Raw genomic sequence first — 120923 nt, 5'->3', positions numbered from 1 at the left:
CATGGAAGGGGTCCGCACTGAGAGTGAACCCCCACAGGGAAGGGGCGCCCTGCGGTCCCCCTCTCTTTTTGGTTCAAGTCTTGTCACCACATCTTGACTCAGGGAGGAGGCTCTGGGGGGCTCCATCTCAGGGTGGTCCCTGTTGTTCCCTGGAACTCAGAGTTGGGGTGCTGTCCCTTCTCCCAGGGAGCACATTGTGTCTCCGAGGTGAAAGCTAGGTGAGAGCCTCTTAAAGCCCCCAGTTATGGATCCCCAGGACCCATAAAGAGCACCGAGTGTCTAGAGGGGAGCCACCCCCAGTACTTCCACATCTGGCCACGTCCTCACAGCTGGACACAGACCTTTGCCTCATCCCTTCAGTGCGATCTGGCCATATGGATGCATGGGGAAGTCCTGTCTTGGTTTGGGGGCACAGGCACTGGACAGTAGGGGGCTGGGACCCCAGGCCCAGCCTGAGCAAGAGCGACCCCCATCCCTGTGCGCGGGGCTTTGTTTCTCTCGGCAGCACTAATGGGAGACAGCCAGGCTGAGGAGAGGGTTGGCGCTGGGCCCCAGCGGGAGATGTGGGGGAAGGGCAGGGAGGGAGGGCTAGGCAGACCGTGGGACCCCAGAACCCAGTGGCCTCACTGGCTTGTGAACGTTTCCAAATGGAAGGTGTCCCCCAGGATGTAGGGACACTTAGTGTGTGTGTGTGTGTGTGTGTGTGTGTGTGTGTGTGTGTGTGTGTGTGTGTGTTTATCCCATGCTGGGAGAAGCTGTGTGCTTATGGAGGGACCTGGGGTCCTCTGTGAGTCTACTGTGACCAAGGTTGTGTCTTTGTCAGGAAACTTGTGCTGGGGGGCATGTCACCAGGTTGCAAAATGATGTGTGCCCACCAGTCACCAAGGCCACCATTTATCTAGCCGGGTCTGTGCCAGGGGCTGGCAGCTACGTGTGTGAGTGTGTGTGAGAAACTGTCTGACAGAGTGGCCTCATTGAGGGGTTTATGTGGGGAGCCTGAGACTGTGGGTGTGTCTTTGTGCAGAAGACTTGCTGCCTGCCTTGTAAGTGCCCATATTGTCTCTCTTTGTTAATGTCACTGTGAATCTGTGAGTGTGTGTGTCTCCTAGGCTCTGAGCCTAGAGTGTATGGCTGTGTGTGTGTGCAGCAAAGGTCCTCTCCATGTGATTGGCAGTGTGGACCCTGGGTGGGTGAGTGTGAGATGTGGTCTGTGTACAGAGTTGGGGAGCGAATGGGGGAGACATTGACAGGGGGTTCAGGTCTCCAAGGGGCAACCCAGGATGATTTACTGAGCACAGTTTCCTTTCTTCTTCAAGGAGTTCCATGCTCGAGCCCATGCACACAAATACGCCCTGACTCCAAGGCCAGTAACACATACACACATGTGCTCATAGCCCCTGCTGAGGGGTACTTGAACCCACACATGCAGAGACCACACTGGGTCCCCTACACCCCACCCAGTGCATATTGCTGCTGCAGACCCTCGTATATGTTCACATACCACAGGATATCCTTGCATGGACACAGCACCCCAATGCACACTCAGGCACAAACACACAAAAATGCCTGCTGGGAAACTCACCCTCACTCAGTGCCTTCTGAGACAGGAGGTGGGTGAAGGAGGGGGACACACACACACACACACACACACACACACACTCTCTCGCTCTCTCTTTCTCTCTCTTTTCCCGGGCCGCCCCTCCCCCAAAGCCCCACGGGCCCCCACTTGCATATGCATGAGGCTCATGCATTATTAATGAGGGGACAAGCCCCAGACAGCTGTGTAAATGCTCACCTCTGGTGGCCCTGGGGAAGAGGTATTTTAAGAGAAGGGATGTGGGTGTGTGAAGGTGCAATTGGAGGGGATGGACTGTGTGTGGGAGGGCTTGGGGGGAGGGGGAGGGTACTCCTGAGCCTGTGTCTGTTACCTTGTCGGACCACCATTGTATATTTGAGTGTGTACACAAGGCTTTGTGTATAAGAAGCTGTTGTTTAAGTGAACATTTCTTGGACTTCACGAGTCTTAGCTCACTCCATTCTCACAATAACACTGTGAAGGATGTGCTGGGTGATCCCCATTTTACAGGTGGGAAAACTGAGGCACAGAGTGATGAAGCAACTGTCTAGTGTCATGCAACATGTAGGGAGTAGAGGCAGGGCTTGAAACCAGGTCATGTGGATATAGTCTGAGCTCTTAACCGTACAGAGTATGTGTGTGTGTGCACCTGCGTGAGAATTCTCTGAACTTGCCCCCTCCTAAGGCTCTCCTGGGGCAGGCGCAACCCAGAATTCTGCTCCACCCTCGAATACCCATCCAGGCCTTCAACAGCCATCAGGGGACCCCGCCCCGCTCAGGGTTCCGAGGGGGAGAAGCGAGGACAGCCTGGCAGGGAGGCAGAGGTTGCTGAGGTTTACAGGTTGGCAGTTAGGGGCACTGTCCCAGGACCTGGCCTCTGCCCTGCTGTGCAGTCCTAGGGAAGCCGCTCACCCTTTCTGGACCCCGAGGTGTTGCCTTTAGAAGGCAAGGATACCAAGTGGGCATTGCCTCTGCATTGCCGCCCAGAGTTCAGCACCACGGACAGGTCCCTGGCCTGCCTCCTTACGGGGGCCGCTGGGAGCTGGGAGCTGGGAGCCGGGGGAACTGGCGGGCCCAGCTGTCCCCCACAGGACCCTATTCTGGACTCCACCCACACTCCCCTACTCAGGGATATTCTTTTATTAGGAGCAGGGTGCAAGGGCTGGGTTTGTAGGTGATGTTCTAAAATCCCATCTGCTCCCAACTTCTGAGCAGCACCCCTCCCTCCCCCGGAGAGGGGTACAGAGAGGGGGGTTCCAGAGGGGTGGGAGGCGCCACCACCCCAAGGTTTCTAGTCTCTGGAAGAATGTGAGGTCTGGGAGGGCACTGCTATGTCCCAGTGTCTAGAATGGGCCTTGCTCTCAGGTAGTGCTCAATATTTGTCCACTTTATGCTCACGTGCCACAACCCCTATAGAAGTCTAGACCCACCACCGGAGTGTCTCTGTGGACCTAGAAGGCATCTTCACCAGTCAGTATGAATTCAGGGGGAGGATGGGGTGGGCAAGGGTGAGGCCCCTTCTTCCAGCTGGGACTTGGCAGCTCTTCAAAAATCCCAGAAACCAGGAATAGAATCTTGGCAGCAACCAAATCCTGGAATTGAAGCTGAGAATCATGTCAGTGAGCAAACCCAGATTACAGGCTGGCTTGGAGTCCAGCCTGCTGCCAGAATTGGGGACCCCTGGCAGACTAGGGCTGGCTCTTGCCCTGTAGGAGCCCCCAATTTGATTTGGGAGGCCAACTTGAAAAATGGGATTTTGATCTTGGCTATGTTAAAGTCAATAATAATAATAACAGCTGAAATGTACTCCTTCATGCCAGGCAGTTCTAAGCATTTTATATGTATTGACTATATTGGCTCATCTATTCCTTCCAACTACCTGATGTTATCCCCATCTGACTTGCAAAGAAACTGAGGCACAGAGAAGCTAAGCTACTTGCTCAAGGTCACCCAGCAAGGAACAGGCAGAGGCAACCCCAGGTTTGATTCACTCCAGCACCCATGCTCTGACCATAAGACTTCACTGCTCGGATTCTGAAGTCAGTTGGTCCTGGGTTCAGATCCTGGCTCAGCCCTTGCTTGCAGACTGAGTGACCTTGAGTGACACACTGGCCTCTCTGAGCCCAGGTTTCCAGATCTGTAGAGTGAGAGGAATTGGTCCTTTCATGCTGACTGTCTAGGAGGGTTGTACTCACCCCTTCCTTCCTCTCCATCTTGTTTCAGGTCCAGGATGGGGACCGTGTCTGTCTGGGTCTCAGGCCTCCTGATTCTCCAGATGCTGCTCTTTGTGGCTGGGGAACAGGGTGAGTTGGCTTGTGGGGTGGGAGAGGTTGGGGTCTGGAGAGTTGACAAGAGGAGGCAGCTTTTTAACTTGAGAGCCTTCTCCTGCTGGTTCTCTGGCTTGGTCTGGAGAATAAAATGAGAATAGATGAAAAAAGTCTTTGAACAGTCAAAAGTGAATAAGACACCTGAGAGGTTATTTTTAGTCATTGCCAGCGGAGGCTAGAGGTTCCCGCCTCTCACTGTTTTGCTGAGATGAGCTGAAGAGAGAGAGAGGAAAAAAAAAGAGGGGGAGAGAACAGTACAAAGATTGATTAGTGATGCCTGCCATGGGTGGGGCAATAGAAATAAAGGTCTGTGTGCCTCTGCCTAGCGTCTCCCAAGTAGTGGTCAAAAGTCCAGACTTTAGAAATGCCTCCTGTGGCCTTATGCAATTATAATGATGTCTCTGAGCCTCAATTTCCTCAACTCCCCCAAAAGAGGATGAGACATGGCTACCTCTGCAGATGGTTATGAAAATCAAATGAGCTGATTGCTATTTATAAAGTGCCTGTTATATAGAAGGTACTCCACAAACACTGTTTCCTTTCCAATGGCTGCCTCTCGTTTAACTTTTGGGGAAACCATGGCTCAGAGCAGAACAGTGACTTTCCCATGGTCACATAGTGAATCAGTGACACTGAGAGTCAAATCCCTGGCCTTTGATTGGAGGCAGAACTATGAAGGAATTCAACCCCATTACCCCTCTTCAGCTCACAGACTGGGGTACAGATCAAAGATCTGTGTACTGCATTGTGATGTTGTGTAGGCAACGCAATCTCTCTGGCCTCAGTCTTCCTATCTGTAAAGTGAGGAAAATTGCAGTCTCTGCTGGTCCTTGCCACTCAATCAGGCTCTCTTTCCACCTTCTCCACCCCAGGCACACAGGACACCACCGCTGCTGCCGCTGCTGAGAAGGGACTCCATATGCAGAAGGTGGGGTCTGGGTCGGTGCGGGCTGCACTGGCAGAGCTGGTGGCCCTGCCCTGTCTCTTCACCCTGCAGCCACGGCCAGGTGCAGCCCGAGAAGCCCCTCGGATCAAATGGACCAAGGTGCGGACTGCATCAGGCCAGCGGCAGGACTTGCCCATCCTAGTGGCCAAGGACAACGTGGTTCGAGTGGCCAAGGGCTGGCAGGGACGCGTGTCGCTACCTGCCTACCCCCGGCACCGGGCCAACGCCACATTGCTACTGGGGCCACTGAGGGCCAGCGACTCCGGGCTCTACCGCTGCCAGGTGGTGAGGGGCATCGAGGATGAGCAGGACCTGGTGCCCCTGGAGGTGACGGGTCAGTTGGGGGAAGGGGAAGGGCCAAGGCTGGGACGGGGAAGCCCATCCACTGAATGTCACCTTAGAAATTACTCCCTGGGGAATTCCCTAGTGGTCCAGTGATTAGGACTCCGAGTGTTCACTGCCAAGGGCACAGGTTTGATCCCTGATCGGGTAGCTAAGATCCCACAAGAAAAAAGAAAGAAAGAAAAAGAAATGACAGAAGGAAGGAAGGAAGGAAGGAAGGAAGGAAAAAGAAAAGGAAAGGAAAGGAAAGAAAAGAAAAGAAAAGAAAAGAAAAGAAAAGAAAAGAAAAGAAAAGAAGAAAAGAAAAGAAAAAGAAATCACTCCCTGATCACTGATTCGCTTTCAGTTCTTCTGATAAAGTCATGCAGACAGTCTCCATGGGTACTCCTCTCTCTTAACCTCTGTCTCTCTCTTTTAGCTAAGAGAGAGCAGTCTCTGGTTCAGTCTCTTAGGGACCACATCATTTCACAGGATGTCTTTTCTTTTTTCCCCTACAGGATTTCATAACCTCGTTTTAAGTCCATTTCATGGGTACCTACTTTCACATAAGGCAAAGGATATTGGCTTTTTATTTAAAATAGGAATACAAATTTCCTTTTAAAAAAATACATGTTTTTAAAAGTGAAGTTCTTTTTAAAAAGTTAATTGAAAATATATATTAAGTAAATAAAATGCTTAAATACCTGCTTAACCAATTCCTATATTAAGTTCTTTCTGTTGAAATATTCAGTATAGTTTGTTTTCCTTAATGGAACAAGATGAACAAGGCCAAAAAAAGTTTTTTTTAATTGTTAAAGCAAAGTCCTAGGACAGGGCATGGCACACAGAAGATGCTCAATTGATATTTGATGACTGAATCAATGAATGGATTTCTGGGTGGAGAATATCCTGTGGACTACTACTAGAAGGTCAATTTCCCTTAACCTATGTTGGCCATGAGCAAAGTCCCTGCACCCCCTGTTCTGCAGCACAGTCTTTCCTCACCCAACAGTGTCTCACTGCATATTTTATGGGGTCCACCAGTCATCCCCTTTCCAAGGCCTTGTTCTCAAATCTGATAAACCTCAAAGAAAACTGATAAGTGGTGAAAGAAGAGAATTCCACCTCTGGGTTTGTTTAGTCCATTCATTCAGCCAAACATTTATTGAGCAGCTACCCCATGCCAGCCTGGTGCTGACGACACAGCCATGACTGAGACATAGCTGCTGCCTTCTGGGAGCTCTCAGTTTGATAAAATGGAGCAAAATGTTTAATTCCTTTGTTTTGCTCAGCCATTTCTCTCATCCCTCAATCAGAATTTGAGTCACAGTGTGCTTATTGATGCTTCATGCCCTGGCTTACATGTCACCTCCTCCAGGAAGAACTTTGGTGACTGCATTTCTAAGCTGGTCCAGAACCACATTTGATCACCCATTGCTGCCTTTTCTTCCCCTATCAGTGCATGTACTTAATTCCTTAAAGGCAGAATCTCTCTCTCACTCTTCTCCATGCCTCCTGTCACCTCCAGAGCCTAACCCTGGGCATGAAGAGTGCTATCTTTGGAGTCAGGTCTTCCAGGATATAAATTCTGGCTCTCCCTTATTCAGGTTATGTGGCCCTAGACCTGTCCCTCAAGCTTTCTGAGCTTTAGTTTTCTCCTCTGGAAATGGGGATAATCATAGGGTTGTTGTAAGATTTCAATGAGATAATGCTTATAAATGCTTTTTACATAGCAAATATTTAACAAATTCTAGCCCTTTATGGCCATTGCTATCAGTTTCATCATCTGTAAAATGGGGACATATCAGTCTCATTCCCCATCATCGCCCTAGTACTGTGCCTGTTGCTGAGTGAACAGACATGGTACAGGGCAGCGTAGGGCAGCAGGTCAGTTATTATCAGACTGGCTGGTGGGGGGGCATTCTGTAAGAGGGAGGTCTGTTCTTGAAGATTCCAGCGTAAATCAGCCCCCTATCCTGGATGTTTCCACATAGGTGTTGTGTTCCACTACCGAGCAGCCCAGGATCGCTACTCGCTGACCTTTGCTGAGGCCCAGGAGGCCTGCCGTCTCAACTCAGCCACCATTGCAGCCCCGCGGCACCTGCAGGCTGCCTTTGAGGATGGCTTTGACAACTGTGACGCCGGGTGGCTCTCTGATCGCACGGTTCGGTGAGGGGGGTACACAGGGTAGGGAGATGGGGAGCTAGCCCCTGGAGAAAGATGGTCCTTGGGGGCCCCAGGAGCACACATCTGAGAGGGACCCCCACCTTGTCTTGTCAGGTATCCTATCACCCAGTCCCGTCCTGGTTGCTATGGTGACCGTAGCAGCCTTCCAGGGGTGAGGAACTATGGGAGGCGAGACCCACGGGAACTCTACGATGTGTATTGCTTTGCCCGTGAGCTGGGGGGTAAGTCTGGGGCTGGCAGAAACCCCACTTCCCTGAGCCCATTTACCCTCTCTAACCCCCATTCTTCCCGAAGTCCTTGCCTAGCTCTCTAGTTTCATCCCTCTCTAAACCTGCAGCCAAGACCTGGGTCCACCGGTTCCCTCAGCCTTCCTCCACTCCTTGAGCCCCTCTCCTCTGTGCCCCTACCCTCTCTCTGAGCCTCTTCCCTCTCTGAGGCCTTGTCCCCTTCTCTGAGTCTCTCCCTGTCCCTGGCCCCCTCTCCCTCTTCCTACTTCCCTCCTCCTCACTGAGCGCCCCCTCACCAAGGCCCTCCCTCTCTCTGAAGCTCAACTCGCTAAGGGGCCTGAGTTACCTCACTTGTAAAAAGAAAGTGAAGCCCCCTCTTAGCACTGCAGGAGAAGAAACGACAGTGATGTCCTGGCGATGGGGGCACGCAGCTGCGGCTCCCATACCCAGCCAGATCAGGACTATTCGGGGTGGGACCCCCTTCCCGGGCTCCGTGGGAGGGTCCCTGGGACCCCCTCTGACCTTCTCCCGCGCCTTCCCGCAGGCGAGGTCTTCTACGTAGGCCTGGCCCGCCGCCTGACGCTGGCCGGCGCGCGTGCCCAGTGCCGCCGCCAGGGCGCCGTGCTGGCCTCGGTAGGACAGCTGCACCTGGCCTGGCATGAGGGCCTGGACCAGTGCGACCCGGGCTGGCTGGCCGACGGCAGCGTGCGCTACCCGATCCAGACGCCGCGCCGGCGCTGCGGGGGCCCAGCACCCGGCGTGCGCACCGTCTACCGCTTAGCAAACCGCACAGGCTTCCCGGCGCCGGGAGAGCGCTTCGACGCCTACTGCTTCAGAGGTGCGTGTGCGGCCACGCCCCTTGGGGGGTGCGTCCCCTGGTGGCCACGCCCCAAGGGCAGGCACCTTGATAACGGCCACGCCCCTGGGAGCTCGGCTTTCTAGTGGAGGTTGAGGCCAGGCAAGGGAAAGACAGGTGAAAACTTGCTCCGCGGTGTGCCACGGCCCCAGAGAAAAGTCATACCCTGAGACAAGCTTTCGGTGGGAGCCCCGCCTTAGAGGAGGATAAGCCCCAGAGAAGGCCAAGCTCTGGGGGGAAGTCCTATTTAGTGGGTGGGCTATGTCTCCCGAGATCTCTGAGAGACACACCCCTGGATGGAGCGTTTCTTACCTGGAACCTTGCCCATGAGCACCCGCTGGGGAGGAAGTGATGCCTCCACTAGCCGTGCCCCCTGATCAAGGCCACACCCCCAGGGATGGGTCCAGGGATGACCCTCACCCTTGGGGTGGAGCCACACCATCGGAAGGTGCAAACCTCAAGTCCAAGGAGCTGAGTCTTATATGTAAAGGGGGAAAAAAATCTCTTCATAGGAAGGCCATGCTTTTTCTTCCGGGGAAGAAGCCACAGCCTGGGTCTGACCTGCCCCCCTGAGAGTTGGCCTCTGCCTGAGCTTCACCCACCAGCCAAGCTGCCTCTTGACCCTTTACTGTGGCCAGTTGACTCTGACCTTGACAGTGAGCCCCAGCCTGAACAGTGGGGATGATAACTTTGCACCTCCATCTCTCAGTTTGGGGGATCCCAGAAGCAACCCAGAGAGACAGAGGGGCACAGAGAGACAGAGATACATAGAAGATCTCTGCTGTAGCATGCTAGAATGAGGGTAGACTTCAGGCAGAACGTCCCAGCCAGCCCCCGGGCCTAACACAACCTCTTCTACTTTCTCTCACAGCTCATCACCCTGCATCACAACATGGAGACCCAGACACCCCCTCATCTGGGGATGAGGGGGAGATTCTGTCCGCAGAAGGGCCCCCCGCCCGAGAACTGGAGCCCAGCCTGGAGGAGGAAGAGGTAGTCACCCCAGACTTCCAGGAGCCTCTGGTGTCCAGTGGGGAAGAAGAGCCTCTGGTCTTGGCAGAGAAGCAGGAGTCTCGAGAGACCCCCAGCCCTGCCTCTGGGGGCCCCACACTGGCCTCAAGGCCTGCTCTGGAAGCTGAGGAGGTGTGGTTGAGCACAGTGGCCCCCAGCCTCAGCAGCGAGGAGGCAGGCCCTTCGGTGGGCATGCACACAGAGGCAACCCCAGCCAGCACCACACCCAGGAGGAGGGGGCGCTTTAAAGGGTTGAATGGGCGCCACTTCCAGCAACAGGAACCCCAGCGAGGGCTGAAGGGGGTGCTCGAGGCCAGCGTCCAGCCCCCCACCCCAGAGGCTGCTGGGAATTACGTGGAGCCTCCCCTGGCCACAGGAGCCACAGATGCCTTGGGGAGTGGCCGGAGCCAAAGCCCCTGGGCTGTGCTGACCAATGAGGTGGATGTGCCTGGAGCTGGTGAGTGGGGATCAAGGGGGAGATGGGACCTGCCTGGGGATCTAAGGGGGACAGGGGAGGAGGCTGCAAATCACCGTTGGGTCCCCTGGCCTCATCAAGCCTCAGAAGACCCCTCTTCCTCGGGCCTGGAGCCAAGGAGACAGTCCGCAGAAGGAGCTGCTGAGAGATAATTATAATTACTGTTGATATTGTTTCAGGTTCCCCTGGTGGCAGGAGCCCCCCAGAGCCCTGGCTGTGGCCCCCAACCGTGGTCCCACCCATCCTCCCAGACCCCAGCAGAACCCTTGGCCTGGAATTAGAGGAAGCCAAGGGCCCCAGTGTGAGGCCAGACACCCCTGACCTGCCCTGGTCCCCCTCGGAAGCCACTGCCTTGGCTCCCAACCCCTTGAAGGGCCCCAGCACTGCCCGCTGGGAGGCTTCTCCAACAGTCACTTCTTCAGACCTCCCCGTCATGGCCATGCTTCGTGCCCCCAAACTGTGGCTCCTGTCACACCCTACACCCCTCCCCACCGAGGCCCGTGGGGTCAAGGGGCATAGGGAGGCCGTGGCTGCTGCCCCACCCTCCCCTGCCTCGGAGATCGAGGCCAGCCCCCAGGATCCCATCCATCCAGAAGTGCATTCCCCGCCCTTCTCCTCGGGCCTGACAGTGCAAGGTGGAGAGGCCACGTCCCCGACCCCCAGCAGCCATGGAGAAGAAAGTCCTACAGCCCCTTTGCAGGCAGCCACAGACACACAAGCTGGCGTCCGTCCTAACTCCCTCAGAGCAGACTTTGGAAAAATTGAGGGGACCCGCCCTACTGGGCTCAGCAAAGCTGAGCGCCCCAGATCCAGCCCACAGCTTTCTGTGGATGGGAATGTGGTGGCAAACGTCGCTCCCACAGAGACTGCCACCGAGCCCATGGGAGCCGGAGGCATCTCGGGGTCTGAGTCTGGGGTCTTCAACACAGCAGAGAGCCCCACTTCCAGCTTGCAGGCCACCTTGGACGAGGCACAGGGCACGCGGCCATCGCTGCGCAGTGGAGGGCCAGACCCCCACTCCCCATCTGCACCCTTGGGGGTTCCTGGAGTCTCCTTGATGCCCAAGGTCACCCTGCGTTTGGAGCCTTGGGCTGCTGCAGATGGAGGAAACGTGGATCCCATGGATTCCACGACCACACTAGACACCAGCGATGCTGGGGGGAATTGGGAACCTGGATCCCACGTGGTTGAGGGAGCTGAAAGCCCCACCTTGAGCCCTCAAATGGCTGCGGATACAAGTGAGGTGATGTCCCTCGTGTCCCTGGACCTGGGGGAAAAGGTTGGGGTCCTGGCCGTGTCCACAATGGCCTCCTCAAGCTCCCAACCACATCCAGAGCCGGAGGGCCAGATAGTGACCCAGAGAACCTTGGGAGCCTTGGAGCCTCCATTTGAGGGCATCCCCTCAGGGGAGCCCGTTCTTCCTCCTTGGACACCGACAGCAGCCAGCAAGGACGAACCCATTTCAATTTCCTCGGGGGAGCCTACAGTGCCGTGGGACTCCCCCAGCACCCTGCTGCCTGCCTCCCTGGGCCCAGAGGAGTTTGAGCTGGAGGTCCTGGCGGGGAGCCCAGGTGTGGAGAGCTTCTGGGAGGAGGCAGCAAGTGGAGAGGAGCCGGCCCTGCCAGGGAGCCCTGCAAATGGGAGTGCAGAGGAGGGTGAGTTCCAAGCTCGTGGTCTCATCCAGGCCACTGTGTTTGTGCTCGGGGACCAGGGGCTGGGGGTGGCCCAAAGCTGGGGGGAAGGATTGTTCTTGGGTGCCTGGGAAGGTTTCTAGCAGGGGGTGATGCTGAAGGTGGGAGCTCATTAGGCAGAGTTGAATTACGGAAAGTGTATTCCTGACAGAGGGACTAGCCTGGGCAAAGGCCAGGAGGTAAAGTTGCATTTGATGTGTTGTACGCGCAGTGAGTCATGAAGCAATGATAGGTGTTGGGCGGAGTTTGGTTCTGGGGATGAGGGGCCAGTAAATCACATTGGTGACCATTCTGAGCTGACAGTGCTGTGCGATGCTGGGGTCCTGCCTTCAGCGACGCCCCAGCCTGGGGATGACAGAGCTGGATACAGGTACCCGCACCCTGGGGTGGGGCCGGAGGGAGGAGGCATGGCAGGGAGGCCTTTCTGGACAAGTGTTGAATTGCAGCTGAAATTCAGTGGTGCAAATTGTAGGGGGCCTCAAGCCACAGGGAAAGTGGGTGCCCGGAAGGGGTGGGAGTGGTGGGCGTGACCCCCATTTTGTAGACAGCAAACTGAGGCTCAGAGAGGTATATCTCTACCAGCTAGTCCGTGATCAAACCTCAGTTGGCACCCACACGCACATGTGTCTTGGTTGCTCTGTGCCCAGCGGAGTCCAGAAAAAGCCACCTCCTTGTTCTCCTGGGGCCAGATCTGCCCATAACTCAGCCTGCAAATTCCAGCTCTTTATGTTTTAGGTCCTGCCGTATTGAGCTATTTTTTTTGGTCAAGTGAGCTTTGAAAACAACCAAAAAAGGAGAAGCGAATGAAAAGGCACTTTTTCTGAGTCGCAAAACACTCTTATTAACACAATTGGTTTTACACTTGCTCCTTTTTTTTGAAGGCAAAGTGTCGCGGTGATGGAAATAGCGCATGCAGGGTTTCATCACCCACCCTGTCATCTCTGGACTGTGTCCGGGGCTGCATCTTCTTTTCTTAGATGCCCAGCGGGCAGGCGGACCCTGGGCAGGGGCACTCACATCAGTAAACGTTGATGCTTATTGGTGGCTGCCCTTGTGCTTGGGTTGTTCTGAGCACTTTACTGGAATCCTCTTGGTTATTTTTTTTTTTTTTGGGGGGGGTACACCAAGTTGGTTATTCTTTTTTAATGTCCTTGAAGAACAAGTTCTAGTAGGATCCTTACTTTACAGACGGGGAGACTGAGGCACAGGGAAGTCAAGTGACTGGTGCAGAGTCGTGTTGCTGGGGCGTGAGAGCCATAAGATCTGAATCCCGGCCGTCTGACAATAGTCTCTGTCTCAATCGCTGGGCTCTAAGTTGCTTATTTCATTGGCGTAGAACAAAACAAAACGAAACGCCCTGAGGTCTTGGGGAGGGGGACAAGCTCACCCTGGGAGGGGCAGAGAGGAGACTGGTTGGGGGGGATGGGCAGAGGGAAGGAGGCTCAGTGCCAAAGGAGCTAGAGAAGGAGTGGTCCGAACGGTGGAAGTGAGACCACATAGAAGGGTGCTAAGGAAAGTGCGTTGAGAGGAGCCCCTACGGCCATGGCTGGATCCGTCTTGGACTTTGTTGGTTTTTTGGTTCCAGACGCAAGCCGTTGGCAGCCGGGGTGGAGGGAGGCAGCCAGTGCTGGGGGAGACCCGGCGCCTACTCACCTACTGCTTGCAGCAGAAATGCTAATGAAGCCAAAAATAAATGCAGCACCAGCAAGCGACTGAGTCACCGCCAGTCTGTGGGCAGGTGTCAGCAGCTCGGGGCACCTGGTGGGGCTTACACGTCCCAGCGCCTGGCAGCCCCACGCGTGTGCCTGCATGTGCCGAGGTGGCACCAGGCACAGACATAGCCACAGGCCTCTCTGGCCATCTGTGGGGGTACACGCCACGGTCCCGGGGACAGGCTTCAGTCACTGCAGGCAGGCCAGTGGCTACCTTTATTCGGTTAGCAAGCAACTATTGAGTGCTTGCTGTCTTCCAGGCACCATGCTGAGACCGAGTCCCTTGTCCTCTGGAAGCTGACATTCTAGAGCAATACTCTAGAACTTTCCCAATGATGGAAATGTTCTCGATAGCAACCAGCCGTCGGAGGCTACTGGGCACTTGAGATGTGGCTAGTGTGACTGAGGAACTGCATTTTAACTTTAATCCATTTTAATTAATTTAAACTTAAATAACTCTGCGTGGCTGCCATGGGGAACATCACCGCTCTGGGGGGAGGCGTGGATAAGAAACGATGGTTCTAATAAATCATATTGGAGGTTAGAAAGTAATAAAGACAAAAGAGAAAAGTAAAACAAGGGATGAGGGATGCCAGTGGGTGGGTTTTGGTTTTGGTTTTGGAAAGGGGGTTAGGATGAATTTGAGCGAGACTGAAGGAGCTGAGAGAGGAGCCATGCAGAGATCCGGGGGAAGAGCAGTTCAGGCAGAGGGAACAGCTTGTACAAAGGCCCTGAGGCAGGACTGTGCTTGGTGTGTAGGAGGAACAGCAGGGCCAGTGTGGCTGGAGCGGAGTGAGTGAAGGAGGGAGAGGAGGATCAGGCAGGGAGATATTGGGGAAGATTGCACAGAGCCCTGTGCGCTGAGGTAAGGATTTTGGCTTTTCCTATGAGGGCAATAGGGAGCCATGGAGGAGTCCAGGCAGAGGAGGGACATGACCTGAGTCAGGTTTACATGGGCTCCCTCTGGCAGCTGTGAGGAGAACAACCTGTGAAGGGTGAAGGCAGAGGCCAGAAGACCAGGGAGGAGGTGACTCTTTGTTATCATGTCAATCTCTTGTAGGGCCCCAGACCAAGACAAAACAGAAACAAATTCTAGGTTCTAGGGGCTGGAGAGAGGGCCTTAAACTGGGCTTCCAGAGCCCCATAGGCCAGTCTTGGCTCTTGTACTGTACTGCTGTGTGGCTTTGAGCTAAGCCCTGCCCTTCTCTGGGTCTCAGTTCTAGAATCTTGCAGTGGAAGGGTTGACACTGTCCTGACAGGGGATGGGGGTCATCTGGGGTACATGGGGCTTCTTTCTCTGCCCCTCCCAGTCTCCAGGGTGGAGACCACCCACCAAGGCATCTGGGCCTCTGAGATGGGAAGGGGGGACCCTCCTGCCTCCAGGAAACCCAGCTGAGGAATGAGAGAGGGGGACAGGGCCTCACATTCAACTCCCCTTGGGTGCCCTGTCCATGTTGAGACCCATCAAGAGGCCCCAGGCTGCTATACAGAGAGCCAGACATGGCATTATGGTCAGGACTGGGAGAGTAGGATGAGCTATTTTTATTTTCATTTTGTAAACAAGGCAACTGAAATTCACAGAAGTAATTTGCCCAGGGTTCCCTAGTGAGTGGCAGAGGTAGGAATTGAACCAGCCTCTCTGACTGCACAGCCTTTGGTTTTGACCGCTATAATTCATCACTTCTCCACACTGTAACCACTGAGGTTATGTCAGAAGAGGTTGAGCCATAAGGATGAAGGAGGTGATTGTTTCCACTGGTCCCAGTGCTGTTCATACCCCATCTGGAACCTATGTCCTATACACACTACCAAATGTAAAATAGATGGCTAGTGGGAAGCTACTACAGAGCACAGGGAGACCAGCTTGATGCTTTGTGAAGACTTAAAGGGGTGGGATAGGGAGGTTGGGAGGGAGACTCAAGAGGGAGGGAGGGGGACTCGAGGGGGGGGAGTCAAGGAAGGGAGGGAATACGGGGATATGTGTATAAAAACAGATGATTGAACCTGGTGTACCCCCAAAAAAATAATAAAAAAAAAAAAAGAGGGAGGGGATATGGGGATATATGTATACATGTGGTTCTTTCACTTTGTTGTACAGCAGAAACTGACACAATAGTGTAAAGCAATTATATTCTGATAAAGATAAAAATACAACACAATACAATACAATACAATACAATAACCTCTGTCTACTTCTTTGCCCCAAAGTATGAGAAGCACAATGACCAGCTGGGTATTTCTAGAAGGGGGATAAGTCAAGGAGGGCACTTTTAAACCATGTTCTAGAAGAAGACTTCCTAAGTGAAGGTGCAGGAATCCCATTCTAATTCAGTCCAAGGAAGGACTTTGCCATAGGCAGGGCATCCTACGGGTGCTTTGGGGCAGTTCCTGGAAAGAGTCAGCTCAACACTGGAGCATGTGAGAGGAAGTTGGCAGTCACTTATTGGGAAGTTATAGAGGGGACTCCACAGAGAGGGGTTGAATGAGAGGGCCTTTAGGGGTCTGAGGTCTGGATTCCCTGGGAGGCAGACTTGCTGGTCTGACTCTTTCCTGTACTCCTGTCCGTCTTGCAGTCCCCTCGGATCCCTGTGAGAACAACCCTTGCCTGCATGGGGGCACCTGTAAAGCCAGTGGCACCATGTATCGCTGTAGCTGTGACCAGGGCTTCACCGGAGAGAACTGTGAGATCGGTGAGTACCCCAGACTCAGGATCTGAAATAGACTTGTTTGACTCAGAGCCCTGGGGTCTATCCCAGCGGCCGTCCCCATGAGGACTCAGGGATCACAAGATGCTCGCTTCAGATGCTCCTTTCGCCTCTCTCTCTCCTTGGCTCCAGTAAATCAGCCCCAGCACCAACCATCTGAGCTTTCATCCTCCGGGCTGAGGCTCTGGTCTGCTGTCTTCCATTACTACCAGGTAGGGGTGGGGGAGGGGAAGACAAAGGGATGGTAAGGCTCAGGCTCCCACCAGCAAAGGGCCCCAGGGGATCTCCTACCCTCTCCTGGGTGGGCAGGGGTATAGGCGCCACTACCAGAACTGTCAGATGCTAGCCCCAGAGCCCAACGTAAGATATATGACACATTATGAAATTATAACAGTAAGTGATATAATGTCTTGAGCTCTTCCATTGACTGTACTCACAACCACCATTGAGGGGGTGCTGTTATTATCACCACTTTGCAAAAAAAAAGGAAACTGAGTTTCAGAGAGGGCACGTGCCTTGCCTGGCCTCATACATGCCTCAGGCACTAACTACACAGGGATTGGTACAAGAGGGGCTTGGCCAATAGCTCCCTGTACCTACACACAGCTTCATGACTCTGTGCAAATCCTTGTACATGCTCTGGAACCCAGTTTCCCTAGGTTCCACATTCTGAAGCCCCTTCCGCCTCGACATTCCATGGGTCTGTTTTCTAGACCCACCCTCACTGTTCTGGAGTCAGGGGGAATGTTGGACACGCTGTAGCCTTCAGCCAGCCCAGTGGCATCTGCTCTCATCGATGCTAATTCATGTCAATTGTGTGAGGTTCCACCCCCTTGACCTCCAGAGTCATTGGGCCATCAGAGCAGACCACCGCTGTTGTCCTCAGGTCTGGGATAGATTTTTTTTTTAATATATTTACTGATTTATTGGCTGTGTTGGGTCTTTGCTGCCCGCGGGCTTTCTTTAGTTGCGGTGAGCAGGGGCTACTCTTCGTTGTGGTGCACAGGCTCCTCATTGCCGTGGCTTCTCTTGTTGTGGCACACAGGCTCTAGGCGCATGGGCTTCATTAGTTGCTGCACATGGGCCCAATACTTGTGGCATATGGGCTTAGTTGCTCCGCAGCATATGGGATCTTCCTGCAGCAGGGATCGAACCCGTGTCCCCTGCATTGGCAGGTGGATTCTTAACCACTGCACCACCTAGGAAGCCCCTGGAATAGATTTTAAAGTCATGAGCTAATCTTCTGCCTGGTTCTCCATGGTGACTCGGAGCCAAGGGGAAGCTGACCTCTGACTCGGCCCCACCTTCTCCTCCAGATATAGACGACTGCATCTCCAGCCCCTGTGAGAATGGAGGCACCTGCATCGACGAGGTCAACGCCTTTGTCTGCCTTTGCCTTCCCAGCTACGGGGGCAGCCTCTGCGAGAAAGGTGAATCTCTGCCGAGACCCCAGAAACAGTACTAGGAGTGGGGTTGTGTGCTGGGCCACAAGCTTCCCACACAGGAAACTGCAGGTCTCTGCCTCTGGTTCCATGGCTGTGAGTCAGACAGGCAGGAGGCGAATTATTTTCTTGAGATAAAATTCACATAACACAGAATGAACCTTTTTAGCAAGTACAGTTCAGTGGCATTCAGTACATTCACGAAGCTGTGCAACCACCACCTTTAGCTAGTTCCAAGACATTTTCATCATCCCCAAAGCAATCCGATACCCATGAGCCATCACTCCCCATTCCTCCCCTCCAGCTCCTGGCAACCACTAATCTACTTTCTGTCTCTATAGATTTGCCTCTTTTATATGTTTCATATAAATGCAGTCATACGCCATGTGTCTTTTTGTATCTGGCTTCTTTCACTCAGCATGATGTTTTCAGGTTTCATCCACATTGTAGCACGTGTCAGTGCGTCATTCCTTTTTATGACTGACTCATATTCCATTGGATGGGCCGCATTTTGTTTATCCATCCATCACTTGACGGACATTAGGCTTGTTTCCTCCTTGTGGCTAATGTGAATGGTGCTGCTATGAATATTCACGTACAAGTTTTTGTGTCAATACATTTTCCGTTCTTTTTCTTTCTCCCATTCTTTTTGGTGTATCCAGGAGTAGAACGGCTGGGTCATACGGTAATTCCACGTTTAGCTTTTCGAGGAGCCGCCAGACTGTTTTCCACAGAGGCTACACCATTTTACATCCCCACCAGCAAAGCACGAGGGTTCCAATTTTGCCATATCCTCACCAATGCTTTTTATTTTCCTTAAAAAAAAAATTATAGCCATCCTAGGGGGTATAAGGGAGTATTCCATTGTGATTCTGATTTGTGTTTCCTAATAATTCACGTTGTTGAGCATCTTTTCATGCGCTTGTGGCCATTCGTATACCTTTTAGGGAGAAATGTCTATTTGAGTTTTTTTTCCCAAGAAGGAAATTTTAGACCTTCCCCAAACCCTATCCTGAGTTCCCAGGATGTGGCCAGATCAGAGAAGGAGACCTCGGAGCTGGCATGGGAGGGGATGGGTGTAATGATTTTCCAGTTGAATCTCTTCCTGCAGCAGAGCAAAGAAGTGCATATGGGAAGAGGGAGGTGAGAGGATGGGGGGACAGAGCGGGGAGTGGGGCATGGGCCCAGGGAGAGGGTCGATTTAGCCCCGCAGTGACCTTGGAGTGGGCCCTCTGTCTGGTGGGCTGGCTGTGCTCATGGCTGGCAAGGCAGACCTCGGTCTGGGCCCAACCCCCCTCATTCTCCCTTTCCACCTCCCAGACACAGAGGGCTGTGACCACGGCTGGCACAAGTTCCAGGGCCACTGCTACCGCTACTTTGCCCATCGGCGGGCATGGGAGGATGCCGAGAGGGACTGCCGCCGTCGAGCCGGCCACCTGACCAGCATCCACTCACCTGAAGAACACAGCTTCATTAACAGTAGGGACTCTGGGGTGGGCAGGTTGGCCTTTACAGCCCCTTGGTCAGGGGATCCCCCCAGGGTCCTGAAGACACCACCTTACTTTTATATATATATATATTTTTTGGGGGGGGAGGCGGGGTGCTGTGTGGGATCTTTTTTTTTTTGTGTGTGTGTGTGTGTGTGTGGGATCTTTGTTGCTGCGCGCAGGCTTTCTCTAGTTGTGGCGAGCAGGGGCTACTCTGCCACTGCAGTTTGCGGGCTTCTCACTGAAGTGGCTTCTCTTGTTGCGGAGCATGGGCTCTAGGTGTGCGGGCTTCAGTAGTTGCAGCATGTGGACTTAGTAGTTGTGGCTTGCGGGCTCTAGAGCGCAGGCTCAGTAGTTGTGGCATGTGGGCTTAGTTGCCCCGCAGCATGTGGGATCTTTCCAGACCAGGGCTCGAACCTGTGTCCCCTGCATTGGCAGGAGGATTCTTAACCACTGAACCACCAGGGAAGTCCCCTGACTTGTCTTTATTGTTTCCTCTGGCCTTTTGTTTAAGCCACAAATTGTGACAAGGCCAGGAGCCTCATTCCAGCCCTTTCTGTGCCCCACCCCCACTCCCCAAGTATGAGGGCAGCCAGAGTCTCAGCCTGCTAGGGAATGGGGGAACGTGGCCTCTAGCCCATTCCCCCCAGGCTGGCAGAGGGGCTGGTTCCTCCCATCCAACTGAAACCCAAAACTGGGGGAGGGGCTCTGGGTTTCATTCTCACCTTCCTCCCCTCCATTCTCATCTTCATCCACTTCCCCTTCCAGCTCACCTTCAGGCTGGGGAGGGGGCTGAGTGTCCCCTCCCACACCCCACACCTGGCCTCCAGCCAGCAACCTAGGCTGGGGGAGGTGCAGGTCCCCAGCCCTCACGACCCCCCTACCCCACAGGTTTTGGGCATGAAAACACGTGGATCGGCCTGAACGACAGAATCGTGGAGAGGGATTTCCAGTGGACGGACAACACGGGGCTGGTGAGTGGTGGCAGCCTGGGGGCCTGGGTCCCTGCAGTCAGATGGTTGACTTGGGCCCTGCCTAGAATGGAGAGTTCTGGGTAAGCTGCCGTGGCCTGGTCCTCTGGCTTTACGTCACTGTCTTGTGCAAAGTCATCACTGCAGGTGGCCATCGAAGGTCCTCAGTGGTTTTGAGTTGCTGGAGTTGGTAAAGGAGCTTCAGGGAAGTCCCACCTCACCCTTGACTTCCCAGCCTTGTAAACAGCCGCGTTGAGGCTACAAACCTAGGACTCAGTTTGACGCCCCCATCTGGTCCACCAGCCATGGACACTCAAATGTGCCCATCTCCCTCCATCCCCCTGCCTGTGCAGCCTCCCTTAGCACTCACTTGGACGCCTGAAGCAGTTTCCTCAACCACCACTTCTTGTTGCCTGCACTCCTGCCCCTTTACCTGGCGGCTGTGGGGACTTTTTAAAAATTTGTGGTGAGATTCACATAACATAAAATGAATCATTTAAAAGTAATTCAGTGGGCTTCCCTGGTAGCACAGCGGTCAAGAATCCACCTGCCAATGCGGAGATCACGGGTTTGAGCCCTGGTCCGGGAAGATCCCACCTGCCGCGGAGCAACTAAGCCAATGTGCCACAATCACTGAGCCTGCGCTCTAGAGCCCATGAGCTGCAGCTAATGAGCCCATGTGCCGCAACTACTGAAGCCTGTGTGCCTAGAGCCCGTGCTGCACAAGAGAAGCCATCACACCAAGCAGCCCGTGCACTGCAACCAAGCGCAGCCCCTGCTCACCGCAACTAGAGAAAGCCCGTGTGCAGTAAGGAAGACCCAACACAGCCAATAAATAAAAATAAAATAAATGAGTTAATTAAAAGAAAAACAAGAATTTGCAGATCTTAAAAAAAAATTCTTAAAAAATAAAGTAATTCAGTGACTTCAGTACTGTCACAATATTGTACAACCACCATCTTGATCTAGCTCCAAAATATTTCCAGCATCCCAAAAATGTAACCCTGTACACAGGGGCCTTTTATTCATTTTAAAAATTTATTTATTTATTTATTTTGGCCACGCCGCATGGCTTGTGAGATCTTAGTTCCCCAACCAGGCATTGAACCTGGACCCCCCAGCAGTGCAAGTGCAGAGTCCTAACTGCTGGACCGTCAGGGAACTCCCCATAAGAGCCTTTTAAAAATCCTACATCAGATCAGGATTCTCCTTGCTTCAAGCCCTCTCAAGATAAAAAAATCTACCTCCTCCTGCTGTGAAAAACAGTCTGGCACTTCCTCAAAAAGTTAAACCTAGAATTACCATATGACCCAGTAATTCTACTGAGCCTGCACTTTAGGGCCCACGAGCCACAACTACTGAAGCCCACGTGCCTAGAGCTGGTGCTTCGCGACAAAAGAAGCCACCGCACTGAGAAGCCTGTGCACCACAACGAAGAGTAGCTTCCACTCGCCACAACTAGAGAAAGCCTGCGCACAGCAGTGAAGACCCAAGCAGCCAAAAAGTAAAAAAAAAAAAAAAAAAGCACTGATACATCCCACAATGTGGATAAACTTCAAAACATTATGCTCAGAAAAACACCAGACCTAAAAGGTGTCACATTGTATGATTCCACTTACATGAAATAACTAGAATAGACAAATCCACAACCACAGAAAGATCAGTGGGTGCCAGGGACTAGGAGGAGGCTGGATGGGGAGTGACTGTTTAATGGGTACAGAGTTTCTGTTTGGTATGATGAAAAAGTTCTGGGAACAGACAGTGGTGATGGTTGCACAACATTGTGAATCTAATTAATGTCGATGAACTGGACACTTAAAAATGGTGGAAATATTTTATGTTGTATATTTTTTACCACAATTAGAAAAAGAAAAAAAAACCACCTCCTCTCCTCTACCATGAGAACTAGTCCTGGCCCACTTTCTGACCACACTCGAACTGTATCAAGCAGCTCCAGCCCTCTCAGTCTCTGTCCTGTTCCTCAGACAGGACGAGCTCAGTCCTGCCTCTGGGCTTTTGCACTGGCTATTCCCTCTGCTTAGAACTCTGTTCCCTGCCTGCATTATTCTTATCCTTGGGTCTTCAGCTCTCCTGTTGCCTCCTCAGGATCACCTTTTGTTCAACTCTTTATCTAACAATGAGTGACCCATGTGGAAAACAGACGGTCAGGGAGTGAGACAGGAGGCAGGAGGACCAGGGAGGAAGGGACCACAGCCTCGCAGCTAGAGGAGGGTTGACTCACACTGCAGTGGCAGCCACCCTCAGGGCAGGCAGAACAGTGCCCATTGTAGAGATAGGAACACTGAGTCCCTAAGAGTTTGAGTGGTCTGGGTAGGGGAGTCCCACAGTGCCAGTGCCAGAGCCTGGGTCAGGATGCAGCTCCCCTGAGTACCCCCTGCTCCCCACTCTTACAGCAATATGAGAACTGGCGGGAGAACCAGCCGGACAATTTCTTCGCGGGTGGGGAGGACTGTGTGGTGATGGTTGCACATGAGAGCGGGCGCTGGAATGATGTTCCCTGCAACTACAACCTCCCCTATGTCTGTAAGAAGGGCACAGGTATGCTGCTACTCTCCCTGCCCCCGCCACCTTCCCTCCTGCTTGTCACATTCACTGGTTCATTGTTTTATTTAAGTTTGTAAATGTAGGAGACAGTCCAGACCAGTTTTCACTCTTCAGCACTATGTGGGGGTACCCATCCCCCTCAACCCTTGCCAACTCTATGTGTTCTCAAACTTTTTGTTCTTTGTTCATATAAGTCCTGAAAAATCAGTATCTCATTGTTATCATAGTTTACGTGTCTTTGAGGGCGAGAATAACCAGCTCTTCATATGTTGATAAGCTACTTGTATGTATTTGATTTCTTGTGACCTACCCGTTCATCTCCTTTGCCTAATTTTCTGTCGGTTCATTGGTCTTATTGATTTGTAAGAGCTCTTTACATATTAGGGAACCATATGTGTGTGTGTGTATATGTATGTGTATATGTATTTTTCATGTCCACCTTTCTCGTATACTTTTCTTCATTCTCACGTCTGTTTTTTTGCCAATCTTCCTTTCCTTTCTTCCTTTCATTTGCTCAGATTATCCTTGTCTCCCATCTTCTTCATTCCCATCATGCACAAGCATTAGGGAGTAGGATGTGTACAGAAGGTCCCTGCCCCTCAGGGGCTCCTGGTTGGGTGGAGGAGACAGACACATTCACTTCTAGCCCTTTGAGGTCACAGCTTGGCAAAGGGTGGGACCTGTTGAGGGTTCATCTCAACAAGAGATGCAACCAGTTCAGCCCCAGTCCCGTCCACTTGTCTAACTGGAGGTTCCTCTGTCCCCAGTGCTGTGTGGTCCCCCTCCAGCAGTGGAGAATGCCTCACCCATCGGTGCCCGCAAGGCCAAGTATAATGTCCATGCCGCTGTACGCTACCAGTGCGATGAAGGGTTTGTTCAGCACCACGTGGCCATCATCCGGTGCCGGAGCAATGGCAAATGGGACCGGCCCCAAATCGTCTGCACCAAACGTAAGTGCCTTCCCCCAGACATCCCAACACAAGTTTTCAGCTACTTGTAGTCTGCAATTAAACATCTCACGTCTACACACATTGATCTGGCTGAATGTCTGCCCGCTAATATGACCTCTGCAGATAAGTGAGAACTTCCCAGCCTGCCTGGTGTTCCCTCCATTTCCCTCTCCCTCGAGGAGGCCCGCTCCATCAGGCCACCCACCTCTCACCAGCTTTTGCCACTTCCCTGTCCTCCCTCACTTCCCTGCAGCCAGACGGTCCCATCGGATGCGGCGACACCATCACCACCATCACCACCACCACCAGCATCGCCACCACAAATCGCGCAAGGAGCGCAGAAAACACAAGAAGCACCCAGCAGAGGACTGGGAGAAGGAAGAAGGGAATTTCTGCTGAAGAAGCAGGCAGAAGAAAGCACAATCCCCTTCCCACACCTCCCCTGGAGCCTTCACCTGGGGAGACAGAGCCCAGAGAGAAACAAGAGGGTCCGGAAGCCCCTGAGCCCCAAACCACATCCCCCCATATATAACCATTTGTAAAAAGCTCCTCTCTCCTCTTTCTTACATATACAAGGTCCTCTTGGCAGGTGCAGCCATGTGTCTGAAAAGTCAGTTCGAGTCAGGCTGAACTCTGGGAGCATCTCCCAGTGGAGGGAAGCACAATTGTCAAAGATCATTCTTTCCACTGGTTTAGTCTTTTGTTGGCAAGGCTGATTGCCACTTGCAGAAGTAAGGCTTTGATGAGGGTGCAAGAATGTGTGTTTGGATGTGCATTAGGAATTACTTTTACCACCAGAGTTTCAGATTTAGTAAACTGTCAGATGTCCTAAATGCAGGCTGAAGCCCTTAGTGAAGGTCATTGGCTTTGGGAGTAGAAAATTACGTGGAAGCACACTGCTTGAACTTGATGACTGCTCTTCCTTCACCTTGGACCTCAGCCCAAGTTCGGTCCTTAATCTTGGTGGATAAACCCAGTGCGGGAATCCTTTGTACTGAATTTTAGGAATGTTTTTTAGAACAACAGCCCTCCGTGCCCTCAGAGTTAGAGGTCAGAAGAGTCAGAGAAATTTGTGGGCAATGAAGGGAAGTTGTATTGTTTTCCCTCCCAGGTCTAGTCCAGTGCTGAGATTTGGTGGTTCTGCATGTGTGGTGAATTTTATATACACATACACACACGCACACACACATGAAAGGATGTTTAGGGCTCGACCAGCTCAGATTTCCTCCCCCTCCATCTCTCAGGGAGACAAAGAACCTCCTTCCTGGACCAAGGAGGTGCCAAGTTTTCTATCTCAGTGCCCATATCCATCCTTCAAGCAGACATTGGTAGTGCCCCTGCCCTGGGTCCCACCCCTACCCTCACCCCATCCCTGTCTCCATTCATTGCCTGGTGGACTAGAAATGCTTAAAACTTGAAGTAGTGACATCTACCCGCAGTCATGTAGAGAGATGTGCAGTGTTAAAACTGAAACATACACACATTTTTCTCTCAGTTTTTTAATTTTTTAAGTGCTACAGAACTCACCTTGCCTTCCTCCCCGGAACCTGCAACCTATAAAAGTCTCCCCAAGCCAGAAGTCAGGATTCAGCTTCCTGATCTCTGGCAGGCAAGATCCATAGCTTTTTCTTCATGTCTTTGTCCACTCTCAACCTCTCTAGTTTGGGTAACATTTGTGGATTAGTGTTTAAAACCACAGTGGAGGATAGCCCTCTGCAGGAAAGAAAAATAAGCAAATGTACGCTCCATCTAAGGGTTCAGTAGAGAAAGAAATGTGTTGCCTGAGCCTAGATCCCTCCTGGGAAGTAATAATCACAGTAGACACCTGTGGAGTAGGTATCATGCTAAGGACTTACACTGCCTCCTCAAATCTTCTTAGCCCGGTGACTTAGGAACCATTATCTCCCCATTTTACACAAGACAAAACAGAGGCTCAGAAAAGAGAAAGGCACTGGCTAGCAAGACAGGAATAAGGATTTCGTCCTGCCTCTGGCTAACTCCAAACCCTGCTCCCTATTTTAGGGGAAGGAACTGAAACCTAATCATGCTCTAACACACAGGATGGTTTAGGAAAAGACTGAGAAGTGCAAACTAGACCTGCATCCTTAACCCTGCTCTAGACATTGTCCACTGTTCCATCTTATGGTTATTGTTGAGAAACTCCAGGGATATAGGTCTGCCTACCTTTGATAATTCCTCTTGGTTTAGAAAATATAAAAACAGTAACATATCTTCAGTCATCCATGTCGTAAAAGGATTTTCCTTTGTTTGGAGTGGTGGGGGGGCTCTGGGGATGCAACTTTTTTGGAGGGTGTTGGTTTATGCTCCTTGCCCTTGGCCCCCTCAGCCCTTTGCCCGGCCCCCACCCCAGCTCCGTGGTGGGAGGGGGCTCTGATCTTTTCTAAAGTGGGTAGTTTGTCTTTTGGTCTTTCCCTTTGAGATGTGCGTGTGTGTTTGCGTGTGCTGCGTGCGTGGCATGCGTGTGAGTGTGTGTGCGCGTGAACAGCTTTGGAGCCCGTTGGTTTTGCTGTCAGCTGCAGTGTTCCGTGGGTCTGTGGTATCTGACACTGTGGACATTAATGTACTTCTTGGACATTTTAATAAAATTTTTTAACAGTTCAAGCTGCCTCCTGTTGCCTTCCTTCATCCATTCAGTCAGCAAGGACTTACTGAGCAGCTATTATATGCCACGTACTATGCTGGGTGCTGGGGAGATAGTGGTGAACAGAACAGATGTGGGGGTTGGTCAGAGAAGGCTTCCTAGAGGAAGTGAAGGGAATCTAAGGGAGGAAAAGCATTAACTAAATGAAGAAGGGAAGAAAGGAAGAGAGTTTCAGGCAGAGGGAAAAGTGAAAATGAAAATCTTGCAGAAGGGAACATGGTTCATTTGAGAAACAGCAAAGAGTCCATAGTGGCTGGAGTAGAGTGACAGAGGTAGACAGTGGAGGGAGATGAGGTCAAAGAGGTAGAAGATGGATCGCCCAGGGCAATATGGGTTGTAATGAGGCATTTGGGGGCTTTATTTTAAAGCAGTAGTGGCAACAAGCAACATAAACAAGGTCAAGAGGCAAATGTCAAGCTTGGAAACAATTTTGCAAGTGAGAGCTAAAGGAATTGTTGCCTTAATATATAAAAAGTGCCTACAAATCAATAGGAAAACACCCCCCAATAATCCAATAGCCAAATGAGCATAGAATATGAATGAAAAGCTTGAAGAAATGGAAATACAGATGGCTTTTAAACTACAACGTACGCTCAACAAAATAATACACAATTTTCAGATCACCAAGATACACGAATACGGATATAAAAATAAAAGAAATAAACAAATAAATCTCACAAGAGAGGGGCCTTGCATAACTCAGTGATGACAATGTACCTGAACTGAGAATGATTTATGATTTACCCAACAGCCTGCACGTAAGGTCAAAGTAGAGGATGGTCAGCTTCACATAACAAGTGAATTGCAAGTGATAGCCACAAGGTTGCCTGAGGTAACAAGTGATAACACATGATGCTGGTGAGGATGTATGGAAATAGGCAAGTACATCTATTACCGATGGGCTATAAATTGGCCCCACCTCGAAGAAGAGTTGGTGATCACTATCAAAAAAGCAAGTTTTGACCCCTTGATCAAACTATTCCTGATATCATCCTCCAGTTACACTTGTACTTGTGTGATGGCCATGGTACTTATTACTAATAACAAAATATGGGAAACAAAGTAAACGTGCACCATTAGGAGACTGATCATAAAAATTATGGTGCACCCAGTGACTTCTTTGCCAACCTTCAAAAGAATGCTGGCAGCGGGGGTGGGGGGGTGGGGGGGTTGTGGTTGTGTTTTTACATGCTGAAGGAAACTAGCTCCCCAAAATATTACTAGGTAAAAGAAGAGTTCCTTTAGGGAATTCCCTGGTGGCTCAGTTGTTAAGAATCTGCCTGCCAATGCAGGGGACATGGGTTCAATCCCTGGTCTGGGAAGATCCCACATGTCGCAGAGCAACTAAGCACGTGTGCCACAACTACTGAGCCTGTGCTCTAGAGCCCATAAGCCACAACTACTGAGCCCATACACCACAACTACTGAAGCCCGCGTGCCTAGAGCCCAGTGCTCTGCAACAAGAGAAGCCACCAATGAGAAGCCCTCACACCACAAGGAAGAGTAGCTCCCGCTCAGCACAACTAGAGAAAGCCCGCACACAGCAAGTGCCACCCCCCCCACCGCGCCCAGGCAGCAACGAAGACCCAATGCAGACAAAGATAAATAAATTAAAAAAATAATAAATAAAAAAAAAGAGTTACTTTAAAAGTATATACGGCACACAAATGTTCATAGCAGCACTATTCACAATAGCCAAAAGGTGGAAACAACCCAAATGCCCATTAGCTGATACAAGAATAAACAAAATGTGATATATAGATATACATATGAATATTATTTAGCCATAAATATTATACTGACAATGAAGCTAGACACAAAAGGACACATATTGTAGCGTTCCACTTATATAAAATGTCAAGGCTAGGCAAATCCATAGAGATGGGATGTAGATTAACAGTTGTCAGGGCATTTAGGGAGGAGGGAAGAATGGACAGTGATTACTTAATGAGTATGGGATTTTCTCTTTTTTTTAATATTTTATTTATTTATTTATTTATATTCTTTTTTTTGGGGGGGACATCAAGTTCAATCATCTGTTTTTATACACATATCCCCGTATATATTTTATTTATTTATTTATTTTTATTTTTATTTTTTTTGGCTCTGTTGGGTCTTAGTTGCGACATGTGGGATCTTGGTTGAGACATGCGGGATCTTTCATTGCGGTGCACGGGCTCTTCGTTGCAGGGCCAGACGTCTCTCTAGTTGTGGTGCACAGGTTTTTTCTTCTCTAGTTGTGGCGCATAGGCTCCAGAGCATGTGGGCTCTGTAGTTTGTAGCACGCGGGCTTACCCGTTGAGGGGTGCGAGCTCAGTAGTTGTGGCGCATGGCCTTAGTTGCCCTGTGGCATGTGGGTTCTTAGTTCTCTAACCGGGGATCGAACCTGCATCCCTTGCATTGGAAGGCAGATTCTTTACCACTGGACCACCAGGGAAGTTCCGAGTATGGGGATTTTCTTTAGGGTGATGAAAATGATAGAGGTGATGGTTGAACAACACTGTGAGTATACTAAATGCCACTAAACGGAAGACTTTAAAATGTTTACAATGGTGAGTTTCATATTATGTGAAGTTTTACAACATAAAAACTATATGTTGCATATTTTCATTTGTGTAGAAGCGGGGTGAAAATGACATATGCATGTTTGCTTGAATGAATATAAAACATCTTCCGAAGGACATGTAAGAAAATTTAGATGTCTCTGAGAAGTGCACTGAGTTCAGGAAGACAGGAGTGAGATGTTTTTCTGAATATGTAGCTTCAGGAGGTGCTCTACCTGGGTTGCCATCGTTAGGTCTCCTCCAGGTGGACCCTCAAGACCTCCACTCCAGCAGTTCAGAGACCCAGCAGAAAGAGGGTTCCCTTGGTCCTATTGGTCCATCAAAGTCCCAGGGACTGTGTCTCACTGGTCTGCCCGGGTCCATGTCCACCCCTGGACCAATTAGGGTTGCCCAGGAAGATGAGCTACAGCACTCATTGTCCAGTGGAGTCAGCCCCTCTGACTCACAGAATGAGAGGAGGGAAACTTACACACCCGAGGAAAAACCAGGATGCTGGAACCCACAGAAAGGAGAAAAGACGTCAGCAGGGCACAGAGGGGATGACAGAAATCTCATGCACTCATCTCCAGAAAAATGCCCTTTATCATTCCCCTATTCAAGGAAGCTAAGGCCCAGCTGGAGCCCAAGGCAGCCTAAGCAAGGGGCTGGACCCTGGCTTCAGATGAGTGGTTGGAATCTCTAGGAGCTCTGTCCCCTCTGATATTGAAGTATGAGCAGTTAAACTGACCATCCTACTTCTACAACCATATCAGACATTTACACTTTTTTTCTCTTGTCCCTTTCTTTGTATCCCAGAAACCTTCAGTACTCCTCAGCCCACACTTCCCCTACTCCCAACTCCACCCCCACCCCAAGGAAAATTTCTGCCTTTGTGATGCAGGAACTCAACTTCCAGTTTCACACACTCCATTCCCAGGGGACTGAGAGGAACCGCTGGACTGATTAGTGACCCAGTTAGGACAGGGCTGAGATGGGCCAGACCTATGGGAGGTGGCTCAAGGGAGAGAGTGAGGGCACGATGGGAGGAAGGGAGAGGAGAGAGAGACGGGAGAGGGAATGGTCCTGAGGAATGAGGTGCTTCCCAACCGAATCATCACCAAGCACCCTCAGCTGGAAGACATTTCGCCCACCAAAGTGCATTTTTGAAGTAACTACCCACCACCAGCTGCCTCATTTTCTCATTCATCAAAAAAAAAAAAAAAAAAGGTTTATTGAGCCCCTGCTGCACACTTTGCACTCTGGGACCTTAGAACAGCCCTGGTACAGAGGAGGAAACAGGATCAGACGTTTTGTCACTTGGTCCCAGAGGCAGGATTCGAACCCAGACACACCTGGTTCCAAAACCCACAGATGGGTTTCCTGTAGATGGATGTAACAATAAGGAGGGCTCCAGGAGGGACCCCAGTGCTACTCCAGGCAAGATCTTGAAACCGGGGTCTCCAACAAATGGGATGGCCTTGTTCATGGACAGTCTTCCTGAGCTAGCTATTAACACCAGGGAGTTTGACTGGGTCCTGACTTCTTAGCATGAATTGCCCCTTAGAACCTGGAGCTCAGAGTGGATTCTGAGGTTTAAAGACAATTGCATCTCTCCTGGATATGTAAGAAGGAAAATGGGGGGGGGGGGAGGGCAGATTAGAAAAGGAGAGAGGAGCTCAGTGAGAATGCGGATGTGGTCTCAGAGAGGAAAGGGGGAGCCTAGTGCTTGTGCAACTCAAAGGGTAAGGGCACGCCAGAGCCTCAGTTTGCTCACCTGGGTGTTGCAAGGGTGTTTTGCGCACAGCTGTTGTCTAGGATATAGTGAGCGTGCAAAAGGAGCATACCCAGCAGCTCCAGAAGTCCACCTGGGTCTGGGATGCTGCCTGGAGCTGGGCCCATCTGGTGAAGGGGCAGCCATTAAGCTCTATGGGGCACAGTTCAGGCCCATGGTAAGAAGTTCCTGAGAACTGGGAAGTCGGTTGTTATGGGGATGACGTTGACAGTCTCTATGGTGACAGTTTGGAGGGGCAAGCCCTACTGACAGGGGAAAGCCTAGGGGGACAGGTGTTCTGTTACCTCAGATACTGGTTTGGTCTCCATGGCAACAGCTGCCGGGGGTCCAAGCCGCTTGGGGGTGGAGCTTGGAGGGTGGCAAGGAGCTGGGGCACCCCATGGGAAGGCGCAGCCTGTTTCCATGGTGAGAGCTGGAGACCGAATGTTGGGTCACTCTCAGGACAGTTAGCGAGGGTGGTCTCCATGGCTGTTGGTCAGGGTGAGGACAGTGGGAGTGAAGTTGTAGGTCTCTGGGATGAAGACAGGTGAGATGGGAAATGCGTGGTATCCATGGTTACAGCTGGAGGTGGGAGGCAGTAACTCCATGGGTGTGACTGATGAAGGAAGGTCTGTGTGACTCTAGGTGACAGGTAGAAGCTGGGCTGGTCGCCTTGGTAACAATGGGAAGTGGGGCAGCTTGTTTCCATAGCAAGTGACATAGATTTTATGGGTCCCTGGGTCTGGGAGATGGTATCTTAGGTGACAACCAGGAAAGGGGCCATCAGGTGAAGGCGGATTTGCCCCCTCAGAGAGATACCTCAGGGATGGGCCACGGCCACCAGCCATGCGAGCCAGCTGGGCTGTCAATCCATCAACGGTGACAGACAAGGGTGGTCTTCCCTGAAACTGCAGGGGTGGGGCTGTTCTCCGTAGTGACCTGGGGGCATGGCCTGTTACTCTGGAAACTTTGGGGGACTTGTGGAAGAAGCGGGGAGAATGGGAGTAACCAATCTCCAGGTCACCCTAGGGGAGAGGACAGGAGTCCACAGTCTTCATGTGACCAGGGGGCATGGTCATCTGACGAACTCTGAGGTGTCTGGTTTCTCTACAGGTGATGGGGAGGAGGGTTCAGTGTCCAAGTGACCTTAGGCGACCTGTCTTCAGTCTCCAGGGAGATGCACAGGACGTGTGGCCAGTTTCCAGATAGTCCTGGGGGTCCAGCCTCCAGGCGACCACGGCGGTAGTTCCAGAAGACCTCGGGAGACGTGCAGTGTTCAGGAGACCTCAGGGTCTGCTGGTCTCCAGGGGTTCTCAGACTGTGTGCCCCATCTCCTGGAGAAAGCTGGGAGAGGAGAGGAAATCCACTGTCCAGGAGAGGTGGGGCTTGGTCGATCTCCAGGGCACTTGGTTCCCTGGACTGGTCAGTCTCTGGGGACCTCAGAGGGTGTGGCCAGGGTTTAAGGACCGCAGGAAGTCTGGGCAGCTTGCAGGGCACCGCAGGGTGCATGGCCACTCTCCAGGGGTGTGGTCCGTCTCCAAGCAGTCGCAGGGCGCTCAGCCAGCCGCCAAGCGCCCCAGCGGTCCACGGCCTGGGCCTAGACGCGCAGCGGGGTCCAGGCGGCGGGGTCTCGCGCGCCTCCGGCCCACCCGCCGCCTCCCGCCCAGCCCCAGCCCCAGCCCCCAGGTGCTGGGTCGGGTGCGCCGGGTGCGCGGTAGCAGTAGACGCCGAAGAGGCGGCGCGTGGCGTCGGGAAAGCCGAGGCTGCGCACACCCGGCCGGCGGCCGCCGCAGCGCGCGCGCGGGTTCACGATGGGGTAGCGTGCGCTCCCGTCCGCCAGCCAGCCTGCGGTGCAGCGGTCTAGCAGCTGCAGTTTCCACGCGGCGAACAGCTGCCCCACCTTGGCCACGGCCGCGCCGCGCGCCGCGCACGCGCGCGCTGCTCCCGCGAAGGGCACGGGCCGCAGCGGCTTCAGGAAGAACACGCGCCCTGCAGTGGGGTGGGGAGGAATGGTTAGGGCCGCTCTTGGGACCAGGCTTCCTCAGGATTCAGGACACCCTCCCGCCTGCAGCCCAGGACCTCAGCCTCAGGGCTCAGAAATACCCTGCACCCCGGGGCCACAGGCTCATCTAGAGCAGTGTTGCTGCCAGGCGATGTTTGACTGCCGCGCCTTGGCAGTACTACGGAAGGGATCTCCTGGTCCGGACCCCCGAGGGCGGATGTGGAGAGGAAGGACGAGGAGAGAGACCTGGGCTGAGCGGGAAAGAGTCGGGGACGGAGGGGGGCACGCCGGAGAGGCCTGTCTGGGGGTGGGGTCTCATGGGCGGGGCGGGGCCCGGGCCAGCGGTGGGCAGGACCTTTCTCCCAGAGGTGGGGCCAACGCACCCGGGAGGTTTGATGTGAAGCAGAAGGCATCGTAGCGTTCCTCGGCGTTATGGCGGTAGCCGTAGTTGCGCACACCCCCCGAGGCTCCACCGCCAGCCCCGGCGCTCCCGGCCCCGTCCAGGCCGCCACAGGGCTCCCGGGGCTGGCTCACCGGGTACTGCACCGAGCCGTCGCGCAGCCAGCCCGCGTTGCACCAGTCCAGGCCATCGCGCCAGGCCGCGTGCAGCTGCTCAGCCGACGCCAAGATGCCGTCCTGCTCAGCGCACGCGCGTTGCGCCTCCATGAAGGTCAGCTTGTAGCGGCCTCCACGCGGATGGTAAGGGAAGACTACGCCTGAGAGATACACGAGGGTCAGCTCGGACCCCCCAACTCACACCCACCTACCTGACATCTGCGGTGCCATGTGACTCTTCAACCTAGACCTTTCAGTCCATCCCTCACTATGGCCTCAGACCTGACCATGGCTTTCCCCAGCTCACACCCCTCATAGACTCTCTTTGCCTTAAGCTTGGGATTCACTTGACCCTCCCCCTTGACATACTTAATCATGTCCATCTCCTTGACACCACTGGAGACCTTTGTTCCTGTTCTTTCCACCTTTCCACCTGTCCTACTGTTTATCTGCCAAAACCCAGCTTCCACAACCCTCCTCCAGTCAGTTCTACCTGCTTCTGACATTCTTCCAGCATTCTTGCTTCTGGTCAAATCTTGAGCCCACAGAGCTCACTCCCCCACATTGGGAGCCCATGAAAGTTTGGCCCCAGGCAAAGACCTCTTTGATCTCCAGCGTCATCCAGGACAATTCCTATTGGTTTCCCTCCTACCTTCAGTTCTTATAACTTGTCCCTCATCGGAATCACAGTCAACTCAGCTCACTAGCATTCTGTGTCTGTGTTTGCAGGGCAGACCTTGGGGATTCAGATGCAGGTGCATCTCTTGGCAGATGCAGGAAGTATCAAACAGGAGCCAGGGAGAAGAGCTGGAGCCTGACAGACTGGAGTTCAAGTCCTGGCTCTGCCTCTTACTGGCATGTGCCCTGATCAAGGCTCAAATCTCTCTGAGCCATTTGCCCATCTGGTAGTAATAGCGTCTATTTCAGGGTTTTTAGGAAAATTAAATGAAAATTCAGAGAGCTCTTCAACCAAGCTCCTGGCACACAGTAAAGGAGAGCTGCTTCTATTACTGTTGTTATTCGCTATTGTTGGGAAGTTCAGCAAGTTGAGGGCTCTGAAATTTCTCCTAGCATCTTCTAAGGTGAAGTGAAGAAGGCAAAGATGGGAGGGAATTCATCAGACAGAAACCCCATCCCCCAGCTCCATGATCAGCCAATCAGAGCATCCCGTCTCCCAGGCACAGTGATTGGTTCATGGATAGGCACATGACTCAGCTGGGCCAATGAGGGACAACTCTGGGACTCTAGCTAGCATTCCTAGGAAATCAATTGCCAAGCTGGGAAGGTGGAAGCCTGGCACTCCTATTCGGTTCCATCAGGGGAAACTTGGTCCCAAGGAAAGCCCACCCAGGAAACAGAGCTGAAGGAAGGGTTCCTGACATGATGTTAATGCCTGGGTCCTACAGCAGGGTTTCCCAAGGTCTTCACTTTGACATTTTGGACTGGAGTATTCTTTGCTGTGGGGGGACCGTCCTGTGTCTTGTGGGGTGTTTCACAGCATCCCTGGCCTCTACCCACTATATACCACCACAACCTGCTTCTAGGCATTGCCAATATCCCTGGGTAGCAAAATCACCCCAATTCAGAACCATTATCCTATCCCACCAAGCCACTAAATTCCTTCAGGCCAACTTGGTTTGGTTTCTGTCCTTTGCAATACCCTCCTCTCTTCTCCCTTAGAAACGCGCCTCATCCTGCCCACAGGCTGGTCACCTTCCAGGTCCAGCTTGACCATGCCAGTGTCATCCTCCAGCTCGTTGGTGACCTCGCACTCATAGCGCCCATAGTCCTGGAGCGTGACGTTCCGGAGAACCAGGGAGGCGTCCCCGGGCCCATCACCCTGCAGCTCAGCCCGCCCGCGGTAGCTGCCAAACGCCCGCTGCTGGGGGCCAAGCGCCACGAAGACATCGGCAAAGGCCAACGGGTCCACCACCTTGGTCCACTTGAGGCGGACGCTGTCGTGGCCGTGGGCAGCTGCCTCGTAGTGGTAGCGGCAGGGCAAGACGATGGTGCCACCGCGGTGGCTGACCACCTGTCCCGGCGCTGTCTGTACCACCACGGAGCCCGACTCCCCCTCTGTGGGCGACCAAAGAGGGTTAAGAAGAGGTCCTAGGGGCGGGGCAGGGGAACCTGGGGAGGGGGACCCAAGTAAGGGGATGTGGGAAGAAAACTTGGGTGAGGGTCAGGAGATCAGAAGGGTAAGGGGGTCCCGGAGGGGACTAGCGAGGGGGCGGGAACTCAGAGCGGGAGGAGCTGGGCGGGGACTGTGGCCATCAGAACCGCCTAGCACCCTCCCTCCTCCCCGCTCCATGCACTCTGGCGATCCTATTTGGCGACGGCTTCTGGGGGCAAGACCCGCTTCCACTGCCCAGACTCACCCAGCACGTGCACAACCTTCTTCCGGCCGCGCTGCGCCTCCGCGGCGGCGGTGAGCAGTAGGACTCCCCATGCAGCTGCCCAGAGCGCGCCGGGACCGAGGGCCGCCCGAGCACACACCTGGGGGCACGGAGCGCTCGGTCCAGCCTCCTGGCCTTTGCCTTTCAGAAGACTAGCCCCCCTGGCCTTCCTTTCCCGCGGTGAGGACTTCTTACATGCCCAGATCCCCAACCCAGCCAGGGTCCCAGAGGACTCCCTGGAAGAGAAGGCTAGCAGACCCCACCCACCCACCCCCTGCTGTCTAGGGACCTCACAACCCTTGCCCTTGCGCAAAGCCCACGCCCCTGGACTCACTCTCCCTTAGTTCTGCACGGGCAACCCAAGTGACCCCCTCACCCCAACACCGGAGACTCTGAGTCCCGCCTCTCTCTCTCTCTCTCACTCGCCCCAGCCAGGGACTGGGGAGGAGGGAGGAGGAGCAGAGGAGCTGGAGCAGAGGCAGCGGCAAGGTTATCCGTGCGCCAGGAGACTGCAGCAAACCCGTGCAGGTGGGGGTGGGGGGTAGGGGGGTGGTAGAGAGAGGGAGAGACACAGGAAGAGGGCGAGAACAGGGAGAGAGACTGAGACAGAGAGAAAAGCAGGGAGAGGCAGAGACAGAAGGAAAGAGACACAAACAGGAGGAGGGAAAGATGGAAAGGGACAGAGATAGAAACGGAGAGACAGAGACTGAAAGAGAGAAAGGAGAGGGAGCAAAAGGGAAAGAGATACAGAGAAGAGGGAGACATGGGGGTAGAGAGAGACAGAGAGACTCAGAGAGAGGTGGGGGGCGGGGATAAGGAGAGAGAGAGAAGGGACTAGAAAAAAAAAGAGGGAGAGAAAAGTAGGGAGAGACAGAAGAATAAGAGAAGGAGAGGCAGAGAGCGACAGAGTGGGAGGGAAACAGATACAAGAAGGTGAGACAGAGAGATGGGAGAGACAAGAGGGAGAGAGGCACTGAGGAGAGAAACACTGAAGGATGTAGATTCAGAGACACAGAAAGAGACAGAATCCCAAAGAATGACCTAGCGAACCCCTAGCCCCACTCACCATCCTGCTGGTGCGGCTCTCGCCCAGCGGCCCCTATGCGCCGGGACTGCGCTCCCCGCACACCCAGGAAGAACTGGGCAGGTCCCTGCAGGCGGCGCAATCCCGGCGTCTGCCTGCAAGGGGAGGAGGGAGACGGATGGTTGTGGGGGGGGAGCCTTAAAGGGGACGCAGTGGCTCTGGGGAGAGGTGATGATGGGCACAGACGGAGGAAGGACCACCCTGAACAGGGAGTTCAGAGCCGGGTCCCACTCCATGCTCGCTGACCTTGGGCCAGTGGAGGAAACTTTCTGGGCCTGTTTAACTATCTTTAAAATGGAGGAGGGGGGGCACCTGATGATGCCCTGTGTGGGCAGAGGGGCTGAGTAACCTGGGAAAAGGGCTTGGCTTGCAGGTCTCAGTTTTCCCCTCTGTCACTGGGTGACCATCAAAGGGTCCTGGGCTCTAGCAGCCAAAGGGTGCTCTCTCTGTGGGATGGGGGCCATACAACAGCCACACACTCTGCAGAGGGACTCTGCCACTCACTGCATGCCTCAGTTTCCACATCTGAGATATGGAGTGCCAGGTCTTTGGTGAAGATCTAATGGCTAGACATACAATAGGTGCCTAATAAGTGTTGGTAGGGACAGCTAGCAGGGAGATCAATCCCCTGGCCCAGAGTGGTCTGCGCAGGAGTTACCCCTGAACCTGGACCTTCACTCAAGGTCAAAAATCAAACCAGGAGACAATGAGCCCTTTCCCCAACTTCCTGGCTGCCTCCCCAGCTTCAGTTTCCCCCAAGTATGAGCCAGTCAGACAGCAGAGGCAGGGTTATGGGCTCTGTGGTTGAAGGGACCAGGGCTTGATGCCTAGCACAGCATCCAGCAGTTGTGACTTCAGACCAGGACCTTCACCTCCTGCGGGCTCAGTTTCCCCATCTGGAATATGGGGTGAGATCCAGCATGTAGCATGTGAGGTTAGCCATTGGCTTGGTATATGACAGGTGCTTAATAATTGTGCCACACTGTTAGTTATAATAATTTATTGGTGGAGCTCAGACTTTGGACTCTTCTCTCCTGACTGTGATGTCAGGTGGGTCTCTGGTCCTCTCCGAGCCTCGGTTTTCCCTATCTGGAAGATGAGGCTGTGCGCACCAACCAGAGATAGACTTCTGCTGTCCAGCGCCTCCAGCTCCTGATGGTTGGTGCTGGCAGTGATGAGTGGGCCCTCATGGGTTCTGAGAAGAGGGTCCCTTGCCCCTGCCCCCCCCGAAACACTCAGAGCAACATTTTATGCATCAAAAGGGCTTTTACTAAAGGGATCTGTGGGGGGATGATGGATAAATTCTGGGTGGGTGCCAGCGTGGAGTCCGGGTGAGGCGACAGCTGAGCATGGCTGTGGCCCTCTCTGCTGGAACACCTGGACCTTGTGCCCCTCCCATCCCACCCTGAAATCACCATAGCCAGGACTGAAGGCACCCCAGAGACACATCTCCTGCCTCTAAAAAAAACCCAACCCACCCTTCCAGGGGCAGGGCTCACTGGGCATGTAAACAGAGTCTTGGGGAGTCCCACAGCCCCTTCAGTGCTGCTTCTCGTGGTGGGCTGGGGGGCCAGGAGGAGGGCGTAGGAAGAAGGCAGGGCGCCACAGGCAGCGGCAGGCCAGCAAGTGGGGGACCAGCGCATACAGTAGGTTGCACACGAAGAAGGTGGCCCAGGCATCCTCAGGCACACGGTAGGTGAAGGGCGTGCGCAGGTGCATAGAGGCACCCATGTGTGAGAACTGTGCCTGGAGGCCAGAAAGGGAGGATGGATGTCACAGACCGGGAGAGAACAAGTCCCAGCATCGCCAACATCCCACCCTGGGGAGCCCAAAAAGGTCCCCATCCCTATCTTGCTGGCTCTGCTGACATACTTATCTCCCCTCTTCAATCCATCTGTCTCTAAATATCCCTGTCCCCACATGTCCTGTCTACCCGTATCCATCTATCTGTGAGCCTCTCCCGAGCTGCCTAACCAGAACCATCTTCATTCTGTCTGCTGGACCCCACACCCTATCTCTCTGACCTGAGTCCAGCTCCTTCTCCTGGTCTTCCCCACCCCAGGCAGCCTTGATACAAATCCTCTCAATTCTACCCCTAATAGATAAAATAAGAATACATCTAACCGATGTCCTCCTGGTCCCACTGCCCTGGCCAGGGCCCAGCCTTTATCACTTCCCATCAGAAACCTAGAAACGTGCCCCCAGCTCTGACTGGGCCCTCCACTGCTCCAACACCTTCTATGGCTCCCCACTGTTCTCAGCACAAACCCAGAGTTCAAAGCCCTTCGCATCTAGCTGTCAATTTATCTTGCTTCCACCTTTACCCATGTTATGGCTCTCTAAATCATGTCCCCCTCTGTGCGTTTCCTTATGCTGTTCTCATTCCTGGAATGCCCTTCCCTGCCTGAAGAACTCATATGCATACATCAAAGCCCATGCCCCTTCTTCTAAGAAATCTGCCTCCTCTGGAATCCTTCTCAGCCTCTGTACCTCCCTCTATTCAGTTCTAACCTCTTGGGGTGGGGGGTGTCTGTGTCTGGCTCTTTCTCCCCCGCACTAGGGAATCCTGGGGTACTGAGCTGGGGGGTGGAGCCTGTCAGGGGCCTAGTATCACCCTGCCTAGGGTGAGTACAAAAGCAATTGATGAGCAGGCGGAAACTTTCATCCCTATGCACCAGCCCACCCCACCTCACCTGGCCGATGGCTCCAGCAAACACCATGGTCCAGTCAGGTAGCCAGGAGCAGCCAGGAAACATGAGGGCATAGATGGCCAGGCCATAGAAGGGCAGCACGTAGAACATATTCACCAGCATCTGGGGGGCACACAGCTGATGGAATGAGCAGCTACCCCAGTTGGGTCTCCTGATACTCCTCAGGTGGTGGCCCCAAAGAGGATCTGGCCAGCCTCAGACCCCACCCAAGACTGGGGCTCTGCACATCCTACCCCTGTGCAAACTGCTCCTTTATTTCCCTTGGGTTTCCACCCCCACCCCACTGCCACACACTGAGCCCACCCACCTTACTCCAGAAGTAGCATCTGACCCTGGCCTGGCCAATCAGAACACCCCAGCCCCCTGGCCATAATAATCAGCTATGAGCATGTGATTTAAACTTGGCCAATCAGAGCCTGTCTAAGACTTATACTCAAGCAGTGAGGAATTAAGGGCTCACACTCCTCTGTGGCAGCTAAGCAGGGAGAAGAGAAGCCTAGAGCTACCCAAGGCTAGCTCTGCCATACCACAAAGGCACTACCTGGAAGCGGAGCACATACAAAGAAAACCAAGTCTAGAGACAGAGCTATCCTTGAGCTCCTGGATCCAGCCATACCTGAAGACTATATCTGTACGTATTTGGTAGGACAATAAATTCCATTTGTGCTTCTGCCAGTTTGACTTGTGTTTTTGGAACCTGCTTCAAAGGGGTCCAGTAGATCCCTAACCATGGTAGGACTGTGTCCCTCTCCTCCCACCTACCCTCTCACCTGCACCTTCGGATAGGCCACAGGGTCCCGCAGGTATGGCTCATACTGATAGATGTAGACAAAGCAGGCATCCATGGGGCAGTCAAGCACCACCTGGGGGCCACAGACAAACCAACAGCCTCAAACATCCCTCTCACAGGAAGCCTTCTGCACCCTTGGTTCTTGGTTCTCTCAAGCCCACACCCCTTGCTCTGGCCTGCCCCAGCCTCAGTTCTCTCCTCTGGCTGAGAATCCATAGAACTTGAGCTGGGGAGAAGGCTACAGGGAATGGGACTTTGTGATGGACCACTCAGGTTAGACTCAATGAACTTCGCTGGATGATCAGATGGGAGAGCAGTGGCCTTTTTGCACTGGATATTGAAGATAAAGGAGGGAGGGATGGACTGGGGAGTGGGGCTGGAGGCAGGTAGGCTGCCAGTGCAGACTCACCAGGCCCCGAAAGAGGGTGAAGAATGCAGCAAAGATGAGGTAGATGATGAGGGCCAGGTCAACTGGGCGCTGCAGAAGGCCCTTTCTTTGTTCCTCCTCCACCTGCCCCATGAGAAACAGCATGAGAAGTCTGGTACCCAACAGGCACTCAATGAAGGCTCATCCCTTCTTCCCTAATCACCAAGGAGATCTTTCTAAGGAGGTAATGTCTTTGACCAGAAGCAACTCAAATGGGGGACATTCAGGCATTTGGCATGATGCCTACCTAGGGGCAAGGGACTCACCATGTTGGGAGTGCAGCAGCTTGGCGCCTGGGTCTGCCTGAAGACCCTCAAGCCAGCCCAGCATGGGATCAGCAAGTACGGGATGGTGAGGAAAAAGGCAGGCCTGATCTCTGAGCTGTATTTGCCTGCCACGGTAGGAGAGACAGGGTGTCACGCAGCGAGGATCTCCCAGGCCTGGCTGGACTTTTAAGCTGGGCCACGTCAGAGCCCCTGGCTGGCAGTTGTGATTCACAAATGCCATCCTAGCTCATCCCTAATGACTCCGCAATGACCATAAGATGATGTCCATGCTCCTCAGCCTGGCCTGCCTCAATTTACCTTCCGGACAGGGTTCCTACACTTCAGCTGTTCTTTGCTCCCCCTGGATATTCCTCTTGCACAGCCATCCCCACATCCCTGGCTGCCTTTTCTGGCCCGCCTCCCAAGACCTACCTAAGAAGCTTTCACTCTGCTCTCTGAATCCACCTTAAAATTCCCTTCTCGTGTCAGAGCATTCTGGACCCAGTCCCTGGGGTCAGGGACCGCTAGCTGGGAAGGAAGTGAAATATGCTTCCACTCCTCCAAGAGGAAAATGGGGGAGAGGTGGGGAAAGGCTGTTGGCTTAGGCTGTGGATGGAGAGGCATGTGGTGGGGGGGGGGCAGGTGTGCCCTCTGCAGACATTGGGGAGGGTATGGAGGACCCAGCGGGAGCTTCCAGACACAAGGCAGTGACCCAGCCCAGGGAGACAGATTCCTCAGAGCCAAGTCCTTACCAAGGATGTTTCCTGGGAGGAATACCAGGATGCTCATGACGAAGGATCCCAGCCAGTAGAGTCCAAGGTTCCGGTACCTCTTCCTGGGCAGGGGATGGAGGGGTGACTTATAGATACCTGTCCCCCAGTCTCAGAGCCCCAGACAGGCTCCAGAGACCAATCTGGGCTCCCCAGCTCTGGATCCCTTCAGTGTCACCCAGGACAGAAGGGACAACAGGGAGTTGAATGAGGGAATGAACAGTGATATCCTCTGTCCAAGGACAGTAGTGGTTGCCCAGGCACAGGGTGGTATAAGAGAAGAGAACTGACCACCACTGACACCTGTGACATTCCCTGGATCCTTTCCCGGCCACCCCTGTCTAGAGCGCTAGCAAGCCGTCCTGATTTCCCCTACAGATACTTCTGGCTTCACCCTGGCCTGGGACCTCCCACCTAAGGACTCAACCTCCTTCCCAGGGGTGCCACCTGCCCGCCCCACACACCTTTTACGGATGGCACCAGCCATGGCCAGGTAGAGGAGGTAGTGAACAATGCCATCCCAGTAGCAGATGAAGACTCCGTGTGCTGTGCGCAGGTACGGCTCACCCTGCAGGGGCAGATGCAGGGCTCAGACTGGCAGTAGGGCTGCGGGCATCCCAGACCGCTCCCTACATACCTCCTTGGTGTAGAATGCCATGAAGCTCCCCATGTAGCCATCTTCCTGGAGAGCGATAAGGAGGTCCACCACCGAGGTGAAGGAGAAGACTGCAAAGACTGTGGGGAGAGTAGGCGGGGCATGGGTATGGTGTGGGCGGGGCATAGACCAGGTGTGGGTGGGGCCAGAGACTGCAGGTCGCGGGACCCAGTTTCCAGGCAAAGCCTCTGCACAAACCTGCCCCCAGGCCCCACCCCACAAGTCACATGACTCACAGCCCTGCCTAATAGGGAGTCACAGTCCTGGACTTTAGGGGTCCCCAGGAGGATGGGAAAAGCACTGTCCCTGCACTCAGGAATCCCAAGTCAGAAAGGGGAGCCCCCTTGAGGTTCCCCGATCAGTGGGATTTCTCCAGTCTGATGAAGGCCCTTCAAGGGCTGCCAGTCTGATGGAAGAGGCCCTTGCCCAGACAGTTCTCTTCCCCAGGACCCTCCCACCAACTTACCAGCATAGAGTGGGTCATAGTAGATGTCACTTCGGGACAAGCTGTATACAGCCAAGAAGAACAGACCCAGGATCAGGGCACTCGTCAACACCACCCCCAAGGGGCTGTGGAGAGGAAAACCAAGTCAGGGAGGCCCATTACTGAGGCCCCATCCCACCCTGGTGAGGGTAAGAGCAGACCCCAGGAAGCTCCAGGTGACAAGGCTGAAGCATCTGTCCATCAGGAAAGCCATTCCCTGAAAAACTCCTCTTTCCCAACACCAGGCTCTTGCCCCAGCTGTTTCAACCCTCTACCCCCACCCCGACCCCCTGAAACTCCTTCCAAAAATCTTCTTTTCACTTGGCAAACTCCTATTCATCCATCATGGCCCATCTACATTGCTTCTCCTCCAGGGAAGCCCTCCCCGACTCCTCAGAAAAGATCCTTGCCTGACTTGGGCCAGGTACAGAAGGAGCACCTGTCAACCCTTCTGACTATATGATTTATCCAGTCACTTGCTGATGTGTGTGACAGTTTGCTCAGTCATTCAACAACTTCAAGACCGTCCGTGGCCAGTCCCAGTGCCCACACCTGCCAGAGGGTCTCTAGCGCTCAGTTCTGTACACTTCATTGTCTGAAGCTGCTGATTCCTCCCAGGTAAAGTCCAAATGTTTCCATCAACTCCACCCCACTCCCTGCCCTGATCTGTTCCCATCAACCTGATAAGGCAGGTCAACCAGCTGCAGAGATAATAGAGGCCAGGTCTCTGGGCAGCCCCCAACACCTGGCAAACCAAGGCCCAGAGAGGGTGGGAGACCTATCCAAGGTCACACATTCTCCCCCACACTCTGTCCAGGTCCCTACCTTCTCCTGAACCCTTCTGACCCTAGGATCCCCTTCCCTGTCCCCCTTCTAACCAACAATGACAATGATAGTAATCAGATGAGACCACACCAGCCGTCTTGGCACACAATTTGTAATCATTAACTGTAGCGATGGGATGAGATCTAAGATTATGTTCATTACACAATGAAGAAACTGAGGCTCCCAGGGGCGACCTGGTTCACTCAAGGTCTAGGGGGATGGAGCCAGGAATTTGCAACCAAGAAGCCAACTCCACTGTTAAGACTCCCTCTACCCCATGTCTTGGGTTGTGCTGTGTTTGGGAGTGTGAGGGGTTTGTGGATGCCTGGTACCCAGTGGGTGGATCCACAGGGTTGAGGCCTAGGGTTAGGAGATAGGGACAGGGGAGGTCGAGGCATGTGGGGGAAACGGGCTAGGGACAGCGTGGGCCAGCCCTGAAGAGAAGAAAGTCCCAGGCCTGAGAGAGGCGATGGAGGGACCGTCTGGTAGGGGTGGTGCAGCAGAGCGTGCGTGTGGCAAGAGCCGGGTTACTGGGGCCTTATCTGGGGCAATACTTTGACCCTTGGCGACTTTGGAGCCTGTGCTGGGCACATCTCTGGGAAAACTCAGAAACCCTCCAAAACCCTGCCTTGTTAGGGGCTCTGCTTCTCAAAGTTCCTCCTCCCCAGAGCCCAAAGCTCCCAGGATAGCCCCAGCTCCACCGCACAGCTCCAGGACGGCTGGAAGGGGATCTCCGGTTGGAAGTGGGGGTTCTTCTGACCCAGCCCCGCTCCTCCCGGGCCGGAGCGGTGCGGGGCCTCTGGGCTCGCGGGAGCCCGCTCATCCTCCTCCATCCCGCCCCCTTCGCACCCCCGCACCCCAGCCCGGCCCCTCCGCCCCCGAGGAGGCCGCCCCGGCCCCTCCCCGCACGCACTACGAGAGCGCCGAGACGTGGTTGAGCGCGTAGGACAGCGGGAGGGCGGCCAGCGACAGAACTGCGATCTTGCCCGCCAGCGGCGGGATGTCCATAGCGGCGGCGCCGGGACCCCGGCTCGGTTCTTGCGCGGCGGTGCCTCTGGGCGCGGAGTTGCCAGGGACCCAGCCCGGCTCGGCCCCGCCTTGCGCAAAGGTCGCCCCCCGCTGTGACCGCCCCGCGAGCTCCGAGGCCCCTCCCTCTCGCCGCGGCCCCTCCCCTCCCCCCGCCTTGGTAGCCTCGCCGGACTCTGCGCGGTCCCCAGTGGCAGTCCCCGCCGCCCGGCCGGTTTCCCTCTCTACTAATGCCAGCACACGATGCCTCAGGATGCTTCCGCTTCTGCGTCCTGGAGGCCCCGGGCCAGCAACTTCATTCTAAGGGAATTCGTTCTCCAGGCATCGTTTTGCACTTCTTTCTTCACCCTAAGGCACCGGCGTCCTTTCCTCCACCCCAACCCTGAAAGGGGCCCTTTTTAACTCTTCACGTTCCCTAGACCTCCTTCCAGCCCAAGATCGAGTGGGCATTGTTTCTGCGTACTGACAAAGGGACCTCATACGCCTGGGTGCAGAGTTTCACTTCGTGCCCTTGGATTTGAGTTTTCATGCGGTGGTCACAGACAAATTTAAACACGTGTGCAGGTGTTACGTTTTGACTGGGCCTGGGGGCCAACTCAAGGCAGACGGCCAGGGCCCAGGTTTGGGGACACCTTGAAGGACCCGGTGATTCTCTACCGTGTTCCTTCCATCTAGCCTGAACTACATGTGGGTGGAGCCCAAGGGGCGGAAAGGATTATAAAGTGGGGATGGAGCCAGTTTGGTGAGGAGTTTGGTAACGGTGTTCCTGGCAGGGAGAATAGCTCAGGCTTGGGGCTGAGCAGCAGAAAGGAGGCACCGAAGGCTGGGGGGGGGGGGGGGGGGGGGTTATGGAGCAAGGTGGGGTGGGCTTGGGAGGGTTCTCAACAGTCTGGAAGAAGCTGGGCTCCATTCAGGGGCAGATGCAAGCGGGCAGGGCTGGACAGGGGAGGAAAGAGAATTGGGAGGCAGCTTTTTGTCAACCCCTCCAACTAGCCTAGAATTCGTCTCCTGCCCTGGGGAACCCAGAGTCTTTTTTTTTTTTTTTTTTTTTGGCCCCGCCATTGGCTTGTGAGATCGTAGTTCCTCAACTAGGGACTGAACCCAGGCCACAGCAGGAAACACTGGGCTGCCAGGGAATTCCCTGAGGGAAAATTCTAACCTTCATGTCCCCACAACCCCCATCCCAGCCCAGCTAGGGCCCCTTCTCTATGGGCCAGCGGGTCCCATCTCTGAGCCTGGGTGACAAGACGGTCTTCTGGCCACTGACCTGAGAGCCTCCCTCCCCAGGTGCCTGTTGCCCATGGGGTGAGGTTCAGGTTCCTCTGGGCTGATCTGAATCTCCAGCCTCATTTCCTGACTTTTCTCAATTCTAGTGGTGCCAACACCCTGCATGCCTCTCCTATCTGCAAAATGGACCCGCTCATATTTCCTCACTCCTTAAAGCAGGCCCGAATGTCCCCTCCTCCAGGCAGCTCTCCCTGTCACTCCAGCCCCACTTCTCCCCCTGGAGGGCCAGGGATGTCTGCTGCAGTTCTAAGGGTCTGGCCTTACACCCTGTATCTGGGAGATGCCTGCACACCCACTCAGCATTTGGAGGCCTCCTCTTCCAACTGTCCCCCTGACTGGGGCTAAATAAAGTTCATGGTCTGAGACTGGCAAGCCTTCTGGTCACTGAGAATTAGAGGGGGGACCTTGACATGGACAGCTAGGTGTTTGAGATTGAGGCCCAGGGTCCCCATCATTGGAACCTCTGGCTGTCCAGAACTATACCCTTGTGCTCAGGACTCTGGCCCTCTGGGCAGGCTCCACGTCACCCTCTTACCCTGCCCTGGGTACAGTGTCCATGGAGGGGAGACAGGGTAGTGTGTGTCTCCCCAGCCAGGGGTCTGGTTGCTTAGACTCCCAGGCCCTGGATTCCCTCACTGAGACACTCCCCAGGCCACCTCCACCATAAGTCCCAGTTCCTCTTTCTAGCATTTATCAGTCTCAGATAGTTAGGGGTTCATGGCCATGGGCCCCAGCAGACTGTGGCTGCCCAGGGGCAGATGCCATCTGTCTGGTTCACAGTCAGTGCTCAGTGTTTGCTGAATGACTGTGTGAATTACAGGCTGGCCCAGGAGCCTGACGCCAGCTTGAGTCCTCAGACCCCATGAGTTCACAGGGACCCACTGGGTAGGTGGATGGGGCAGGGGGGTGAGTTGTAGAGCCCCCTCAGTTCCCCAGGCCCTGAGACTCCAAGCATGGCTCACAGATTTCCGAGACCCTGCCCAAGCTGCTCACTCAGCAGCTGCAGTCGCACAAGATCCCCAGGTGGTTTCTGTGCAAGTGTGAGGCACAGGCTCTGCAGATGTGCTGAGCTCTCCTTGGTCTGGGCTACCCACTAGCCTCCCCCTCCTCCAGGAGCCGTGTGATATCTTAGTACAGTCTATCTGTCCATGAAGCTGTCCCCCAAAGGCATAAGCCCTAAGGACTTGTGTGGCCACCATACGTGTAGGACCCATGGTAGCTGGGGTAGCTTGGGCTACAGCCATCACCAGCCTGGTTTGCTGGGGGGCAGGGGAGCTGTCAGTGCCACCTGTCAGAGGTGAAGGGCATAGATGTGCCCTGGGGTGACCTGCCTTGTGGGTCTGAGGGAGGAATGGGCCCTGCCTGGAGCCCCTCCCTAGCCTCCTTCTGCAGTGCACTGCTAGGCTAGGAGGTCCCTGACGCCCCTGGCCCACGTGCAGCCAGGTCTTGGCTGGCTGGCCGCCCCTCCCCTCTCCAAAGTTCCTCCTTTCAACTCCAACCCAGGCCGACGGGAGATCCCATGAGCAGACAAAGGCCCAGGGGTTTTCCAGGATTCCTTGGGCGCTGGGCAGCCTTCACAGCAGCATCCTGTCCCCTCCGTCCAGCCCAGCCCTGCTGCTAAGGAACAGGAAGGATTTCTGGTGATGGCAAGACCAGGCTGCCACAGCAAGCAAGCACTGGGATTTTAATACACAGCACAACACTTGCAACAACGGGAAGGGCGGGCAGAAATGCAGGCCGGAACATTCCACAGTCCAGGGATGGTCGGGCTTTTAGAAAGTACGTTTGTGCGTTTCTCTAGAATACTCAGTAGTAAGGCCGTCTGGGGTTGTTCTGTGGGAAGCAAGAAAGATAAAAGGGGAGATGGTTATGCTATATGCTAAAGGAAGACAGCTGTTCCTCCTGTCTAGAACCTACCAGGGGCAGCTAGCTCACATCCTCTAGAAGGGAGGGCAAGCTTTGTTTTGGGGAGGGGAGGAAGGCTCAAACACAGGTGGCGAGGTGGAGGGTGGGTGTGCTGGTGAGCTTCGCTGGACTGCGGAAGGAGGAACACCTGGTACCGGCACCACCACCCGCCTACAGTGGAGGAAGTGCGGTGGCCCAACCAGAAGCAATATAGGGGAGAGGGAAACACGCACCAGGGGGTTGGGCCGGAAACGGTAGGCCAGCATCATCCTCTTGCGGAAAGCCTCGTACTCGTCATCTTCCTTGGAGAGCTCGGCTGGTCGGTCAATGCCAAAGCCAGCGCCGTCTACCGTGGTGGTGCCCCTGCATTGGGGCAGTGGGGGGTGTGAGCAGGGAAGCAGGCTGGTGCCGGCGGGAGAGGGGGGTGAGGGGCCTGAGCTCGGGGCAGCGAGGCCTCACCCACTCTGGCTGGGCGCAGCAGCGGCACCCCAAGGCAGCTCAGTGGGGGGCCAGGCCAGGCCGGGCCGGGCCGGGCCGGGCAACATCTGTCTGGGACGCTCCTGGCACCAGGGGAAGATGCAGAGCCCAGGACGGCCCAGGCGCCAGAGTCCATACCAGGACGGCCCAGGCACCAGAGTCCATACCAGGACGGCCCAGGCACCAGAGTCCATATCAGGACAGCCCAGGCGCCAGCGTCCACACCCGACGCCCAGCCCGGCGACAGGACGGGACCCAGGCCCCGGGGCTACGTCTCCACGTGGGACGTTTCCTCTGCCCCAGCCCCTCGGCCCACGCCGAGCACTGGAGGCCACACTCACTTGTTGACTGGGTTCTTGATGCCCTGGCCCTCTGAGCCCAGGCCATCGCCCTCCTTCCAGCCCATCTTCATCAGCATCTGGTAGCCAATGTTCTCTATTGTCAGCTTGAACTCCTTGTACTCTGAGTAGTCAGGCTCACGGCCCTCCTGCAGCAGGAAGAGGCAGCGGTCATTCACCAGGGCTGCAGCCATCCCCAGGGACAGCTCTGGCCTGAAACCCCACCCCCCCAAGCCCTCACTGGCCGCTGGGACCACCTGTCCATCTGCCTCCCCACCACCAGGTCAGATTCCTTGAGACGAGATCAAGCTGCCCTTCTCAGGGTCTCCAGGGCCAGAAGCAGTGCTGAGCTCCCTGGTGGCCAAGTCAAAGAGCTCAAGATGACCGGTCACACAGGCCTTGTCCACCATGAGAAAGATGAATGGTTCATCACTGAAGAAAAATCCCATGTTTCAAGAGCAATTTGTTACACAGAATGCTAAAAAGAAGCTGTGGTCAATGAGGTGACCACTTCATTGATGAGATTATGTCATACAAAGCAGTTTTACAAAAACCCTTAAAAGATGATGTGCAATGTTCTATGTCAGTCCCCTCCTCTTGAGCACAAAGGCAGCATGGGAAGATCGTTTTCATCCTGGAGAGCCCAATACGTGGGGGCGTCTGCCTGAGAAATGCTTTGCCTGTAAACTGCACTTAATTGGCTCCACTGGAAGCAGAATTTCCCTAAAGCCCCAGAAAATGTTTCTAAAGCGGCAGCTGAGCTGCTGTTTGCTAATTCCCTACACAGATGGCATCTGTCATAAGCAGATGCCACCCGTGGCAAGAGGGCCCTACTTCTCCTGTGAGCGAGGGGGCCCCTGAGGCCACTGCAGGCGCCTGCCACATGAGGAGGCCACAGGAGGGGCTGGGACTCTGCGCAGGCTGCCTGCTAGACAGACCCACCGCAGAGGCTGGTGCCTGGGGCCCCTCCCAGTCTACCTTCAGGGCCTTGAAGGTCTCCATGAACTTCTCCAGCTCGTCAGGTGGCAGGAAGTCTCCAATGAAGTGTTTGCCTCGGCCCATCTTCGTCAGCTGCTCCGCCCATTCTGCCCACAGATGGGGTAAAGGTGAGAGGAGGGAGGAGGGTGTGGCGGCCCCACAGCACAAGTATGAGTCTCGGGGGGCAGTCTGGGGCTGTGCAGAACAAGGCAGCTGGCTGACACCTCGACCCTTGCTCTCCCACACAGCCCTTCTGTGTACCGTGTCCAAACGCCACTGAACACGCAGAGGACCATCCTTTTACCACTGAAGAAAGGCACAGAGAGGCCAATTCTCTTGCCCAAGGCCTTACAGGCTGGACAGGTGGCTTAAGACCCGAATGTGATGCCTCCAAGCACTTCTGGGCCGGTGAGTGGGCTTCCTAAGCCTGCAGTGCCCTGAAGGCAAGGCCTCACCCCGGCACCCCCCTCCCCCCGACCGGTGTGACCCACTCCTCGGCCCACCCCTGGTCTTGTCCATCTCCATGCGCCGCAGCTGGTGCTCCCAGGTGCCCAGCTCGCTGTCCACCTCCTCATCGCTGTCGTAGCCGTGCTGGTGCTGCTGCAGCGCCTTCTCCCACAGCAGCTGCATGTCCTGCATCGCTCGCTTGTGCTGCATGATCATGTCGTACATCTGCTGCATCTGTGGGCGGCACACGCCAGTGAACAAGGCCACGCATTGCCTGTGCAGGAGGCGAGCCCCCCGCCTCCCCTGTGTACGCTGGGCACTCCTCCTCCTCCCTCCTCAGAGCACGTGTTCAGGAAGGCACAGAGTCCTGTGTCAGGACAAGCCTTGGGTTCCCTGAATCTCTATTTGGAGCAGGGAGGACCCCCCTCTGTTTGGCCCAGAGGTGGGCCTGGAATCTGGAATATCCTGGGCACCATCGCTGTGGACCAAAAGAGGGCGACGTGGGCTCCTGACCCCTGGGAGGGTCGAGGGTGATGTGACGTGGCTGCCAGCCTGGAGGAGGTGGCCCGGGGAAGACGCTGTCCCAGCCCTCTGTGTCCTGGACACAGAGCTCCCTGCTGAGCCAGCCCTCGCTCCAAAACTGCCCAACACCAACTGAACAGCTTCACATCGTCAGGGCACCCAGAGCCAGACAGGCTTACCCTGTACTGAGTGCTGGAGGGAACTGTAAGGAAAACTTAAATGGAGACTGTCCAGTCGGGACCAGCCCACGAGCGTTGGGGGGAGGAGCTGCGGAGCATCGGCTGCAGCGGCTGCTCAGGCAGCGTAACAAGGCCTGGGCTCTGGGCCCGACTGTGGGCTGGGGAGGGCCCTTGGGGGGCTGGCATGCCATTGACGGGGGGACCTACCTGCCCAAGAGCCTCTCCCCTGACTGTGGGATCCACCTGGCACAGGGAGGCTCGGAAAGAATACATGTGACCACTGCACCACAGGGCGGGGCAGGAGACAACACTCCACCAGCCCCTCTGGAGCCTGCCTGCTCTGCCCACCAGGGCCTTACCTCCTGCTGCTCCTTCAGCTGCTTCTTCTGGGCATCCGAAAGCTCTGTGACACCCACCAGACCCACGGGCTTCCCCTTCTCGTAGCCGAGACCCTTGAGGTCCTGAACTAGAAACGAGACACAGGACGGTCAGCAATGGACACGTGGGCCCAGCCATGCGCCACAGTCCACGTGTTGATGACACCTGAGGCACCTGCTGCATATGGCAGGACCCTTAAGTCGGAACAGTTAGTATGCATGTCACCTGACGACCTCGGGGGGCTTTGCTCGCTCTGTCAGGTGCACTCAGTTCCACCCCCATGGGACCGCTCCAGGCAGGCTCTATGACCCTACAGTGCAGGTGCGGATGCCAAAACTCAAGAGGCCTAGGGCCTCATCCAAGGTCACACAGCTAATAAGTGACAAGGCACGGAATCTGCAAAGCTGGAGATGTGACAGCTCAATATGTGTGCGCACGCGCGTGTACACAGGCTCTTGGAAGTAAGCCTTACGGTGAACAGACACCCAGTGTAGACACACAGGTTTGGAGTCTGGCATGAGACTCCGCTGCATGGCTCTGTTAGCTCCTTCTGGGGAGGCAGCCAACCATCTTTAAAGCAACTGACATTTAAGTTGGCATCACCTTTGAAGCTTGGCTGGAGCCTGCAACACTAATTCACAGGAAGATGCTGCAATGGACCCGTCTGGGGGATAGAAACAACCACCCCTCAGGTGGTGGCTTCCTGGGGAAGAAGCCAGGTGGAACGGGCTGCAGAGGCCCCTCTGGGAGGATGGAAAGAGCCAGGTCTTCCCAGCCCACCGTGGCTGGGGCTTCGCCTGTGAGAACCACCCGCAGGTGCTCCTGGACCCTAAGATTGCATCCCAATCCCTCCTTGGTCTGTGGGGGCTCTGAAGGATGTTGGGGAGCCCCATGGAGAGAACAAGGGGCCAAGGTCTGAGCAGTCTCCTGTGTGCTTGGATCATACCCCAGTCCCTTTCCTCCTCAGGCCACTGCACCAGTGAGCAGGCAGGAGGGGGCTGCTCACGCTCCCCTGGGGACAATGTGGGCCAGTGGGACTTGAATCTGAACCTGAGACCTCAGAGCTTATACTTGTCCCCTAGACCTGAAGGACCTGGGAGCTGGGGCGGGACCTCAGGGACACGATCTCAGAGCTGGGGTGTGCACGCATCAGAGCAGCCCTCACATCTAAGCACCCTCCTTTACACTGGGCACCAGGTTTGGCACTTGAGCAGCAATCCGACCCTAGGCACCCTCAGCCCTGGGCAGAGGTGCTATCTAGAGCCCCAGTGAGTACTAGACTCTTCAGTCAGTAGCTCTTCTCTTTGGCCAAGGGAGGCACTGAGCAAGAGACCACTGTAAGAGCTGGGTGGGCAGGGCCAACAGGCCAGGCCAGCCCTGTGATCTGGGTGAGATGCCTTCCCTCTCAGCCCATCTCATGTGGCACATGTAGGTGTTGGTGCCAGGGCAATTGTGACCTCTGTGTGCCTGCGTGTCCAGCTCCCGTCAAGATGGGGGTGAGGGAGGCTGAGAGGGTTCTGCCCATGGTGCAGGCTGCGTGGTGAAGGAGTCAGACGGAGGGCGTGAGATGGCCCATTATCAGTCACCAATATCATCTGCAAAATGTGATGACCACAGACCCCTGCCCCACCTTGTGGGTTTGCGGTAGAAAATAAGAAATGAGGCCACACTTTGGCTGTCGCTGAAACTGCTGTCAAGGAGGGAGAAGCTGGAGATAACTGTGCAAAATTGACCACAGCAATTATTGTGCTTATCATTGTGCATTTCCTGAGCTTTCTGTGACAAAACTGAATCCAAGCACTTTAAAGCTTAAGGGAGAAAACAGGATTATCTGTATGTTGCCTATAAGAGACTTACTTTAGATACAAAGACACAAATAGGTTGAAAGTGAAAGGAAGGAAAAAGATATTTCATGCAAATAGAAACCAAGAAAGAGCTGCGCTGGCCGTGCTAGTATCAGACAAACAGGCTTTAACTCAGAAAAGGTTACAAGAGACAAAGAAGGGTATGATATATATTTACAAATGATTTGCTACAGAAAGAAGATACAACTATTAAACATATAGGCACAGACTTAACAACAGAGCCAAGATAAATGAAGCAAAAACTGACAAAACTGAAGTGAGAAATAAACAGTTCAATAGTATGAAGAGGAGTCAAAAATTATCCGAACTCCAGTATTAAAACTTCTATAAATTCCTTGGCCAGAGTGCAGATGATTTTTGCCTCACCCTCGTAATTGCTGGAAATTTCAATACCTTATTTTAAATACTGGACAGAACATCTAAACAGGAGATCAATAAGGATATAGCAGACTGAACAACACTATAAACCAACCAGAGCTAATAAATATCTATAGAACACACAATCCAACTACAGCAGAATACACAGTAATCTCAAGTACAAATGGAACATTCTCCAGGATAAAGCATATGTTAGGCTACAAAACAAATTTTAATGAATTTTAAAAGACTTAAATCATACCAAGTACCTTTTCTGATCACAATGCAATGAAACTAGAAATCAGTAACAAGGAAAACTGGAAAACTCGCAAACATGGAAATTAAACATACTCTTAAACAACCAATGGGTCAAAGGTTAAACCACAAGAGGTCAGAAAACGCTTAGAGATGAATAAACACTAAAGCACAACACACCAAAATTTATGGGGTGTAGCAAAAGCAGTGCCAAAAGGGAAATTTATAGCTGTAGATGCTTACATTAAAAAAGAAGATAGATCTCCAATTGATACCTAACTGTACACCTTAAGGAACTAGAAAAAGAAAAGCGAACTAATTCCAGAGCTAGCAGAATGAAGGAAATAAAGATTAGAATGCAGATAAAAGAAACAGAAAATAGAAAATACAAAAAAGAAAATCAATGAAAACAAAATTTGGTTTCTTGAGAAGACCAACAAAATAGACCAACAAAATCTTTAGATAGAGTGCCTAAGAGAAAAAGAGAAAAGACTCAACTACTAAAACAATAGGGGGATACAGCAGTATCCCCTTTATCTGCAGGGGATACATTCCAAGATTCCCCTCAGTGGATGTCTGAAACCACAGATAATACTGAACCCTGTGTATACTATATACATACATACCTATAACAAAGTTTAATTTATAAATAGGCACAGAAGAAATTTACAATAGCTAATAATAAAATAGAACAGTTATAACAATATACTATAATAAAAATTATGTGAATGTGGTTTTTCTCTCTCTCTCAAAATATCTTATCACAAAGGTAATGCCTTTTCCATCTTAACTAAGCACTTAGCACACACTGTGGCCGTAACTTTTGCAGTTTGAGGTAAGACAGCAAAGCTAGCATAAATTTCTTTTTCCTTCTTCACAATTTCATGGATAGATGATTTGTTCTTACTATAGATCTTGGCGACCTCAGCTTATTAAGAACTTTTTACCTTTCCTTAAAGGAAATACTTTATGGCTTCTCTTTGGCATGTCTAAATTGCCAACGTCACTACTCTGCGCTCTGAGGCCATTACTAAGTAAAACAGTAGAGTAAGGGCTATTGGAACATGAGCACTGCAGTACCATGACAGCGAATCTGATAACCGAGTGACTACTAGTGACTGCTGGGTGGGATATGCTGGACAAAGGGACGATTCACGTCCCAGGCTGGGTGGAGTGGACAGCACAAGATTTCGCCACAATACTCAGAGTGGCTAACAATTTAAAAACGTATTAATTTTTTATTTCTGGAATTTTTCATTTAATATTTTTGGACCACAGTTGATGGCGAGTAACTGAAAACACGGAAAGCAAAAGCATAAATAAGGGGGGACTACTGTATTACTAATGACTTTACAAAAATAAAAAGGATTCTAAGAGAATACTGTAAACAGCTGTACATCAACAAACTGGATCACCTAGACGAAGTGGACAAATTCCCAGCATGGCCCAAATTACCAAAACTAACTCAAGGAGTGACGAAAAACTTGAATAGACATAACAAGTAAGGGGATTGAATCAATAATCATCCCTCCCCCACCCCCCCCGAAAGAAAGGCCCGGAACCAGATGGTGTCACTGGTAAATTCTGCCCAAGATTTCAAAGAAGAATTAACACCAATTCTTCTCAAATTCTTCCAAAACAATTAAAGTAGGAAACACTTCCTAACTCATTCAATGAGGTCAGCATTACCCTGATACCCAAGGCAGACAAAGACAATATAAGAAAACTACACACCAATAATCCTTATGAGTATAGATGCAAAAATCTGCAACAAAATATGAGCAAACCAAATCCATCAGCATGTTAAACTAATTATTTACTACAATGGAGTGGGATTTATCCCAGGAATGCAAGGGTGGTTCAACATACAAAACTCAATCAACATGGGACTTCCCTGGTGGTGCAGTGGTTAAGAATCTGCCTGCCAATGCAGGGGACACATTTTTGATCCCTGGTCTAGGAAGATCCCACATGCCACGAAGCAACTAAGCCCATGTGCCGCAACTACTGAGCCTGCGCCCTAGAGCCCATGAGCCACAACTACTGAGCCCGCGTGCCACAACCACTGAAGCCCGTGTGCCTAGAGCCTGTGCTCCATAAGAGGTGGAGAAGCCACCACAATGAGAAGCCCACGCACCTCAATGAAGAGTAGCCCCACTTGCCACAACTAGAAAAAGCCCGTACTCAGCAACAAAGACCCTACACAGCCAATAAAAATTAATTAAAAAAATCACAACCTTAAAAAAAATCAATCAACATAATACTCCACATTGATAAGAGTATTATCAATCAGGGAAGGGAAAACCCCACATGATCATTTCAATTAATGTAGAAAAAGCATTTGACAAAATCTAACACTCCTTCATGATAAAAGCACTCACTAAACTAGGAAGAGAAGGGAACTTCAATATGACAAAGGCCATCTATTAAAAACACACAACAAACTCGAGGATGGAAGATGCCTTAGAGGACTGGGACAGGGAGGGTGGGGGGGACTCGAGGGAGGGTGGGGGGGGGAGTCGAGGGAGGGAGGGAATACGGGGATATGTGTATAAAAACAGATGACTGAACTTGGTGTACCTCCCCCAAAAAAATAAATAAATAAAATTAAAAAAAATAATAAAAAAAATAAAAACACACAACAAACATCAAACTCAACGGTGAGGACTTGCTAGGTGGCGCAGTGAGTAAGAATCTGCCTGCCAATGCAGGGGACACAGGTTCGATCCCTGCCCCAGGAAGATCCCACATGCCATGGAGCAACTAAGCCCGTGTGCCACAACTGTTGAGCCTGCGCTCTAGAGCCCGTGAGCCACAACTACTGAGCCCATGTGCTGCAACTACTGAAGCCCATGTGCCTAGAGCCCGTGCTCTGCAACAAGAGAGGCCACCACAATAAGAAGCCCGCACACCATAAGGAAGAGTAGCCCCCGCTCACTGCAACTAGAGAAAGCCTGTGTGCAGCAACGAAGACCCAACACAGCCAATAAAATAAATAAATTTAAAAAAAAACAAAAAACTCAATGGTGAAAGACCAAAAGCTTCCCCCCTAAGATCAGGAACAAGGCAGAGATGCCTCCTTTCACCACTTCTGTTCAACTCTGTACTGCAAATTCTAGCCAGAGCAATTAGGCAAGAAAAAAAAAATAAGAGGCATCCAAATTGGAAAGGAAGAAGTATAACTATTCTTATTTGCAGATGACATTATCTTGTATGTAGGAAATCCTAAAGACTGTTATGCTAATAAATGAAATCGGCCAAGTTAAAAGACACATAATCAACACACAAGAAAATCAGCTGTGTTTCTATATACTAACAACAAATAATTCAAAAAGAAAATTTTAAAAAAATTCCATTTGCTATAGCATTGAAAAGAGTAAATCACTTAGGAATAAATTTAAACAGAAGTACAAGACTTGTACAATGAAAAGACAAAACACATTGAAAGAAATTAAAGAAAACCTAAGTAAATGGAAAGCTATCCCATGTTCTCAGATTGGAAGACTTAAATGTTAACACGTCAATACCACCCAAAGCAATCTACAGATTAATATAGTGCCTTCCAAATCCCAACAATGTTTTCCGTAGAAATGAAAGAGCCCATCTGAAAATTCATTCAAAAATTCAAAGGACCTTGAATAGCCAAAGCCTGAAAAACAAGAACAAAGTTGGAAGACTGACACCCCCAATTTCAAAAGTTACCACAGAGCTACAGTAATCAAAACAGTGCGCTACTGGCAAAAGGAGAGGTATACAAACCAGTGTAATAGAACAGAGAGCCCCCAAATAAACTTTTACATCTATGGGATTTTTGACAAGGGTGTCAAGAGACCATTCAATGGAGAAAGAACAATAGTCTCTTCAACAAATTGTGCTGGGAAAATTGGGTCTTGACATGCAAAGAAATGAAGTTATATCCTTACTTTACATCATATATAATCATTAATTCAATTTAAGAGCTAAAACTATAAAACTCTTAGAAGAAAACATACGGGTATATAGTCAAGACTTTGGGGCTTCCCTGGTGGCACAGTGGTTGGGAATCCGTCTGCCAATGCAGGGGACACGGATTCAAGCCCTGGTCTGGGAAGATCCCACATGCCGCAGAGCAACTAAGCCCATGCGCCACAACTACTGAGCCTGCGCTCTAGAGCCTGTGAGCCACAGCTGTTGAGCCCAAGTGCCACAACTACTGAAGCCCACCTGCCTAGAGCCCGTGCTCTGCAACAGGGGAAGCCACTGCAATGAGAAGCCTGAGCACCGCAATGAAGAGTAGCCCCCGCTCTCAGCAACTACACAAAGCCTGTGCGCAGCAATGAAGACCCAAGCAGCCGATAGATAAATAAATAAATAACAGAATTAAAACAGAAACAAAAACAAAAAAAGGACTTTGGATGTGGCTATGGTTTCTGAAGACCAAACTCATAGGCAACAGAAGAAAAAATAAATTGAACATTAAAATTTAAAACTTTTGTGTATCAAAGGACATTAAGAGAATGAAAATACAGCCCATAAAGCTAGAGAAAATATTTGCAAATCATGTATATGAATAGGGATTAACATCTAAAACATATAAAGAACTCCTACAACTTGATAACAAAAAACACAAACAACCCAATTAAAAAACGGGCAAAGGACTAAAAAAGACATTTCTCCAACTGAATGATCCAAATGACCAGTAACACATGAGAAGATGCCCAACACCATCAGTCACTAGGGAAATGCAAATCTAAACTACAACGTGATTTCACTTTACATTTACTAGGATAGCTATAATCAGGCGAGAACGTGAAGAAACTGGAACCCTTGTGCACTGCTGATGGGAATGTAAAATGGTGCAGCTGCTGTAGAAAACAGTTTGGCAATTCCTCAATAAGTTAAAACAGAATTATCGTAAGACCCAGTGATTCGGGACTTCCCTGGTGGCGCAGTGGTTAAGAATCCGCCTGCTAATGCAGGGGACATGGGTTCGATCCCTGGTCCGGGAGGATCCCACATGCCACGGAGCAACTAAACCCGTGTGCCACAACTACTGAAGCCTGCGGGCCTAGAAGCCTATGCTCCGCAACAAGAGGCCACTGCAATGAGAAGCCTGCAGACTGCAACAAAGAGTAGCCCCCACTCAACACAACTAGAGAAAGCCCGCGCACAGCAACAATGACCCAACGCAGCCAATAAATTAATTAATTAATTAATTAAAAAAGTAAAAATAAAAACAAGGCCCAGTGATTCCACTCCTAGGTATATACAAAAAAGAATCAAAATCAGGGATCAAAATTGTACTTACATGTAGGCCAACGTTCACAGCAGCACTATTGACAATCACCAAAAGGTAAAATCAACCCAAGCTTCTAAACAACTGATGAATGGGTAAACAAAAATGTTGTCTATCCATACAGTGGAATTCTATTCAGCAGTGGAAATAAATGAAATTCTGACTTGTGCTTCAACACAGATGAACCTTGAAAATGTTATGCTCAGTGAAACATGCCAGGCCCTCCCCAGCAGGCTCGGGGAGGGGGTCTGCCCACCTGACAGAGGCGAGGGCGAAGCGTCCACGTCCCTCTGCACCAGTTCGGCAGGCGGGAGCTCCACCTTGTCCTCTTCAGGCCCCCACCGGCTCTTTCGCTTCCTCTTCGTGTTGGCTGTAGTGGCCAGCTTCCCTGGGGCAGCTGAAGATGGGCTGACGTTGGGCAAGGGGGCAGATGAGGTAGGGCAGGTAGTGGCAGTGGGCATGGACCCCAACGGGGTCTCAGGAGGAGATCTGCGCTTCAGTCCGAGGTCAGGTGCCATGGGGATGCCCATGGGACCAGCCTTGGCTTTCCGGAACTCCTCCAGCTTCTGGCGATAGTACTTGTACCCTTGGCTGTTGGGTTCATATAGAAAGCTGCAAAAGAGAGTGGGCGGTACACCATCATTGGGCCTCAGTCCCCTACCCCAGATTTAGGACAGGAGAAGCTTGGGCCTTGTGTAGGCACACTGGGGTCGACCAGGGTCACTTTAGGGTCATGTCAAGATGGAGGTCTCTACCACAACCCCTGCCCTGCCAGGCCTCTGCAGCTGCTGGCGCTAGTGGCCCAAACTTGAGGAACAGTGTGATCTGCCCACTGCCTGTCATGACGCTGTTCCTGTGAGCTGAGGGCCACTCCAAGCCCCTACCCCACCTTTACTGGATGCCCATCACACTATCACTGATCCCCTGCCTCGAAGGAAAAGGTGCAGGCTCTCTCAGACCTTCCCCATGCTCTGCCGGGCTTCTTTCCCTGCTGTCCTAGGTGAGTGCACCGGTGCCTACAAACCAAGAAATCCTGAGTTGCAAGAGACACCTGGTGCCAGAAAGCACAGGATTTGTCCCAAACCTGACAGCTGAGCACACCTGTGCTCCTTTCTGATGTATCCTTGAGAGACATCAACAGTGGAGAGAGACAAAACAGAGACACTGAACACTGAAACAGACAGGGAGCCCACTAACAGCCTTGCTAGAACCTGTGGGTCCCCAAGTGCAGAGCAGGGGATGCTGCGTTCAGCGCTGACAGAGGCTGCAGCTCCTTTTGCACCTGCCTGGAATCTCTCAGACTATGCACGTACTGCAGTCCCACCTCTGGAGTCCACACCAGAGGGAAGAGTTACAGCCCAGTTCCACACAGCAAAACCTGTGCACAGCAGAGATTACACATCCCTTGACAAGAAGGGGCTAGACCTGCACTCATGAACCTGGAATGACAGTCACAGCACAATGCTGTACTACAAAAGCAACATGCAGGCCCAAGAATGCTATAAATTCCTTTTATATACAAGGAAGTTAGCAGAAAAAAGTCCACAGACTATTCCTACACATCTACATGAGAGCTGGGAGAGGGATGGAAGAACTCCCAATCCTGTTAACACTGGTACCTACGGTGGGATGGAGGGATGGGGAGATTGTGTCATCTTCTTTGTATTCTTGGGTCGTGGTACAAGCATGTACACCCTTCAGAAAACCCGGTGATGAACATTTGTAAAAATTAAAAGAAACAAAGATCAACAAAATCATTAAGCCTCTCTAGTCAAGCTAAGAAAAAAAGAGAGAGGATACAAATTACTAATAACAGAAAAGAAAAAAGGGCCATCATTACAGATCCCACAGACATTAAAATTACTACGGATTACTATGAACAACTCTATGCCCACAAATTTGATACCTCAGATGAAATGGGCTGATTCTTTGAAAGATACAATCTGCCAAAACTCACACAAGAAGGAACAGACAATCTGAACAGGCCTATTTCTATTAAAGAATTTTAATCAGTAATTAATAATCCTCCAGAAGTTCACTGGTGAATTCTACCAAACATTTAAGGAAGAGATTATACCAATTCTGTACAATCCCTTTCAGAGGATAGAAGCAGAGAGAATACTTCTTAACTTACTCAATTACCCTAATACCAAGAGCAGACAAAAACATTACAAGAAAAGAAAACTACAGACCAACATCTCTCATGAACACAGATGTAAAAATCCTCAACAGGGGCTTCCCTGGTGGTCCAGTGGCTAAGACTCAGCACTCCCAAAGCAGGGGGTCTCGGTTCAATCCCTGGTCAGGGAACTAGATTCCATGTGCATGTTGCAACTAAGAATTTGCATGCCACAACTAGATTCCCCATGCTGCAACTAAAGATCCTGCACGAAGCAATGAAGATCCCGAGTGCTGCAACTAAGACCCAGTGCAGCTAAAATAAATAGATATTTTTTTTAAAAACTCAGCAAAATGTTAGCAAACCCAATACACCAGTGTATATAAAGAATATACACCACAACCAAGTGGGATTCATTCTAGGCAGGCAAGACTAGCTCAACATCTGAAAATCAAGTAATGTCAACAGGCTAAAATCCATCAGGCCAACAGGCTCAAAAAGAAAAACATCACACGATCATATCAATTGCTGCAGAAAAAGTATTTAACAAAATCTAATACCCATTCATGAGAAAAAGTCTCAGTAAACTAGGATTATAGGGAACTTCCTCCACTTGATAAAGAGTATCTACAGGGACTTCCCTGGTGGCACAGTGGTTAAGAATCCTCCTGCCAATGCAGGGCACATGGGATCGAGCCCTGGTCCAGGAAGATTCCACATGCCGTGGAGCAACTAAGCCCGTGCGCCACAACTACTGAATTCACATGCTGCAGCTACTGAAGCCTGTGTGCCTAGAGCCCATGCTCCGCAAACAAGAGAAGCCAGCACAATGAGAAGCCCACGTACTGCAATGAAAAGTAGGCCCTGCTCGCGAAAGCTAGAGAAAGCCCATGCACAGCAATGAAGACCCAATGCAGCCAAAAAAAAAAATTTTAATTAAAAAAAAAAAAGAATATCTATAAAGAACCTACAGCTAACCTCAAGTTTTTCCACTAAGAACAGAAACAAACCAAGAATATCCCACCTCTCCGATACTTTTCATCATCATACTGGAAGTTCTAGGTAATGCAATAAGATGAGAAAAGGAAACAGAGGGCACACTGAGAAGGAAGAAACATGACATGATCGTCTACATAGAAAAAACAGATGAAGAAATTCCCTGGTGGTTAGGACTCTGCGTTCTCACTGCCAAGGGCCTGGGTTCAATCCCTGGTTGGGGAATTAAGATCCCGCAAGCCACGTAGCACAGCCAAAAAATAAATAAATAAATAAAAAACACAGATGAAAGAACAGACCAAAAAACCCTGGAACTTAATAACCTATTATATAGCAAGGTTGCGGGATACAAGGTTAATCTACAGAAGTCAATACCAGCGATGAACAAGTGGATTTTGAAATTAAAAACACACTATCAGGACTTCCCTAGTGGTCCAGTTGGTAGGACTCCACGCTCCCAAGGCAGAGGGCCCAGGTTCGATCCCTGGTTGGAGAACTAGATCCCACATGCATGCCACAACTAAGATCCTGCAAGCCACAACCAAGCAGCCTGCATGCTGCAACTAAGAAGTCCGCATGCTGCAACTAAGAAGTCTGCATGCTGCAACTAAAGATCTCACATGCTGCAACAAAGAGCCCGTGTGCCACAACTAAGAACCAGTGCAGCCAAAATAAATTTTTAATAAAACCAAAAACAAACCCCCCACAATACCATTTACATTAGCATTCCCCCAAATGAAATACTTAGGTATAAGTCTAACAAAATATGTACAAGATCTATATGAGGAAAACTAAAAAACTCTGATGAACGAATTCAAAGAACTAAATAAAGTTAGACAGATTCCATGTTCACAGGAAGACTCAGTGTGGCCAAGATGTCAATTACTCCCAACTTGATTTCTAGAATCAATGCAATTCCAGTCAAAATCATTTATTCTGTGGATATTGACAAACTGATTCTAGAGTTTTATTATATAAGAGACAAATGACCCACGATCGCCAACACAATAATGAAGAAGAACAAAGTTGGAGGACTGACTGTAAAGCCACAGTAATCACGGCAGAGGGGTTTTAGTGAAAGAATGGACAAAGAGATCAACAGCACCGAATAAAGAGCCCAGAAACAGATCCACACACATACAGTCACACATTTGACAAATGGAGCAAAGACAGTCTTTTCAACAAATGGTGCTGAAACTGGACATCCACAAGCAAAAAACCCCCAAAAAACAAAGAATGTAGACACAGACCTCATAACTTTCACAAAAAGCAACTAAAAATGTATCACTGACCTAAAATATAAAACATAAAAATATAAAACATAGGAGAATACCTACGTAACCTTGCGTATGGCTTTTTAGATATAACACCAAAGGCATGATCCATGAAAGCAGCTGATAAGCTGGACTTTATTAAAATTAAAAACTTCTATTCCTAGCGGCTTAGTGTATAAGTAAAATGAATAAGTACTTGGAAATTTGACTGCGTTATAATTAGGCAAAAGCCTTGAATGTAAACACGTAAAGCATGTAACAGATGCTCTTTAAAGGTAGGTTTTCAAGTGTTAAAAAAAAAAATTAAATTAAGTTAAAAACTTCTGCTCTGGGACTTCCCTGGTGGCACAGTGGATAAAAATCCACCTGCCAATGCAGGGGACACGGGTTCAATCCCTGATCTGGGAAGATCCCACATGCCACAGAGCAACTAAGCCCACGCACCACAACTACTGAGCCTGTGCTCTAGAGCCCGTGAGCCACAACAAGCAAGCCCATGTGCCACAGCTACTGAAGCCCACATGCCTAGAGCCTGTGCTTCGCAACAAGAGAAGCCACTGCAATGAGAAGTCCATGCACCACAACGAAGAGTAGCCCCTGCTCTCCGCAACTAGAGAAAACCCGCATCCAGCAATGAAGACCCAACATAGCCAATAAATAAATCTAAAAATATATATATATATATATATTAAAAAAAAGAAAAAAAGATTCTGCTCTGCAAAGGACAATGTCAAGAGAATGAGAAGAAAAGCCACAGACCGGGGAAAATATTTGCAAAAGATACATCTGATTAAGACTATTATCCAAAATATACAAAGGACTCTTAACATCCAACAATAAGAAAATAAACAAGTCAGTTAAAAAATGGGGGACTTCCCTGGTGGCGCAGTGGGTAAGAATCCGCCTGCCAATGCAGGGGACACAGGTTCAATCCCTGCCCCAGGAAGATACCACATGCCACGGAGCAACTAAGCCCGTGTGCCACAACTATTGAGCCCATGTGCCACAACTACTGAAGCCCATGTGCCTAGAGCCCATGCTCTGCAACAAGAGAGGCCACTGAATGAGATGCCTGCGCACCACAACGAAGAGTAGCCCCCGCTTGCTGCAACTAGAGAAAGCCCATGTGCAGCAATGAAGACCCAACACAGCCAATTAAATAAATAAATAAATAAATAAATAATGGGGGACTTCCCTGGTGGCGCAGTGGTTAAGAATCCGCCTGCCAATGTAGGGGACACAGGTTCGATCCCTGGTTGAGGAACATCCCACACGCCGCGGAGCAACTAAGCCTGCGAGCCACAACTACAGAGCCCGTGTACTGCAACTATTGAAGCCCACATGCCTAGAGCCAGTGCTCTGCAACAAGAGAAGGCACCACATTTAGAAGTCCAGGCACCACAACGAAATGTAGCCCTCACTCGCCACAACTAGGGAAAGCCCACGTGCAGCAATGAAGCCCCAATGCAGCCAATAAATAAATTTATTAAAAGAATAAAAAACAAATAAAAATAAAAAACAGGCCAACGACAACCTTAACACACACCTTACCAAAGATTTACAGATGGCAAATAAGCATTATGAAAAGATACTTCGCACCATGTCATCAGGGAAATGCAAATTAAAACAATGAATATCACTACACACCTGTAAGAACAGCCAAAATCCAAAACACTGACAACATCAAATGTTGATACAGATATGGAACAACTGAAACTCTCATTCACTGCTGTGGGGAAAGCAAATGGTACAAGACAGTGTGGCAGTTTCTTACAAAACTAAACATACCATACAATCCAGCAATCACACTTCCTGGTATAAAAGAGTTGAAATTTTATAGCCACACAAAAACCCTGTACCCTGATGTTTATAGCAACTTTATTCATAATTGCCAAAACTTGGGAGAAACCAAGATGTCCTCCAGGCGGTGAATGGATACATAAATTGTGGTTTACCCAGACAATGGAAAATTACTCAGTGCTATAAAGAAATGAGCTACCAAGCTAAAAAAACCACTCAGAGCAACCCTAAATGCCTATTACTAAGTGATGGAAGCCAATCTGAAAAGGCAACGTACTATGATTCCAATTATATGACATTCTGGAAAAGGCAAAACTACGTGGCTGCCAGGGGTTGGGGAGGAAGAAGGGATGAATAGGCAGAACACAAGGAATTTTAGGGCAGTGAGAATTCTCTGTAGGATATCATAATGGTGGATACATGTCATTACACATTTGCCCAAACCCGCAGAATACACAACACCAAGAGTGAACCCTAACTATAGATTTTGGGTGATTATGATGTGTCAACATAGGTTCATCAATTGTAACAAATACACTATCCTGATGGGGGATGTCGATAATAGGGGAGGCTGTGCACGTGTTGGGGAAGGGGGCACATGGGAAGTCTCTGTACCTTCCCCGCAATTCTGCGGGGAACCTAAAACGGCTCAGAAAGTAACATTTAAAAAAAAAATTAAGAGACCAAAGCAAGAAGTCGTTCAAAGAGGGAAGGGAGCAGATGGCTGAATTTAAAAAAGACTTGTGGCAAACAGGACATGGATTTAAAGTGATCTGGTTCCTCCAAGAGAAGCAGACTGGGGAATTTGCCCACCCCGGCAGGGGGGCAGCTCCTAACAGGATGGCTCTCCTCTAGGCTCACAAGCCTGCCTCCTCCTGGCCTCACCTGCTGGTTCATGCTGAGTCTCCCCTGAGCTGCTCTGAGAGGTAGCACCCAAGAGCCCCCCAAGGGTATGCCTGTCCGCAAGGAGCGCCACAGTTCACTGCGGGCCCCAGGCCCAGGTGCAGGGGATTCTACAACAAAGACCCCCTCTGGTTGGTGCGGTCCCACCCGCAGGGTTAACCAAAGTTAACAGTTGGTGTCTTTCCTTCCAGACTTTTTTTCAGTGCAGATTTATTTGAATAGAGCTGTGATTCTATTTTCTGTATCCTGATATTTTAAGAGTTTCTTAACCCAACAACATAAGGCTTTCCTGTTAGAATGCAGCATATAGCATGGTGGGTGAAGGCATCTCCACCACCTGGCCTCCTTGCCTTGCTCACCTGTTAAAGGCCAACACGCCAGGTTGCTGTAAAGAACAACATGGTTCACCCAGGTGATGTGTTAGGGCCACACGTGGCTTGAGGTGTGCTGGCTGCTACCACCTTCGACAACTTGCCTTCTGATGGCCACGATTCCACTGGGGAGATGCAATTATAAGAGTTTAGCCCACTGGGGCTGGACTTTTTTCATTGTGTTACCAATTTTTCATGACTATGACAGTGCTACATACAACATTATTTCTGGGGATGGCATCTCAGAAGTGGAATGACTGGTCAAAGGAACAGGTATTTCCAGCTTCTTTACAGATGAGCAGAGCTATTACGGTTGTTTCCCAAAACACACAGCTGCTGGGAAATCAGAAGGGTGGGGAAGGGTCAAGAGCGGCAGGAACGTGGAGCGGCTGTTAGATGTGGGGGAGAGAGGAGCTGCCTTGCACCCGATCCCATGTGGAGATGAAACAGTCTGCCTGGTATGAACCTGCATGCCTTGCCCAGGCCCAGACACCGGATCCTCCCTCATTTACTACTTCCCCAACGTGTGCAGTTGTTGACTGTGGTTCAGCTCTGGTGCTGAATGAGCTCTCCCAGACCACGCTGCTCACCTTCAGCTACTTCTCTGCCAGACACTCCCAGGCTCTGTCCTCATCTTCTAGACTGCTAGGTGGCAGTCACCCTCTAGCCTCCATCAAAGCCACACCCAACAAGCTGGATGCCAACCAGTAATGCCCCGACAAGGGGCAACCGCTGCAGGGAGGGCGTGGAGTCACTTGTGATAACGTCTCTACGCTTTGACCCCAGGGGAAAGGCTTGGTTGGAGCTGCTGAGCCCTGGAGCCCTCTGACCAGGGAGAGCCACCTGGGCTGGGGGCTTCGCACAGAATTCCATTACCTCGCCCACTTTTTTGTCAGCTCCTGTCACATGACAGTACACTAAGATTCCTGTTTAAATAAACTTACTTAGGTAAATGAAGGAAAAAAAGACGTAGTGACTGTTAAGTAACACTGGTCTGGGTAGTGTGGAGCGGTGGCCGATATCACTATGTTGTGAGGGGATCCTGGGTCTCCTGAACTCTAGACCCAAACACCCCACAGCCCCCAGGAAAGCGCCTAGCTGCCCCGGTACCAGACACAGGGACACCTGAAACCCTCAGTGGCCCTTCCCCACTCCACCCCTTGGCTCCCTCTGCCCCCACGTACCTCGACCTGGTGTGCCTGACCACCCTCCACAACTGTGGCCAGATGAGCCTGGAAGAACAGTTGACCCTGTCACTCCCTATGCAGACCCTCCAAAGGCTCTCAGTGAACACCTGAGCCTCTGGGACCCAGCCCTGCCCAGCTCCAGGGCCCATCTGCACCACGTCCATGCTCACCCTGCACCCCTGCCACGGTGGCACAGCGCCCGCCATCTCTGCCGCTTCACTCCTGCGTGGCAGTCCCTCCAGACGCCCTTCACTTTGTGCCGTGTCTAGCTCACGCTGGCTCACATGTAGTAGATGCGACTGGCCGCCTGCCCAGCATCCACTCCTGCTTCCTTCTTCCTGAGTCCCTGATGGCGTCTAGAGCTGCTGAATCAAGCAGCCCAGATGGCTGCTGCTCCGGCACTTTTTGTTACGAGCGCCATCGCATCTCCTCACTGACTGAGTGGGGACTTGTGTTACTTGTGGCCAAAAGTGTCCTCGTGGGTATATCACCTCCACAACAGGTTCGGCGTCCAACTCACAAACCTCTGTCAGTCCCTGCCCTGCAGCAGTGACTGCCCCACCCACACCCCAACATCCTGCCCCCACCCGATCAGTCTTCCCCCACTAAGAGCAAGGGCTGAACCCACCCAAGGAATGACAGAGTGGGTGAGTACAGACCCAGCCCAAGGGAGTGGTGTGTGACTTCATGGCTGGGGACAGCAGGGAGGCCAGGCTGCTTGTCCCACACGCTCTGTGGAACCTGCACACAGGCTGAGGGTTTCCCCTCCCCAGAGCCTGAGGCATCACATTCCCCACTTTCCTGCCATTTCCCTTGTGGTAAAGATGAGACCCTAAGGATGCACACAGGGAACAATTCTGTGAGTTTCTGCTCAGAGAGCCTGGCCTATTCTGTTTCAAGGGAGCAAGGCAAGTGCCAGAGACTTTCTCCACGAGGCACCTGGAAAACACAAGGCCCCAAAGGGCCCCACACACCTGCCTCAGAGATGATTCAGGGCACCAATGTGCACTTGGGGAACGCCTACGGGGTGGCAGGGCTAAACTCTGTGGTCAGAAAATCCTGGACCTGAGTCCTGGCCCTGCCAACTTCTTGCCATGGGACCCTAGCATGCCTCAATACCAGGCTGAGTCCATTTTCTCAGCGGGGGAGCCGTGACTAGGGTGAGAGGTTACCTCCCCAGTGGGTACCCACCCCCTTACCTGAATGCCTGGTTCTCGCGGTTGTTCTGGAGGGCAATGGTTTCCACCTCGGGACCCCCATCCGCTATGAACCTGGCCAACTTTTCTGCGAGGTTCTTGACCTCTTCGTCCTCTGGGGGTGAAACTTTAAGCAGGCTGTCAGTACTGAGCTCAACTCACCACACCCAACAGCCTAATTTCTGCTAAGAACCCCACAGGCAACAAGAGGGGTTTATTTTAGGAACAATACAAAGAAAAACAGGCAAATGGGAATCAGATTACTTCACTGGAACCAAACACCAGAACTAATATTATTAATATACCTTGAGCCTCCGCCCTCCCCCCCATACCCCACCCCTTCCCACCCCACAGGCGTGGGGGTTTTGGACACATGCTGGGTCGTGGGAACAGAATGTGAGGGATGGTCTGGGTCCAGGCTGGAGGAGAGATGGGAATCCCCATCTCAGTCTTTCTGCAGGCAGCTACCCGCCCCAGGTCACATTCGGGGATGGGCCTGGCCCATCTCTCCTGGGAAGAAGGTCAGGGCAAGGGGACTGCAAGCGACTGCACGTGACAGACATGATGAACCAATGTCTGTGGCCCACATCTGGCTTAAACATCAATCCCCCTGCTGCCCACCAGCACCTGACTGGGCTTTCACTTCACTACAGCTGGAGACTGGGCAGCATCCTCCCCTCCCGACACTCATCCCACCAGGATCTCACCAGCTGATCGTTTTTGTCTCCTGCCCCCCTCCATAAGTGTCAGGCACTGCATTTGCCTCTAGGTGTCCTCAGTGCCCAGCATGTAGCAGGTGCTCACTAGCACTTGTGAAAATGACCATGAACCAAGGGGCAAGTGTCCCTCCCCTAGGCCCCCTTTACATGCACAGGGCTGAGGTCCTGGACATGACCCTGACCTTTACCTTGACCCTTAGATTTCCCCACTCCTCAGAGCACTGGCAGGGAGGGCAGTGCTGGTCCCAGCGTGACCCCAGCAGCCTGGGTGGGCACAGACCTGCACTGTTGATGCCACCCCATGCCACGGTGGGCTCCAGGAAAGGAACCCCGATTCCACATGGGGTGTGGTTTGTCCACACGCCTCCCTAGAACCTCCCACTCCCTTCACCCACCTACCTTTCTGAGAGACTGCCTGCAACTTCTGTGCTTCCTTTCTTATCTCAGCCACTTTCTTTCTGTAGTAGAGGAACTCCCTGCTATTCTTATCGTGCAAAAACCTGGAAAGGAGTTTTGCAGAACAGAGAGTGGAAAATGAGTGGCGGGGATGGGTGGACCCATGCAGCTTGTGAAGACATATTGTGCAAAAGCAAGCTGGTCAGCAGAGACGCCTTGATGGGGCCCAAAAGTAAGTCTCCACACCACACTGGAGCCCCTTGCAACCTCTGGTGTGAGTTAGAAAGCGCTCGGAACAGTATCTGGCCCACGCAAGTAAGCACCCAGCCCCGGCCAGCCTCACTCACCACCAGGGCTTTACAAGAACATCTGCACGTACTAACGTGTGGCAAGAACATTAAGTAGCAGCGGCCTTCCCCTCCCAGAAATACTTACGAAAATGCCGGGTTATCCTTGTAGTTCTCCATAGCTACTTTTTCTAACTCGGGGCCTCCTTCTGCCACAAAGCGGGCCAATTTCTCTATCACTTTCCGAGTCTCGGCTCCCTCTGGGGGTGAAACTTTAAGGAGGCTGTCAGTACGGGGGTTCAACTCACACACCCCACAGTCAACAGGCACACTCTCTCTATGGACCACAAGGACAGAGGGGTGGGGGGAGAAGAGGGTGAAATGTGGGAGGTTGTCGGGCATCCCGGGTCCATGCACAAAGCACCATGATGAGGGGTGAGTCGGTCTAGACAGCCTTTGCGAGACACGCTGGAGGGAGAAAAGTGTGTGAGCCTCCCAAAGGCCAGGCCAGTCCCCAGGCTGGCAGGGAGACACTGGGAAACATAGCCAGCCTCCCCTCTCCTTTTCTGGAATGCTCAATTCCTTTCTTTGCCAGTGTTTAGTACAAGGATGAATTCCCTCTCATCCTCTAAAGACACGTTCTTTTTTAAAATATCATTACAAACTCTGATTTAAAGACATCAGTGGGTTTCAATCCAAGGCAATTAATGTCATCACAGAAGCTCAATGATCCCCTCTGTGGCCGGTGGAGCCTCTTCAAGCTAGCTCCTGAGGCCTCTGGGCATGACCCCAGGCATCTCCACATCTGCTGGGACAGGGCGCTTCAGGATCATCTCAGACACTTCCTGCCCAGACCTAGAGCCACATTTCTCCAAGAAGTCCTGGGTTCCATGAGTGACAAAGTGTGTTTCCAGACCAACATCTGGGAGCTGGGGACACTCACTGCAATGGGCTTAACTGTTACCTCAGAGCATTTTCAGTGAACCAAGCTAAAAACACATACTTTTGTATTTGTATCAGCCTCCACTTTGAGCCACGTGGAACTTGCTTTTGTATTTACTACTGGCCGGTTTCTGAGACCGTCGGCCACCATACAGCTCATATTCCTCGTATGAGAACTCCCAGGAAAAATTTCTTGATGTCAGTCAGTGCTTAGGAATGTTTGCTACTCCTGGCAATGGGGCCAGACACTGAGCCAGTGGCCACTCTTATTCCTCCTGTTGCTTGTACTGCCAGGAAGTTTCGGGGGCAGGGGTGGGTGGGTGGGTAGGGAGTGGTGCAAACATGTGACCTAAGGAGGACCTATAAGAGGTCTCATGGACGTTGTGTCCACCTTTCCCCTTAGCCTCACCCTCCTCCCACATACCTGGCAACGACTCTGACCTGGTCACTTTACAATCACAGGTGCTTTGCTGAGGTTATATCAACAGCAGGCCATAAAAGCCCTCAAAGGCCTTAAGACACCCACTGCCCCTCATAAAGTGGCAGTTCCCAGGAGCGTACCATCTGAGGAAACTCTACACTCACTGGCTCCATTCTGACTAATGCTCCAAGGTTCAAGGTTGGCAACTGATCTGCTTAGATGCACGGCCTGAAGCCAGCACCCTCATCCAGAACAAGAGGTCTGGAGGCTGTCATGACATGATTATATGGTCACTTCAGTCTGTCCTGTCAGGGAGACATGACTGTACCAGCCATTCTGGAGCAGAGGTGGCCCACATAGCTCAGGTGGCACCGAAGTCTCATTCTGAATATGAACATGGCTGGATGCACTAGGAGTGCTACCGCCACCACCCTCCTCTGCCCTCCTCCACCATGGGGCCTGAACTGGCCACCCAAGACCAATGACTGTCCTTCCCTGGGCAGGAAAGCACACCATCCGGCCCGCACACTCATACCTCTGGCCCAAACTAGGGGAGACAAGTAACCCGCTTTCAGGAGCTCCTCTTCTAGTACTGGATGAGGAGGGTACAAGAGAATGCTCCCCTGAGAACACCCCCCAATGGAGACCAGCCCCCACACAAGTGGACAGCTCCCAGGATGAACCCACACTCTGCAGCCCCTCCACGCTCCCCAAGCTCTGCTCCCCGCCCCTTCCTTCACCTCCCTCATCCTGAAGGGCCCCACTCTGACCCCTGGCTCAGCCTGGAGGCCTGACAGCACCCCTTGACCACAGCCCCAAGCACCCCACACCCCTGGCTTTGCTTTCCACGGTGACCATGGATCCTGCCTGTGGAGCTGGAGGAGCAGCTGTGGAAGGAGGGCAGCAGTCCTTGAACCTTACCTTTGATCTCCAGCCACTGCTCATAGTCTTCCTCCTCGTCCTCATCAGGAGACTGGAAGACACTCGGGCGGCTGGCTACGGGCAGCTGTTTGGCGTGTACGTAGTTCTTCACCTGGCCCAGCGGGCTACTGATGAGGGGGGGCCTCTTCCCGGTGCGAGGGAGCACACGAGGCGGGGCAGTGGGCGCACTCGGAGGGGCATCTTGGGATACGAGGAAGGATACCCATGTTCAGGGTCTGTGGCGCAGCTTTCCTCACCTTCCTGCCTAACCTGCATGCCCTGAGCCCCCAAGTGGCTGGGTTCTTAACTTCCAGCACAGCACTGGCAGGCAGCGGGTGCTCGGAAGGACTCAGGGAGGACGCCACCCCCATTTTACAGATGAGGACCCTTGAGGTTCAGAGAGGAATAACCTATTGTGGTCACCCACCCCAGGACTCTGCAGGTGGCAACTTTGGCAGTAGGTGCCTCTGATGTCTGTGTCATAGACTAGGGATGCAACAACTCTTCCAGATGAGACTCGAATCCCCACGTCCAGCTTACACTCACTCCCTCTGGCAGTCAGTGGCAGGCTGGAGCCAGCCTATTCGGGACTTTTCAAACACAACTCATGATCTGAGACCCTGCAGTGAAGAGCTCATATAGCCCTTCCTCCCTCTCTGTGGGCAAATTTGGCCTTGGGTTAACTTTCTTAGCTGTTACCTGGGAAACCTGACAAAGGCTGAAGGTCAGCTATTTCCCCAGTAACTTTCTTACAGTAAAAATGAGACTGGTAAACAGCACAGGCACAGACATAGGTGGGCTTCCTACAGGTGGTGATTATCCCACCTGGCATGTCCCACGGGGCTCCCATGGGCCAAGCGACCCTCCCTACCCCCGCTCCCACGCACAGAAGAGGGTCCTGTTCCTTGCACCTGGGCTGCTGCTCTAATTCAAGCCTCAGTACCACAACCCTGGGGCGTCCTTAGTCCTGGCCCCTATCCCCCCGATTGTAACCTGGCTTATTTGTCTTCACTACTTGGGGGTGAGCGCCAAGAGGGCAAGATAATGCACTCTCTCCCTGGGCATTTAGTGTGAGGATGAGCAGAATGAGGGCACTCAATGAACAAGCGGTGGGAGGAAAAAGTCTAAGGTGGGACCTGCCATTTCTGAGGTGCTGAGGGACCCTTGGGAGAGAGAGCTGGCAGGGGGAGCTCTAGGAGGAGGTGACATAGGACAGGGGTGACCGCACTCACCTGTGCTGGTCTGTGCCTTCTGCAACTTCAGAAACTGCTGCAAGAAGCTGCCATCGTTGGCGAACTTGTTGGAAACGTTAGAGTTGTGTGCGTTTGCAATTCTAGACCCGAGACAGAGAACAGAGAGGGTAAGCCTTGAGAAGAGGGGAGGGAGCATGCCTTGCGGGCCTCAGTCCCACCCCCACCGCCATTCTCACCTAAGGGGACTAAAAACAGGCCCCCAAAGGTGCCAGGGAACTACTGAGTGCACAGAGCAGCCTTCAGAGTAGTAAGATGGAAAAATCTTGTTCTAGTCAAAGCAGCCCTACCTGTGCTGATGTTCTCTCTACCCTACCCGCAGGTTGACCCTCCAGGTCCAAAGGGCCTCCCCAACAAGATGGCTCAGAAGCACCTGCCCTCTTCCTGCACAGCACCTGCCGTACTTACTGTTAACAGATCATCTGGGCTATCACTGGCTCCCACGTCTGCTTCCCCAGCTAGACTGCAGAGTTCTCAAAGGCAGGGCCTGTGTCTGTACCTGTGTGTGACCGCAGATCCAGGCCTGGGTCAGCCAGCACTTCTGTGGGCTTCACATGGGCACGGGAAGACACCCAAAGCAATCTCTTGGTGGGAGAATTACAGGGGCATTTTATATTTTTATTTCTCTCTTTTCTTTTTGCAAAGAGTATATTTTATTTTGAAAAAAAGAAAAATTTATTTTTAATGAAGCACAAAAGCAAACCCGGAGGCATAAATGTTTAATTCAAATTCATTTTTTTTAATTTAAAATTTTTATATTTATTTATGTAATTAGGCTGCACCGGGTCTTAGTTGTGGCACACAGAATCTTTAATTATGGCATGTGGACTTCTTAGCTGTGGCACGCAGACTCTTAGTTGCAGCATACACACTTTTTTTAAAAATAAATTTATTTATTCATTTATTTATTTATTGGCTGTGTTGGGTCTTCGTTGCTGCACACGGGCTTTCTCTAGTTGCAGCGAGCGCGGGTTACTCTTCCTTGTAGTGCATGGGCTTCTCATTGCATTGCCTTCTCTTGCTGTGGAGCTTGGGCTCTAGGTGCACAGGCTTCAGTAGTTGTGGCACATGGGCTCAATAGTTGTGGCTCACAGGCTCTAGAGCGCAGGCTCAGTAGTTGTGGCGCACGGCCTTAGTTACTCTGCGGCATGTGGGATCTTCCTGGAGCAGGGATCGAACCTGTGTCCCCTGTACTGGCAGGTGGATTCTTAACCACTGTACCACCTAGGAAGTCCCCAGCATACAGACTCTTAGCTGCAGCATGAGGACTCTTACTTGCGGTGTGTGGGATCTAATTCCCCGACCAGGGATCGAACCCAGGCCCCCTGCATTGGGAATTCAGAGTCTTATCCACTGGACCACCAGGCAAGCCCCCAAATTCATTTTCCTTATCATAAAAGTGATAGAGGCTCATTATGAGCAAATGGGAATGTGAAAAAAAAAAACAGAAATATAGAAAGCAAGGAGAAAACCGCAAAAAAGTCTCATCGCCTCACAAGAGCCACTATTAATACTTTGGTATACTTTTTTCATTTGCCCCTTAGATTAGAAATAGAAGGAAACAAGGCTGTGATCACAATATATATTCTACTTCTTCCATCTTTTCCTATAGCATACTATCTGCTCCAACCTCAGAAACTCCTCATATGTGCTGCTTTCAGGGCCACATCCACCATACAGACACACCCAATAACTGGAAAAGCACAGGGAGCGCACAGGTCTGAACTTTTTCCTTTAAAATAAAGTTTTATCCTCCTAGAAATCTGTTCTAATGAAGTAAAAGTGAAAAAACCCTAAGCAGCCAACAAGCGGCACTGGTTACATAAATTACGGGATATCCATAGGGCAGATGAAGTGGCCCTGAAAAGTCAAAGTCTTATAAATAAAACAACTAAGCACAACGTTAAATGAAAAACAAAAAGGCAGGATGTAAAACAGTATCTACAGTGTGGTCCTACTTATGTCAAAATATGTTTGACTGAAAAATTGTTACAAAAATCCATCAAACTGCAACCAGCACTTGCCTCTGGGTTGCAGCGTTACAACTGAGTTTATTTTTTCCTCATTTTCTTCTCCTCTATTTTCCATGTTTTCTACCACATATATGAATTATCTTTAAAGTTTAAAAAAAAAGAGAGAGAGAGAAGGCAGTAGAAGTTATTTTACATGAAAGAGAATGTTCTGCTGATAACCAGCCTTGGCATTAAACAAGCAGGGCCTTCTAGTATCCCTGGCCCTATCCTCACACTGTGTGCACCTCCCTTAGGAGGGACAGAAAGAAGGCAGAGACAACGAAAGACAATAAAACACTTTGGGGGGAAATCCCTGGCAGTGCAGTAGTTAGGACTCTGCACTTTCCCTGCTGAGGGCCCTGGTTCAATCCCTAGTCAGAGAACTAAAATCCTGCAAGCCACATGGTGCAGCCAAAAAAACCCCCCAAGAAACCACTTCGGGGGACTTCCCTGGTGGCACAGTAGTTAAGAATCCACCTGCCAATGCAGGGGACACAGATTCGATCCCTGGTCCAGGAAGATTCCCACATGCCGCAGAGCAACTAAGCCGGCGTGCCACGACTACTGAGCCTGCGTGTGCCTAGAGCCCGTGCTCCACAACAAGAGAAGCCGCTGCAATGAGAAGCCTGTGCACAGCAATGAAGAGTAGCCCCTACTCACCGCATCTAGAGAAAGCCTGCGTGCAGCAATGAAGACTCAATGCAGCCAAAACAAAACAAACAAAAAAGCACCCTGGGGCAGCAGCATGTCAGCAAATGAATCCCACTTGAAAACCACCCATGACAAATGGCAGGGGGTATCACATAGCTGTTCCATGATGGCGCTTAATGAACAGATAAACAAAACATGGTCCATCCACACAGTGGAATATTACTCAGCCACAAAAAAGGAATGAAGTCCTGACACACACTACAAAGTGATGAACCTTGAAAATATTATGTCCAGTGAAAGATTCCAGGCACAAAAGGCCGCTTATTACATGAACTACCTAGAATAGGTAAATCCACACAGACAAAAATATATTAGTCGCTGTCAGGGGCTGGGGAAAGAGGGAATGGGAAATGACTGCTAACAGGTATGGGTTTCTTTTTGGAGTGACAAAGTATTCTGGAATTAGTGATAATAGTTGCACAATGCTGCAAATACACTGAAAGATCACTAACTTGTACAGTTTAAAAAGCCAATTTTATGGCATGCAGGTTATATCTTAATAAGAATAAATAAAACTTTAAAACTATGATGGTTCTAAAGAGTTGTAACGCAGGGGTGGGGGGGGAGCTTTTCCTTTAAACAATGGGGGAGTGAGAAAGCCACACACAAAATTGATCACAATTTAGTGAAATAAAGAAATGACATGGGAAGGGAATATATCAAAATGGTTGTCTTGAGGCAACCTGAATACTACTTATTTCTGCAGCAAAAAATTCTAAGGTTCCTAAGCTTTTACAACGGGGAAAGCAATCTTACTTTCAAAGCTACTTGTACTCTGCACCCACCCACCTGTTGTTCCTTTTTGGCTGCCTGATCTATGCACTGAGATCCAGCAGCCTCCAGGGGGCCCTCTTGGAAGCAGTCCTACAGGCCTTTCCCATCTTGGTGCAAGTCCTTCCATAACCCCACGGATGACCGCCCACAAGCCCACCCACAGATCACTCAACATCCAGTCCCCACGTTCCTGAGCACCTTGGAGGTTCCAACAGGAATAAGGTCTAAGTCTCTCCCTCAAGGAGAAGCCACGGAATCTTAGAAAAAATGGGAGCTGGAACAGACCTTTAGTGAAGGCCTAAACACTTCACACCGCAGAGGAAGGGGCTTGCCTTTGTCAATCTCCAGCCTGAAATTCTTGGATCTTGTCACCCTGATCACACCACCCCTGAGCAACACTCTTGGGTGACCTCAGAGTTTCTTAGGAAAGTCAGGAGGAAACCCTGCCCAAGCTACCTCTCGCCTGGCTCAGAAACAGCCCCTTTGGTGCAGCAGCTTGAGCCGCCTGACACACGGGGGTTCGCTTGCCTCTCTTCCTACCCTTTGCAGTCCTTTCCTGCTTTCTCAAAGGGCTGGCTCTGCCTGGGGCCTTCAGAATGCAGAGCCTCTTCCGCAACCCGACGGCAGCTGCTGCATCTGGGAGCACACTGCCTCCTCATGTTACCCACCAGCAGCTCTAGGGGTATAATGGCGACTCCCCTTCACTAGCAGACTATGAGCCCCATAAAGGCAGGGATGGAATCTGGGTTTCTGCTCCGTGCTATATTCTTGGCCCCTGGCCCACAACTGGTCAGCAGTAAATAACCGCTGAGTGAGAAAGCTGGCAGCTATCCTCTGGGCTCCCGCACACCCCTTGTTTCTCTCCTGCCACCCTGAGCCTCCTAAAAGAGTGCACCTGCGTTCCTCCTTGCACCATCAGGCTGTGGCTAGATTCAGGAACACCTCGATTGCTCTCACAAGCAAAACCCTCTGCTGGTGACCCTCTAAGACCCTAATCCAGCCTCAGGGTAGACTTACTCGTTAGGATGTGGGGGCTGAGGGCTGGCCACCTGATTCTGCTTGGCTTTCTGCTCCATTTTGGCTTCAATTTCCCGTTTCTTCTGAGCGATGAGCTCCTCCTGGTGAAGGATGTTCATGTTCATTTTTCCAGACTTGGGAGGAGCAACCCCAAACCACCGGTTAGCCTTTCCTGGGGAGGGAAAAAAAGTACATCAGAAATCATCTTTTCTCCACAAACATGCCCAGCAGCTGCTATGGGAGCAGCCCAGATGCTGCTGCCTGCAGCAACTGACATTCAGACTGACATTCACACATCTGTTCCTTCATTTATTTAGCAAACATTCACTGAGTTATGTACCAGGAGCTGTACTTGGTACTAAACAAGACAGATGGGGCCTCTGCCCATGTGGGATTCACCTCTGGCTGAGGAGACAGCAGACTTGTAACAAGAAAGTAGTTGCAAAATCATGATAAGCGCTCTCTGCTGGAAACAAAAAAAAGGTAAGAAAGCATAACAGAAGAGAAAGCATAACAGAAGAGCACCTATACAGTTAAGGCAGCCAGAAAATAACCATCAGAAGAGGGGACATTTAAACTAAAATCAGAAAGATAAAGCGCCAGCTTCCTGAAAAGCCACATGGGGAGTGATCTGGGCAGAGTAAAAAGCAGAGGTAAAAGCCTAAGGTAATGTGGTCAGAGTGGACAGTTCCAGGGGTGGGGCTAGTGAGGGTGGGGCAAGATAGGGAGTCTGAGTTTTACTTAAAGGGCTTTAGGAAGCCACAGGGGAGTATTAAGCTGATAAGATCCAATTGCTATTTTTATTTTTAAGATCATTCTGGCTACTGATTGGGCAGAGTGCATAAGCAGCAAGGAAACCAATGAGGAGGCTTACTGGCTCCAAGCAAAGATAGTATCTTCAGACAAGGCTGGTAGCTGTGGAGATGGAGGAGACACCTCAAAGGTTCCCCATGGTACTCAAAATAAAATCCAAATTCTGAAAGCTGATTTTCAAGGCCCTGCCAGAGGTGGCTCCCCTCCCCACTTCCACTTCATCCCTGACATTCTTCAAAATGACAAGCTCTCAAGGCCTTTGCAAAACTTGCTGTCCCCCTCTGCATAGAAGGCTCTGCCTTCCAGGCCTTCCAATAGTTGGCATCTTCTCATCTCAAATATCTTTTGAGCAAAAAGGCCTTCCTTGAGCACCCAATATCAGCAGTCTCCACCTCCACTCTCTTATATCATAATTCACTCTCTGTATATATTTTGTGCAATGTCTGATGCCCCAGTAGAAAGTAACCTTCAGGAAGGCATGGTCCCGTTTTGGTTACCACTGCATCCTCAGCAACTAGCACAGTGCCTAGCATACAATGAATATTTGCTGAATGCATCTCAGTCTGGGGCGACTAGAGCTGGGAGAGAGGACAAGGCTTGTGGCAAAGTGGGGATTCTAAAGACCCAGGAAAACGTGTACAGGAAGGCCGAGTGCAGTTCGGAAAAGCAGCTTTTCCAGAAAGCGGGATACAGGCCAGGCAGGAGCTACTATGAAGAGAGGGGCGCAGGACAGCCTAAGGTTGCCACTGGCTCGGAGAGCAGAGCTCAGAGCAACCCTGAAGGCGATTATTTCGGAAAGCAGGCGCAGGGAAGATCCCGGTGGCAGCCTGTAAGGAAAACCTGGCGTCCTCAGCAAACCAGAGTGGGAGGGAGGAGGGGTAACTGGGTCTGGGGTCTCGGGAGACTGGGGTGGTGCAGAAGCCGCCTCTTCCAGCCACCCCAGAGTCTGAGGCTAAGGGCCGGAGGCCTGAGGTAGGCCCGACAGGAGGACGAAGCAAAGATGCGTAGCCCGAAGACTCAGGCAGACGCTAGAGGGGAGGCGGGGGCTGTTACCTGCAACATCCCGGTTGTCCATCTTGAGACTCATCCAATCCCACAATGCTCCGGCGCCACCGGAGGGGAGGGGGCTTGTTATATTGCATATGGCCTGATGGGAGACGTAGTCCACGTTGGAAAGACACGCCCTGCCATTGCTTGAACACCTGGGGTCTTCCTCCCAGGAATGCAAACCTCTGCCCATCGGCAATCCCTAGTCTCAGTCCTGCGCACCAGAGGGTGTCGCCTTTTCTCAGACTTTCCCCGGAGCCTGGGCCACTCCAAATACGGACTACATATTCCAGGATACTCTCTGCAACAGCTCTCGCGAGAAACGCGAGGAGGTTCCCGGCCCCGCCCCGCGCGCCTGCTTCCGCCTCCCTGTGGCGGCGGTTTGTTGTTGTGGAGGCCAAAATGGCGGCTCAGGCGGCGGCGGCGGCTGCTCAGGCGGCGGCGGCCCAGGCGGCGCAGGCCGAGGCGGCTGAGTCGTGGTACCTGGCGCTCCTGGGCTTTGCCGAGCACTTTCGCACTTCCAGCCCGCCCAAGATCCGCCTGTGCGTGCACTGCTTGCAGGCCGTTTTCCCCTTCAAGCCTCCGCAGCGCATTGAGGCCCGAACACACCTGCAGCTCGGCTCGGTGCTCTACCACCACACCAAGAACAGTGAGCAGGCGCGCAGCCATCTGGAGAAGGCGGTGAGCGCGGGCCGGGCCGCGAAGGAGGAGGCGCGGGCTCCTTTCCGGGCTTGGGCTGACGGGTCGCGACCCTGGCGGGCGGGGGCCGCCGGGGCCGCTCTTCTGGGACCTGGGGCGTGACTTCCGCATCAGCAGCAAGACCCCGAAGCCGTGAGCCTCTCAGGGGACCCGAGGGGCTCGCCCCGCACCTTATTTGATGTCTCTGACGACAGGTAGAGGCCTAGGACTCCGCCCAGGGTACTCCGAGAGTTGCCTCTTTCAGGAGCAACAGGGTCCCCAGGCTCTTCAGGTTTTCAGCAAGGTGTCACTTTTTGGCATCTCTGGGGACGCCCCCAGATCGGCCAGTGAGTCCTGCAGCTTCTAGCTCCTCAGGGCTCAGCCCCCCGGAGCATCAGCCTGAACGCTCCCTTCTGAAGTCACTCGGGATAGGGCAAAGTCCAGGGAACAGTTCAGGCATCCTTTGAGAATCAGAAGTTTGGTCCCTGAGGACATCTAGGAAGGCATCCTCCCCCAGAACACGGAGGTCTGAGAAGGGTCTGGAGGGTATTGTGCTCCCATCAGTGATTCGGGGAGTCATAGGTGAGAGGCAAAAGCCCAGAGCCTAGAGGCGGTCATTTGAGGTCCAGTATAAGGCAGAGCAGAATAAGGTCTGGATGCCAGGGCTCAGGGTTCCTGCTTTCTCCATATCCACCTGTGACTTTTCTTCCTCCCACCATCCACTTGTCCATCCCCTTCAGAGGGCCGGCCCCATCTTCCCATGTTGACTTGTGGGACCTTGGTGCCTCAAAGAATGTGGGAAAGCGGCCTTCATTCTGCCCTTTCTGGCTGTGGAGTTGTTTCTTCTCACAGCAGCACTGCGCTCCTGTCAGACAGTGTCTCCATTTGCCATTTACCCAGCTTTATTCTGCTCAGAGGAGAGACTTCTTGAATAGAATCAACTCTGATTTTAAAAATGTTTTTTGAGACTTCCCTGGTGGCACTGTGGTTAAGACTCCTCACTCCCAGTGCAGGGCGCCCCGGGTTCGATCCCTGGTCAGGGAACTAGATCCCATATGCATGCCTCAACTAAGGAGCCTACCTGCTGCAACTAAGATGCAGCACAACCAAATAAATAAAATAAATATATATATTTTTAAATGTCTCGATCTGAAGTAAATCTGAACTCACCTGTAGCTAGTAACAGATTGCATTTGGGAGGATAATCAGATCTTTGTTTTGCAAACTGTAAAGAGTAGGAAGGGGACTTTAGCCCTTGCTTGCTTGATCCACTTTGTGTTTCAGGAGTGAGGCAGTATAGACCCAGAGAGGTGAAGTGATTTGCCCAAAGGCACAGAGCAAGTTACTGACAAAACTGGGCTCAAACCTGGGCTCAAGATGGCCAGGGTCCATGGCAAGACCATAAGTTGTTTTTGTGAAGTTTCTTTCTTTCTTTCATTCAGCAGATATTTAAACAGCTCACACTAGGTGCCAAGCTCTATTCTAGGTGCTGGGGATCAGTAGTGACTAAAACAGTCCCTGCCCACATAAGCTTATGTTTTTGTGAGGGAAACAAACAATGAACATGTGGTAAAAAGTTAGGCAGTGATAGAAGAACCATGAAAAATGTGGACTAGGGTGAAGGTTGGATTTGACAGCAATTTTTGGCAAAGATAATGAGGGAGACTCTATTTGTGGGAGTCACATTTGAACAGAGGTCTGAATGAGGTGGGGGAGCAAACCTTGAGAATCGTTCAAGGTTTCAGGTCAATCCCTAGGAGTTCCCAAGTTGTCGGTGACCAGTTGATATCAGGGTCTCTCCTGGGCAGTGATGAGGCTTAGATCAAATGAAGTGTCAAGCGTCCTTGGGTGTGGGAAGGGTGGAGGCTGTGACTGCCCAGGGCTGGCGGTGCAGTGCCTTCAGTGGATGTGCTGTTTCTGAAGCTCTCAGTTAACAAATCCTGCTACCTCCTTTCCCTTATCTCCAGGCCATTTTTCTTTTCTTTTTTTTAAATTGAAATATCATGGGGGTGTTTTTGTTTTTGTTTTTGTTTTGGCCATGCCTTGTGGCTTGCGGGGTCTTAGTTCCCAACCAGGGTTTGAACCTGGGCCACAGCAGTGAAAGCACTGAGTCCTAACCACTGGACTGCCAGGGAATTCCCAATTGAAGTATAATTGACATACAATATTGTGTTAGTTTCAGGTGTACTATGTGGTGATTTGATATTTGCATGCATTATGGAATGATCACCATGATAAGCCTAGGAATCACCTGTCCCCACACAGTTATTACACTACTATTGATTGTATTCTTTATTCTGTGCATTACATCTCCATGGGTTGCTTATTTTCTAACCCAAGGTTTGTACCTCTTAACCACCTTCACCTATTTCGCCCATCTGGCAGCCATTGTTTGTTCTCTGTATACATGAATATGTTTTCATTTCGTTTGCGTATTTTGTTTTTTAGATTCCACATGTAAGTGAGATCACACAGTATTTGTCTTTGTCTGGCTTATGTCACTTAGCATGATACTCTGTAAATCCATTTACGTTGTCACAAATGGCAAGATTTCATCTTTTTTAATGGCTAAGTAATATTACTTTGTATGTACATACCACAATGTGTCTGTACATACCACAATGTTTTTATTTATTCGACAATCTGTGGACACTTAGATTGTTTTCATATCTTGGCTATTGTAAATAATGTTGCAGTGAACACTGGGGTGCATGTACATTTTTGAGTCAGTGTTTTTATTTTTATCAGGTAAATAGCCAGAAGTGAAATTGCTGGATCGTGTGGTTGTTCTGTTTTTAATTTTTTGAGGAACCTCCCTACTGTTTCCCATAGTGGCTGCACCAATTCACAGTCCCACCAACAGTGCACAAGTTCCCCTTTTCTCCACATTCTCACCAACACTTGTTATTTGTTGTCTTTTTGATCACAGCCGAATACTCTGACGGGTGTGAGGTGGTATCTTACGGTGATTTTGATTTGCATTTCCCTGACGATTACTGTCTTTTCATGTGTCTTTTCATCTTTTCATGGCCACCTGTAAGTCTTCTTTGGAAATATGTCTCTTCAGGTCCTCCTCCCATTTTTTAATTGGGTTGTTTGTTTTTCTGATGTTGAATTGTAAGAGCTTTTTATATATTTTGGACATTAATCTCTGATCTGATGTATCATTTGCAAATACAGTCAACCCTCCAAATCAGTGGGTTTCACATCCTTGGATTCAACCAATCCAAGGGTATGAGGGCTGGCCATATTCATTGTACGTACTATGCCATTTCATATAAGGAGCTTGAACCTAAATAGACATTTCTCCAAAGGAGATATACAGATGGCCAATAGGCACATGAAAAGATGCTCAACATCGCTAGTTGTTAGAGAAATACAAATCAAAACTACAATGAAGTATCACCTCACACCAGTCAGAATGGTCGTCATCAAAAAGTCTATCAATGATAAATGCTACAGAGTGTGTAGAGAAAGGGAAACCCTCCTGCACTGTTGGTGGGAATGTAAATTGGTGCAGCCACTGTGGAGAACAGTATGGAGGTTCCTTAAAATAGAGTTGTCATACGATGCAGCAGTCCTAACTCCTGGGCATACATCCGGAAAAGACGAAAACTCATTCACAAAGATACATGCGCGGAAATGTTCAAATCAGCACTATTTATAATAGCCAAGACTTGGAAGCAACCTAAAAGTCCATTGACGGATGAATGGGTAAAAAAGATGTGGTATGTGTATACTACTTATATTATACTACTACTTATATTGTACTATAAGTGTGCTAGTATACCCCTACTGATATATAGTATGTATGGAATACCACCTAGCCATAAAAAAGAATGAAATAATGCCATTTGCAGCAACATGGATGGACCTGGAGATTATCATACTAAGTGAACTAAGTCAGACAGAGAAAGACAAATAACATATGCGATCACTTATATTGGAATCTAAAATATGATACAAATAAACTTATTTCAAACAGAAACAGACTCACAGACATAGAAAACAATCTTATAGTTACCATGGGGGAAAGGGAGTAGGGGAAGGATAAATTAGGAGTTTGGGATTATCAGGTACAAAGTACTATATATAAAATAAACAACAAGGTATAGCACAGGAAACTATGTTCAATATCCTGTAATAAGCTATAATGAAAAAGAATATGAAAAAGTGTGTGTGTGTGTGTATATAAAAAAAACTGAATCACTTTGACGTACACCAGAAACTAACATAACGTTGTAAGTCAACTGTACTTCAGTTAAAAAATAAAACAAATAGGGCTTCCCTGGTGGCTCAGTGGTTAAGAATCCGCCTGCCAATGCAGGGGACACGGGTTTGAGTCCTGGTCCGGGAAGATCCCACATGCTGTGGAGCAACTAAGCCCATGTGCTATAACTACTGAGCCTGCGCTCTAGAGCTCGCGAGCCACAGCTGTTGAGCCCATGTGCCACAACTACTGAAGCCCGCACGCCTAGAGCCTGTGCTCTGCAACAACAGAGGCCACAGCTATGAGAAACCCGCACACTACAACAGAGAGTAGCCCCCGCTCACCCCAACTAGAGAAAGGCTGTGTGCAGCAAGGAAGACCCAACGCAGCCAATAAATTAATTAATTTATTTGTAAACAAAAGAAAAAATATATAAGGGCTTGAGCATCTGTGGATTTTGGTATCCTCAAGGGCCCTTGGAACCAATCCCCTGAGGATACTGAGGGACAAGTGTATTTTTTCCCTTTCAGTTGGCTACCTTTTTGTTTTGTTAATAGTTTCCTTCACTATGGAAAAGCTTTCTAGTTTGGCGTAGTCCCATTTGTTTACTTTTGCTTTTGTTTCCCTTGCCTGGGGAAAATATATTGCTAAGATTGATATCAAAGCGTATACTGCCTGTGTTTTTTTCTAGGAGCTTTATGGTTTCAGGTGTTACATTTAAGTTTTTCATCCATTTTGAGTTTATTTTTTTATATAGAGTGAGAGAGTAATCCAGTTTGATTCTTTTGCAGGTGGCTGTCCAGTTTTCCCAACACCATTTATTGAAGAGGCTGTCTTTTCCCCATTATGTATTCTTGCCTCTTTTGTTGTAGATTACTTGGCTATATAAGTGTGGGTTTATTTTATGGGCTGTCTGTTCTCCTCCACTGATCTATGTGTCTGTTTTGTGCCAATACCATATTGTTTTTATTACTGTCGGTTTGTAGTATAGTTTGAAATCAGGGAGCATGATACCTCCAGCTTTGTTCTTTCCTCTCAAGGTTACTTTGGCTATTCAGGGTCCTTGGTGTTTCCATACAATTTTTAGAATTATTTGCTCTAGTTCTGTGAAAAGTGCCATTGGTATTTTGAGAGGGATTGCATTGAATCTGTAGATTACGTTGGGTAGTATGGTCATTTTAACAATATTAATTCTCCCAATCCATTTGTTTCCATTTGTTTCTGTAGTCTTCAGTTTCTTTCATTGATGTCTTATAGTTTTCAGAGTGCAAGTCTTTTACTTCCTTGGTTAGATTTATTCCTAGCTATTTTATTCTTTTTGATGTGATTGTATTCTTTATTTTTCTGATGGTTCGTTATTAGTGTATGGAAACACAACAGATTTCTGTATATTAATTTTGTATCCTGCAACTTTACTGAATTCATTCATTCTAGTATTTTTTGGTGGCATCTCTAGGATTTTCTGTATATGATATCATGTCATGTGCAAACAGTGACAGTTTTACTTCTTCCTTTCCATTCAGCCTGTTTCTACTAGTGATTCATAGTCACTGTATATCGTGCTTGTCATATTTTGTCCACTCAGTGCTGTCGAGGAGAAGATGCCGTGTCTCAGATTGCTTCCTTGTAGCTACTTAGCTTTTGGACCCATAATTTAAATCCACATCCTCGTGGAGGGTTTTCCCTCAGTTTTACAGAACCCTAAATCTTCTGGGGTCTTCCACAGAGCCACAGGGTACCCTTTGTAGCTCACACTGTCATTACACCTGGAAATCCTTTTCTCTCTGTCGGGTGCATTCCCACTGAAAGTTTGTCCAGATTTCAGTTAAAGTGACATTCTCTGTACTGTTTTCCTTCTGTGGTTGTTTCTGATCTCCTTTTGTGTTGCAATGCAAGCATGCTTTTTTTTTAAACTTCATTCTTTATTAGTTGTGCATGTTTCCAAATCAGGCAGCTGTCAGCGTTTATTCTTTCCTTTCCTTTCATTCGTTACTAGGTGAGAAATCATGTAAGTGCTATAGGTAAAACTTTTAATTGACCTCTGAACTTAGTACTACATTCCTCTTCCCTATTATTTTCATCATTTTTTGGTTTCCCTGTGAGAGACCCTAACCTCATTTGTAACCACTTTTTTACATATATAAGGTTAGGTTATTATTTCTGTTTCCTCAACTGTGTTTGTAAGCTTTCCAGAAGGAATGTGTAATATACTCACCCATCTGCTTCATCAGTTCATTTGTGAAGGGTTCCCTTCAGCAGCATGGAGGGTGTTTCTCCCTTTCCTCAGCAGCTTTAGCTAGGTTGCAGCCATTGGTCTCTCAGTGGCACCTGCCTCTGCAGGCCTTCGGAGTACCTGCTGGCTGCCTCATTCCCTGGATCTACTCAGCAGATCCTGTGGCTGGTATAGTGCATGGCAAGGCACTTCCCCTGAGAGGCTTCCCTTTTTGATTATGGTTTCGGCAGTGATGTGGATAAATCAACAGAATTCTTGACTCCTCTGGGACTCCTTAACTAAATCATTCATGATTATAAGAGATGTCGCTTTACACAGAAACCTCGTGGCTAGATAATTTTGTGAAGCCATTGCTACAGATTCTGTCAGATTGTATTCTTTTTCATTTCATTTCTGCCTTGTTATCTTTCCTCTTGGTGCACACCTATCCCTATGTGAATTTTCAGTCTTCTCATGTCTGATAGTCACTGTTTTTCAAGGAGACAGTTCCGTTTCAGTTATTTGTGCTTCCACTGTGGAATCAAGAGTCTATATACCTGTACTTAGATGTGTATTTGTTTCCCCCTTAACTTCCTTACTTTTTATTACCTTACTTTTTAATCCCTTGACCGGGAAAATGCATCATCATCCTTAGACTTTCCTGGTTTGAAAGCCACGGAGGGATAAGTGCTACTTCTCTGGAATGGATTGTTCATTATTTGCTGTAATCCAGGCAGTCATTCTTTGGACAGTGGTCTTTTCAGACTGCACCATCTGTGTTGATGCCATGTTTGCTTTCTCTCTGTGTTTGCAATGGGACTACTTTTTAGTGGTTGTTCGTCTGACTTAGAAAGCAGCTCCAAACTGTGCCAGTCAGACACTCCTTAATTCTGCTTCCAGGTTTAGCCTCTCGGCTCTATGGCTACCTTCCCAGCAAGTGATTAAAAGCTTCTCTTTCTTTTCTCAAGGCTTGAAAGGGCTCACTTCTGGGCCTTTCATCATCAGGCACAGCTGGAGCAGATCGTTCATCCTTTAGGATCACGACCATGTCCTGGTAAATTCCATGCCACATCAGTTGGGGGCAGAACCTGGTGCAGAAGCTGCATTTGCAGAACTTGGTGTAAAGCATTTTCATGGAGGAGTATCTGTGCTTCCTCCTGTTTGCATTTCCATTTTCTTCACTCATTCTCTGAGTCTTCTCTGACTTCAGGATGTGAAATGTGTTTAGGAGCCATTACTTCATGATTCTACCAACTTGCCCCCTGCCTCCCCTGCAACCCCTACTTCTTCTTGTTCCTGCCCTGCAATTATTGTAGTGTTGTTGGCGCCTTCTACAGGCCAGGCCCTGTGTTCATGCTTCTTGGAGCACTGTCTCTGGATCCTCACCAAACCCACAAGGTAGAGACCACTTCTGACTTGCCAGTGACTGTACTGACCAGGCTGCTTGTAGCCATGGTGACATGGCAGAGAGAGGCAAGGCTGGCTCCTAAATGCTGTGCTTCCATCCCAGAGGAGTTGCAAGTGATAACTATTTCTACACATTTTGGGGACTTAAAAAAAAAAAACAAGCTGACTTTTTAAAAAAAGTTTCCTTGGCTATGAGGTACAGGAAGCCTTGAAACACTCTCAGCCCTGAAGTGAATGCCCTGGGAACGAGAGGTGTGCTGATTCCAGCCCTTACACCCCTCAGGGTGCGTGCTGGCCCTGTGGCGACCCTTGCTTTTCCTGAAAACCCCAAGGTGACCCCAGAGGCTTCTGGTAGGGTCCTTCACATCTCTCCCTCACACCTGCAGGCTTCCTGGCAAGTGAGGGGACTCTTGCTTTGGCTGCTTTCCCATGGTGAGGAAGAACACATAAAAACTAATTTTAATGTTACAAAGTAAAACATATAATGAGGTAGCAACCTTGGGTAAGGTATACTACATTATTTGTGAGATGGAAATATTTTCTAATATCTATAGATTTCTGATTATGAATTTATGTTGCAAGTGTTAAGGTACAAAAGCAAAGCGATTTGATTGGTTTCTGACGGACAGTCCTGGGGAAGTGACTGGCTCACCTTGACATGGAGCTAGTCCTACAGCTTCAGGAATGGGTCCTCTCAGGGGAATGAGGCCTGAGCAAGAAGCAGTGATGTTTGAAGACGAGGAGATGTCTGATGCCATTTAGGAATTAGACTTTTGCGTTTAAAAGGCGTAAGCCTCAGTTCTGTGGCGATTTGTGCAGAAGAAGGCCCTCATTTCCTGGTGTTGATAGAGTCATCATTCGTGCAACAAATGTTTCCCGAGAACCTCCCGTGTGTCAGCCCGTTCCGGGCACTGGAGACACAGAACCATGATGAGACACATATGGAGCTTTATCTAATGTCCCCCATATGGGGGGGAGGGGGCACAGTGCATGCATGAGAGAATGGTGGCAGGGCATGGCTCTGGGAGGTGGATGCTGAGGACCTCTAGGATCCAGCTCCTCCAGGACTTGGAGTGTTGCTCACTCTCATGTGGGTCCACACCTCAAACTTTGTCCTCTGGCCCCTAGAACAGGGCTCCTGACACCCTCTCACGCTGACAGACAAGGCCTTCCAGAAGGTTTGAGTCTTAAACCTCTGGACACATTACTTCCCAGCTCTCCCCATGGTCATTAAAGGCCCCAGGGGGATGTGATGCTCTTTCTCCAGCCCTTAGGTCAGAAAACAGATAAAACTGGCAGAGAGAGAAACTGATCATTAACAGACACATCTGGTTCGTAGAAGAGATGTCAGTGGGGTCCAGCCCAAGTGTCTGCCAAATAGATGTTAACCGCACAAAAGCCCCAAATGAGGAGACATTTGACTGGCCCGTGGAGGCCTGGGACCAGCAGCACAGGTCAAGGCGCTGGAGAAGTGGGCATGGGGGGACCCTCCCCTCCCCTCCCCTCCCCAGGCAGTAGGCACCTGGCTGTGTCGCCTCACAGTCCACCCACTGTGGATGTACTTTCGTGGACTGTCCTCACCTCTGAATTTGGAGTATGCCTTGTGCGGTGGGGCGGGCATCCCTGGGCCACAGACTCAAAAGGAAGGCTTCTTCACCCCACTGGAGGATTTTCACCTCTTGTCTTGTTGCCCTCTTCAGCTCTGTTGGGGGGCAGTGACACAGATGTAGTCAGCTTTACACCAGGTCCTGAGGCATGGCCAAGCTTGACTTGGAAACTCAGCTGTAGGTAGTGGATTTACTGAGCCCTCTCCGCCTTGGCTACCAGGCTGGGTTGTTGAGAGCAAGCCACACAGCTCCGAGTGGAAGGCAGATGCTTCTCATGTGTGTCTTTATCCACCCTGTACGCTCTCTAAAGGGCTCCCCTTGAGCATGGAGGCCTTGTCCAAAATAAGTCTTGCATATGGAGATTAAGTTATGGAACTGCGGAATCTCAAGGTTGGACCAGATGTTACCATGTCCCTAATCCAGCTTTTTGGTCGCACAGTTTCCTCTGCAGTATCTTGTTCCTCCTCCCAGTTGGTGACCTTCAGGAGTGTCTCCTTCTGGACTGCCCTTCCCGGTGAGGAGGAGTGGCTTCTGTAGAAAGAAAGCCCCTAATTCTGTGTCTGCCAGCCTCGTGACATCACACAGTGGCTGGAGCTAGGCCTGTCCCCACTATCCCTGTAGACAGCCTTCAGCCAAGGAGCCTCCCCTCTGGGGCCACACTGCTCACAGTAGGCACTGGCCCTGTCCCTCTAGGGACCCTGAGCTCCTCCTGACCCTGTTGCAGGGGAGCTTTGGGAGAGGACACTCAGGCTGGCTGCAGAGTGCCTTTTGCCTGGGCTCTATGCACACGTGCACGTGTGTGAGAGAGACAGAAACAGACGTGATAGGAGTCTGGTGGCTCTCCAGTGTTTTCTCTTTCTTGCTGTTTGTCTCCTCCAGTCCCACAGCCCTGGCCCACCTGTGTCTTTCAGGCAGCTGGTCTCCAGATCAGCTGTAAGTCTTCCCCAGCCTCACTAGTGACTTCCCTGGCTACCACTCAGCATCAGGGACATTTCTAGCCCCAAGGCTGCCCCGCTGGCCTCACTGGCCGTTCTCACTGGCGGCCAACAGATCCATGGGCCTTCAGCCTCTAGCTTCTCTTCCTCCTCCTCCTCCTCCCTCTGTATTCTTTGCTGCATCTAGGATGCTCTTAAAATTTGGATCTGACTGGGTGCTTTTGTTTTATGCCTCTGACTGGGTCGTGCTCCAGGGGTAGCATTGGGCATTCTTACCCGCAGTCACCACTGCCATATGAATGGCACAGAGACCAAATGGGCCTTCCAGCCTCACTTTCCTAGCCCTCTGCTCTTCTTTGCCTGGAGCGCCTCGTCTTCCTTCTTTGTCTGGCAACACCCCTACCTGTATCCTGGTCCTTCAAGGCCCAGCCCCAGACACCCCAGCGCCTGCCACCACCCTACACGCACGCACGCAGTTCACCCACAGAGCATGGCAAGTAGGAGTCTTCTTTTGGGCTCTGGATCTGCCTTCCAACAACCGCTACATCTCTGAGAATGTTTGCAGGACGAGCGGGTCAGCAGGAACAGCAACAGGTGTATGCTTGCGTCCTGGATGGTCTGACACACTGTGGTCCGTGTGCTGGTGTGGTGGACTGCCCTGGGACCTCACTGCCTCCTGTTGGAACGTGAAACTCCAGGGCACAGTTATGGCCAAGTGGGAGCTTGTCGTTGTCTGAACTGTGTCACTCTGTCCCACCCAGCATGTGTACTAGCACAGAGGGATGGTGAGCTCAGATCTCAGAATCATCCCTGCTACCCCTGGCCAGGTGCTGCCCACACCAGTCCTTCCCGGAGTGCTCCTCCTTCCCCTCTGAGGCTAACTTGCTCATTTCCAAACATCTTTTAAAGGTCACTTTTCCAGGAAGGACTGACACCCACAGACCTACTCTCTAATTGTAATTGATTCCGCATGTCGTGATTTGCTGTTGTGTACTGCAGTGAGTGGCATGTGGTGGCCCCTCTGTGCTCCTTCCCCTGCCGAAGCATTGCTGCCCCAGTGGGAGAGGGCTCCTCCAGTGCCCGTCATAGGGGCACATGCATATTCCCTTCCCCCCAGACACACCCCGGTTGCTGGATTAGAGGAAGAGCAAGCCCACCCTCTTAGGCTGAGCAGGCCATCTTCCCGCTTAATTGAACACCTGCAGCCTTTGGTGACAACACAACCTGTGTAAACCCCGAAGTGGAGCCAGTCAAGCAGGCACAAAGCATGTGGCTGAGAATTAATCCTTTTTTTCTTTCTCTTTCAGTGGTTGATATCACAGCAAGTATCCTTTTCTTGATACTGTTCCCTTTAAGAAAAGCTCCTTCTAAATTAAAACATGTGTTGTAAACTTCAATCCTACCTGTAATGTACACCTTGGGTTTGGGCTTTGCCCCACTGATTACCTGGAGCATCCCTTCAGACCAGTAGCTTCTCCCTGGGTGTTGTGCTCCTCTTCATGCCCCCGCATCTAGCTCCACACCCAGTCAGCAGCAAGCTCAGGGATTTCTGGGGGAATATGTGAACTTGGGGTTTTAGAGCTGGTGGGGATGCTCCCGTCTGGCCCACGTCTGCAATGTAAGAACGCTGAGCTGTGGCCCTTTTACACTGACCGTTCTGCAGTGTCTCTGCTTCCTTAACCGGATGTCACTAGATCCCGCAGTTTGAAGATGTTAAATTTGAAGCAGCAAGTCTTTTGTCTGAATTATACTGTCAAGAGGTAAGAACATATGAAGGTGTCTGAAAGCAAACTCCCTCTCCCTGTAGCAGAGGTACAGTGGCCCATTGGCGCTCTCAGGAGTGGATTCCGTCCTGGCTTTTAAGACGTCTCATAATTTTCCCATCTCCCACACCTGGCAGGGGGCAGCCACGGGTAGTCACTTGCTAACAAAGGCTAGCAGAATCTTTTTCTACTGAAGACTCTTGGAAAACAGCCGTGTTCTTAGGCTAAAGATGATTAGTTCCTGAACAAGTTCATATAGTTTACCTTAAGCTGGTTCCTGATCTCAGGTGTGGCTGAAAATTGCCTTTTCCCGCTTTAAACTGTGGCCCGGTTCATGCCCCCGACCCCTCTCTCTGGTTGCAGAACAGGAAAGACAGCAGTTGTAATCAGTTTGACTATTCAGGGTTTTGAACGAAAGCTACTTGCAGTTTAGTTGAATGGGGAGTTATTTTAAGATCGATGCAAAAACTTCCCAGCCAATGAGTCTAATAAAATATCTTTTCTTCTTTAATCAAGCACATTGGCAACTTACAAATCCTTTGGTAAGTGTGAACAGGAATGGCCTTCTGGCTCCACAGCTGCTGCATAAGGAATCCGGCTTGTTTTTTCCTCCTCAAATTTGACTGTTTCCTTTCAGAATTCCGTTGACGCAGCAAAGCCACTACTGCGGAAAGCAATCCAGATCTCACAGCAGACCCCGTACTGGCACTGCCGCCTGCTCTTCCAGCTTGCTGTGAGTACTGCAGACCTGGCTGAGATGCGTGGGTGCCTGTTGGGGGTGGTGACCTTGGGGCACAGGTGCCCCAAGTACAAATAAACAGACTCTGTGACACACAGGTCTTCCTCAGGCTGCTATACTGAGCTGATGGGGACACAAATATTTCTTTGACCCGCTCACAAGTCCCCTCCAGACTGTCGCCAGGAGGCAGTACTCCTGGCATGGGCCTCTCACTCAGCAGCACCTGGGGTGATTGGTGGGCGTGTCCTTCCTCTGGAGCTGACTCAGGGCCCAGTCTTCATGTTCCCCTCCCTCCTTATGCTCCCTTTGGTCTGCATTCATCAAAATTTAGGGAGCATTTCTTGCCAGAGGTCCATTCTGTTTTCTAAGAGATGTGCTGAGATTCCAAGGGACTGCTTATTGGGCAAAAAATGCTGGAGTCAAGACCTTTTCTCCTAGATCCCACTTTTGGGGCCTGCTGGAATATAGCCTCACCCTGGGCTCCACACAGCCCCTCTGCCCCCAGCCTCCACACAGCCCCTCTGCCCCCAGCCTCTCTTAAGCTCCTCAGATGTAGGTAGTGCCTGATCCCAGCACCCTGAGATGCTCAGCTGGTGGGGGTGCTCTCTGGGCTGGGCTTCCCTGGCTACAGTGGAGGAGCCTGCGGGCCGGGGGCTGGGTAGGCTCCTCCGTGTGGAGTGCCTCTTCGTCCTAGGCTCTGCCCACACTTCCCTGTCACTGGCCAGCCTCTAGCCTCTCCTGACCCTGACACAGCCTGCCCACCCACCAGGCCACCTCTCGCCTACCTTCCGTGATAAAGCCCCATCACCTGCCTGTGCATACCGTGGGTGTTTGGCTGCAAGTGTTCCCCTGCTCCCTGGGGGAGCCCCTTAATGCTGGGAGGATTTCGCTCAAAGGGTCCCCTGCTGAGAAGAGCTCACCTAGCCTGGGCTCCTGCCTTCCCTCCAGGCTCTTTCCTGCCCTGCACATGTGCTGTCTTCCTTGTATCCTCCCGTGTGCTTTTGTGCCTGTTGGCAGAGGAGGAGGCAGGCCAGGCAGTGAATCACCTGCCTCGGGTCACAGAGGTGGTGGGTGCTGTGAGCACGGAGCCCAAGATCTCATCTGAGGCCCCACAGGTGTCCCTGTCTTTCAGCCTGTGAAGGCTTCTGGGTTTGAAATTCCCATAGATACTTACCTCTGAAAGAGTCCCTCCTTGTCTGAGGCTCCTCTGGCTGCTCCCCTAGTGACCACCCCCGAAGGCAACCTGCAAAGCATTCAGACATGCTCGCAGAGCCCTGGAGGGGTCTGCGCCTGTGAGTGTTAACTGCTGGCTCTGTGCACCATGAAGCTTAGATGACGTGCACTGTAGACGAAGTGGAGTTCTGTACCCAGACACTGTTGGTGAGATAATATGCTTAATTTAGCTCAAAACTGACACTAAGGCAGTTTTGTTGACATGGGGAGGTTCAGTTTAACACGCCAGCAAAGCAGTAAGGTCAGCTACTGTAAAGCAAGCAGTTTGGAAGTGAAGGTCATTGCTCTTTCTTCTTTTCAGCAATTGCACACACTTGAGAAGGACCTGGTGTCTGCCTGCGACCTCCTGGGTGTAGGCGCCGAGTACGCCAGGGTGGTGGGATCTGAGTACACACGGTAGGCACCCTTTCCCTGCGCCCCTTCTCATGTTACTTGGAAAGAGTTTGGCCATCTTGATCCTGGACAACAAATAGAAATGGCACATCAGCGTGAAACAGCGGCCACTCTTGTACATAGTAAGAAACATGCAGATTAAGGCAGCCCTGAGATGCTTTTGCTCCATGGCTTCCTGACATGAGAAGTTGTTGAGTTGACTCTGAGGGTGCGGGGCAGCTGGCATTCTCCACGTCATCAGTGCTTGCACATTTCTAGTATTTCTTGAAAGGGCTCATATGACTTGCTGGGCTGATCCCCTTCCTGGTGCACTGGGAGAATGGTGCTTGTAGAGAGTGTGGGCAGTGTGCTTGGCAACCAGTGTCCCCACTCAGGGGACACCCAGGCGCTTTTAGACATGACAGGAGACAGAGTAAGTGGACATTTGTGTAAAAGAAGGGACACAGATTTGTGTTATGCGTGAAACTGCTTAGACTACCTGGAGGCTAGTGCCCTGGGGTTGGTTCAGGGGTCAGAGGCCACCAGTGCTTCACTGTGCACCCTCTAAGATGGCCTCCAGTCTGTCTCTTTTTCCCCCCAAAAGAGAAGAATCCTCTGTAGTAGGAGTCTAGACTCCAGGTAGCAGTGCTCTTACTCTGTTGTGTCCCTTGGGATTCTGAAAACACAGAATCTAAGCTTGTCCCACGGGGTTATTAGGACAGAACAGTCCCTAACTCCATTCTCTGAGCTCTTGACTTGCAAGTGCTCATAGGGGTCCACACAGTTCCCTACGGGCTGTCATCCCTTGACCACCCTGCCCTGGAAGGCACACCATCACACAGTCTGGCCTGTGATCCTGGTCTGTCTTGTCCTCCTCGTGCTGCGGCCATCACTGGGCTCGGGGTGGCACTTATGCCTTGCAGGGCATGGGGGTGGCCGCACACTGCACGTGTTCACTCACAAGTGTCCTCAGACAGGCCTCTGTACCACGGTGGGCGGGTGACCTGGGGGGTCTTCACTAGGGCATGGTGTCTACAGGTTGCCTGACCCAGAACTTCTGATCTCGGATATAAGGCCTAGTGATGTGACAATATGGGAACCTTGACATGAAGTTCTAGGCCTTAGATTTCAACAGTCAGTCAGTAGACCCTCACAGTCCACACTGTGAGGTAACAGCAAGTAATGGCAAGGTGGCTGGGAGCGTAGACACCTCTCACCATGTGACTGGGACCCCCCTTCACCTCAGTCTCCTCACCTGGAACGATGCCCACTTGATGGGGTGTCAGCTGCAGCACATGGGGACTCTGTACAGACTGGCGGGACAAAGACCTGGATGTTGAACAAACTGTGACCACAGCCAATCCTGAAAGCAGGGGCCCTACCCCAACGCCAGTGCACTGAGAAGCGCCTAGGCACGGGGGTACCCGGGTTGCCCCGGCTCCCTCCTCTGTCTTTTAGCAGCTTCCTAAACGTTTCATGTGTTCACTTCTTCTTCTTCTTGCTGATGACCAGCAGTATGTGCTTGTTTAGAAAGTGCAGAAAGATTTAAGAGAGACAGTAGAAATCTCCTGGCCTCGCTACCCTCGAGAGTGGGGACAGCGGGCAGTGAGGCTGCTGAGGGCCTAGGCTTCCTGAGTTTCATGCCCTTAAGCCTCAGGGGAGCCCGAGGGGGCTTGGCTGGTTACAGGCAAGGAAGTGGGGGCACAGAGGAGCCAACCGTGAGGTGCAGATTTGGGTTCAGGCACCTGAGCCTGTTCACGTGCCCCCCTCTTCCTCTCCTTGCCCCACCCTGCGCTGTCCACAGACGTGGAAGCTGTGATCTGCCGTGTCAGCGAGAGTGCAGTTGTGGGGGATGTGCTGTCCTGTACCCTGCCCCTCCATGCTTTCTGAGCACCTGTTTCTGCCTTCTGAGGTTTTGAACCACATGAATGTCTAAACAAGGGAAAAGCTAAAGAAAAATAGAATAGAACAAAATAGAGCACTCTTATAAATAAAACGAACCCAGTTGGCCAGGGTCCAGTGTCATCCATTTAACTGTCCCAGAGGTGGCTCATTAGGTCCCCGTGAATGTTGAGGCGGCACAGTCATCCCGGGGGTGCCTGGGCCTCCCAGACCTGACTACCCCTCTCTTTTCCAGGGCACTGTTCCTGCTCAGCAAAGGGATGGTAAGTGGAGGCTGGACAGGATAGGGCTGGTGTGGTGGATGCGAGGCTGGGTCCCCACGAGGTCTGCGAAGGCCTCACCTGCTTGCCCTGTTGTAGCCCCTCAGGCGCCCAGACCCTCATGCATGGCGGGCAGCCGTGAGGGGCAGGCCCCTGTCCCCCAGCTGGATTCAGAGGTAAAATTCAGGTTCCAGGTTATGGGATTCGTGCTGATGGAAGAGCAGCCTGGGTTGGAGCTGCCTAGATTTGGGTTCCAGCCCGGCTTCGCACCCTTCCTTGGAGGTGCCAGCAGTCCCACAGCACGTGGGCAGGTGGGCGGCAGCCCTGTGTACCAGGAGGGTCTCCCACCAAGTGCACCTCTCTCTCCCCAGCTACTGCTGATGGAGCGCAAGTTGCAGGAAGTCCACCCACTGCTGACCCTTTGTGGACAGATAGTTGAGAACTGGCAAGGGAACCCCATCCAGAAAGAGTCTCTGCGTGTCTTCTTCCTGGTGCTCCAGGTGACCCACTACCTGGATGCTGGGCAGGTACGGAGTGCCTCCCACATGAGGGCTGCTGGGGAGTAGGCGGGTAATGGGTGGGCTTCTGGCCAAGACATCAGCTCTGCTGTTGCCTCCTGTCCCTCACCACCGGGCACGTCTGTCATTCAGGGCCTAGTTCCCCCACAGCCCTGTAGTACTCTGGCATGAGTACTGTGCCCTTGCGGGCAGAGGGCACTCTAAGAATGGGTCTGTCCCATTCCTGCCCTACAGGGGGAGTAGCTGTGGCCTCACACACATCCACTCAGTGCGTGAATGGTCAGATGGCCTTGAGGACGGTGTAGGGAATCCAAGAAAGTAAACTGGGGATTCTAGTATAGTGCCTGGCATACAGCAGGTGCTCAGGCAGTGTCTGTCCACCCCCACCCCCCCCCAGCTAATGACAGCTTTGTGGGGGTTGAGTAGGCACTGACAGGATCAGCTGTGTCCGAGACACAAGTGTGTAACCCTCATGTGGTTCAGGAGCAGCTGTACCTGTACGTACATGGGTGAGTGCCTCAGCCTTTTGGACGGGTGCTGCCCCGTGCACCCTCCGCACCCTGTCACACTTCCTTGGTTCCCCCACCTGCACCCGCCTTTGACTGTTGGGCCAAGCACTTCACTTAACACAAAGGAGCACAGGGCAAACTCTCACCCTGACAGCTGCAGAGACAGCCCCTAGGGCCTCGGGATGGGGCTTCCTGGTGCAGAGAGGCCAGTCTGTACGAACCACAGCACCTGCAGGACTCCGAGTGGCCACTTCCCACCCCCCAGGGTAACCAGCTGTGACCTGCTCTTGGGGTCACTGCAGGAAGGAGAAGCTGCAGCTGGAGCGAGGTCTTTGAACAGGCCTTGGTGTTGGGCCCAGCGCTGGGTTGTGGTGGAGCCTCAGTCCCCCAGATGACCCACCTGGCCCTGCCCTGTGCCCTGAAAGTTGGCTGACCCAGCCAGGGGTGGGCCTCCTGCAGGTGGTGGGTGTGGCAGGAGTTCCCAGGAAGGAAGGGCTTAGGGGTCGATGGGCAGGCAGGACCTGGCCAGCTGCCACTGTGGGGGTCTGCCTCCTAAGGGTGGTTGGCATCTGGTGGGAGCAGATGGGTGCTCAGGTGTGCCGTGCTGTCTGCCTGCTGCAGGTAAAGAGCGTGAAGCCGTGCCTGAAGCAGCTGCAGCAGTGCATCCAGACCATCTCCACACTGCACGACGACGAGATCCTGCCCAGCAACCCTGCCGACCTCTTCCACTGGCTGCCCAAGGAGCACATGTGCGTGCTTGTCTACCTGGTGAGTCCCAGGAGGGGCTGAGGCCTGGCGGCCCAGGCTAGAGAGGAGAGGGCCCCAGTGACCACCACTGTCTGATCTCGTCACCAGGTGACTGTGATGCACTCCATGCAAGCCGGCTACCTAGAGAAGGCGCAGAAGTACACAGACAAGGCCCTCATGCAGCTGGAGAAGCTCAAGAGTAAGTCAGGCTCTGTGGGTCTCAGTGGGTCAAGTAGCCCCCTGGTGGGCAGCCTGACCACCCACAAGATAGCCATGCGGGTTGGTGGGACCCCATCAGGGCCTGCTGCGACAGCAGTGCTCAGTTGAAGCAGGCGGTGGCTGCTTTTGCTATCTGTTACCAATATTGTGACGTGGATTGTGCTCAGGGTGAGGTTGAGATTGGAACTGACTGACAGCAGGACCTCTGGAGGTCCTGGGTTCTTCCTGGATGCTTGACTAATCCATCCTGTGCGATCGAGGACCTTTGACTCGCAGGAACCCAGAGTCCTATGTATCCCTGGCTGGCTCATGCCCTGGTTAACCTCATTTAGTCCTGTGCCCTTGTCAGTGCTGCTGGGGAAGAGCCTTAGAGACAGAGAACCAAAGCCCATGGGGACTGCTGTTTTTTCCCTCCAGATACACTGGGAAAGTGCTGTCTGGTTCCAACGTGAGGACAGCTGTTTGGGGCAGCCAGAAGCTGGGGTCCCCCTCACTGTTGTTTGAGGCCTATCACATAGTCTCAGTCTCCCAGGCAACTTCAACATTTCTAGAACCTGTTGTGTCCAGAGGGCCCTTGAGCACTCAGCTGGGTCGGGGTGGGGTGAGAATGGAAGACAGATCCCTCCAGATATTTCTTGCTCTTACAGTGCTCTGGTCACCAAAGCCTGCTATGAGCCTGTTTCCTCACCTAGACAGGGAGATGAACCCCCTCGCTTGAGGGTGCTGTGGGCACCAAGGAAGGTGACAGACCAGGTGCTGGGCGCTGGCCCAGCAGACCAAGTGTGCTCAGACCCAGGTAGCTGAGGGGCCGGTGTGGCAGGAGGGCTCAAAGGCCCCAGGAGGCAGGGCCAGGGGTCAGCGTCTCCGCCACCCACACTTTAAGTGCTCACCCCGCCTCTCACCCCCAGTGCTCGACTGCAGCCCCATTCTGTCCTCCTTCCAAGTAATCCTACTCGAACACATCATCATGTGCAGGCTCGTCACAGGACACAAGGCCACTGCGCTGCAGGAGGTGAGGCCACTGGGCGCTGCACACACGCGGCAGGGGAGGGCTGAGGGGTCGGGTGGTTTGAATTTGCTTGGTCTCGGAGGGTGTCACATGGGAGAATGTAAGAGTGTCAGCAGGACATCATTTATGCCATTTGACTGACTTGGCAGTCCATGACCCTGCATGGACACAATTGATCAGAGGCTTTTACCTAAAAGTTTGCATGCCCAAGGAACATGGGGTCTGGGGCTTTAGGGTTCCCTGATGGCAGTTCCAGCACCCCTCCTGCCCTGTGACCCATAACCTCTTATGCCCACCTTCCTGAAAGGGCACGGGGACCTTGATAAGGGTGAGAGTACTGTATGGCTGAGACACAAGTTGGAAAGGGAGAAGGTGGGTAACAGACAAGGGTCGCCATCCTCAAAGAGGTCAAGGCTGCGCCTGGTCCTCACAATGGCGCATCCATTGGGACTTTGTGCCCAAGTTAGACTGGGCGGGAGGTGGGCATACCCTCGGCTTTGGGGTCTCTCCTCAATGCTGCCAAGACACTAGGTCCTGAGTTACAGGCCACATGACATCAGACATGCTCTTTCCGGCAGATCTCCCAGGTCTGTCAGCTGTGCCAGCAATCCCCCCGGCTCTTCTCCAACCACGCAGCACAGCTGCATACACTGCTGGTGAGTGCATGAGGGCTGCCCACCTGCAGCCCCATCCCTGTGAGTAACCCCGTGACCACCACCCCAGACAGGATTCAGAACCTTCCCAGTGGATTTCATACTGACAAGCATCTCATCAGGTCCAGGTTGAGTTAGGTCCCAGGAGGCAGGGATAATTAAGCATGCCATCTTTCTCCCTGTTTGTCAGGGTAGAGCTCAGATACAGCTGGCTCGTTAGAGTCACTTGTCAGGCTTGCCTGGGTGCAGCTGTGCAGCGCCGGGCACGCTGCCTGTGGCTCTGAGCCCTCAGCACCTTCTTCTTCCAGGGCCTGTATTGTGTCTCTGTCAACTGCATGGACAACGCTGAAGCCCAGTTCACCACAGCTTTGCGGGTAAGGTGCCGGCCCTCACTTCACGGGGCAGGCAGTGCTTCTCAGTAAGGAGTCGGGCGTGCTCTGTGATGAGGACAACAGCCATACAAAACCATGGTCAGCGGGTGACTCCGCAGCATTCAGCCTGATGGGGCTACACCGTTTCTCCAGGGCTTTCTGTGTCACGTGTTGTGCTGCTCAGATGCGGACCAGGCCAGCATTGGCAGCACAGCTTGATGAGGGGTCGCTGTGGGCAAGGGGGCTGCTGGCCAGCCTGGGGTGGGGCTTCCCCAAGCCCTCCCGATAGCCCGCCAGGTGGTGCTGACTTGTGTCACAGCTACCTGGGGCCCTGGTCAGCTGGTGCTGCTCACTGCACCGGCTCCTGGACCACCCCACATTGCCCGTGGCCCTGTGAAGGTCTCTTGGATCCTCCTTCCCCATCTCTCTTCCTACACAAGTGGCTGCTGCTGCTTTGGTTCAACATCAGCATTCCCGACAGAGGGTGTGCGCCCCAGGGAGTCCTCCCCACCGGCTGGGGGGCTGGGGGGAGTGGTGCAGCCAGGACTCGGGCCCAAACCCCTCATGACCCCAAACACATGCTTCTCCTGTGGTCCCATGACAAACATATTGGAGCATCTTTGCTCAGATCAGAAGACCCTCTGGACCTCCTTGGCACCTGCCAGGGTCCTCCAGGTGGGGTTTGTGCTTCCCAGGCAGCTAGGCCTCTATATGCAGCTGCGCTCGCTCAGCCCCATTAGGAATGCCCAGCCTCACAGGGTCTGAGCAGTACTCAGGCCACTCTGGTACCTCTCATGACCAGTCTTGTTCCCCCAGAAGAACGGGAGACAATGGTCTGTCCACCACCAGCCATCAGCAACATTTCTGTCCTCTAACAGCTTTAGCTGCCTTCCAGGCAGGGTCCCTGCCTCCCCCAGGGCCAGTGTGTTCATCTTCTCTGTCAGCACACGCTGGGGTCCTGGGGTTACTGCCTGTGGTGTAGAGGGAGGGGCCACCCAGGTCTCAGATTGAGAGACAGTGGAGAGTAGACCAAACTGTGTTGTGTTCTGAGCACAGGATCAGGGGTGGCTGGCTTTTCTATTTCCTGAATTTCCCGTAATGGATGATTGTTTTACAGTGAAAAGAACTAACAGTTTTGTTGTCCTTGGGTTTAGGAGGCAAGGGGAGTGAAAAGAATAAGGAGATTCCAAGGTAGCCACTGTGGAGCGTTTGGGTGGCTCTGATGCCACCAAGTGGCCCCTGTGTGACGTGACGGTGTCCAGCCCGGCCCCCTGACACCCTGTGTCTCCCATTCCAGCTCACCAATCATCAGGAGCTGTGGGCCTTCATCGTGACCAACCTGGCGAGTGTGTATATACGGGAAGGAAATAGACACCAAGAGGTAGTAGGTGACATGCTTCATGTTTGGTATCCTTTTTTTCAACTCTTACTTGGAGCGGGGTGTATGGGGAGTGTTGTCCTGGGCACCAGCAAATCTCATCCGCCGTAGGGTATTTGCCCTCCAACAGGGTATCCCACACAGTGGAGTGTAGGCAGGGCTGGGGGGAGGCCAAGTCTAGGACAGAAATGTTTCCACAGCCGATTAACACCTCTCCTTACTGAAAACGAGCCGAGCTTTACTGAATCCCTCAGAGGGAGAAAATTTCTCCTACCCTGAGATGTCTGCTCTAGAACATCATTGAGGCCTCATGGCTCAGTTATGAGGAGCAACATCTTGGGCAGCTGTCTGCACTAGGCCCCTAGGTGGTTCTGGGGAGGCGGGCCAGAGTTTGCTCTCGTAGGATAAGTCCCTCCCACCAGGTTCCCCTCGCGACATCCCCTTATCCCTGCAGTTCCCCCCGAGCCCTGACCCCTCTGTAGTGTCTCTCAGATTCAGCCACTTGTCTCCTGCGGCCTTCATTGTTTAGTTCAGGCCACTATCATCTCTTGGCTACAAAAAGCGTAGCTGACCTCCCAGATGATTGGTTTGTTGGAATGCTTTGGGCAGAAGGCCCAGTGCAGCTGCTCCAGTAGTTAGGAAGCACAGTGGGCAGGGCCATGAGGGCCTGCTGTGGCCTTGGTGGGTCTCAGAGGAGTTTGGTGCCCTTGTGTTTCCCCACCCAAGCACCGCACCCTAGTGTCTGCCTCCTGAAGGGACTGGGGGGGTATTGGATGCAGCCTCAGCCCACTTTAACACTCATCCAACCCACCCTCCAAATGACAGCCGAAGGGGACCTAAGATGTCTGTGACTTTGCAGGTCCTGCCCCTTCTCCCGGCAGGTTGCTCACAGGCATGGGATTTGAGGTATGGGCACGTGCCCTGAGATTGGGTCAGGAAGTTGCAGGACAGCCCTCGTCAATTTACTAGTATGTTTGGGCCGAACTCTGTCATATTTAGAAATGCAGAATTATTCTAACTTGCAGATGTTTCTTTCACAGCTGTACAGTTTGTTGGAGAGGATCAATCCAGACCACAGCTTCCCTGTCAGGTAGGCGGCCCCAGGCCCGGAGTTCCACTTTACCAACTGTCTTATGTTTTCTCTGCTCCTTGGGGGTGGTGTGAGCACCCACGGGTCCCAGACTGCCTCATGTACCCCAATGCCTCACACACACCCCGCCCACTCCCCTTTTGTAAATCTGATGCTTTCACAAGAACCCTGCCAAGGTGTGATGCTCCGCTCTCCCCTCAGCTCTCACTGCCTCCGAGCAGCAGCTTTCTACGTGCGTGGGCTCTTCTCCTTCTTCCAGGGACGCTATAACGAGGCCAAGTGAGTACTGGGAGAGGGCAGGTGGCCCTGTAACTGGCACCTCCCAGTGTTTCTCTTCCCCCAACAGCACATGCCCAGGTCCCCTGTCCCTGCCCTCCCTGCCCCCCGCCAGGTGGACTCTGCTCAGGGCCCTAAGGCCACTGCTGCCTTTTTTTCCCCAAAGGCCTCCCAGTGGGGCCTCAGCATCTGTTTTTCTCATGAAGGCGATTTCTGCGGGAAACCCTAAAGATGTCCAATGCAGAGGACCTGAACCGGCTCACAGCCTGCTCCCTTGTGCTCCTGGGCCACATCTTCTATGTGTTGGGAAACCATAGGGTGAGTGTCAGGGGCCAGGTTGAGGGGCGTGGGGCCAGGGTGGTGCTTATTTGGGGGGGGGGGCACCTAGCAGGGGAGTGCCTCCCATTCTATGCCCCGCAATGATCACATCTCAGTGACCCTCACCCCCCATTGCTCCATGAGGCTGAGCCAGGGCAGAGGCACCCTGGCTCAGACAGCCTGGGCAGGCGGGGCTGGGGGAGCTCTGGATCTCTGGAAGGTGCATCTGTGGGGCAGACAGGGCCAGTGTTGGCCATGGGCAGTTGTCAGGCAAAGCCCCAGAGCTCAGTGGAGCTAGAGCTGGTCGGGCAGCCCAGAGCTGGCAAGGCTGAGAGCAAGTTCCCTTTCCTGTGTTAATACTTGAGGAGAAGAGGTGTATTCTCTCAGTGACAATCCCAAGGATTCCATCTCTGCCCATCACACATGGTGTCCTCAGGGCCCCCTATGTTTTTACTCACCAACAGTGCCCCCCGGGCCTGGTCCCCACCCATGCCAGCTGGTCTCTGGTGGGATCAGTTGAGTCTGAGTCTCCTCATCTGGGAGTATATGTACATGCAACCTGCTCCAACCCATCGACCTTACAGGGTCTTTAATTTTTTTAAAGGAAGTATTTGTCAGTATAAAACAGGGCATTTTCATCATAGAAAGTCTGAGAAGCAAAGGAGAAAATCATCGCCTGTCTTCTGTCTTCCAGCTCTTTCCACTGCCTGCCTCTGCGCTTGCATAGGTTTTGTTTATCAGGCTGTTTTATAATTTTATGTCTTGTCTTTCTCTGCACTACTGTGTTGGAGCTTTTTTCTGATGGCAGTGAGAATTTTTAAGCAGCATCAGCTCCATAGTTTAGCCCGACTCACTTTAGCTGTTTTTTCAGGATAGATAATGCAGGGTACTTGTCTTGGTCCAGAAAGTTTTATCTGCTCAAACCCAAGAGCTTCTGAAGAGTGAGTGTTTTTAATGAGCCTGGTGCATCGCCTTCCCCACAGTCATGTGACATGCCAACATGCCCTGCAGCTGTGGCCTGAACTCCGGGGGGATACCATCACCCTGACAGGAGGAGGACCAGTACTGGGCTCTCCCTTCTGCGTGTAGCTCCACTCCTTCTAAAACACCTTGTCACATTACTCACTGAGCACAGTGAGGACAGTGGCCTCTCTGCATCCAGGGCTTAGGTAGGGACAAGGGGCTCAACATGAGGGCCCACTGAGTGCAGGCCACCTGCCTTGTGTCTTGGTGCTGTGGCTGTGATTACCTTATTGCCAGATGCGGAGATTAAGGTCATACAGCCCCCAAATGAAAATAATAATAATAATTTTAAAAAAGGGACTTCGCTGGCAGTCCAGTGGTTAAGACTGTGCTTCCACTGCAGGGGGCACAGGTTCGATCCCTGGTCGGGGAACTAAGATTCTGAATGCCACATGGCGCAGCCAGAAAAATAAATAAATGAATAAATTTAAAAAGAAAAAAAAAGATTACACAGCCCCAACCTGCAAACCCAGGCTTAGAACCCAGACCTTGTTGGCTCTTACTTGTCCAGAGGCCACATTTAGTGGGGCAGCTCTTCAGCTGCAGCTTCTGGTTTGAGTTTGGGGCAGTCCCGGAGCAAATTATAGAGCTTGTTAGGGAACCTCTGCTGCTCCCTGTGTGCCTGGGCCCACATGGGGTAACATGGGGCCACCAAGAGCCCTCAAATCCAGGTCCCACCTCAAGCAGCTCCAGGTCTGGGGGAGACACTGCCCGCCCTGGGCCTGCTAGGCCAGAGTGTCCTCGGGAGTTTGCGGTGGCCTCGTGCAGGACGGCTCTCACGATCACACCAATCTTCAAACCCAGGTTCTGTGGGGCGGCCCAGAGCTGGCATGGGGGAACCTGAACCAAGGAGGACTCTTCCTCACGGCAGCTCCCTCCCAGCCCCAGGCCTAAAGGAAGAGACTAGTTTTTCCCCTTTCGGCCGCGCATTCTGAGGTCTTGGGCGGGCTTGGTTCAATTTTGAAAAGTTTTGAGACCCACCTGGAGCTCATTTTCGAGGTGCTGGCCATAGGCATTGTAAAGTCACTGGGCTTTGGTGTCTGTGCGGGGGCATATCCCGCATAGCCGAGGCCGTGTTGAACTTGGGCCTCTGGAGTCGGTTTTGAGGATTTGTGTGTCTCTGGGCTACATGCCAGGTGTCCCCCCAGGCTGCAAGGGGTTGCCGCATAGGGAGTTTTCCCACTGTCACCCTGAACCTCACACCTAAGCCAGCAGGCTGTGGTCCGTGGACTGGGTGGAATCACAGCAGTGCTGCTGGTCACTGCGGGGTCAAGGATGGGTGTCTACAGCCCCCAGCGGCTCTCACTCAGCTCGTCCAGGGGATTGAGGGGGTGGCGCTGTTGCAGTCATAGGGCAGGGTCAGGGTTGGGGGATTAACACATCCTGGTGCCCCATATCCCCATGCGTCTGAGGTGGCCCTCTCACAAGAGCAGGCTCTCTTGTAGAAGAGAAACTTCTCTTCCTTTCTTGTCCATTCAGCCCTCATTGCTCCCACCAGGACAGACTGCTGCCTTTTCCCAGCCCCGGGACCCCTGAGTCAGCTCCTAATATGAGTCCAGGGCTGGCTGCCACCAGTGCCTTTTTCTCTGGTTAGAAAGACAAAGGCACCTAGAGGTGCCCGTGGCTGTGACCCAGCGAGGAGGCACATGTGCAGCTGAGGAGTAGGGGCAGTTTACTTTTCCCCAGGGTGGTCAAGGAGTACTTCAGAGAGGGTCATTTGAGATAGGCTCTGAGGTAGGAGTAGGTATATGCCAAGCATCAGGAGGTCACAGGTGGGGCCCAAGCGGCCCCTGCCACCACCCCCAGCCACCACCACCACCACCCCACCCCCGACTCCTCTGCTGCTCTTGATTGACAGGAGAGTAACAACATGGTGGTGCCCGCCATGCAGCTGGCCAGCAAGATCCCAGACATGTCAGTGCAGCTGTGGTCATCGGCCCTGCTAAGAGGTGAGTAAGAGATCAGGGCTTCTGGGCAGAGCCTAAAGCTAGAAGATTGGTAAGACCTGCTAAGACTCTGCTTCAGACTAGGCTTCTGCAGGCCACAGCCCCAGTTCTAGCACATTCTCAGGCTTCTCAGGAAACCCTATTTGAGGGCAGTGGGCTTGTTCATGTAGTAAGATCTACACAGGATCTGATTCTGTCTTTCTGGGACCCACAAGTTCTTGGCATCTGAGTGAAGAATGGGCTGTGAGCCCTGGAGCTTGGCCTCAGTTTCCTTCCCATGAATGGGGAAGGCAGTCATCCCTGTCAGGCAGGACGAGCCAGGGTGCTCTGGGTACAGAGAGGGTGCTCAGCAGGTGTCATTGTTGTTACTGCTGCTCTCCCATTTACAGATTGTGAAACTGAGGTCCATAGACCCACCCAGGGCCCTGGGGAGGAGGTGGAGGGCAAACTGCACCCATGTGCAGTGGACTTTGTGCGCCCATTCAGTCCTCCTGCCTCAGCAGTGAGCAGTGGGTGCCATGCTCCCAGCGGGCTCCTGGGTGCCCAAGAGCTGCTCAAGAAATTCCTGGGAGTGCTGCATCCACAGGGAGCCCCAAGGGTTTTCACGCCCTACCAGCCCTTATATCTGCCCCTGTGGGCCTTGCCACTCTTCCACCTCCAAGGACATAGGACTCAGGAACATAGGAGGGTGTGTGTGAGGGCTGCTGGCAAGTGGGCTTTGCTGACTCTGACACAGGGCTCAGGGCCAGTGATGTGCCAGGCACACAGGAACCCACTGGTGGAGCTGGGGTTTGACTTCAGGGCTTCACCCACACCCGCGGGGAGGGTGTAGGGGCAGTGGCAGGCCAAAGCAGGCCCATCCTTTGTGCGTATCCCACCCTCAGACCTGAACAAAGCCTGCGGGAATGCCATGGATGCCCATGAAGCTGCCCAAATGCACCAGAACTTCTCGCAGCAGCTGCTCCAGGATCACATTGAGGCCTGCAGCCTCCCTGAGCACAACCTCATCACGGTACGGGCACAGGGTGGGGGAGACAAGATGAGGGTGCTGGTTGGCTCCTGGGGGCCAGCTCACCTGGTCTGTAGCCCCTGGGGGCCACGCCTCCTGAGGAGGGAAGTACACACTTGGCTGCCATCTTGCATCTCTCCAACAATCCCTAACTCAGCCTGGCCTCAGGAGCCCCCTTGGATGGGCAAGATACACCAACCCAAGTGAGTGATGCAGGCTGTTTCCTAGGGGCCCTTCTGACTCAAAGGTGGAAGACGCAGGGTCCTGGCTGGTGACCAGCCTGAGGAGGGCGGCTTTCCAGGCACAGACGTGTGGCCCAGCACACCCCTGCTTCTCTCTAAGAAGGACCTCACCTGTGTGTCCTCTTCCCCCGCAGTGGACCGATGGCCCGCCCCCTGTGCAGTTTCAAGCTCAGAATGGACCCAACACCAGCCTGGCCAGCCTCCTGTGAGGCCCCTGGACGGGGCCACTCAGCTTCTCCAGGCCTCTGTGGGGCCTGGTGTGTCCCCGACTTCCACCCAGATGGCACTTGAGCTTCCCTTTGAGACGTGCTGGCACGGCTGTCCCCAGGCTTCTTTCCCAACTGTCTCCAGAGCTTCTAAGTCCCTGGGGAGTGTGGAGGGCCGGCTGGCCATTCTTGCAGACTACCAGGACCCCAGGTGCTGAGGCTCGCAGGTGGGATGTTGGAGCTGACTTTCCAGAGCCATCCTTCAAAGTGGACGTGAACTGCCAGTCCTGCCTCCGCGTCTGAGTCATATCTTCAAGAGAGTGTCTGGGCGGGGAGTGGAGTGCTGGCCATCAGCTGGGTCATGGTCCCGCACGCAGGGGTGGTCACTGCCACCGAGGTGCCATGTGACTTCCATCGCCTGGGCGTCTCTGCTGGGCTGGAGTGTTTCCTCTGCTCATGGCAGCTTCCAGTGCCCAGAGGCAAGACACCGGTTTCTGGCCCAAAGTTAGGGAAGAAGTGATTGCGCATGTCAGGCACAAAAACGCACGTCCCACCACAATGTTTTCCCCAGCTTGCCTTTCTGTCCAGCATCCATCCTTTTGGCAGCTGCGGCCTCTAGCTAGGGGCCCTGGGGGACCCAGGAACTTGGCTTCCAGACATCCGCACCTTGACTGGATTCACTGTCCAGCTTTGGGGGTGCATGTGCTTGTGTGGGGTGTGCGTGTATGGGTGTGCGTGTGTGTGTGTGTGTGGTGCATCACAGAGTGGGTGCCCCGAGCTGAGACGCCCGTGTTTGCACCAGCCACCTTCCCCTGTTAGCGTCCATAGTGCGGGGCAGGAAGCAGGGGAGAGGGAGGGGACCTTCCTCAGCCCAACTCAGGGTGCTGGATTGAAGGGGCTTGCTTTCTGGCAGCTCTGTAGCCTCCTTTGCAGAGAACGTTTGCAGATGCCTGGAGCTCCACCAGCCTGCAGGCCACCACTCCCTTGGCTGCCTGCCCTGTTTTCAGAGGAAAGGAGGAGGAGACCTACCTGCCTTGGGTCTCAGGACAGTGTTGCAAACTTTTCCTGAGCTAGACCCCAGGAGGCTCTGCCAGGCCCAGACAGCCATTCTTGGTTCTGTGCTCCTCTTAGATAGTCGAGGAGGTGCCCCGGTGATGGTGACATTGTGGGCAGTCAAGGCAGCTGCCCCTTTAGCTTCCGGTGCCTGGGAGCATCTCCCTGATGAGGAGTGGTGGGTGGTTTTGCTAGTCACAGTTGCTTGTTGGTTCAAGTCTCGTTACCCAACCCTGTGAAGGCTGTTTCTCCAAGCCTCCGTGTCTGTGACGGAAGGAATGTTGGGATCGCTCAGGTCAGCCGCTTGGGCCCTGAGGCCTGGGTGTGCCTTAGCCGCAAGCAGGGCTGTCAGCAGAGCTCCCTGCTCTGGGCCACTGCCCACATCAGCACCCTACTGCCCTCTTGGGGGCCAGCAACAGGCATGCAAGTGGGCCCCTGGTTGAAGGGACAGGCTGGCAGAGTTGTCCTAAGAGGACCCACCCTCTCTGTCATCCTGGGTCACTCGAGAGAGTCCAGCCTTGTCCCTTGCTTCCTGGGGCTGCCCCCTTGATGACACCCCTGGCCCTGTGAGACCTGCAGAGGTGGGTTTGATGTCCAGTCATGAGCTGTCCCCATCCTCTCTTCCTACTCGAGGGTGCCCCCCAGGTCCTCCCCTCCACCCAAGGGACAGAGCACCTGTCTCGCTACAACCTGTGCATGTAGGCCTGGACCCCACACCTCTCTAGACCCACATTTCTTCAGTCACGCTTTACATCGTGTTTGTCTCTGTATTTATTTAAACCTTTGTTTGCTTCTAAGGCATTTTGTATGTAGAGTAGTTGAAATAAGAACCTCAAAACTTAACGTCTGTCCTGATGACCACTTTGTTATCTATGTATATGTAAAGTTAAGGATAAGTTCTTAAGTTTACAGTTAAAAATTCAGTACTCGATATTTAATATTTCACTCTAGCTTTACGGAAGCCAACCCGTGTGTATGTGCGTGCGTGCGTGCATGTGTGCGAGCTCTGAACCTCCCCTTCAACGGCAGCACCTTTCAGTTGCATTAAGCTGTCATGAATACCTTCCTGCGAGTCCAAATTCAGTGCCTCACAGTTTCTCAGTGATGAGAATTTAATACAGACAGCAAGCAAGCCCCCAGGGAGACGTTACAGCTAGTGTCATGTAGCTAAGCATTCGGGAAAAAAATAAATAAATAAAAGCTCCAAACCCTTAAGCATACATGGGTGCGAGGGAGTAGCAGAAAGATTCCTGTTGGCAGGTAAATTACTGAAAACTGGGCAGACCCCTTGTGAGCGCCTCCCATTTCCTCCTGTGAACAGTGGTGGCCCTTAGGGCCTGTGGTTCTGGGGACGCTGGTCCAGGAGGTGCCAGGTTCCCTTGCAGACATGTAGCTGCCTTCCCCTGTTGGATCCCCCCAGTCACTCATGGGTGAGGCCAGGGTCCTCTCCCTTAGGTAAGCACTCCCCGTCCTATTTATTGGGAACATAGGCAGGGAAATGAGAAAGGGCTGCCTGGCACAGTTGATAAATTTGTTGGTTGCATTGTCTTTGTTTCTTTCAAGGGTTTTTAGTACGTATGTTTGGCGTACTGTCTTTTAATGGGTTTGCAGTGTCTTATGTTTTTAGCAGCCTGCGTCTTCAGCTGGTGCTTTTAATCAAGAAAAAAAATATTTTGTAAATACAAAAATTGTTTAAAAGACATAACCATAGAACATAGCTTCTCGTTTGTAGATTTCTTTTCCTATATGTTCAAAGTAAAACAGCTTGCAGGAGCCATCACTCATTGTGTCTTTTTTGTGCCACCTGCCCCTCACATTGCCATCCCAAAGACTCTAACTTTCCCCGCCCATCAGCCAGCGGGGCCACAGGGATTTCTGCTATAACCTGCAGGGCGTGAGGATGCAGAGCCCCATACCCTGGACTGGAGGACCTGGTGGAAACCTGAATCTTTTCCCCTCTAGTGATGATGTTCCTCAGTCCAGCCCTGCCTAGAGGTGAGGGAACCCCTGAGACATGGCATGCAAGGCCCACAGCACCGCCTGTTCCTGGCTCTCGCCACAGACATACTTCCTTGCATGCCTGGTGTTCTTAGAAAATACATGGGTCAGCTTTCATGTGCTTGTGTTTTTTTTTCAGGTTTGGTGTTTCTGTTTTTTCCTTTTTTGAGGTGAAAGTCACATAACAGAAAATTAACGTTTAACATCTACAATTCAGTGGCATTAAATACATTAATTATGTACAACCAGCACCTCTGTCTACTTCCAGAATGTTTTCATCGCCCCAAAAGGAGACCCCATCTCCATTAGCAGTCACTTCCCACTCCCATTCCCTCAGCCCCAGAAAACTACTAATCTACTCTCTGTCACTATGGATTTAACTGTTCTGGGTGTTTCACATAAATGGAATCATGTAACGTGTTCTTTTGTGTCTGGCTTCTTTCGCTCAGCCTAATGTCTTCAAGATTTTTCCACGTTGTAGCGTATGTCAGTGCTTCGTTCCTTTTTATGGCTAAATAATGTTCTATTGGATAATGGATGGACCACATTTTATCTAGTGATCCATTGATGGGCTTTGGGTTGCTTCCCCCTTGTGGCTATTGTGAGTAGTGCTGCTGTGGAGTTTGAACACGTGTTTTCAATTCTCTTGGGTTGTGCGGTGCTTTTAATGTGCATGGATTGTGCCAAGCTGCCACCCATTCTGCATCAAGGCCCTTGTGTTGCTTTTGTCCCTGTGCCCATGTGGCTTTGACTGCTCCCTTCCAGGGGCACTTCTGAAGACTCCTTTGGGCCATCGTCCCAGGGTAGAGCTGCTGGCCTCTGGATGTGTGAGCAGTTCCACAAAGTGACACAGTGCAGAGAACATACTTGGGAAGTGGGTGACAGGAACTCAGCCAGGAGGTGGCCACAGGGCTGAGGGGACGACAGGAATGGGCCTCACAGAGGCTAGCAGGTGGCCAGGGAAGCTGGCCCGAGCATCGAATGCCTGGGGAAGGGGTCGTTACTAGTCTTTGACACACACATCCCCAATCCTCAGAAATCCTACCAGTCACTCTGCCCATTCCTGGCCATCTTCTCTATCTGTCTGAGGCCCAGTCATGTCTCCCACCTGGCTGCTGCCCAGCCTCCTAGCCTCCTCCCCAAATGGTCCCAGAACATTCTGTGCTCACTCCCACCTGTGAGGGGCACTCTCCTCATGGCTGCTGGGTTTCACTGGGGAATGTCCTGGCCCAAGCCTGGCATAGGGTGAGTGGGTCCATGGGGCAGCCCAGAGGAAAGAGCACATGGCCCAACCCCAGATAGGTCCAGCAGATGCCACTGTGGACAGCTGCCCACAACATGCAGGTATCAGCACATCCAGTCACTGTGACCAGTTCCCCGCCCCCCCCCCCCCCCCCCCCCCCGCCGCCCCACTTCCACCAAAATGCCAACAGGTCCCTGCTGTCCTGCAGGAGAGCCTGGGACTCATACCTCCAGGCTGATGGGCTCCTGGGAGCCTGGGAATTTAAAGTATTCCCCATGTGTATTGGCTTCTCCCTTGGCCTCCTTGAGCTCTTTGGGTTTACATTTCCCCACAAAGAAAGCTATTCAGGGAGATTCCTGCCATGTTTCAGTCTGTCCAGCACCTCACATCGCTTCTTCCATTTGAACCATGCTGGCTTCTTCCATAGGATCCTGGTCAGCTCAGAGGTGCCTGATGGAGCCTGACCCCTGCCTCCTCTGGGGTCAGAGGAGGTGCCTCCCTCTCATCTCTCTCCACTCCCCACCCCACCCCACCCCTCGCTGGTCCCCAGAGGGTCTGAGAGGGGAGGTGGGGATTGCTGACAAGTTTAAAAGTATCAATCACCACAAATCCACGCTCACTTGGTGAGATTACAATGCAATTGGTTGGGGAAAAAGAAAAGATTCATTTCTATGTGAATTTGATATTCTTAGCACGTTGATATTTCTCGATACTTTTTTCAAGGACTCGAAAATAAAGGAACGATAACAGTGATGCTTTGTGAAAAATATGATACTCTCAATGCATTATAGCTGCTTCAGCAAATGTCATTTTAAAAATCACCACATTCTTCCACTACATTATGAGTGTGGGAGAGAGAGGAGCACTCATTTGTCCTATCCCTATCATGTATGCAGAAAAGCTAAGACAGATCCTTAGCAGTGAGCCACTTTGTAAACGTGTGTTTTGCTTTGAGTGTTGTTTCTAATGACAATTCTGAGCATCACGTGCCTGTGCAACTTGGAGTTCAGGCTCAAGCTGCAGTTAGGCGTGCTCCGCCCAGAGCGACTGTGTGGCCCTGGAGGATGTCCTGCTACTACAGGGTTCTGAACTCAAATGCTCCCCTAAAGGGTTAAGTACAAACTGCTCAGAAGTAACATGAACCGGAAGTAAATCTCCCACCCTGTCATCTGTGTGTCACCGGCTGCTGCCAGTGGCTTGGCCGGCTCCATCCTTAGCCACCAGGGGGCGCGGACACCCCGGGCGGTGTCCCCATCAGGTGGGGCACGCAGGCTGGGAAGGCTGGGCTGGATGTCACCAGACCCCAATGTAGCCTGGCTCTGTCCTCATCTGCAAGGATGTGGGCTGACCTTTACCTCAGGGCCTCTCAGTTCCCCTCCTGTAACATGCAGGTCGGAGACGCTGATCCCCATGGTTCTCTAAGTGTCAGGGCTGCACCATTCATCCCCTCATGTACTTGCCAAACATTTATTTGGCACCTACTGGGTGCTGGGGACACAGCAGGAACCACATCAGACAAAGTCCCTGCCCTCAGGAAGTGGACATTCTACCAGGAGCTCTATGATGGACCTCAAATAGAAGTGAGTGCTGACCTGCCTTTGAGAGAGGAGTAGCACACTGTAGGATGGGACAACCAGAGGACTCTGGGGGTGGGGGAGCTCTGTGACAGGACAGAGGGGAGACCTCCCTCAGCCAAGCCAGTCACAGCTGGGCAGCTAGATGGTGTTTCCAACTTCTGCTTACATGGCCACCAAGGCTGTGGGAAGGGAAGGGGCAGCCCTCATGTTTGGCCACTCCAGAGAGGATGCTGGGTGGGCATCTGGGCTGCCTGTGGCATTCTGGAGGGCACGGGCTGCCACACGTGCCCACCACCACCTCAAGCACAGCTGATGCCTGCGTCATGTCAGGAGGACATTGATGGATGGGGAAAGTGACAGAGCCCCCTTACCAGGGGAAGGATCGAATCCCCGGGTCTTCTCAGGTTCTTCTCCCCCCACCACACTTAGGCCCACATCCCCGAAGTGAACTCTGGTAGGGGTGGTACAGACAGGGCTGAACTGAGGCAGGAGCATGGGTCAGAGAGTGACCATGACAGAGGGGTCCCTAGCCCTCCTTGTATAACCTGGACTCCAACAGCAGGTGACCAAGGGCCAGAGCCCTCCTGACACCACCACGAACTAACCAGAGTAGATGCCTCAGAGCTGGGTTCCCAGTCCGAGTACTGTATACCTAACACCCTGCCCAGAATCCACCACAATGTTTCCTGAGGCACCCCCTCCCCAGGAAAAGGGACTTCATCTCTCCAAGTAGTCCTTCCTGCCTCCGGAAAGTTCTTCTGTCTTCTGGCGTCAACAGAAGGAAGTCCCAGCAGGGTCAGGGCCACACCCAAATCCCTCATTCACAGGATCTGTTTCTCAGCATCTAGTTTTCCTGAGACCCAAAACCTTGACTTAAGGAAATTGTTTTTCAGGGATTATTTGCCCCTCCCTGGCTGTGTTCTGGAAAGGCCACAGGCCATGCCCAAGACACATGTCTTGTCTGCAGAGTGCAGGGCCGGGTGGGCTTTGCACACAAACAGACCCCATGGCTGTGTCAACTCATTCCCCATGATGGGACAAGGAGACCCTCGCCACATCATCTCTCTCTGGATTCTTCCAACGTTCAAATTTTACCTCCGGTCTCACAGCCACACCCTCGGTGAGGATAATGGGTGGGTGCTGAACACGGTCCCCTCCCTTCTCATAATTATCATGAAAAAGGCCAGAACCTCTCTGGCCTATCATGAGAAAGGCCCAAGAAACCTCCCCACACAACACAATACATGTTCGTGATGCAGGGGATGTGGAAGGCATTTTGATCAATGCCATGTGGGCATCTAACAAGAGTCAGGGCCCCCAAAGGAATCACCCAGTTCAAGGTCACGATTTGGGGCCAAGGACGATTTTTGAAGCCAGTTAATCTCTCTCCCAAGCCACATCAGACTCTAACTTTCATGTCTGACTAGTTCCTCCGAAGGTAGTAGGCTGTGGGGTTGTGTGAAGTGAATTATTCAAACCTGAGCTGACTCCTAGCGGGGCCCTGGCACGTGGAAGATACTCTGACACTCTGGGATCAGCTTATACTACAGGAGAATTGGTCATTGATCTGAAATTCAAATCTAACTGGGCGTCCTATGTTTTCATTTGCTAAATCTGGCCACCCTGGAGGCTCAATAACATCTTTGAATAAAAGAACGTAGGCATGAACCCAGAGAGTTGGAAGATTACCGAATCCAAACAGGGAATTTTACCAGTGGGAAACAGAGCTCACAGAGCTTTGTAGCACGCTTACTTCTTCCCATCAGAATAAAATCCCACTTCCTCCCAGGGCTGCAATATCAGCTGACCTCTCCCACTTCATCCTTGCCACCAGCTCTCCAGTTACTCTCTGCCCTGTGCTCAGTGCCCTCAGGGCTGTGGCATCCACTGCGCCCCTCTGCCCAGAACGCTCATCCCCAGGCTCAGTCCTTAATAAGATTCAGGTCTCTCTTCGAGTCCACCTGCTCACAAGCCCCCAACTTCTGCCCTGGCCAGAGTCCTTTCCAGTCACTGTGTCACATCCCTGGTTACTTGTTTTCATCAACATCATCAGGGATTGAGGGACTTCCCTGGTGGCACAGTGGTTGAGAATCCGTCTGCCAATGCAAGGGACACGAGTTTGATACCTGGTATGGGAAGATCCCACATGCCGTGGAGCAACTAAGCCCACGAGCCATGACTACTGAGCCCATGTGCCACAACTGCTGAAGCCCATGTGTCTAGACCCCATGCTCTGCAACAAGAGAAGCCACCACAATCAGAAGTCTGCACACCGCAACGAAGAGCAGCCCCTGCTCACCACAACTAGAGAAAGCCCATGCACAGCAACAAAGACCCAACACAGCCAAAAAGAAAGAAAAAAAAAGAAAAGAAAAAGAGTAAATAGAGTATAACCTATAAAAAAAATCATCAGGAGTTGAAATAACCTTGTTCGCTTTGTTGTCAGTCTGTCCCTCCCCACTCGACCTGCTCACCACAGCATCCGGACCTCTCACCATGTCCACAGGCCTCTGACAGCTCCGGTGGGGAACCTGGACCCTTGCACCGAAATCCCTGCCACAGCCCCATCTCCCCCTACGCTGCAAGCCCCCAGCTCTTAGCATCATTTGGAGCAGGAGTGAAGGTTTTCAGACCGGGGGGCACTAGTAATTCCTGCACTAGGGAGAAAAGTTAGTTTCCAGATTGAAGCAAAAGTTGAGATTCAGCCTTTCCTAACCCATGACATGTAGAAATACCCCTACTCCAAGGATCCAAGGACTTTTCCCCTCAGGCCCTAATGGAGGGGTTTCCAGGGCTTTCTGTACTGAACAGCAATGTTGGACTAAAGGTGCCCGGTTCTCAGGAACATTCTAGAGCAGTCCCAGGTCACTGATTGAGGGTGGCAACTTGCGTCCATGGCGAGAATTGACCATTAGAATACTTGCTTTCAGTTTAAAAGATCAGAGTGTGTACACCATGCTGTGTGGGCACAAAATCGAAGTGGACCCCCGCATCTGCACATGGACTAGAACCTCTCTCGAGGGATATTGGAGAGACCGGTGATGGTGGCTGCCTGTGGGGGAGGGAACAGCAGGCCAGGGTCAAGGTGAGAGAGAGATGCCTCATCCCTGGCACCTTTGTCCACCGCTCTCACCAACAGGGCCCAGCCCTCCTTAGGGGCCCATTAAATATTTGTGGAATAAATGAATACACCTATGAATGAGGGAACTTTTGAAAGGTTACTTGTCCAAAAGAACAAAATAAGATGGAAGCACTAAGCATCCTCTTTCATTCCATCCTCACCACTCACCCCGCTACCCGCCCAGTGCCAGCCCCATGCCCACCACAGGGGAGGAAGGGGGGAGTCTCTGGGCTGACCAGACACGTTTCTCTAGTTTCTATATGTCTCAGGGTGTCTCTTTCTCTCCCAGCTCGCTTGTCTATGCTTCGACAACAATCCAGGAGAAAATTCTCATAATGAGGACCAGGGCCTTCGTGAGCAGATGTGTGAGAAGCCGAGAAGCAGCAGGAAGGATGAGCCTGGTCCGGTCTGGATGGTAGCCAAAGGCAGGGAGCCCTGATGGCTGCTTCCCCGCAGACTGGCCTGGAGGCCTTAACATGGAGGCAGGAAGCAGCTGAGCAATGACAAGGAAACTTCCCTCACAGGGGCACACGAGTGACCCACAGGGCGCGGCCGGTGACTGCCCAGAGCTCCCCAGGGACTCCTGAATTCCACCCAAGACAGGAGACCGGACGCCGGTCTGTGGCTGGAGTTTAACAAACACGAAAGAGCAGTGAGTCTCTGTGGCCTTTGAGATTCAGGCTGGCTCTGCCAAGAGAGCAGCTCGGCTCTCGCCTTGAGGCTGAGCTTGCTCACATTGTGCCCTCCCTGCACACTCTGCATTTGGGAAATGTTGAAGATGGACTAGTTGATTGCTTAACTTCCTCTCTGGTTCTGACCGTTCTTAACATGCCATTATCTAAAAGAAGAGGGGATGTGAAGGGGAGAAACGAGCAGGCGTTCAGAAAAGGTGGAGGACCCAGGCATTTATTGTTTAAATGTAGCCCACTGTGTATATATTAAATGTGTGTATCTACTATGTGTATTTTGAAGAATGTAGTTCTATCCTCTGGGAATGTATTATCTAGTGGAGAGAGAGAGAAAGAGAGGGAGAAAGAAAGAAAGGAAGGAAGGAAGGGAAAAAGAAAGAAAGAAAGAAAGAAAAAGAAAGGAAGAAAGAGAAAGAAAGAAAGAAAGAAAGAAAGAAAGAAAGAAAGGAAGGAAGGAAGGAAGGAAGAAAGAAAGAGAAAGAAAGAAAGAAAAAGAAAGAAAGAAAGAAAGAAAGAAAGAAAGAAAGAAAGAAAGAAAGAAAGAAAGAAAGAAAGGAAGGAAGGAAGGAAGAAAGAAAGAGAAAGAAAGAAAGAAAAAGAAAGAGAAAGAAAGAAAGAAAGAGAAAAAAGAAAGAAGCAAAGAAAGAAAGATGGAGGGAGGAAGGGAGAAGGAAGAAAAAGTGGAAGGAAGGAAGGGAGGAAAGGGGCCGAAGGGAGAAAAAGAGGAAGGAAGGGAGGGAGGAAGGAAGGAAGGGGGAAAGAAAAGGAGGAAGGAAAAACAAGCCAACCTATCTACTCCGTGTAGTGACAATACAAAATGCACAAAAATGAGGATTATAAACAGAAAATGTTAGGGACTTCCCTGGTGGCACAGTGGTTAAGAATCCTCCTGCCAATGCGGGTTCGATCCCTGGCCCAGGAAGATCCCACATGCTGCAGAGCAACTGAGCCTGTGAACCACAGCTACTGAGCCCACGCTCCGCAACTATACCGAAGCCCATGCAACTACTGAAGCCCGCGCGCCCAGAGCTTGTGCTCTGCAACAAAAAAAGCCACCGCAATGAGAAGCCCATGCACCGCAACGAAGAGTAGCCCCTGCTCGCCACAACTAGAGGAAGCCCCTGTGTGTAGCACCAAGGACCCAATGCAAGAAGGAAGGCAGGAAGGAAGGAAGGAAAGGAAAGAGGGAGGGAGGAAGGAAGAAAACAAACAGAAAACGTTAGTTACCAACCTGCTAGTGGCCTCGACAAGTGGAAAGACTCTATGGGAGTCGGATTTTGTTCAGAATTGGAATTGAAACCTAGGTTTTGGTTTTATTTATTTGTAACCCTAGCTGAATCAAAAACCCTGAGCCTCAATTGTCTCCCCTCCAAAATGGGGCAAAGTACCTTGATCTCCTACAATTCCTGAGAGAGGGAGATGCAATAAGGGAGGCAGAAGCTGGCTTAGACAAAGGCAACATGCCAAGCCAGCTCCATTCAAGCCACGAACCACTTTCTACTGAATGTGAGTTTGCCAGGATTTTTTTCTAACTAATTTTTATTGGAGTATAGTTGCTTTACAATGTTGTGTTAGTTTCTGCTGTACAGCAAAGTGAATCATTTATACGTATACATCATATATCCCCCCTTTTCTGGATTTCCTTCCCATTTAGGTCACCACAAAGAATTGAGTAGAGTTCCCTGTGCTATACAGTAGCGCCAGGATATTAATGGGTGTTCTTAGAAAAAAAGGAAACATCATGTGTTCAAGGGGGAATTGTAATATAACATAACAACATGTATTATCAACATTAAAGGTTTAGTAAAATCCTCTGGTTGCAAAAAAAAAATTTTTTTTTTTTTTTGGCTGTGCCATGCGGCATATGGGATCGTAGTTCCCTGACCAGGGATCAAACCTGCACTCCCTGCATTGGAAGCACGGAGTCTTAACCATTGGACTGCAGGGAAGTCCTGAAAATTTTTTTTTTTAGGCAGGGAAACTCATCACAGAATCTCTACTGATAGTCTTGAGTCATTCTGATGTTCCGGGGAATTCAATGTGGGAAATTTTGCACTAATCAGTGTAAGGTATCATTCTTGAAGAAAGCATCCCAGGAAGAAATTGTAGTGAAGGGAGGGGCAAGGAGAGGGCTTCAAACATTAAGCCATTAAGCTAAGATTCAGTCTTTACCTTTGGATGATGGAGGTCTTTTTTTTTAATTTTTTTTTCTTCCTGATTACAAAAGCAATACAATACAGCCTCCTTAATAATCGACATTTTTGAGTAGTGGTGGCACATAGTCCATGATTTAAGAGCAATTAGTCTGACAGTTTGCATATAATAGTCCAGGCACGGGTGGTAGAAATGGAAATCAAAAAGAGTAGACAGAAAAGTGAGGGGAAGAATCACAATGTTTAGCAACTAAGTTTGAGCTTGAAAAATGATGTTAAAACTTCCAAAGGTTTAAGAGCTTTCAGCCTGGAATACTGGGAGAGTGACATTGGTGCAGGAAAAAAGAAAATGACGAAGGACAGCTAGTTTAGAGAACACGAGATAGGTCAAAGAGATACCAAATTTGGTCTCATATTTGGTC

General features: G+C 51.7%; 5 protein-coding genes and 1 long non-coding RNA gene across 11 annotated transcripts; 2 read left to right on the top strand and 4 right to left on the bottom strand.

Annotated features, from left to right (window-relative positions):
* Window positions 1–3806: 3806 nt before the first annotated feature.
* Window positions 3807–26071, top strand: NCAN (neurocan). Of its 3 annotated transcripts, none has more exons than XM_057709235.1 (15): window positions 3807–3879; window positions 4776–5183; window positions 7165–7339; window positions 7451–7578; window positions 8129–8422; window positions 9312–9908; window positions 10106–10591; window positions 10646–11581; window positions 15903–16019; window positions 17351–17464; window positions 18797–18955; window positions 19855–19937; window positions 22349–22493; window positions 23267–23449; window positions 23703–23977. In XM_057709235.1, the coding sequence occupies exons 1-15, from the start codon at window positions 3807–3809 to the stop codon at window positions 23846–23848; spliced, it is 4044 nt and encodes a 1347-aa protein (XP_057565218.1). In that variant the 3' UTR covers window positions 23849–23977. The 3 variants fall into 3 exon arrangements, with proteins under 3 accessions (XP_057565218.1, XP_057565219.1, XP_057565217.1); XM_057709236.1 differs by having other exon boundaries at window positions 10106–10606; window positions 10673–11581; XM_057709234.1 differs by having other exon boundaries at window positions 10106–11581; window positions 23703–26071.
* Window positions 26072–32022: 5951 nt separating this feature from the next.
* Window positions 32023–36698, bottom strand: HAPLN4 (hyaluronan and proteoglycan link protein 4). The gene is made up of 7 exons (XM_057708337.1): window positions 36694–36698; window positions 36445–36557; window positions 36080–36084; window positions 35361–35478; window positions 34696–35058; window positions 32811–33143; window positions 32023–32414 (listed from the first exon to the last, which is right to left on the bottom strand). Exons 1-7 carry the CDS (start codon window positions 36696–36698, stop codon window positions 32023–32025), a joined length of 1329 nt encoding a protein of 442 aa, XP_057564320.1.
* A 1017-nt stretch (window positions 36699–37715) lies between these two features.
* On the bottom strand, window positions 37716–44496 carry TM6SF2 (transmembrane 6 superfamily member 2). The gene is made up of 10 exons (XM_057709831.1): window positions 44304–44496; window positions 42548–42651; window positions 42064–42161; window positions 41891–41994; window positions 41409–41491; window positions 40657–40781; window positions 40373–40474; window positions 39944–40036; window positions 39156–39275; window positions 37716–38208 (listed from the first exon to the last, which is right to left on the bottom strand). Exons 1-10 carry the CDS (start codon window positions 44396–44398, stop codon window positions 38002–38004), a joined length of 1131 nt encoding a protein of 376 aa, XP_057565814.1. The 5' UTR covers window positions 44399–44496; the 3' UTR covers window positions 37716–38001.
* A 2841-nt stretch (window positions 44497–47337) lies between these two features.
* Window positions 47338–79896, bottom strand: SUGP1 (SURP and G-patch domain containing 1). Of its 2 annotated transcripts, XM_057709533.1 has the most exons (14): window positions 79842–79896; window positions 77976–78147; window positions 73444–73544; window positions 72212–72412; window positions 70076–70199; window positions 69644–69744; window positions 68529–68652; window positions 58936–59291; window positions 50909–51015; window positions 49905–50082; window positions 49402–49508; window positions 48427–48572; window positions 47842–47971; window positions 47338–47536 (listed from the first exon to the last, which is right to left on the bottom strand). In XM_057709533.1, exons 1-14 carry the CDS (start codon window positions 79873–79875, stop codon window positions 47510–47512), a joined length of 1908 nt encoding a protein of 635 aa, XP_057565516.1. In that variant the 5' UTR covers window positions 79876–79896; the 3' UTR covers window positions 47338–47509. The 2 variants fall into 2 exon arrangements, with proteins under 2 accessions (XP_057565516.1, XP_057565515.1); XM_057709532.1 differs by lacking the exons at window positions 47338–47536; window positions 47842–47971; window positions 48427–48572 and adding an exon at window positions 48687–48855 and having other exon boundaries at window positions 79842–79887.
* Window positions 66251–68517, bottom strand: LOC130836888 (uncharacterized). Its single transcript, XR_009049228.1, has 3 exons — window positions 67500–68517; window positions 66361–66475; window positions 66251–66267 (listed from the first exon to the last, which is right to left on the bottom strand). It is a non-coding gene; the product is annotated as an uncharacterized LOC130836888 (long non-coding RNA).
* Window positions 79897–80216: 320 nt separating the features above from the next.
* MAU2 (MAU2 sister chromatid cohesion factor) lies at window positions 80217–111495 on the top strand. 3 transcript variants are annotated; one of them, XM_057708746.1, is made up of 19 exons: window positions 80217–80516; window positions 92192–92209; window positions 92579–92644; window positions 93285–93380; window positions 94921–95015; window positions 97129–97156; window positions 97525–97680; window positions 98802–98948; window positions 99036–99126; window positions 100055–100158; window positions 100734–100811; window positions 101117–101182; window positions 102477–102560; window positions 103598–103647; window positions 103849–103926; window positions 104130–104241; window positions 107123–107213; window positions 108095–108222; window positions 108596–111495. In XM_057708746.1, the coding sequence occupies exons 1-19, from the start codon at window positions 80238–80240 to the stop codon at window positions 108668–108670; spliced, it is 1842 nt and encodes a 613-aa protein (XP_057564729.1). In that variant the 5' UTR covers window positions 80217–80237; the 3' UTR covers window positions 108671–111495. The 3 variants fall into 3 exon arrangements, with proteins under 3 accessions (XP_057564729.1, XP_057564728.1, XP_057564730.1); XM_057708745.1 differs by having other exon boundaries at window positions 102477–102563; XM_057708747.1 differs by lacking the exons at window positions 92192–92209; window positions 92579–92644 and having other exon boundaries at window positions 102477–102563.
* Window positions 111496–120923: the final 9428 nt, after the last annotated feature.

Source organism: Hippopotamus amphibius, chromosome 15, assembly GCF_030028045.1.
Source record: "Hippopotamus amphibius kiboko isolate mHipAmp2 chromosome 15, mHipAmp2.hap2, whole genome shotgun sequence".
Classification (NCBI taxonomy): Eukaryota; Metazoa; Chordata; class Mammalia; order Artiodactyla; family Hippopotamidae; genus Hippopotamus; species Hippopotamus amphibius.
The sequence above is the reverse complement of the archived record's forward strand: the minus strand, read 5'-3'. Positions and strand labels throughout refer to the sequence as shown.

Excerpts from the sequence above, each read along its gene's own strand:
- HAPLN4 (XM_057708337.1), bottom strand. Across the intron at positions 35,059-35,360 it reads GAAGGTTGTGCACGTGCTGG|AGGGGGAGTCGGGCTCCGTG; the intron begins GTGAGTCTGGGC and ends GGTCGCCCACAG. Across the intron at positions 32,415-32,810 it reads CTTCACATCAAACCTCCCGG|GGCGCGTGTTCTTCCTGAAG; the intron begins GTGCGTTGGCCC and ends ACCCCACTGCAG.
- NCAN (XM_057709234.1), top strand. The coding sequence starts at position 3,807 with ATGGGGACCGTGTCTGTCTGGGTCTCAGGCCTCCTGATTCTCCAGATG. Across the intron at positions 5,184-7,164 it reads GGTGCCCCTGGAGGTGACGG|GTGTTGTGTTCCACTACCGA; the intron begins GTCAGTTGGGGG and ends GTTTCCACATAG. Across the intron at positions 11,582-15,902 it reads AAATGGGAGTGCAGAGGAGG|TCCCCTCGGATCCCTGTGAG; the intron begins GTGAGTTCCAAG and ends TCCGTCTTGCAG.
- MAU2 (XM_057708745.1), top strand. The coding sequence starts at position 80,238 with ATGGCGGCTCAGGCGGCGGCGGCGGCTGCTCAGGCGGCGGCGGCCCAG. Across the intron at positions 100,812-101,116 it reads CACAGCTGCATACACTGCTG|GGCCTGTATTGTGTCTCTGT; the intron begins GTGAGTGCATGA and ends TTCTTCTTCCAG. Across the intron at positions 108,223-108,595 it reads CTGAGCACAACCTCATCACG|TGGACCGATGGCCCGCCCCC; the intron begins GTACGGGCACAG and ends CTTCCCCCGCAG.
- SUGP1 (XM_057709533.1), bottom strand. The coding sequence starts at position 79,875 with ATGAGTCTCAAGATGGACAACCGGGATGTTGCAG. Across the intron at positions 73,545-77,975 it reads CAGCCCCCACATCCTAACGA|AATTGCAAACGCACACAACT; the intron begins GTAAGTCTACCC and ends TCTCGGGTCTAG. Across the intron at positions 48,573-49,401 it reads AGACCTTCAAGGCCCTGAAG|GAGGGCCGTGAGCCTGACTA; the intron begins GTAGACTGGGAG and ends TTCCTGCTGCAG.
- TM6SF2 (XM_057709831.1), bottom strand. The coding sequence starts at position 44,398 with ATGGACATCCCGCCGCTGGCGGGCAAGATCGCAGTTCTGTCGCTGGCC. Across the intron at positions 42,652-44,303 it reads CACGTCTCGGCGCTCTCGTA|CCCCTTGGGGGTGGTGTTGA; the intron begins GTGCGTGCGGGG and ends TCCTCTCCACAG. Across the intron at positions 38,209-39,155 it reads TTGCTGGAGCCATCGGCCAG|GCACAGTTCTCACACATGGG; the intron begins GTGAGGTGGGGT and ends TCTGGCCTCCAG.